This window comes from Chiloscyllium plagiosum, unplaced genomic scaffold, assembly GCF_037043375.1.
Source record: "Chiloscyllium plagiosum isolate Xiang-an unplaced genomic scaffold, Cpla_swu_hap1 HiC_scaffold_1, whole genome shotgun sequence".
In the NCBI taxonomy this organism is placed as follows: domain Eukaryota; kingdom Metazoa; phylum Chordata; class Chondrichthyes; order Orectolobiformes; family Hemiscylliidae; genus Chiloscyllium; species Chiloscyllium plagiosum.
In genome coordinates, this window is record NW_028270139.1 from 127549011 (window position 1) to 127693189 (window position 144179).

The following is a 144179-nucleotide window of genomic DNA, read 5'->3' on the forward strand; positions in this document are numbered from 1 at the left end:
TAAAATGCGCCCTCAATCTTGAAATTTCCCCATCCTAGGGAAAATATATCTGCCGTTCACCTTATCCAGACCCCTCAAAATTTTTATAAAACCCTCCTCAAACTCCTATAGTACAGTGAAAACAGTCTCAGTCTATCCATCCTCTCCTTATAATTCAAATCTTCCGCTCCCAGAAACTTGCAAAGAGCATCTAACATTTGTTGCAAGAGAGTTGACCCGCCTTCTTCCATATGAAAACTTAATCCCATGGTTTCATCCTGTTATTGGGAAGCCAATTTCCAGGCTAAGAGTAGGATTTGCGTTACTATTATGTTCCACTGTTTTCCAAGCTACATATTTTCAGGAGTAGCACAAGATTCTACCTAATGTTAGAAATTTAGGAACAAGAATAGTCTATTCAGCTCCTCAAGTCAGCTCCACTCTTTTACATCATGGTGATCATATTCCCACATTATCTAATATCACCTTTGCTAATAATACCTAGAAATATATTGAGCTGATTGTTAGAACGGGATTTTAATCTTGTTGGGTATCAAGCATTTTTGAATGAAGCATACTTGTCCAAACACTGATTGATTAAGATATTTCCTGTCTGTTTTCTCAGGCAAATTACCTTCATTCTAAATTCAGGTGACAGCGCCTTTTAATGAGCTGGCATGCAAATGTTTAAATTAGCACATGCGGAACAAACATTTGACTAGGGAATAATTATTGCCAGTCTGTATCGGTGCTCCAGCTTCAAAATGAGTGGTTAATGGCAACCTTAATGTCAAATATATTTAAAATGGAACCTCAATTCTGCAGTACAAATGCTAGTTAATACAAGCAGTCTCTGGTTTGAGAATGGGTTCAATCTGGAAGAAGCCGTTTGAATGTCAGATCTTTAAAATTACACCTTTGAATGATTTGGAGATGCCACTATAAGTGTTGTGTGATTTTTAACCCTTGAATGAGACCTCGCTCATAAATACTAGTGTTCATAAATCGGACGTTCCTAAATCAGGGACCCACCGTATAATCAATTAGCAGTAACTTTGGATCTTTGTAAAAATAATGCCAGTTGGTATTGATACAACAACTGCCAAAATGAGTTAATTTATGAACCCTGAAAAGGGGTCACCACACCTGAAATGTTAACTCTGCTTTCTCTCCAGAGATGCTGACAGATCTGCAGAGTTTTTGTTTCTGATTTCCAGAATCTGCAGTTCTTTGTGTTTTTTTTAATTTGTTAGTTATTAAAGGCAGAATGGAATATATAAGTTGGCAGATGTTATTGCAGCTGTACAGTGCCTTTGTGAGACCATACCTGAAATACTGTGTAAAGTTTCGGAGTATTATTTGAAAAATGCCTTCTCTCCAATACCTTACTGTCACTCTGTCTCTACCTAGGCCTATCTCTACTGCACTCACAATTGCAACAAATTTTCCTGACTCTCTTCCAGATTCCCCCACTCTGCTACACCACTTCATGTTTTCTGCGGTGCCTACTCACACACTCAATTCGCTTCCCCACCTACACCAAAAGTAATGTGCCATTCACATACATCTCTCTAAATACTTGCCGGTCTCTTATTCCAGGGGAATGTGGAGAGACTAAAACTAAAGGACGTGGTTTAAGCAGTCTCCCTTTACAGACAGAAGTGAGAAGATATTAATTTTCTCTGTTATAGGGTTGTTATAGTATGTGGAATTTTCTTTCCTGAAATGTAGAGGAGATTAGTTCTTTAAATTTATTATAGGCTGAGTTGGACAGATTGTTGCTGGACAGGGGAGTCGAGGGTTAGGGGATGCAGATCGGAAGCCGAGGCCACAACTGGATCAGCCATGATATTATTGAGTAATAGAGGAGGTTCAAAGTGCCAAATGGCCTACTCATGTTCATAAGTCCTATGTCCCTATAACGATGTATAATTAAAGGAGGCTGTCTGGATAAAAAAATTGCAGTGATACTTCTCGCTATTCAGCAAAAGCAAGATTTATTTTGCTCCAAGCACCAAACAGTGACATTTCCACTCACTGTATAAATGCTAATACCATCCTCTGATTCTTAAACTGTTCAATTATTTATATGAATTAAAGAATGGTTGGAAGTGGCACAGTTGATTGTAATAACTCACCCAGAAAACATGAAGTGCAATGTTTTCTGCTTGGACACCATTTGTGACTAAATGATACCATACCATCAGAGACAGTTGTATCTCATGGACAGCATTCATGTTAAAACAAAAACATTGTTTCTCTTTATGCATTTTCCATGTAAGATCCGCTTTTGTGTGCAACTTTTCTGTCTGCTATTTTTAGCCTGGTCTTGTGGGCAAGTTTATTTGGTTGACTTGTCAGTCCGTTAGAATATTTCTTTATTACGGTTGGGTCTTTAAGAGCAGAGTGAGAACAAGGAAGTGAAGATAGTAAACAAAATATTGTTTTTCTCTGGGTTTCAGCAGCTCGTCTGTTGCGTGGCAATTTGAAATTCATGTTTATTCCAGAAATGGGAACTGAAAGGCATTTTTTCACACAGAGACTGCTGTGTGTATGGAATGAGCTGGCAGAGGAAGTGGTGGAAACTGATAGAATTACAACATTTAAAAGGTGTTTGGACAGGTACATGAATAGGAAAGGCTTAGAGGGATTTTGGTGATGTGCAGGTAAATGGGACTAATTTATTTTGAAAAACATGGTTGGCATGGACAAGTTGGGCCAAATAGTTGGTTTTCATGCTGTGTCACTCTGTGACACTATCAATTTTGTAGCATTCCTGCACTTGAGTTAAAAGGCTATGGCTTCAAGCTTTGCTCCACATTCATTTCCAGTTTCTGACCAACATATAAGTTCCAAGCATGAATCCTGGTGTCCTAAGAAAGATTTATCTCCTAAATAGAAACATTTAAAACAGACTTCCGTTTCATTTATCTTGCTGCTGTTTGGGGGAACATTGCTGAGTTAAAACTGATTCCCATTTTACATCAGAATAATGATGACGCTTAACTCTAGATTGTCAGCTGCAAAGTATTTTAGGAGAGTCTGAGGACACGGTGGATGTTAAATTGATACAATTCTTGGAGCTATGATCTTACAAGTTCACTGGTCCAGGTGGACTTCTTCCTAGGTTCTTAAAAGAAGTGGCTACTGAGATAGTTAATGTGTTGGTTCTAGTTAACAATATTGTGTATATTTGGAGAGGATTCTGTTAATATTCTATTGATTCTGTAATAATCCAGAAGCCCAGGTTAATGCTTGGGGAACATGGGTTTGAATCCTTCTTAGCAGATGGTGACATTTGAATTCAGTTTAAAAATAACCTTGCAATTAAAAGCTGGCCTAATGGTAACCATGTAACCATTGCTGATTGATGTAAAAATCCATTTGGTTCACTAATGCACTTGAGGGAGAGAGGTTTACCTGGTCTGGCCTACATGTGACAGCAGTAATGTGGTTAATTGCCCACTTCAATGGTCAAACAAGCCATTCAAATGAAAGGGCAATTAGGGATAGCCAATAAATTCTGGTCCAACCAATGATAGATCTCATGAACAAACAAAACAAGAATTGAAAGACAGCAAATGTTACTCTTTTATTCAAATGGGAGACAGAAAGCAAGGAACTACAGGCCAATCAGTTTATCTGTCATAGGGAAGAAATTAGAAACCATTATTCATAAAGATGTTATAGCCAGATACTTAGAAAAATGTAAGGTAATCAAGTCAAACTGGTAATCAAGTCAACAGTCCCGGCAGCAATAGTTCACCATAGAGGGTGCTACTCAGAAAGCAGATCGAGGTGTGAGGCCTAATGGAACCCCATTGCGCAGGAAGGGTTTGCCTACCAGAGTAATGGAGTTAAGGGACTGGGGTTTGGGTTTTTAAAAAGTAGTTGGGAAAGAAGGAAGGGGAGTTACCATTCTCTGGCCCTAATGGGCAGTGTCGCTGTCCAAGGTGGTATCTTCCTACCTGCCTGCCATTTTAACAGCTAAACATTAGGGCCAACTGATCCTGCCTGCCTGTGTGAGCAGGGCAACTAATCACTTGTGTTCATCTAGTCAGTGGGCCACTGACTTTGATGACTGGCTACCCTCCATTAGAACACTAGAACAATACAGCACAGTGGCCCTTCGGCCATTGATGTTGCACCGACCTGTGAAACCAATCTGAAGCCATTCTAACCTACATTTTCATCCGTATGCCTATCCAATGCCCATTTAAATGCCCTTAAAGTTGGCAAGACTATTACTGTTGCAGGCAGGCCATTACACACCCCTACTACTCTCTGAGTAAGAAACTACCTCTGACATCTGTCCTAAATCTATCACCCCTCAATTTAAAGCTATGTCTCCTCATGCTAACCATCACCATCCAAAGAAAAAGGCTCTCACTGTCCACCCTATCTAACCTGCTGATTATCTTATAGGTCTCAATTAAGTCACCTCTCAACCTTCTTCTCTCTCACGAAAACAGCCTCAAGTCCCTCAGCCTTTCCTCGTAAGACCTTCCCTCCATTACAGGCAAGATTCTAGTAAATCTCTGAACCCTTTCCAAAACTTCCACATCCTTCCTATAAAGTGGTGACCAGAACTGTACACAATACTCCAAGTGTGGCTGCACTAGATGTACACACCATATTAAGGGATTGGTACACCTGTTCAACTTTATCTGTCCTGACTGAAAATTCACCCCATGGGGGTATGTAACACCAGCCCTCTAAGCTCTTGATGCTTAGGACTAAGTGTTAGGACAGGCATTAACCTTACAATCTCAATCACAGAAATCATTGCCCATTAGTAAAATTGTAACAACTTCGGTATTGAATGAGAATGGATTGGAACTGAGTCCTTTCATCTTTTGAAGCCTAGCCACACTTGATAGGCTGACATCAATAAAGTTTTGATCCGCTGCTGCACATTCTAGGCAGACCAGTCTGTGGCCTGTGTCATTAAAAAAAAACATGCTTTGTAGCACACACCGATATGAAGAAGGAAGGGCATTTTGAAAACAACAACCACAAGGCTGTCTTTGCCTTCTTAACATCTTGCAACATCTTGGAATTGGAATACAAGAGCCAAATACTTACAAATGCAAGAGCTTGCATCCTAACAACACAGAAGTGACTACCCACCTACAAAATACTTCTGATCTTTAAATGGATTCACTGTGCATTTTCATACAGCGCCATTTCCAGTTTTTCACTCACACTTCATCTACATTTCCTAAAGGGTAGAAATTACTGTAGCAAAGGTAGTTAAATGTTTATGCAACATTTTGTGGTTGCTATGTCACCCTACATGTTTAAGCTAAAATGCAAGCTAGTGTAGGTTCATTAGAGAAGCTGTGGATAAAACTATACCTCCTTAGGCATCCAAACAAAATTATAAAGAAACATGGGATTAAAAGGATAGTCACAACATGGATACTCACCCTCTTCACTATATCATCCTCACACTGCTCACATTACCACCCTCACCCTGTTCACATTATCACACTCATCCTGCTCACTGTACCACCCTCACCCTGCTCACATTACCACCCTCACCCTGCTCACATTACCACCCTCACCCTGCTCACATTTTGCATCAGTATTTATTGTGGAAAAGGATATGGAAGATATAGACTGTAGGGAAATTGATGGTGACATCTTGCAATATGTCCAGATATACAGAGGAGGAAGTGCTGGATGTCTTGAAACGGTTAAAGGTGGATAAATCCCCAGGACCTGATCAGGTGTACCAGAGAACTCTGTGGGAAGATAGAGAAGTGATTGCTGGGCCTCTTGCTGAGATATTTGTATCATCGATAGTCACAGGTGAGATGCCGAAAGACTGGAGGTTGGCAAACGTGGTACCACTGTTTAAGAAGGGTGGTAAAGACAAGCCAGGGAACTATAGACTGGTGAGCCTGACCTCGGCGGTGGGCAAGTTGTTGGACGGAATCCTGAGGGACAGGATGTACATGAATTTGGAAAGGCAAGGACTGACTCGGGATAGTCAACATGGCTTTGTGCGTGGGAAATCATGTCGCACAAACTTGATTGAGTTTTTTGAAGAAGTAACAAAGAAGATTGATGAGGGCAGAGCAGTAGATGTGATCTATATGGACTTCAGTAAGGTGTTTGACAAGGTTCCCCATGGGAGACTGATTAGCAAGGTTAGATCTCATGGAATACAGGGAGAAGTAGCCATTTGGATACAGAACTGGCTCAACGGTAGAAGTCAGAGGGTGGTGGTGGAGGGTTGTTTTTCAGACTGGAGGCCTGTGACCAGTGGAGTGCCACAAGGATCGGTGCTGGACCCTCTACTTTTTTGTCATTTACATAAATGATTTGGATGCGAGCATAAGAGGTACAGTTAGTAAGTTTGCAGATGACACCAAAATTGGAGGTGTAGTAGACAGCGAAGAGGGTTACCTCAGATTACAACAGGAGCTGGACCAAATGGGCCAATGGGCTGAGAAGTGGCAGATGGGGTTTAATTCAGATAAATGAGAGGAGCTGCATTTTGGGAAAGCAAATCTTAGCAGGACTTCTACATTTAATGGTAAGGTCCTAGGGTGTGTTGCTGAACAAAGAGACCTTGGAGTGCAGGTTCATAGCTCCTTGAAAGTGGAGTCGCAGGTAGATAGGATAGTGAAGAAAGCATTTTGTATGCTTTCTTTTATTGGTCAGAGTACCGAGTACAGGAGTTAGGAGGTCATGTTGCGGCTGTACAGGACATTGGTTAGGCCACTGTTGGAATATTGCATGCAATTCTGTTCTCCTTCCTATCGGAAAGATGTTGTGATACTTGAAAGGGTTCATCAAAGATTTACAAGGATGTTGCCAGGGTTGAAGGATTTGAGCTACAGGGAGAGGCTGAACAGGCTGGGGCAGTTTTCCCTGGAGTGTCGGAGGCTGAGGGGTGACCTTATAGAGGTTTACAAAATTATGAGGAGCATGCATAGGATAGAATAAATAGACAAATTATTTTCCCTGGGGTCAGGGAGTCCAGAACTCGAGGGCATAGGTTTAGTTTGAGAGGGGAAAGATATGAAAGAGACCTCAGGGACAACTTTTTCACGCAGAAGGTAGTACGTGTATAGAGTGAGCTGCCAGAGGAAGTGGTGGAGGCTGGTACAATTGCAACATTTAAGAGGCATTTGGATGGGTATATGAATAGGAAGGGTTTGGAGGGATATGGGCCGGGTGCTGGCAGGTGGGACGAGATTGGGTTGGGATATCTGGTCGGCATGGACAGGTTGGACCGAAGGGTCTGTTTCCATGCTGTACATGTCTATGATTCTATGATTACCACAGTCATCCTGCTCACTGTACCACCCTCACCCTGCTCACTGTACCACCCTTACCCTGCTCGCATTACCACCCTCACCCTGCTCACTGTACCACCCTCACCCTGCTCACTGTAACACACTCGCCCAGCTCACGTTACCACCCTCACCCTGATCACAGTACCACACTCACCCTGCTCTCATCACCATCCTCACCCTGCTCACATTACCACACTCACCCTGCTCATGCCTTCACCTGCTCACTGTACCACCCTCACCCTGCTCATGCCCTCACCTGTTCACTGTACCACCCTCACCCTGCTCATGCCCTCACCTGTTCACTGTACCACCCTCACCCTGCTCATGCCCTCACCTGCTCACTGTACCACCATCACCCTGCTCATGCCCTCACATGCTCACTGTACCAGCCTCACCCTGCGCATGCCCTCACCTGCTCACTGTACCACGCTCACCCTATTCATGCCCTCACCTGCTCACTGTACAACCCTCACCCTATTCATGCCCTCACCTGCTCACTGTACCATGCTCACCCTATTCATGCCCTCACCTGCTCACTGTACCACCCTACCCTGCTCATGCCCTCACTTGCTCACATTACCACACTCACCCTGCTGATGCCCTCACCTGCTCACTGTACCACGCTCACCCTATTATTGCCCTCACCTGCTCACACATTACCGCCCTCACCCTGCTCATGCCCTCACCTGCTCACTGTACCACCATCACCCTGCTCATGCCCTCACCTGCTCATTGTACCACCCTCACCCTGCTCATGCCCTCACCTGCTCACTGTACCACCCTCACCCTGCTCATGCCCTCACCTGCTCAAATTACCACACTCACCCTGCTCACTGTACCACCCTCACCCTGCTCACTGTACCACCCTCACCATGCTCACTGTACCACACCCACCCTGCTCACATTACCACACTCACCCTGCTCACATTACCACACTCACCCTGCTCATGCCCTCACCTGATCACATTACCACCCTCACACTGTCATACCCTCACCTGCTCACTGTACCACCCTCACCCTGTTCATGCCATCACCTGCGCACTGTTCCACCCTCACCCTGCTCATGCCCTCAACTGTTCACTGTACCACCCTCACCCTGCAAATGCCCGCACCTGCACACTGCACCACCCTCACCCTATTCATGTCCTCACCTCCTCACAGCACCACCCTCACCCTACTCATCCCCTCACCTGCTCACTGTACCACACTCACCCTGCTCATGCGCTCATCTGCTCACTGTACCACCCTCATCCCATTCATGCCCTCAGCTGTTCACTGTACCACCCTCACCCTGCTCATGACCTCACCTGCTCACATTACCACCCTCTCTGTGCTTATGCTCTCACCTGCTCATTGTACCACGCTCACCCTATTCATGCCCTCACCTGCTCACTGTACCATGCTCACCCTATTCATGCCCTCACCTGCTCACTGTACCACCCTACCCTGCTCATGCCTTCACCTGCTCACTGTACCACCATCACCCTATTCATGCCCGATTCTGCTCACTCTACCACCGTCTCACTGCTCAAGCCCTCACCTGCTCACTGTACCACCATTACCCTATTCATGCCCTCACCTGCTCACTGTACCACCCTACCCTGCTCATGCCCACACCTGCTCACTGTACCACACTCACCCTGCTCATGCCCTCACCTGCTCACTGTACCACGCTCACCCTATTCATGCCCTCACCTGCTCACTGTACAACCCTTAATTATTCAGGCCCTCACCTGCTCACTGTACCACGCTCACCATATTCATGCCCTCACCTGCTCACTGTACCACGCTCACCATATTCATGCCCTCACCTGCTCACTGTACCACACTCACCCTGCTCATGCCCTCACCTGCTCACTGTACCATGCTCACCCTATTCATGCCCTCACCTGCTCACTGTACAACCCTTAATTATTCAGGCCCTCACCTGCTCACTGTACCACGCTCACCATATTCATGCCCTCACCTGCTCACTGTACCACCATCCCCCTATTCATGCCCGATTCTGCTCACTCTACCACCGTCTCACTGCTCAAGCCCTCACCTGCTCACTGTACCACGCTCACCCTATTCATGCCCTCACCTGCTCACTGTACCACACTACCCTGCTCATGCCCTCACCTGCTCACTGTACCACGCTCACCCTATTCATGCCCTCACCTGCTCACTGTACCACCATCACCCTATTCATGCCCGATTCTGCTCACTGTACCACCGTCTCACTGCTCAAGCCCTCACCTGCTCACTGTACCACCATCACCCTATTCATGCCCTCACCTGCTCACTGTTGCACCCTCACCCCATTAATGTCCTCACCTGTTCACTGTACCACCATCACCCTGCTCATGCCCACACCTGCTCATTGTACCACCCTCACCCTGCTCATGCCCTCACCTGTTCACTGTACCACCCTCACCCTGCTCATGCCCTCACCTGCTCACTGTACTACCCTACCCTGCTCATGCTCTCACCTGCTCACTGTACCACCATCACCCTATTCATGCCCTCACCTGCTCACTGTACCACCATCACCCTGCTCATGCCCTCACCTGCTCACTGTACCACCCTCACCCTGTACATGCTCTCACTTGCTCACTGTACCACCATCACCCTGCACATGCCCTCACCTGCTCACTGTACCACCCTCACCCTGCTCATGCCCTCACCTGTTCACTGTACCACCCTCACCCTGCTCATGCCCTCACCTGCTCACTGTACCACCATCACCCTGCTCATGCCCTCACCTGCTCACTGTACCACCCTCACCCTATTCATGCCCTCACCTTACTGTACCATCCTCACCCTATTCATGCCCTCAGCTGCTCACTGTACCATTACCCTGCTCATGCCCTCACCTGCTCATATTACGACCCTCACCCTGCTCATGCCCTTACCTGTTCACTGTACCACCCTCACCCTGCTCATGCCCTCAGCTGCTCATATTACGACCTCACCCTGCTCATGCCCTCACCTGCTCACTGTACCGCCCTCACCCTATTCATGCCCTCAGCTGCTCACTATACCACCCATTCTCTCTGTATTGCAGCTGGTGCAATCTTTTATCCCAGAAGTCTGTGAGCATCCAATGTACCTTCAGATCAAATTCTGGGGAGGAGTTAATGACTAACCAATGCCACAACGTGTTGGTGTCAGTTTGTTTTGGAGCAGCCCTCAATCACAATAGGATAACACTTGGAGCAATCCCATTCAGCAGCCCAGGCGAGTGGTGACTTTGCCTCCAGCTCTTCTTAGTTCACCAAGGTTGCTATGAGATACATCAATATTTTGATTGAGTGTGAAATGACGGCAGGCAGATTGCAGTGTATATTCACTGGGCTCCTGATGACAGGAGTAGCCCTTGACTCTTATTAACCCTGAACCCCATCCCTTTCAAAGAAACCGCTCCTTCCTCCTCCAACTTCAGGCACTGCTTTCTCAAAGTGGAAACCTTGCCAAGTTGGTTTTCAGATCAATTTGGCGAACCTTTAGTGTTTGTGTTCACTGCACTGAGTTGCAGGCTTCCTCTGTGACCCATGATATCTCCCCCATTGTTAACTTCCCTCCTGGATCAGATCCCTGTTTCCTGTCATCATCCTCTCCCCAATCCCTTCCCCTCACTTCATTGCAGTTCTATGCATTGAGTCCAAGCAAAGTGCTGATGCCTTTTTTGGCCCTATGCCCTCTGAAGCCTTGAACCCCTGCTCAAGACCTCCCTCCCCAACCCCACTGGATCCCACCCTACCATCTTTAATTGCCTCCTGTGACTATAGGCATTCCCTAAGTTGATGAATACAACCAGATTAATCTCCAGACCCTAGCTGCCCACAGCCTTGATGATGCTGTGGACAAATCATAAACACCACCTGCATCCTCAACCCCCAGGATTATGTACAATTCAAATAGACTTCACCACCCCCTCATCCCAACTCATTGACCATGGCCCATTCCCAGGACTGACCAACTGAAAGGCCTGACTGTCACATGTGCAGTTGGTGTGCATTCACATTTAACAGAGTGAGTCAGGTGACCCAGCGGCGGGAGCTAGAGATGCAGTCTAAAACCAACTGTAGAGATGCACAATAACATTTTACTGATTTATTTTGTTTTTCTTCCAGGACTGACCATGGCCCATCAACTGACTGAAATGGACCTGATCCCGACTTGCTTCGGGCCAAGTGTCTGACTGACCTTGGACAATCCTCCCTGACCTCGAGACTAGAAACCTCTGGACCAACTATAGCAGTATCTTCTGACTGACTGGAATTTCCCTCCTTAGCCTCTTGCCTCCCTTTCACACATTGCCATGCTCTGTTTACGGGGTGAGCTGCAGGCACATGCACCACCTCTACGTTGATGCAGCCCTGTACTGCACAGTGACATATCTTTCTCTTTTTCACATTGACACTCTGCTGTCTCCTACAGTCACATGCTCCTGCCTTGCCTTTTGTGATAAATTGCCATTCCCATGAAAGAGTTGCTGTCTGACACTACTGTTAAGGTGTCCCCTGTCAAGCTGAATATGGCATGTTGCTGTTCTCCAGCTGGGTGCAGTGATGGGCCAGGGATAGATGCTGCCTTTGTCCCCATGAAGGGTCTACTGCAGTTGTGGAGGTGGTAGTGAAAGTGACCACAAGGATCATTGAGATGGTTTCAGCATAGGCAGCCAGAGCTGTGCACTCACCCAAACTGGAGACTGAAGAGCAAAATTGCCAGGTACATGCTGGGTTTAGGCAATTGAGTTTCTGAAGCATTGAGTATTTTGAGTGAGCATACATTAATTGGAATGGGGAAGTTAATGCTGCCAAATTGTGTAATTGATGAAATCTAAATATGTGCATAAAGGCTACTTACCAACTGATAGCGAGAAATGTATCTCAGCAACCACAGGAGGATGACGTAATTGTAAAGGTTTACCTCAACAGTGAAAATCTCATGATTTGGACTCTCACTCGGTTAAGTCATCACACTCACCATTATCTTACTGCTTCATGGAGGAGAGAATCATGCCCTGTGGCAAATGAGCTCTAGTACACAGAGGCAGCATGATCATTTGTGATAGAAAAGACATTTTACAGCTTCTTTATGGAGTCAATCTTACTCACTTGCTGGAAAGAGTTGCTGCATTCTTAATTCTGATCAAATGGACATGACAGCATTACTCTTCCTGTTACAATCATTGGGTAACAAGTTCTTCCTTGGTCTGATCCAGAAAACAGTGGAGACATGTAATACTTCTAATATTTCTGGAACATTTTTAAGTGCTGAGAATATTTTCCTCTCTTATCCCTTTAACACGAAACTTCAAGCAACTTCCTTTTAATGAATGATTACGAAGGGCTAAAGTGCAGTTTGTTGGGATCTCAACCTGAATACGAATCAGAGATATGGTTCTGCCTAGACCTTTATTAGAATGTTACATTAATGCTTTGCATGGTTACAGTTTAAAAGAAGTCAGAATGATTGCCATCGTTTTGTAGTCTCAACAGAATAACATTTACCGAACACGCTTCCAGTGGCATCTGAGTTGGACATAATCGACATAACATTTCCTGCCTCAGTATCAGATACACAGCTGTCTCTCTACACTCTTTACTGCTGTTATTTTTGGCTAATAAGTGTACCGGAGCAAGATACTATCAAAACGAATCCAAGTTATGAATTATAGATAAGTTCTGTCCACATTATAATTTGAAACAGAATTTGTGCAGTTATGTTTACTCATGACAAGACTGTTTCAGTAAAATAATTCCCTTAACAATGTGTGATGAATTACCCTTGATTTAATTCACCAGGCTGGATGTGGCAGTTTTCATTGTGATTTGGTTAGGAACAATTTGCTTTTGCTAGGTACACATCACCTCAAACATTCTGAATTTTCAATGGCACTGTCTAGTGAATGTTTTATAACACCATTCCATCACATTATTGATTCTTTCCGATCCCAATGCCCCCTAGATTAAAAGCCTTTGACTCCTTGCTCTCTTCATTATCGTTTGCTCTTGGACTTTGGGTAACTCTCTGAAACAACCTGGAGATTGAACAGGCTGGGCCGATATTGTAAAACACGTTGTTGAGGGGTCTGGACAGGGTGGATGTAGAAGGGACACTACTTCCTGTGGGAAAATCTAGAGTTTGGGGAGTCATAGTTTAAAAATAACGAGTCACCCATTTAAGATGGACAGGAAAGTTATTTTCTTATATTAGGTCATGAGCATCTTTTGAACTCTGGAAAGGTGGTGGGATAGATTTTTGATCAGCAGGTAGGTGAGGGGTTTTCGGAGAGTAGGTAGAAGTGTGGAGTGATCTGATCAGCTACGATCTTATGAAACGGCAGAGCATGCTCAAGGTACAAAGCGGCCTACTCCTTCACCTTGTTCACACATTCATACATATTAAGATTTATTGTCCATCCTTAGTTACCTTACAAACTGTCTAATGATTTTTTTTTTGCACTTTGGAGGAAGTCTTTACTTTTTTTTTGCTAATTGCAAAGCAAAATTGGGGAGGTATCTGAAAAGGGTTTAATAAATCTACCTACTAAACAGCTCCTGTGTTACTGCATGTCTCTGCACTCATCAGAGAGTCAAGCAGTATTATGATACCAAATGGTGCAACTTTCTGTTTTTAAAGACAGTCTGTGAGGAAGCAACAATAATTCTGGCCAAGTACAAAAACTCATGGCAGCATCTCCAGAAACAAGGCACATTAGGCATTACCTTAGCAAAAATACTTCAAGTTCATGCCCTGTGCAAGTTGGATGCTTGGTCCCCTTTTTGAAGCCAAATGCTTGATTTTTGGGGGAAGGAGTTGGGGATTTGTTGAATTGTGTGTGCACTTTCAGGAACTTGAAGTTATTAGTGCTATGGACATTAATTTTGCCCACAATACCAGTTGTCTAATATTTCCCTCACATATGTATTAAAATATTCTGAATCTGCATGAAATGTCAGTGCAATGGGCCTGTTCATCTAATGTGTTCAACATTAGATGAGACCTGAAATTAACTCGAGAACCACTCAGCTTTCGTCCCAGAATTGTTTCACAATTATTAATTGTGTGGATGCTTGGGGAGATTGCTACAGCTATTTCCAGCATGTAATCTCTGCCCCTCATGAAAGTGAAATGCAATCACAGCAACAAAAAAAAACCTCTTCCATTTTGTCGACATGTTTGATGTTGGAGGTTCTCATTAGAAGTACCAGGAAGTTTCAATGCCATGAAGGGTACCGTCTATATCCACAATGCCAATGTTGTAGGAAAGACAAGGCAGTAATTCTTATACAGGGAGTCCCTGATTTACGAATGCAACCCCATACAAGGATGTAATTTTAAATATCTGAAATATGATCATTATTTCAGATAAAAATTCCTGTTGCATGTTGTCCTATAACGTGTTCTGACTTGCACACAAATTACCTGGCAAATAGACTTAGGAACAGAATCCATTCGCAACCCAGGGACTGTCTGTACTGAGAAACAAAAAAATGCAACATCCACTGAGGGCTTTCATGTAGAATGAAGAAAGAGTAGTGATGTGATCAGAACAGCTCATGCTTGGCTGTTGATTTTATCACTTGCGGTACACCACTGTAATACATTCGACAGTTAGACCTGTTGATTTGCATGAGATAAGGGTGTTTGCAAATTGTAGAATAAAATGATGAATGTGACAAAGCAGAAGGGAGATTTTTGGTCTGGCTTTGAAAGAAAATCTCATTATCCAAACTGATATTAAAAAAACGTTGTTTTCTGCTGCACTCAAGATACGTGCTTATCTTTCATTTTTATTTGTGGGCGGCACGGTGGCACTGCTGCCTCACAGCGCCAGAGACCCGGGTTCAATTCCCGCCTCAGGCGACTGACTGTGTGGAGTTTGCACATTCTCCCCGTGTCTGCGTGGGTTTCCTCCTGGTGCTCCGGTTTCCTCCCACAATCCAAAGATGTGCAGGTCAGGTGAATTGGCCATGCTAAATTGCCCGTAGTGTTAGGTAAGAGGTAAATGTAGGGGTATGGGTGGGTTGCGCTTCGGCGGGTCGGTGTGGACTTGTTGCCGAAGGGCCTGTTTCCACATTGTAATGTAATCTAATCTATAACCACCAAGGGCTAGTTACCACTTCAAAGAAGCAGGCAGTGAGGCCCAATGATGCCTGAGAACCACAAGTAGCAACCCTGGAGTTGAGAACAAGTATCTGAACATGCCCAAACCTTGTTGTTAAATGTGCAATGTCACAGCTAAAAGTGAGAAATGCAACAAGCCCAGTTGGATTTTGAACTGAATCAGGCTTTACAGAAGTTTGGACAATCATTTTCATATCGGAAAAAAATAAAAACTGGTTTTCTTTCACTACATTTTTTTAAGAAATGTAACACCTATTCATGTACAAGTCTATTCCATCTCTAGGGGCATGCATGGTTGAGTCCTCCTATAATAGCTTTGCAGTTGCAAGTTGGTCTGCTCATCATTCACGATAGGATTGACACGATCACACAAAAAGCACATACAGTCATACAGCAGGGAAACAGACCCTTCCGTCCAACTAGTCTGTGCTGACCATGTTCCCAAACTAAACTAGTCCCACTTGCTTGTGCTTGCCCCATATCCCTCCAAGCCTTTCCTACTCATGCACTTATCTAAGTGTCTTTTCAATATTGTAATTATACCCACATTCACCACTTCCTCAGGAAGTTCATTCCGCATGTGAACTCCCTCTGTGTAAAACATTTACTCCTTATGTCATTTTTAAATTTCTCTCCTCTCACATTAAAAATATGCCGCTTATTTTTGAAACATCACCCATCTTAAGGAAAATACCCCCATCTATAATCCCTCATGATTTTATGTCAGGAATAAAAGAATGACTTGGGTAGGAATAGGTCCAGTCAAGGATAGTAGTGGGAAGTTGCGTGTGGAGGCTGAAGAGATTGGGGAGACACTGAATGAATACTTTTCGTTAGTATTCACTCAGGAACAGGACATTGTTGCCGATGTGAATACTGAGTCACAATTAATTAGAATGGATGGCTTTGAGGTATGTAGGGAAGAGGTGTTGGAAATTCTGGAAAGGGTGAAAGTAGATAAGTCCCCTGGGCCTGATGGCATTTATCCTTGAGCCATTGGCCTTGATTTTTTTGTCCTCGTTGTCTACAGGAATAGTGCCAGAAGACTGGAGGATAGCAAATGTGGTTCCCTTATTCAAGAAGGGGAGTAGGGATAACCCTAGTAACTATAGGCCGGTGAGTCTCACGTCTGATGTGGGCAAAGTCTTAGAGAAAATTGTAAGGGATAGGATTTATGAACATCTGGATAGGAATAATGTGATCAAGGATAGTCAGCATGGTTTTGTGAAGGGCAGGTCGTGCCTCACAAACCTTATTGAATTCTTTGAGAAGGTGACTAAGGAGGTGGACGAGGGGAAAGCGGTAGATGTGGTGTATATGGATTTTAGTAAGGCGTTTGATAAGGTTCCCCATGGTAGGCTACTGCAAAAAATACGGAGGTATGGCATTGAGGGTGAGTTGGAGGTTTGGATTAGGAATTGGCTGGCTGGAAGAAGACAGAGAGTAGTAGTTGATGGTAAAGGTTCATCTTGGAGTGCAGTTACTAGCGGTGTTCCGCAAGGATCTGTTTTGGGACCATTGCTGTTTGTCATTTTTATAAATGACCTGGAGGAGGGGCTAGAAGGTTGGGTGAGCAAGTTTGCTGATGATACGAAAGTCGGTGGAGTTGTTGACAGTGAGGAAGGATGTGGCAGGTTACAGCGGGATATAGATAAGCTGCAGAGCTGGGCAGAAAGGTGGCAAATGGAGTTCAATGTAGGTAAGTGTGAGGTGATTCACTTTGGTAAGAGGAACAAAAAGATGGGGTACTGGGCTAATGGTCGGATACTTGGTAGTGTGGATGAGCAGAGGGATCTTGGTATCCATGTACACAGATCTCTGAATGTTGCCACCCAGGTAAATAGTGCTGTGAAGAAGGCATATGGTGTACTGGCTTTTATTGGTAGAGGAATTGAGTTCCGGAGTCCCGAGGTCATGTTGCAGTTGTATAAGACTCTGGTGCGGCCGCATCTGGAGTATTGTGTGCAGTTTTGGTCGCCATACTATAGGAAGGATGTGGAGGCACAGGAATGGGTGCAGAGGAGGTTTACCAGGATGTTGCCTGGTATGGTAGGAAGATCGTATGAGGAAAGGCTGAGGCACCTGGGGCTGTTTTCATTGGAGAAAAGAAGGTTTAGGGGTAACTTGATAGAGGTGTACAAGATGATTAGGGGTTTAGATAGGGTTGACCATGAGAACCTTTTTCCACGTATGGAGTCAGCTATTACGAGGGGGCATAGCTTTAAATTAAGGGTGGTAGGTATAGGACAGATGTTAGGGGTAGATTCTTTACTCAGCGAGTCGTGAGTTCATGGAATGCCCTGCCAGTAGCAGTGGTGGACTCTCCCTCTTTATGGGCATTTAAACGGGCATTGGATAGGCATATGGAGGATAGTGGACTAGTGTAGGTTAGGTGGGCTTGGATCGGCGCAACATCGAGGGTCAAAGGGCCTGTACGGCGCTGTATTTTTCTATGTTCTATGTAAACCTCTTTTTCTCCAGTTCAACCACATGAACAAAAAGATGGAATTTCAGTTCAATATCTTATTTGAAAGCTAATACGTATTGATGATGCAGCTTCTGTATGAACAGATAGACCAGTTAGCTACTGGAGACATTTCAAAAAGTAATTAGATCACAGCTGATTTGTGATCCAATACCACAGACTTTAGGGTGTAGGTTTGCTCGCTGAGCTGTAGGTTTGATATCCAGACGTTTCATTACCTGGCTAGGTAACATCATCAGTGGCGACCTCCAAGTGAAATGAAGCTGTTGTCTCCTGCTTTCTATTTATAGGTTTGTCCTGGATGGGGTTCCTGGGGTTTATGGTGATGTCATTTCCTGTTCATTTTCTGAAGGGTTGATAGATGGTATCTAGACCTATGTGCTTGTTTATGGCAGTGTGGTTGGAGTGCCAGGCCTCTAGGAATTCTCTGACATGTCTTTGCTGCAGAGAATTCCTAGAGGCCTGGCACTCCAACCACAACGCCATAAACAAACACAGATCTAGATGCCATCTATCAACCCCTCAGAAAACAAATAGGAAATGACATCACCACAAACCCCAGGAACACCATCCAGGACAAACCTATAAATAGAAAGCAGGAGACAACAGCTTCACTTCACTTAGAGGTCGCCACTGATGATGTTACCTAGCCAGGTAATGAAACGTCTGGATATCAAATCTACAGCTCAGCGAGCAAACCTCCACCCTAAACCTCAACCTGAGCTACAAACCTTCACAAACCTTGCAAAAACCACAGACTTTGCTGTTGACACAAGAGTGGCCTTAAACTACAATATTCACAAGCAAACATAAACAATTGACTCAAATATGGTTCATAAATGCAATCATTTATATCCTGCCATTAGAAGGAAATCTTCACCAACATGTCAGCACATCTTGATAATGCATTTTTCGATTAAACATAAAATGTTATTTTATTACATTGCACTAGCTAATAGAATTTAAGAATAGTTTCTCCAATTGCTCATCATTCATTTTGGTGACCCTCTGCTTCCTTTAACATCTTGGCACCAATATCATCGACAAGTTCCTTCAGGTGTTTTAAGTGGTTCAATGCTCTGGTGAAAGAAAAACAATTAGCAGTTACTACCCATCACACAGACAGTTAGGAGTTTGGTTCCATTCATACAAACCAGATTGGAGTTGAAAGGCGACTGGACTAACACCTACCCTTTTGCCACAGTCCCTCCTTTTGCCAACTTAATCCCAAATGTTTATTCAGTTGCTTTTGCAGATTTTCTTGACGTATTTCCAAAATTTATCCCAATGTAAGACAATATAAACATGAATTATTTAGACATGCCCCAAAGTCTATTTAATTCAGTAAATATTAGTTGACAATCATGTAGCATTTTCTGAAACCTGTAGCACTTGCAATTGGCTCATAATTAGTCACAGAGATGTCTCTTTTGCCAGTACTTGGCCCATATCCCTCCAAACCCTTCCTCTTCATATACCCATCCAGATGCCTTTTAAAATGTTGTAATTGTACCAGCCTCCACCATTTCCTCGGGCAGCTCATTTCATACACGTACTACCCTCTATATGAAAAAGTTGCATCTTAGGTCCCTTTAAACTTTTCCTCTCACACCCTAAACCTCTAGTTCTGGACTCCTCCACCCCAGGGAAAAGACAGTGTCTGGTTATCCTATCCATGCCCCTCATCATTTTATAAACTTCTATGAGGTCACCCCTCAGCCTCTGATGCTCCAGGGAAAATAGCCCCAGCCTATTCAGCCTCTCCCGGTAGCTTAAATCCTCCAACCCTGGCAACATCCTTGTAAATCTTTTTTGAACCTTTTCAAGATTCACAATATCTTTCCTATAGAAGGGAAAATTGCAATTGGCCAAAATTGCACGCAAAATTCCAAAACTGGCTTAACCAATATCCTGTACAGCTGCAACATGATCTCGCAACTCCTGTACTCAATGCTCTGTCCAATAAAGGCAAACATTCCAAACATCATCTTCGCTATCCTATCGACCTGCAACTTCACTTCCAAGGAAGTATGAACCTACACACCAAAGTCTCTTTGTTCTTAAAGGGAGAAAATCAACTACTATTGATGATAAACTTATTTCTCCTTAATCACAACACTAGAATTATGCCAACAATTCAGATATATTATACAAAAAGGAAGTTAGGCATTTGAACATAAGAAACAACTTTAATTTTGATGAATAAATAACATCCTATATCATGACATTTATTATTTATGATTCTAAATTCATATAGGGTTTCAGAATTTAAGAATAATTTGAAAACCGCAAGATTTCAAAGAGTAAAAAGATAGAACAGAAAAATGTTATTGCCTCTGTCAGAGCAAAGACTTAGGGATGATCAAATAAATACTTCAGTATCTTAAAGATGTCTAATTGGGTAGACATAATAAAAATGTTTCTGCTTATGGTGAATTCAGGCTTAGCACTACAAATCAGACCAGAACTGGTAAACATGGAAAGAATTTTGAGAGTAGTAAGAACACAGAACTAGACACATAATAGAGTCAGAGAGATGTACAGTATGAAAACGGACCCTTTGGTCAAACTTAAACCTCCAGCAGCATTTCCACTACAAAGTAGCCCTTCTCAAAATGGCTGCTCTAAAAATGACAGCTCCGTTATAGCTTGCTTTACTTTTTATTTGCTCCTCGCCAGTGACTGAGACAACTCCTCTCAGAATCCTTCTCAGCAGCACCCTCTGTGCAAGATGTACAACCCCACAAAACCAATAAGAAAAATGGCCAGTTAATTAGGTCTTGGCTTTGTTAACCTGAGGAATATATTTATTTTTAATTCGCTCACTGGATGTGAGTGTCACCGGCTGTGCCAGAAGTTATATTGCAGCCCTAGATGCCCTTTGAGAAGGTAGTGAGCTACTTTCTTGATCTGCTGCTATGTATTTGGAGTAGGTAGATCCTCAATAGTGTTAGGGAGGGATTTTGTTCCAGTGATACTGAAGGAACACAAATATATTTCCAAGTCTGGATGGTGAGTGGCATGGAACAGAACTTGTAAGTGGGTGCTCAGTTGGATTTGCTGCCCTTGTCCTTGAGATGGTGGTGGTTGTGGATTTTAAAGGTGCTGATTAAACAGTCTTGGTGAATTTCTGTAGTACTAACTGTAGATAGGACACAGTGCTGCTGCTGAGAATATGTGGTGGAGGGAGTAAATGTTTGTTGATGTAGTGTCAATCAACTGGTTGCTTTGTCCTGAATGGTGTCAAGCTTCCCAAGTATTGTTGGAGCTGCACTAATCAAGCAGTTATGAATGGTGCTGAACATTGTGCAATCATCAGCAAACATCCCCACTGGTGTTGTTATGATGGAGGGAAGGCTATTGATGGTACAGCTGAAGATGGTTGGGCTGAGGACACTATTCTGAGGAACTTGGCAGGGATGCCCTGGAGCTGAGATGACTCCAACAATCATGACCATCTCCCTATGCATCAGGTATGATTCCAAACAGTGGAGATTTCCCTCAGCTTCTATTGACTCCAGGTTTGCTAGGGCTCCAAACAAATGTAGCCTTGATGTCAAGGGCTGTCACTCTCACCTCACCTCTGAAATTTAGCTCTTTTGTCCACTTTGAACCAAGGTTGTAATCGGGTCAGGAGCTGAGTGGCCCTGATGGAACCCAAACTGGGTGTCACTGAGCAGGTTATTGCTGAGCAGGTTATTGCTGAGCAGATGCTGCTTGATAGCACTGTTGATGACACCTTCCATGACTTTACTGATGATCAAGAGTGGACAGATGGGGTGGTAACTCACTGGGTTGGATCTATCCTTTTTGTGATATACCTGGGCAATTTTTCACAATGTCAGGTAAATGCTGGTGTCATAGCTTTGCTGGAACAGCTTAGCTAGGGGGAGTGCCATGTTCTAGAAGAGAAGTCTTCAGTTCTACTGAAGGAATATTGTCAGGGTCTGTAGCTTTTGTAATATCCAGAATCTTCAACCATTTTTTGATAATCACGTACAGTGAATTGAACTGGCTGAAGACTGGTATCTGTGATACTGTAGACCTCTGGAGGAGACCAAGGCGGATCATCCTAACATTCCTGCAGGATTGCAGGTCTAGATCTGATCTGGTGCTTGTAGAATTATTTCGCCCTGCCTATTATTTGCTGTTTACACTGTTTGACACACTAGTTGTCCTATTTTAGTAATTTCACCAGCTTGATACCTTATGCCTTGTGCCACACTTAGCATTCCCTCCTGCACGTCTCATTGAAACCAGGCACTAGAGAAGTCTCCATCTCTTCTGTGTTACCACCCCCAGCCTGAAGACTCTCCATGATGACTTGCGTATGGCACCCATAAATTTAATCATACCAGCATTCCAGATCACGCTTGATGTCCAATCTCCTGGAATTCTCTTCCTTGCCTATCAGTTACTTTATCCCTCTCTTGATGCCATCCCTACTGCAAAGTATCTTCTGTTTGCTTCTTGCTTCGATGAATTAAGTTATGGATGCCAAATGTAAGTGATCATAGAGAGTCTTAAGGCTGGAGGTGGCAACACCGATAAGGTAAGGGCATGGAGAGATGTGAAAATGCAGATGCCAATTTTTAAAAAATTGAGTAAATTCTTGACCAGCTGTCAATGTAGGGTGATACGCAAAGGGATGGCGAGTGAATGATTCTATGCAGAAATTAAGGTGTAGCCAATTGCAAGATCACAATGTACCACTCAATGAGTTAGTCAACAACATACCTCTGGTCCCATTGATAATGGCCTTGCTGGAACTAACATTATATCTGCAGATTAGAGCACATTTCCTACCAGATTACCTTTGTAATGATCTGCTGCCAGATGCCTCCTCAAAATCCAAGCCCAGCGTCTGAGACATCATGCATTCAGATATCTATTCAGAAGAAGATATTTATTCAATGAACATATAACATTGCAAATGCAACCATAATTATAGGGGCTACATATTAAAAATACCTTCAGAGACAGATGGGTATTTGGAAGTCAGCTAAGTGCCAGTAAAAAGCTCAGTCACTTTTCTTTCTCGTTAATGCTTTGCCTGTGTACCCGAGATTCTTGATGACACTCCTGGGTGGGATTTGAGAACCTCCCAAGAAATGGTAGGAGGAGGTCAATCAGCCTCAGCCAACGTACTCGGGTGGAGCTTGCGGAGGAGTTGAGCTGACATAAGGTGGCGCCCCGGATAGGTGTCCAGTTCAATGCCCTGGTGAGGTCTGGCAGGGTGGTGAAGGACATGCAGCCCTCAACTCACCGCCTTCACTCTTTCATCTCCTCTGCAGTCTCTAGCACATACACATTTGAAACATTGCCTGACAGTTACTTATCCTGACAGGGATGATAATTGTCTGCCAGTTTCTCTGCCAAATCTTAACTTATATACGCACATTCCTTCCCTTTCAATATAGCTATGACTTACCAGAGCACAGTTTAAACTGGTAACGGTGAAGATCCACTGAGATCGGGGAGTGGAATCGAACCCAGGTCCCTCGCGCTGTGAGACAGTGGTGCTAATCACCATGCACCTGCAGGATAAGTTCAAGCTGGCCAATTGCCAATAATCATTCTAACCTGTGCCGCTAGCAAAATGAAAATTGTCATTGATGGCATTCAGCGCCATTCACAACTTCTCAAATACTGAAACAGGCCATGTCCAAATGTGGCAAGGCCCAAACAACGACCAGGCGAGGGCTGACAAATGGCAAGTAACATCCACACCACTTAAGTGCCCGGCAATGATCAGTTACACCAAGAGACAATCGAACCATCACTTCTTGACATTCGATTAATCTGCCATCACTGAATCCTCACTATTAGTATCTTAGGGGGTTACCATTAACCAGAAATTGAACCGAACTCATCATATAAATACAGTGGCTACAACAGCAGGTCATAGATTAGGGAATCAGCAGTCAGAAACTACTCTCCTGGCTCCCCAAAGCCTGTCCACCATCTAAATCAGGAATGTGATGAAATGCTTCCCATTTGCTTAGATGAACACAGCTCTAACAATACTCAAGCTCAACATTGGCAAGTTTGATAGGATGTAGCGAAAAAAATGTCACAGTAAAACAAAAAATCCAAACTTCAACACAACTCAGACTTGGCCACAAATATGAGTTTATATCGGTGATTGCTAATCCATTCAAAAGAGATTCTTGAACCAAACAGTTTGAGAAGGATTAAGATGATCTTATCTCCACCTGGAATGCATTACTCCAAATACGGTCCTTAGACTAGAAATTGTTTACCTTTCCAATTTCTTTGCTTTCTTGTGTGTCTTCATGATCCAAACTCTGCTGCACTGTTTGTAAGCTGAACAGCATCTGTTTCAGTGCTTCAACTGGACCATGGTGCTTTCCTCCTGAAATTCCTGAGGAACCAGAATGGTTCCGCTAAAATTTAAAACAGCAAAGCATCAAAGTGGAAACGCTGAAAGAAAAGAAGTGTTTACTGCTTTGTATTTCAAACACTGATGATGCCTCCATCTGTAACAGAAAGCCAAGGTGCCATATAAGAAAAGACGTGACCCAATCTTTCCCTTTCAGATGCTGTCTGGCCTCCAGCTTATTGCCAGTTTTTATTTCACATTTGCAATATTTGAGGTTTTTCTTTCATATTGTATGATTCAAAGCTTACACATTCTTTCTTTTATACATAATTGGTAATGGCACCCTGCTTTCTGAGTTCTTAAGGTTCAATTAAATAATATATATTTTCACCAGGAAAATTAACACTGCATCTGTTTTAAATCTAAATTTGTTTCCTGGTTGTCACACAAAATCAGACCATTAGGTTGATCACCTGACCTCCAGTAACAAAACTTTTTCAGCCTCACTTGCTTGCTTGCTCTCCAGACCTGATCATTTTCCATTATCTTTCAGCAACTGTCTGATTTTCTTACTATCAGTCCCAAAGTACTTATATAAGTCATTATATATGGCAGAGAACTACTCCCAGCATAGACACTTCTTCCAATCCCTCATTTAATTGTCTTTTTAATTATTGATATCTCAATTTGAAATGAATCATTATAGAATCAAGATGGACTAGAATTGTACTGAACTAGACTAAAGGATTAAAATAATATTTCAAATCTCAATATTCTTACTTCAACCAACAAGTAACCAGAACAACTAAAGTGACACTGGTTACTTAGAAATTCAGGAAGCCAACATTAAAATCTGCTGGGAATCTACCACACTGCAATAAGGATGGTGAAACTAAGTGGAAGGCATATTAGCGAGGTGGGCAGGTGAGTGGCATTTGCAGTTCAAAGGCAGCTGGGGATTGAAACAGCATTCCAATACTTCAGTCTGATACTTCAGTAAAATACTAGAAAACTGCAATCTCAGGGGTACAAAGCTGGAATGGGAAACCAAACCCCTCCTCCTCCTCAACGTCATCCCCATACAAACAAGTTCCTGGTGAAGTCAACCTGGAAAGAAAGAACTTAAAATCACATAACAATACTCATGTCATCAGGCTGCTGGTGAAGTGTACAGACATTAGTTGTATAAGCAGGATTGTATCGAAATAGAAATACACGAAATGGATGGGGCAAGCCATCTGCAACACCCCCAACCCTCTCAATCCATCACTTACCTTAGACGCTAACTAAAAGAACTCTGTCAACAAACACGCTAAATTCTACAGGGCCTCACATTTCTGTCAAACCACAGACTCTTCTAGGATTACCCTGAAGAACAATAGTGAAAAGCTCACTTTAAACTCCACTCTCCCAAAACAGGCCCTAGCCAAATTAAAATTGGTTCTGAAGAGTTGTATTGGACTCAAAATATTAATTGTTTTTTCCCTACACAGATGCTGCCAGACCTGCTGAGTTCCTCCAGCACTTCCTCTTTTACTTAAAACTAAACACTCTCTATTTAGCTGGTTCTGCTTCTGCCCTATGACCGTCCCAAATTTCTTAAGGCAAAATTAACCCACTTCTTCCCATTGTCTGCCAGGATGCAGTTCTGTTATTTTTCACCACTCTTTTCAAACGGATCTCCATTTGTTCCCTTTCCATAATCTTCCCAGTTGTCGGTGACCGCGAATCCATTCACAGATACAAGAGATAAAGGAAACAGAAAGATCAGTTAGACTAACTAGTGCAATTAAAGTGCTGGAATATTATGTTAAATCTCAATATTCTTATTTCAACCAGCGTGTAATCAGAATAGCTAAAGCGACACTGATTACTTAGAAATCCAGGAAGCAACATTAAAATCTGCTGGGAATCTACTACACTTCAGTAAGGATTGTGAACGTAAGTGGAAGATATACCAGCAATTTAAGCAGATGAGTGGCAATTGCAGTTCAAAGACTGGGACTACTCACCTGATGCTGTGCTCAAAGACATGTTTGGAGCAGAAGAGGCATTACTCTGTATTTAACCTTGAACTGGAATTGTCCAACTCTGTGCCCAAACAGGAAAGTATTCCCCCGAATTGACATCCTTGATTTTGATGTGCACCATATGACCTCATACACAGAGAGGAAACAGTCTGACCTACCCTTGACACTAACCTGATGGCCAGTATTTAAAGGATCCTGACATGAGTCATCAGTCAGAGTAGGGTTGGAGGCTTCAAAGAATTCTTCTTCACTGTTGCCCACAGGCACTGGTGATTTGCTAGATCAATAACAGAAAAAAGGTGACATTCAGCAGTCAATTCATCGCTGAAGACCAGATCGTAGATGTGCAGCTCCAAAGTTGCTGGATCTTTGCTGATGGATGTGCTCATGGATAATAGCCACCCTCCTGTTTGTATGACCCTTGCCAGCAGATTTCTAGCACAAATGCAGTTAAACCTCACCGCTTTCAGGTTGTGTGAGAAATGGAACAGACACAATCAAAAGCCCTGACAACCACTATGTGGGAAATCAGCTGCTGACGAAAAAGACAGACATATTGGAAGTGCCAATTTAGGAAATTGCATGATACAAGCAGACACCACAGAGACAAAAAAAAATCTGGTAGAAAGGACTACAGTCCTTATATACAGTGCTGAGGTAAGAGGACAGGGGGTAAAAATACAAAAGGGAGTCAATGAGCTCATAATGAATGCAGTTGATAGCCTAGCCCTTGAAATAAAGACTAAAACAAACCTTCAAGGTAACTATTCCGCCCCTTATTCTTGTGCTGGCTGACTCGAAAAGCCAGTTACCCGCTTTTTCTTGGCACCCTCTAAATTAGTCATTTTCAGCTGATTATCTAATTCCTGACACGAGTCATCAGTCAGAGTAGGTAAAAACAATGACTGCAGATGCTGGAAACCAGATTCTGGATTAGAGTGGTGCTGGAAAAGCACAGCAGTTCAGGCAGCATCCGAGGAGCAGGAAAATCGATGTTTCGGGCAAAAGCCCTTCATCAGGAATAGAGGCAGAGTGCCTGCAGGGTGGAGAGATAAATGCATCATCAGTCAGAGTAGAGTTGGAAGCTTCAAAGAAATCTTCACTGTTGCCCACAGGCACTGGTGATTAGAGTTTAGAAGTATGAGAGGCAACCTTATTGAAACATAAAAAGAACTTGGTAGGATAGATATGGAGAGTTTGATCTTTCTTTGGGAGAATCAAGGACCAAAGGACATAATCTCAGAGTTGCACAATAAGAAATTTCTCCCAGAACGTTGTGGAATTCTTTATCACTTTAAGAGGCTGTGTCATTAAGTATATTCACTGCTGAGATAGACAAATTCTTAACCAGTGGAGTTGAGGATTAACAGATCAGCCGTGATCTCATTGAATGGTAGAGAGCTGGACCCAAAAACCCTACAACTGCACATACAACTTAAAGTCAAATCAAGAAAGAAAGAGTTGGAGACGGACAATGTAATGAGAAGAAATTGGAAGCAATGTTAACTAAATCTTCCAGTTCAGTGTGAAAGCAAGTAAGAGAAAAACCTCAAATGAAAACAGAAACCCAGCAGTTCTGAAGAAAGGTCACTGAACTCGAAAGTTCAATTCTGTTTCTCTACAGATGCTGCCAGAAATGCTGAATTTTTCCAGCACTTTGTTTTTTGGTTCAGAAATTTTCAGTATCCACAGTTCTTTGTTTTATTTAAAAGAACACCTCTGTTCAGCCTGCATGTATCTCACTGTGCCACCATCTCTGCTGGGTCTGTCCTGCTGGTAGGACAGGACATATCCAGGGGGTGGTGATAGTGGAACATTGTCTATAAGATATGGATCTGTGAGTATGACTATGTCAGGTTGTTGATAGACTAGTCTGAGTCAGCACACCCAATTTCGGCACTAAGCCCAGATGTTAGTGAGGTGATCTTTACTGGATTGACACAGCTGGGGTTTATTTTGCCTTCACTGTTTCCGGTGCCAAGATCAATAACAGGGTATCCGTCCAGTTTCATTTCTTTGGTGAGACTTTGTAGCAACTGATACAATTGAGTAGCTTGCTGTGCCATTTCAGAGGCACTTTTTTTTCAAATATTCAACCACCTTGCTGTGGGTATGGAGTCACATGTAGGTTAAATCAGAATAGGATGGTAGATTTCCTTCCCTGAAGGCCATTAGTGAGCCAGATGGGTTTTTGCAACAATCAACAATTGTTTAATTAGACTCTTAATTCCAGATATTTTATATGAATTCAAATTTCACCAACTGCTATGGTGTGATTTGAACCCAGTCCTCAGAACAATAGCTGAGTTTCTGGATTAATAGTCTAGCCACAAGGCATTGCCTCCCCTTTGCCCATTCTCTGTTGGAATAGCCTTACTTTCCCACAAACTGAGAACAATGACATGCAAAAAGGAGGCATCACTTTGTATGGTTCAAGATGATCTGTGATGGTGCATGTAGCCAGCAAGTCGTAAGAGACATTAAAAGTTTATGAATTCTACTAAATGTTATTGTTATAAATGAAATATTCTTCAGATCATCACTATGTACGGAGATTAATTCAAACGCAGGAGGAGGCCATATATAAAACTACAACTTCAAATTCAAAACTCAGTATCGCAGTTTTCATTACTACTTCATATTTAAGCTTGCCAAACCAGAATTAACAAAATCTTTTCTCATCAGCAGATGGCTCTGCTGGACTGCACAACATATTTTCAAATTCATACATATTTAGCACATTTACAAACATAAGAAACCTTCAAAAATAGAAAAACATATTTAAATGTATATTTATAGTCATACAGCACAGAAACAGACTCTTTGGTCCAATTCGTCCATGCTGCCCAAGTTTTCCAAATTAAACTAGTCTAATTTGACTGCATTTGGCCTATATCCCTCAGCTCAAAAACTGCATGAATTCATGTAAAACTCCATTATCTCACTTTTTAGATTAGAATCAATCTAAACATCATGGCATAGACAGAGAACACAGGGGCCAACACCTTCAACATATTAGGTAAAAACAATGACTGCAGATGATTGAAACCAGATTCTGGATCAATGGTGCTGGAAGAGCACAGCAATTCAGGCAGCATCGAGGAGCTTCAGCAAAATCAACATTTCGGGCAAAAGCTCTTCATCAGGAATAAAGGCAGAGAGCCTGAAGCATGGAGAGATAAGCTAGGGGAGGGTGGGGGTGGGGAGAGAGTAGCATCGAGTACAATAGGTGAGTGGGGGAGGAAATGAAGGTGATAGGTCAGGGAGGAGAGGGTGGAGTGGATAGGTGGAAAAGGAGATAGGCAGGTCGGACAAGTCAAGGGGACAGTGTGGAGCTGGAAGTTTGAAACTAGGATGAGGTGGGGGAAGGGGAAATGAGGAAGCTGTTGAACTTCCAGCGCATCAATGTGGACTTCAACAGCTTCCTCATTTCCCCTTCCCCTACCTCATCCTAGTTTCAAACTTCCAGCTCCACACTGTCCCCTTGACTTGTCTGGACTTGTCCGACCTGCCTAGCTCCTTTTCCACCTATCCACTCCACCCTCTCCTCCCTGACCTATCACCTTCATCTCCTCCCCCACTCACCCATTGTACTCTATGCTACTCTCTCCCCACCCCCACCCTCCTCTAGCTTATCTCTCCACGCTTCAGGCTCTCTGCCTTTATTCCTGATGAAGGGCTTTTGCCCGAAACGTCGATTTTGCTGAAGCTCTTCGATGCTGCCTGAATTGCTGTGCTCTTCCAGCACCATTGATCCACCTTCAACATATTGTCTAGCTATCACCATCATCAACAGCTAACCTGAGAATGCAACTTTTTAAAAAAGGTTTTGTGATTTATACATGAAAGAAGTGAAACTATTCTAACAGATGAAAGGCTTAACAGACAATCAATTTTTCAATGTATAATTTCAGTTACATCACACTGTAAATTTTTGCTATAAATTATGTGTTAGGATTGAGCCCTCCACTACCATCTGATGAAGGAGCGGCGCTCCGAAAGCTAGTGTGCTTCCAATTAAACCTGTTGAACTATAACCTGGTGTTGTGTGATTTTTAACTTTGTACACCCCAGTTCAACACCGGCATCTCCAACTCAAACTTTTCCTATTCATGTACCTGCACAAATATCTTTCGAATGTTGTAATGGTACCAGTACCTACCACTTCCTCAGGCAGTTCATTTCATATGGGAACCACTGTGCACATGAAAATGTTGCCCCTCAGGTCTCTTTAAAATCTTTCTCATTTCACCATAAAAATATACCCGCTAATTTTGAACTCCCCAACCCTAGGGAAAGGACCGTTGCTATTCACCTTATCTATGCCCCTCATGATTTTATGAACCTCTATAGTCATCCCTCAACCTCCTACGGTCCAGTGAAAGAAATCCCAACCTATCCAGTCTCTCCCTATAACTCAAACCCACCAGAATCGGCAACATCCTGGCCAATCTTTTCTGAACACTCATCAATTTAGTAATATCCTTTCTATAACAGGGTCACCAGAACTGGACACAGTACTCCAGAAGTGGCCTCAACAATGTCCTGTACAACCTCAACATGATGTCCCAAGTCCTATAGTCATTGGTCTGAGCAATGAAGGCAAACGTGCTTAATGGTCTTCTTAACCTGTCTAAATGCAATGCAACTTTCAAAGAACTATGAACCCCTAAGTCTCTCTGTTTGACAACACTACCCAGGGTCCTACAATTAAATGTATACGTCCTGTCCTTATTTGTTTTACCAAAATGCAACATCTCTCATTTATCCTAATTACACTCCTTCTTCCACTCCTCAGCCCATTTGACCCAACTGATCAAGATCCCTTTGTAATCTTAGTAGCCTTTGTAATCCCTTCTTCACTGCCAATTATACTACCAATTTTGGTGTCATCCACAAACTTACTAACCATGCCTCCTAAATTTCATCCAAATCGTTTATATAATGATAAACAACAATTTTGTACAGACACAATAAGAAGTCAATACAAACTTCAGTGTCCTGTTTGTTCACCATAACTGTTAATGTAATAGCCCATCTACTGTTACTGACATAATATATCAGCAATAGTAATTTCACCTTGGAAACTGTGACCCTAATGGAAATGTGACCCTAATGCAGTAATTAATCAGGGCTGTTACACCATAAGGGGAACATATTCACTCGTCTGCTTGGCAAATTTAATTCACCACCAAACAGTCCGATATATTACAGTCTGTCACAACAAGGCGGCCACACTTTCTTCTTGGATAACAACGATCTAAAGAGAGTAGAAGAGAAATGAATCTGGGGATACAGGTTCACAAATCAGCAAAGAGCGATGCAGGTTTATAAATTCAAACAAAAAGGTAAAATCAGCGTTTTTGCTAAAGAAAGCCAATTGAAAAGAAAAGATGCAACTTTATAATAGTCTTGTACAGAATATTGATTAGGATGCATTGGAACAGTGAGCCATAATATATAAAACTCAAAAGGAAACAGAAGCATTGGAGAGGATGCAAAAAAAGATACATTGTGAGAATCACATCAGAATTTGCAGGATATATTTACCAAGGAAGGTAAATAACAGCTAATTAGATTTTTAGATTAGATTAGATTAGATTAGATTACTTACAGTGTGGAAACAGGCCCTTCGGCCCAACAAGTCCACACCGACCCGCCGAACCCACCCAGACCCATTCCCCTACATTTACCCCCTCATCTAACACTACGGGCAATTTAGCATGGCCAATTCACCTAACCTGCACATCTCTGGACTGTGGGAGGAAACCAGAGCACCCGGAGGAAACCCACGCAGACACGGGGAGAACGTGCAAACTCCACACAGTCAGTCGCCTGAGGCGGGAATTGAACCCGGGTCTCTGGCGCTGTGAGGCAACAGTGCTAACCACTGTGCCACCGTGCCGCCCACAGCACTCCCTGCTCTTCGATCTCGTGAAGGGCAGCAATATCACTGTTGATGAATTTCACTGGACAATTGGCCTTTGACAGGGTTTTCCATAGCATTCTAGGAGAAAGTGAGGACTGCAGATGCTGGAGATCAGAGCTGAAAATGTGTTGCTGGAAAAGCGCAGCAGGTCAGGCAGCATCCAAGGAGCAGGAGAATCGACGTTTCTGGCATGAGCCCTTCTTCAGGAATGGCTCATTCCTGAAGAAGGGCTCATGCCCGAAATGTCGATTCTCCTGCTCCTTGGATGCTGCCTGACCTGCTGCGCTTTTCCAGCAACACATTTTCAGCTTTTCCACAGCATTTCCTGATTGACTTGGGCAAAAATCCTAGCGAGATCGATGAAGGCCATATAACGTGGTTGGTGTTGTCTGTGGGTGTTGGTGTACCCATTGAAACTGAGATGTCAAGATATTACTTCTCCCAGAGAGTAATAAGTGCCTGAAATTCTCTACCCTAGAGAGTTGTGGAGGCTAAATCAATTAAAGTACTGGAAGAGAGTTTATAAATATTCAGATTTTTGAAATGCTAGGTCTTGTGGGCTAGGAAGAGCTGGCACGAACCAGGAGTTGAAGTCTGAAAAATATCAGTCAAAATCTTGTTGAATCACAGGGAAGGCTTGAGGAACCTAATGACTCACAGCTGCTCTTATTTTTTATGTTCTCTCTCTTTTCCCAAACATTATTGTGTCACTGGTATGTTTTGTGCAAGTATTAATATGGAATATATTTTACTAACTCATGATAATCTTTAATTCATCACCATAAATTGGCTCCACTATTATAGTTCGAAGTGTTCTCTCTTCATACAAATCTAATTCAGTAGAGAAAATCCATTCTGATTTCTTCTGCACAGCTTTGCTGGACACAGTACGATAATTTCATACACCGAGTGCTTCATTTTACTGCACTACAGGTCTTTGGGAAGGTGATTTTGACCATGCCATTAATAGGAGAGGAAAACAAATCAAACTCCATCATTTTCAGGGTGCTAATGGCCAGTTTCTCCCAGGCATGTGACTACAAAATCTCCTGCAATTGTTAATCTTAATTCTAATGTTGGCATCAGCAGCCAATATTTTGTAGCTACTTTTTAAAAGTTTTATGAACTTCCTACAGCTCAACGTCAGACTTAGATTTATCACTATTAAAAGGGAAACTGGTAACTTACAAGGTAACAGGCGGATTATCCCAGGATCGTTCAGCTTCCAGTATGTCTTCAGTATCCGGACTGCCTTGGTTGTGCTCTGGGTTGCTGACGTGCTGCGAGAGAACCTCATGGAAACGTTCAGCCTTCTGGATTAGTAAATCGAGGTGTTCACCTGAACGGGGAGGACAGGAGAACATTGCTCGATGAGGTGTTATAGCAATTATATTCCAATACTATCCTGGTCCAACCACATTACAACATTACAGCTGCAATAAGAGGTAAAGAAACAGGAGTAAGCCTTAAAAGTTGCTCCACCATTCAATAAGATTGTGACTGATCTTTGACTTTAGATCCATATTCTTGCTTAATCCCCAGATCCTGTGATTTCAATTTAGTCCAAAAAAATATCAGTATCAGACCTGGATGTACTCAAACACAGAGAGCAGCAGAATCTCTGTTCACCAACCAGCTCTGTAGACACGTTTCTAGAATGCTGGGATATAGGCCAACAAGACCGTAAGTGGTCAGCTTACTATCCCATTAGCTTGCCTGGTGGATTTTATCTGCTGATATTACCATTACTCAATTCCACAATCTCATTTGGCCCTTGGTTTTCAATTATTTTCCGTTGGCTTTTGAGGTTTCAACTGTGGAAACAAATACAACAAACTGATTCAACTTCTCTGCCATTCCTTTCTTTCCTAAGATTTCTCCAAAGCCTTTAAGGGATCCAAGCCCACACTGGCACTGAAATCTGTACTATGGATCTGATTTGTGCGGTAGGCCTACTGTGGGAGTCAACCAACATGACAGATTTTACCCTTATATCCTGCCTCTCAGAGGGAAACCAACTACTGAGCCCCAAATGATTCCTAAAACCATACAACTAAACAAAGATGCAGATCAAGCCCATTGGCTATTCTTTTTTAAAATGGAACATAGAACATTACAGCCCAGTACAGGCCCTTCAGCCCTTGAAGCTGTGCCGACCTGTGAAACCAATCTGAAGCCCATCAAACCTATACTATTCCATTTTCATCCATATATTTATCCAATGACCATTTAAATGCCCTTAATGATGGTGAGTCCACTACTGTTGCAGACATGGAATGCCATGCCCATACAACTCTTTGAATAAAGAACTTACCTCTGACGTCTGTCCTATATCTATGACCCGTCCACTTAAAGCTATGTCCCCTCATGCTAGCCATCACCATCCAAGGAAAAAGGCTCTTACTATCCACCCTATTTAATCCTCTGATCATCTTGATGCCTCTATTAAGTCACCTCTTAACCTTCTTCTCTCTAACGAAAACAGCCTCAAGTCCCTCAGCCTTTCTTCATAAGACCTTCCCTCCATACCAGGCAACATCCTAGGAAATCTCCTCTGCACCCTTTCCAACGTTTCCATGTCCTTCCTATAATGCGGCGACCAGAACTGTACACAATACTCAAGCGTGGCCGCACCAGAGTTTTGTACCGCTGCAACATGATCTCATGGCTCCGAAACTCAATCCCTCTACCAATAAAAGCTAACACACTGTATGCCTTCTTAACAACCTATCAACCTACTTGACAACTTTCAGGGATCTATGCACATGGACACCGAGATCTCTCTGGTCATCCAAACTACCAAAAGAATCCTACCATTAGCCCAGTACTCTGTATTCCTATTACTCCTTCCAAAGTGAATCACCTCACACTTTTCCTCATTAAACTCCATTTGCCACCTCTCAGCCAGTTCTGCAGCTTATTGATGTCCCTCTGTAACCTGCTAAATCCTTCAGCACTATCCACAACTCCTCAAACTTTAGTGTCATCTGCAAATTTATTAACTCATCCTTCTATGCCCTCGTCTAGGTCATTTATAAAAATGACAAACAGTAGTAGCCCCAAAACAGATCCTTGTGGTACACCACTAGTAACTGAATTCCAGGATGAACATTTCCCATCCACCACCCTGTCTTCTTACAGCTGGATAATTTGATTCAAATTCTAAATCCCATATTTCTGTATTTTCTGCAATAGCCTACCACTTTACTGAAATCCATATACACCACAGCAATTGCTCTACCCTCATCCACCTATTTGGTCGCCTTCTCAAAGAACTCAGTAAGGTTTGTGAGGTATGGCCTATCCTTCACAAAACAATGTTAACTATCCCTAATCAATGTATTCATTTCTAGATGATCATAAATCCTGTCTCTTATAATTCTTTCCAAAACTTTGCCCACAACAGAAGGCAGGCTCACTGGTCTATAATTACCAGGGTTGTTCTTAACTCCCCTTCTTGAACAAGGGGATAACATTTGCTATCCTCCAGTGTTCTGGCATATTCATGTAGACAATGACAGCATAAAGATTAAAGCCAAAGGCTCTGCAATCTTCTCCCTAGCTTCCCAGAGAATCCTAGGATAAATCCCATCTGGACCAGGGGCTTTATGTATTTTCACATTTCCCAGAATTGCTAACACCTTCTCCTTATGTACCTCAATCTCATCTAGTCTAATAGCCTGTATCACAGTATTCTCTTTGACAACATTGTCTTTTTTCAATGTGAATACTGACGAAAAATATTCATTTAGCATCTCTCCTATCTCTTCAGACTCCACGCACAACTTCCCACTATTGTCCTTGACTGGCCTGAATCTTACCCTAGCCATTTTCTTTATTCCTGACATATCTCTAGAAAGCTTTAGGATTCAACTTTCTTTAGTAAACCTTTGCACAACAACTTCCTCCCTGTCTGACAGGTACATACTTATCAAAGACATGCAGTAGCTGTTCCTTGAACGAGTTCCACATCTCATTTGTGCCCATCCCCTGCAGTTTCCTTCCCCATCCTATGCATCCTAAATCTTGCCTAATCCTAAATATTATACAATGTTCATTTAACCACCAGAAAATTAAGGTTTTTAACCGAAATTCTAACTCTGATTAAAAAGTGACTGAAAGGTTATAAGTGTAATATCTAGCAGTTTGACCCATCAGTAAGGCATTTAAACAGTAAGCTTTCTGCCAGATGAGTGGCTCCACTTATATAGTGTTAGGAGTACAGGGCAACCGCGATTATCCAAGTGTCCTGAGCCACCTTCACCGCCAAATCCAAGCCACCCGCCAACTGAAAGAAGAACACTTAATCTTCTGCTTTAGGACCTTACAGCCTCACAGCATCAACATCAACTTCACCAGTTTCCAAATGTCCCCTCCACTGACCTCATACCAGATCCAACCCTTCAACCCAGCACCACCCTCTCGACCTGTCCTACCTGTCCATCTTCCTTCCACCTATCCGCTCTATCCTCCCCACCAATCAATCACAATTATCCCCCACTTCCATCCACCTATCGCCTTCTGAGCTACCTTCCCCCATCCCCACCCCCATCCCTCTGTTCATCTCTTATCCCCACTCCCCCACCACATTCCTGAAGAAGCGCTGACTCTCAAAATGTCGACTCTCCTGCTCTTTGGATGCCGTGCTTTTCCAGCACCATACTTTTGAATCTGACTCTCCAGCTTCTGCAGTCCTCACTTTCACCTTCTCAAGGGCACCTATGGTTGGGCAATAAATGTTGGCCAAGCCAGCAATGGCCGTGTCCCATGAGTGAATTAAAAAAAAATGGCTGTAGCTCACTAAAAGTGTGTTTCACAGTCCAAATGATGCCATCAGACAAATATTGCGGTATATGAGCAAAGTGCTCATAATAACAGAACACTGAAATACAAAGACTGAAGTGTTACATCTACTTCTCTCTTCACAGAGGCTGTTAGATCTGCTGAGTATTTACAGCACTGGTGTTTTTATTTTTAAAATTAATTTGTCAACTGATCAAAGGAACAGCATGCCTTCATAAAGTCATCCAAGTAACAGATTGAACAGCACTACAGTGCAATTGCTATCCATCCTGCATGCTATAAAACAGCAATGTCCAACTTAACCAAACAAAAACTACAATTGTATAATTCAGACTTTACAGCTATGTTATGAGCCCATTCTTTTTTTCCTTTGTTACGATAGAGATGTTATATAAATGCAAGCTGTTCCTCTGTAGCCAAGCTTCTCTATGCCTATGACATTAGCAAGTATATTATTCTTGCATTCACTAAAGCAGTAAAACTGTGATTAAAATCCATGTTAATGGTTCCATTGTGTTTTTAAATTTAGTCTGTTTACATAATGTGACTCCAGAGTCAAATCAGGCTCAGGAACACAGTCCTCAATGCAAACTATTAGCTGCTCCCACACATGGCACATGCAATTCTTTACAGCCAAGTAAAAATCATTAACAGCTAATGCTAGAAATCAAATATAAAAACAAAATTCTGGAAAATAGGTCAGCCAACATCTGCAAAGTGAAGTCAAGTGATAATATTTTGAGTTCATAACCTGCATTAGACTGAGATCATCAGGCATTTTAGAAAGATTGAGGAACAAAAGAAGTGGGGCAAAAGAGGAAGGAATCAGATGTACCAATCACCTAGTGGGAGATAATTTGTTAAATGATCTGCAGACAAATGTAGGAAAAAGAGAGGTGATATAAAAGTCATTAGCATTAAAACTAAAAGACAATACTGGGAAAACATGGCAGATTACAAAATTTTTAACAGTGTTGAAATGGGTCACGTGATCGACAGGGAAGCTAAAAGTCGCAGATTGCAGTAAAATACCAATGGACTAGACCAGTGGGATGAAAAGTGTCAAGTGGGATTTAATCCAGAGAATAAAGAGGTAATACGTAAAGAGTGTGTATGCACGTGCGCGCGTGTGTGTGGGGTGGGGGTTTCGAGTGGGCACCCCTACAATGTAAGGAGATATCCAGTAACTGGTAAAATATGGAGAATTGTAGAGAGCACGGGATACACATCCACAGATCTCTGAAGGTAACTCTGATAGTTTATGCTGAAACTTGAGAAAACACTAGTTGGCTACTGTATAACATTGTGGTCACCGTATTACAGAAAGAACATGTTTGCAGACGGTTCTGCAAAAAGCACATTTATAATGATGTCGATTGGTTTGCAGAATTTTAGATATTAGGAACAATTGGAAAGATTACATTTTCTTTGAAACAGAGGGGACTGAACAAAGATCTAATTAACATATATAAAATTATGAGAGACTTGGAAAGAATAGTTAAGAAGCATTCCTTTTACATAAGGCAATAACCAGCTGCCACAGATTAAATGTAATGATGGAAGTATGAGAGAGCAATTACTTTCATTCAGGGTAACAGGGTATCTGGAACTCACCTCTTAGACGAGTAGAGTTGTTGAGCAGGGAAACAGACCCATTGGTCCAACTCATCCATGCCAACCAGATATCCTAAATAAATCGAGTCCCATTTGCCAGCATTTGGCCCATATCCCCCTAAATCCTTCCTATTCATATACCCTTTCAGATGCATTTTAAATGTTGTTTTTGTACCAGCCTCCACCACTTCCTCTGGCAGCTCGTTCCATACATGCCCCACCCTCTGCATGAAAAAGTTGCCCCTTAGGTCCCTTTAAAATCGTTCAACCTATACCCTCTAGTTTTGGACTCCCCCATGCCAGGAGGGAGGTTATTCACCAGATCCATCCCCCTCATGATTTTATAAGCCTCTATAAGGTCACCCTTCAGCCTTGGACACTCCAGGGAAAACAACCCCAGCCAATTCAGCCTCTCCCTATAGCTCAAATCCTCCAACTCTGGCAACATCCTTGTAAATCTTTTTTAAACCCTTTCAAGTCTCATAAAAACCTTCCTATAGCAGGGAGGCCAGAATTGCACTTGAAAAATGCTATAGGTAGAAACTGTCTTCATATTTTAAAAAAAAGTTGGGCATATGCATTGAATACTGTAATCCACAAGGCTTTGGGCCAAGGGCTAGAAAGAAGGGCTTGACTGAAGAGTTTTGTGCTGTTAATACTCTTAGTTTTGACACCAAGTTTCAAAACCATAAAATGTTAAAATCAAATGTAATTGTGGATGGAATTTTGGATTCCACCAAGGCCAACTTACAGAGTCAGAGAGATGTACAGCACGGAAACAGACCCTTTGATCCAACTCGTCCATGCTGATCAGATATCCTAAATTAATAGAGACCCACTTGCCAACATTTGGCCATATGCCTCTAAACATTTGCTACTTTTTAAAAATTAATTCATGGGGTGAAGGTGTCATCAGCTAGACCAGTATTCATTGCACATCACTAAGTGTCGAGAGGGTGTGGAGACACATGTAGGCCAGACCAGGTAAGGATGGCAGTTTCCTTCCCGAAAGAATATTAGTGAACCAGATGGGATTTTCAACAATCGATAGTTGTTTCATGATCATCATGAAACTCCTAACTCCAGAATTTTATTAAATTCAAATTCCACTATCTGCTGTGGCAGGATTCTAACCCAGGTCCCCTTTTAAATGTTGTAATTGTAACAACCTCATACCACTTCCTCTGACAGTTCATTCCATACACACACCACTCTACAGGAAAAAGTTGCCTCTTCGGTCCCTTTTAAATCTTTCCCCTCTCTCTTGCTGAGATATTTGTATCATCGATGACTATGAATCGATAGTCACAGGTGAGGTGCTGTAAGATTGGAGGTTGGCAAACGTGGTGCCACTGTTTAAGAAGGGCGGTAAAGACAAGTCATGGAACTATAGACCAGTGAGCCTGACCTCAGTGGTGGGCAACTTGGAGGGAATCCTGAGGGACAGGATGTACATATATTTGGAAAGGCAAGGACTGATTAGGGATAGTCAACATGGCTTTGTGCGTGGGAAATCATGTCTCACAAACTTGATTGAGTTTTTTGAAGAAGTAACAAAGAAGATTGATGAGGACAGAGCAGTAGATGTGATCTATATGGACTTCAGCAAGGCGTTCGACAAGGGAGACTGATTAGCAAGGTTAGATCTCATGGAATACAGGGAGAACTAGCCATTTGGATACAGAACTGGCTCAAAGGTAGGAGACAGAGGGTGGTGGTGGAGGGTTGTTTTTCAGACTGGAGGCCTGTGACCAGTGGAGTGCCACAAGGATCGATGCTGGGTCTGCTACTTTTTGTCATTTACATAAATGATTTGGATGCGAGCATAAGAGGTACAGTTAGTAAGTTTGCAGATGACACCAAAATTGGAGGTGTGGTGGACAGCGAAGAAGGTTACCTCAGATTACAACAGGATCTGGACCAGATGTGCCAATGGGCTGAGAAGTGACAGATGGAGTTTAATTCAGATAAATGCAACTTGCTGCATTTTGGGAAAGCAAATCTTAGCAGGACTTATAAAAGTAATGGTAAGGTCCTAGGTAGTGTTGCTGAACAAAGAGACCTTAGAGTGCAGGTTCATAGTGCCTTGAAAGTGGAGTCGCAGGTAGATAGGATAGTGAAGAAGGCATTTGGTATGCTTTCCTTTATTGGTCAGAGTATTGAGTACAGGGGTTGGGAGGTCATGTTGCAGCTGTACAGGACATTGGTTAGGGTCTAGGTTAGAGTGGTGCTGGAAAAGCACTGCAGTTCAGGCAGCATCCGAGGAGCAGTAAAATCGACGCTTCGGGCAAAAGCCCTTCATCAGGAATACAGGCAGAGAGCCTGAAGGGCACCAATCTAATCTAGACTCTGGTTTCCAGCATCTGCAGTCCTTGTTTTTACCTAGGACATTGGTTAGACCACTGTTGGAATATTGCGTGCAATTCTGGTCTCCTTCCTATCGGAAAGATGTTGTGAAACTTGAAAGGGTTCAGAAAAGATTTACAAGGATGTTGCCAGGGTTGGAGGATCTGAGCTACAAGGAGCGGCTGAACAGGCTGGGGCTGTTTTCCCTGGAGCGTCGGAGGCTGAGGGGTGACCTTATAGAGATTAACAGAATTATGTGTGGCATGGATAGGATAAATAGACAAAGTCTTTTCCCTGGGGTCGGGGAGTCCAGAACTAGAGGGCATGGATTTAGGGTGAGAGGGGAAAGATATAAAAGAGACCTATGGGGCAACTTTTTCACGCAGAGGGTGGTACGTGTATGGAATGATCTGCCAGAGGATGTTGTGGAGGCTGGTACAATTGCAACATTTAAGAGGCATTTGGATGGGTATATGAATAGGAAGGGTTTGGAGGGATATGGGCCGGGTGCTGGCAGATGGGACTAGATTGGGTTGGGATATCTGGTCGGCATGGGCAGGTTGGACCGAAGGGTCTGTTTCCATGCTGTAAATCTCTATGACTTTAAACTTATGCCCTCTAGTTTTGGACTCCCCTATCCTGGGAAAAACATCTTTGTCTATTTATCCTATCCATGCCCCTCATGATTTTATAAACCTCAATAAGGTCACCCTCAGTCTCTGACACGCCACAGAAAATAGCCCCAGCGTGTTCAGCCTCTCCCTATAGCTCAAACCCTCCAACATGCTTGTAAATCTTTTCTGAACCCTTTCAAATTGAACTACATCTTTCTTATCGTACGAAGAACTGAATGCAGTATTCCAAAAGTGGCCTAACCAATGCCCTGTACAGCTGCAAATGGCCTTCCAACTCCTAAACTCATTACACTAACCAATAAAGGTAAGTGTACCAAACGCCTTTTTCACTACCCTGTCGACCAGTGATTCTATCTTCAATGAACTATGAACCTACACCCCTAGGTCTCTGTTCAGCAACACCCTCCAGGACCTTATTATTAAGTGTTTAAGTCCTGCCATGATTTGCCTTCCCAAAATGCAATACCTCACATTTATCTAAATTAAACTCCATCTGCCACTCCTCAGCCCATCAGTCCAAATTTATAATGGCAAAACAGGAGATTAGATTAGATTCCCTACAGTATGGAAACAGGCCATTTGGCCCAACAAATCCACACTGACCCTCCAAAGAGTAACCCTTCCAGACCCATTCCCCTACCCTATATTACCCCGACCAATACACCTAACACTATAGGCAATTTAGAATGGTCAATTCACCTAACCTGCACATCTTTGGACTGTGGAAGGAAACCGGAGCACCTGGAGGAAACCCACGCAGACATGGGGAGAATGTGCAAACTCCGAGGTGGGAATCAAACCTGGGTCCCTTGCGCTGTGAGGCAGCAGTGCTAACCACTGAGCTACCATGCTATACCTTGCTCTATTTGTTGTTTTACTATTTCTAAACACCAATCTCAGTTGCAGAAGTAAAAAGGCATGTTCCTATATCAACTTCTGTTCCCGTTCCGCACCCTACTGTACCTCTGAATGGTTTACTGCAGTGAGAATCTTCCACTTCTTCTGAATTACACTGGGCAAACCAATCAGCACGTATAGGTACTCTTCTTAAAATGTCAATGATGCTATGTCCTTTGTGTTTATAAAATTTTCGGTCCCTTCCGGAATAATTGGCAAAATGTTTACGTTTTGGTGTATTTATGGCACAGCCAGAGTAAAGTCTGGGATCGGAGAGTCTGTTCTCATATCCAGTTGGTAACAGATATTCTCTTTTATTCAATGTTTCTTGTTCGCATGAATCTGAGCCCAAGTCACAGTTTAAAAGCCAGCCAGGGTATTTCAGTTCAGGGATGCTACTTATTCCAGAGACACCGAGCTCGGATTTTTGGCTGGTTAACCATCTGGGATAATTATGCTGAGAAACAGAATGGAGGTTATGCTTTCCGATTCTGCAGTCATCCACAGGAAGGGTTGGAGGAATGGAAGGAGCCATGTATTTACTTCCCTCTTGTGGCACCGTTCCTGGCTGTGAGAATGGAGATGGTTTGAGGCCAGCGGTTTGGTTTAATGGGCGATAACCAACTTTCCTCCCACAGAGCAATTCAAAGCTGTCATCTCTCTTGTGCTGCCAAGCCCCAGAATAACCCGGGGAGACCTTTGCAGCATACTTTGTAAATGTGTTATGGGCGAAGTGCCTTCCTACTCGCGGTTGAATCTGTGTTGAGCCCTGCAACACAGAGGATCGAGTCAACGGTAAGGAACCATCCGATGGCATTTCCAAAAGGTCATCAGTGGTGAGGCTCAAAAGATCTGGATCACTGGCTATCCGTCTCCTTAAAGGCTGGCTATGGAAATGCAAATCTCTGAAGGAAGGTTGCTCTCTGAAAACTGTAAAAGAAATTAGGAATTTAGCAACAACAGTATGTAATTCTTTCAGTACTTCAGTGGCAAAATATAGTGCTCAGTCTGGAACTAAGTCATACAGAACAGAATGATCCAGGCACAATTCCAATCCATACTGAATTAGCAGACCTTGATAGAATTGGTGATATGTTCAGTCTTTTGCACAAATGGGGGCAGTGTTTGTGGCTGTGAATATTGTGGGGTGTGGCAACAAAATAAATTTCAACCAGGCTTCCTGATGCTTCTCAATATCGGGTAGCCGCTGAGTGGGCCTAGACATGAGATGAATCAAATGGGTTGGACTTAATGACCTGGATAGTTGTATAGCTGCAAGAACTCATTGGCTTCACTTGGAATGAACTCTTAGTCAAAGTACTGAAGGCTGTTCATGAAACTGTAAACCTAAATTAGAGTCATAGAGATGTACAGCATGGAAACAGACCCTTCGGTCCAACCCGTCCATGCCGACCAGATATCTCAACTCAAACTAGTCCCACCTGCCAGCACCCGGCCCATATCCCTCCAAACCCTTCCTATTCATATACCCATCCAAATACCTCTTAAATGTTGCAATTGTACCAGCCTCCACCACATCCTCTGGCAGATCATTCCATACACGTACCAACCTCTGCGTGAAAAAGTTGCCTCTTAGGTCTCTTTTATATCTTTTCCCTCTCACCCTAAACCTATGCCCTCTTGTTCTGGACTCCCCGACCCCAGGAAAAAGACTTTGTCTATTTATCCTATCTATGCCCCTCATAATTTTGTAAACCTCTATAAGGTCACCCCTCAGCCTCCGACGCTCCAGGGAAAACAGCCCCAGCCTGTTCAGCCTCTCCCTGTAGCTCAGATCCTCCAACCCTGGCAACATCCTTGTAAATCTTTTCTGAACCCTTTCAAGTTTCACAACATCTTTCCGATAGGAAGGAGACCAGAATTGCATGCAATATTCCAACAGTGGCCTAACCAATGTCCTGTATAACCGCAACATGACCTCCCAACTCCTGTACTCAATACTCTGACCAATAAAGGAAAGCATACCAAACACCTTCTTCACTATCCTATCTACCTGCGACTCCACTTTCAAGGAGCTATGAACCTGCACTCCAAGGTCTCTTTGTTCAGCAACACTCCCTAGGACCTTACCATTAAGTGTATAAGTCCTGCTACACTTAATGTGGTCCAACCCCTGTTGTAATCTGAGGTAACCCTCTTCGCTGTCCACTACACCTCCAATTTTGGTGTCATCTGCAAACTTACTAACTGTACCTCTTATGCTCGCATCCAATTCATTTCTGTAAATGACAAAAAGTAGAGGGCCAGCACCAATCCTTGTGGCACTCCACTGGTCACAGGCCTCCAGTCTGAAAAACAACCCTCCACCACCACCCTCTGTCTTCTACCTTTGAGCCAGTCTGTATCCAAATGGCTAGTTCTCCCTGTATTCCATGAGATCTAACCTTGCTAATCAGTCTCCCATGGGGAACCTTGTTGAACGCCTTACTGAAGTCCATATAGATCTCATCTACTGCTCTGTCCTCATCAATCTTCTTTGTTACTTCTTCAAAAAAACTCAATCAAGTTTGTGAGACATGATTTCCCACACACAAAGCCATGTTGATTATCCCGAATCAGTCCTTGCCTTTCCAAATGCATGTACATCCTCTCCCTCAGAATTCCCTCCAACAACTTGCCCACCACCGAGGTCAGGCTCATCGGTCTATAGTTCCCTGGCTTGTCTTTACCGCCCTTCTTAAACAGTGGTACCACGTTTGCCAACCTCCAGTCTTCTGGCACCTCACCTGTGACTATCGATGATACAAATATCTCAACAAGAGGCCCAGCAATCACTTCTCTAGCTTCCCATAGAGTTCTCTGGTACACCTGATCAGATCCTGGGGATTTATTCACTTTTAACCATTTCAAGACATCCAGCACTTCCTCTGCAAGATGTCACCATCTATTTCCCTACAGTCTATATCTTCCATATCCTTTTCCACAGTAAATACTGATGCAAAATATTCATTTAGTATCTCCCCCATTTTCTGTGGCTCCACACAAAGGCCGCCTTGCTGATCTTTGAGGGGCCCTATTCTCTCCCTAGTTACCCTTTTGTCCTTAATATATTTGTAAAAATCCTTTGGATTCTCCTTAATTGTATTTGCCAATGCTACCTCATGTCCCCGTTTTGCCCTCCTGATTTCCCTCTTAAGTATACTCCTACTTTCTTTATACTCTTCTAAGGATTACCTTCAGTATTGGAAAGAGGTTGCACATTAACTTGGAGGTGACGGATTAGATGTTTGAAAATACAAACAATAATTAAAGAATGCTTAAATTTTGGATTTGCACTAGATGGGAGTGAGTTTGAAAATGAGAAGACAATCTAAAATAATTCATCATATATTTTGCATAAAACCTGGCTACATGTAATAACAGTAATATCTTAAGGTTTTTTTTTCACCTTTCAATGCTGTTTTCCAAATAAGAAAGAAGAATAGTGTGCAAACAGAATCCATTTGGACTGAGACAAGAACCAACACTTGAAACCTTATAAAGGTAAAGTACACTAACGTATCACAAAGAAACAAGCTGAAGGAACACAACTTACAAACATGTTCTTCATTTCCCTTTAACAAATGTGATTGCACAGACATACAAGGTGATCAGAGGGTTAGATAGGGTAGACAGTGAATGTCTTTTTCCTAGGATGATGACGTCAGCTTGTACGAGGGGGCATAACTACAAATTGAGGGGTGATAGATTTAAGACAGATGTCAGAGGCAGGTTATTTACACAGAGAGCGGTAAGGGCGTAGAATGCCCTACCTGCCAATGTAGGTAAAAACAATGACTGCAGATGCTGGAAACCAGATTCTGGATCAGTGGTGCTGGAAGAGCACAGCAATTCAGGCAGCTTCCGAGGACAGGCAAAATCGACGTTCCTGATGAAGGGCTTTTGCCCGAAACGTCGATTTTGCCTGTCCTACCTGCTAATGTAGTCAACTCAGCCACATTAGGGAGATTTAAACAATCCTTAGATAAGCACATGGATGATTTTGAGATAGTGTAGGGGGACGAGCTGAGAATAGTTCACAGGTTGACGCGACATTGAAGGCCGAAGGGCCTGTTCTGCACTGTACTGTTCTATGTTCAATGTTCGATGCACAGGTACTTAATTTTTTCTCATGTGCATTTGGGTGTCCTGAGGTTGTGAAAGGCACTATTTAAATGCAACAATTTTCTATCTTATATCTACATATAAAAAAAGGAAAAATAGAGCAGCAGTAGATATTCTCAGGTCCTGTCAAAAATTAAAACTTAATTAAAGCATCCCCATATCAATGATCATAAAGTTTGTATCAGCAAATGAAGAGATAGCCTAAAAATGCTAAAGTCCATTCTTAGAAGTAAATAAAAAAATTTAAGAGTGTTAAATGAAGTATAGTGCTCAAATGTGGAAAGTCACTGAACCATACAGACTAGTGATCTGATAATTCACTTCCGCAAGTTAGCTGAACACAACCACGGGAGCAAGAGATTGACAAAACCAGTATTTCTAGCTTCTTAAGTTAGTCAGCTTTGCACTTCTGATCACTGCATAGCAACCCACATTGGATACTGCACACAAGTGCATGAGAGTTACCACTGTTGGTCACATGGTAAAACGGTAAAACTGCCTAGACCAAAGCAAATTACAGAGGAACCTCGATTATCCGGCATTTGATTAACTGAATTTCGGATGATCCGAACAAGATTGCAAAGTCCAGATGCTTGGCTAACAATGTTATCCGGAATAGGCCCCGCCCTGCCCATGTCCTTCGGGTAATCGGGGTTCCTATGTACTGCAGATTCTGCAAATCTGAAATAAAGACAGAAAATGCTGAAAGTAATCAGATTTGGCAGCACCCGCTGAGAAAAAAGCCAGGTCAACCATTCATATCATGGTTAAATCTTGTTTCTCATTCCACAGATGATGCCAGACTGGAGTATTTTCAGCATTTTCATTTCTGGCAAAACCTTTTTGCCGACAGAGTTAAGCTCTGGACAATGAAAAGCATCTCTTCCCTACAGAAGGACACCTCCACAAGAGTCAATGTCTTTGGAGAGATTGGCTTTTCTCAGTAATAAAAACAAAACTTTGAACTTTGAAAGTTCAGACTCAAAGCAGTTTTGTCCCGCATTGGTGGAGGAAAGTCTAATGTCCTTACCCTCTTTCTTGCAGTCCAGAGAAGTAGGAGAGGGTTTGGAAATGCTCCTGAAATGCAGTTTGTTTGCACCTCTCCGGGTGGACGATGACTTTTCAAAGTTGTCAATGTAAGCTTCCAAGGCCTGAGATGCTGATTGGTACGTTTTACCTCCATAGAGGACAGAGCTGTGAAAGTGACTGGTGCCATAAGAGTGATCCAAACTGTTCAGATGGCCAGCACTGGTCAATAATCCAGGTACTGCAGATTCACGGGATTGGAAATCCACTCTGTCATTCATGCCAATCACCGACATCACATCTTTGCCTTTATCTCATCTTAAGGCAAAAAAAAACAGCATATGAAATGCTCTTCTATTTTCAAAAGATTTTCAGCAAATTAGATTAGATTAGAGTTCCCACGCGGTCCAACCAGCCCACATCGACCCTCCGAAGAGCAACCCACCCAGACCCATCTCCCTAACACTATGGGCAATTTAACATGGCCAATTCACCTGACTTGCACATCATTGGACTGTGCGAGGAAACCAGAGCACTCTGAGGAAACCCACGCAGGCATGAGGAAAATGTGCAAACTCCACAGAGACAGTTGCCCGAGGCTGGAATCGAACATGGGATCCTGGTGCTGCGAGGCAGCTGTGCTAACCACTGAGCCACCGTGGCGCCCTGTATTTGAGAAGATGCATTAATCACACTGGGACAAGGAAGAGTGGACCATGAGTGGGTAGCTCTGTAAAACAGACAAATGTGAAGTCTGAGTCGAGGGGAATGGAGTGGGTGATCATTTTGAAGATAGTTGATGGGTCAAGGGGAAAAACAAGCCATGGTGAGTTGAACAGATTACCCTTAAGCGGTGGAATCGGGGCACTATAAGCAGATATCTATGACATGGTTGAGTAAAGTAGATGTACTATAGCCAAGTTTGCAGATGAAACAAAAATAAGTGAGCAGGCATGTGGTGAGGATGACACAAGGAATCTGCAGGGGGATATAGAAAGGTTATATGAATGGGCAAAAAATTGGCAAATAGAGTGCAAAGTGGGAAAATGGAAAGATATGCAATTTGACAGGAAGCATAGAGGAGCTGAATGTTACTTAAGTAAAGAAAGCTTCAGCAAAGAGGGATCTGGGTTCCTCATGTGAAAATCACAAAAGCTAGCATTCAAGTTTAATGGGTGAGTGTAAAGTTAAATAGAATGTTGACCTTTATTTCAAAGAGAATGTGTCATTAAAATAGGGAGATTTGTTAAAACTGTACAAGGCACCAGTCAGACCACAGCTGAAATACTGTGAACAGTTCTGGGCCACTATCTAAGGAAAAATACAGTGGTATTGAAGACAGTCCAGAGAAGATTCACTTGGTCAATACCAGGTACAAAGGGACTGTCTCATGAGGAGAGGTTGAATGGACTGGGCCTGTATTCATTGCAGTTTAGAAGAATGAGATGTCACCATATTGAAACATACAAGATTCTTAGGGGACTTGACAAGGTAGGTGCAGAAAGGTTTCTTCCCTTTGTGGTAGATTCTGCAACTAGAGGACATACTCTCAGAAAAAGGGGTGTCATTTTAAGATGAGGAAGAATTTCTTCCTTCATACAGTAGTGAATCTGTGGAATTTGGTACCTCAAAGTGCTGTAGAAGCTGGATCGTTCAATATATTCAAGGCTGAGACAGATTTTCAATCAATGATAAATCAAGGGTTACAGGGAAAGGCAGGAAAGTGGTGCTGAGGATTATCAGATCAAACATGATATCATTGAACGGTGGAGACTCAATGGGTTCAGTGGCCAATTTCTGCTCCAATGGTCTTATGGAGCTAGAGTAAGCAAACATGGGATTGCTTGGTAATTCAAGGTTCTTGGTGGGAATATGAGTATACATTGTTTAGGGATGTGATAGTAACAGTTCTCCAATAATGACAGTGACATTAAAAGATCTAAGTAAAAGATAGGATCCAGTCAGCAACACTCCCAGTTAAAGGAGACAGCCCCAGCCCAGCCTACTTCAGTCCAGTAACGTGGATGCGCTAAATATCAGAGGAGCCAACTTTTTAAGCTGTACACAGTGATTATCTGTCTGCTCAGATGGAATTGCAACACTTTAAAACAAAACTTGATGAGTACTCCTTGTACCACCAAAAACAACTGAACTAATCATTCATTTCACTTGCTGTGTGGGATTGTGCAGTGAAAATTGTGTTCAATTTTTTTCTCATGATTTTAATAGCTTCTCAGTGGATATGGCAAGATTGCCACTGTATATTTTTCACAGAAGATGTTGCATGTTTATGGATAATGGAGTGACACAGTTAATATCAAAACAATTATAGCTTATAAAATTGCTCAAGTCCCACTATCAATATCTCAAAGTTTAGCATTCATCAGAAACTCAACTGGATCAGCCACATAAACATCATGGCTAGCCATACAGGTCAGAAGCTGTGTAGTCAGTGGCCTATCTCCTGATTCCTCAAAACCCCTCTGCTGTGCACCAGTATGATGCTATGTTCCTTCCTTGCCTGAGTGACTGCAGCTCCAACAGTAGTTGGAGTTCAACACTATTCAGGACAAAGCAGTCCTCTTGATTGGCAGCCCATGTGCTTCCTCCTCTATTAGGGCACTCTCTCCAGAATACACTGCATCAATTCACAAAGGCTCTTTAGGTTGCAACCCCAGAACCTGCAAAATTAACCACATATAAAGTCAAGGCATAGCAGCACCACTGATTCCAAATCTCACACCATCCCAACTTGGACACGCATCATCATTCCTTCCTGAAGCTGGTTCAAATCCGAGAACATGGGCATAGGAATACGGGGACCTGAGGAGGCCATTCAGCCCCTCCATTCAATGAGATCATGGCTGATCTGTGGACGAACTCCATATACCTGACCTTGGCCCATGTCCCTTAATACCTTGGCTTAACAAAAACATTATCTGCCTCAGATTTAAAATTAACAACTGATCCAGCATCCACTGCCATTTGTGGAAGAGAGTTCTAAACCTCTACCATCCTTTGTGTGTAGAAGTGCCTTCTAACATTTCCCCTGAACGGTCTGGCCTTAATTCTCAAACTACATCCCTCGTTCTAGAATCCTCAACCAGTGGAAAGAGTTTATCTTTATCTACCCTGTCTTTCCTTTTATTACTTTGTATACTTTGATCAGATCACCCCTTTAACTTGTACTCACTAACTAATAGTATGTAAGAGACATTTCCCCACCCTCAGTTCATTCAAGCTTTACTCCCAGCAGCTACTGAAGCAGAGGATGAAACAGCATTTTAATGGAACTGAGTAAATATTTGAAAGCGATATGAATAAAGACCAGAGAAATAGTATTAGCTTCTGTCAATATTGTAATTTCTATAATTTGTCTTGGTTCTGTGCCATAATTAAGTGTTTCAAATGGATCCATTTCCTCTTTTAACCTTCTCTTTATCTCAAGTTTTTAATAAGAACACCTATCTCCATGATTCCCCCTTGTTGCCTTCATTTGTTGAAAACTGATTACAATTACCAGTAACCAACTCTTTCATCACCTTTGAAGTCCACCTTTTGTCCTTCAGGTGTCGATAGCTATTTTGAAATTAATTTGATATTTCTGAACCAGTAATTTCTCTCAACTAGTCTAGCCAATTATTTCCTCAACCTTTCAAAGGCAGCCTCGTTTAAAATCAACATTTTAATTTATGGCCTAACCTTTCTTGCCTTATAGTGTATTCAATTGTGAAACAGTCACCATTCCAAAGATGTCTCCATGCCACCATATGCCAACTATTCCTATAACAAAATTAAATGTTGCTTCCTTATATGGTTAAAGACAAGTTGTTTCGTGTAAGTATCTTCATCGCATTCAATGAATCTGTACTCTGTTAAAATACATGTATAGTTTGTATTTCCCAAACTCGATGCAAGATAAAATATCCTAGCCTTACAGCATTATTGTATTTTTCTCACACAACTCTGTTATCTGCCTGTACTTGTACTTCTCAAAGTCATCAGCCTGGACCATATTTTGACTCATTGCCTATGATGATTGGCACTTTCAGTTACTTTCAGTCTATCTTGCTGAAAATAGCACCCAGATAGTGAGAACGAGGAACAGAAGTAGGCCACTCAGCTCCTCGAACATGTTCTGCTGTTCATCAAGATTGGATTTATGGCTTTAATTCAATTTAATTTAATTGCCCTCTGCAAGTGCTTCCCACGAGGGCGGCACGGTGGCTCAGTGGTTAGCACTGTTAGCGCCAGGGACCTGGGTTCAATTCCAGCCTCGGGCAACTGTCTGTGTGGAGTTTGCACATTCTCCCTGTGTTTGCGTGGGTTTCCTCCGGATGCTCCGGTTTCCTCCCACAGTGCAAAGATGTGCTGGTTAGGTGAATTGACCATGCTAAATTGCCCATTGTGTTCAGGGATGTGTAGGCTAGGTGCATTAGTCAGGGGTAAATATAGGATAGGGGAATAGGTCTGGGTGAGTTATTTCTCGGAGGGTCGGTGTGGATTTGTTGGGCCGAAGGGCCTGTTTTCACTGTAGGGAATCTAATCTAATCTAACAGAAATGCTGATTTCTTGGTAATACAGAATCCATACGAAGCAGCTACAGATTTAATTTTAAAATTGTTTAAAAAACCTGAAGCAACAATGCAAAACAAAATCAGTTACATTTGCTGGAAATAAATGCATGACATCATGTGATGTTCTGACCATCAAATGCCAAGCAACATCCAGGCACATACTTCAGTGGAATCCCAGAATTCGGCAGTCAGTTCCCACTTTATGAGTCAGTGACCTTGAGAAAAGGTAGAGAAAACACTCAAAGAAAAGGAAATAAATCATCTTGAAACAATTCCCTGATCTAATAATCAGTCCCCTCATGCGCCCAGTTTCAGCACCAGATCCTGAATGGCTCAGACTAACCACATGCTGCCCCTGCTCATCTCCTCCCTCTAAGCTGGCTGATTATGCTGAGAGAAAATAGTGAATCATGAACTTAATATTTATCGTAAGCCTGTGTTCTTGTTTAATTTTAATCTCTCCATCTTGAATTAGAGGGGAATGTTAGCATCAATGCCATTTCATCTTCCTTCGTCTAGTCTGTTTCTGTACAACACTTCGAAGGCTTGCACTGGTCATTTACATTTTTTAACCTGCCAGTCTTGAAATCCAACCCACTCTCGTGCAGTTGAATACTTTTACATTTGATTTCTCTTTGTCAATTTCCTTAACTGTTTTAAATCTAATTATATTGCAATCACCCTTTCTCAAATGTCCCACGATTGCAACAAGCCGTATTTCATTCTATAGAACTAGTCCCCACACTTCCTTATTGATTGGGAAACAGTGCTCAACATATTTCATTGCACATTATTCTTTTTGTCCTTTATACTGATTATTAGAATAAATGAAGTTCCCCATTATTACCTATCCACAGTGTTTTATCTTTCTGCAATTTGCCTACAAACTTGTTCCTTTATCTCCTTCCTAATATTTACTGACCTGTGACACATTTACATTTCCTCAACTCTAACCAAGTGTATTCAGCTATTTAATCTTCAAGATCAAGCAACTCAAACCTGAGCATCCATAAACCACCAACAGCAACAGATTCATACTCCCAACACAATCTGCAACCAGCATATCACCAAGGCTCCTAAGACAACACATTTGAAACTCACTATCACTTTCATCATAAGGACAAAGGCAACAGATACATGAGAACACCATCACCACCCAAAAGATCCCCTCCAAGCCCTCACCATCCTGACTTGGAAATATATTGCCAATCCTTCAGTATAACTAGTCAAAATACTCAGGATGGTATTGGACCTCAAGAAAGAGACTTTGTGGAGTGCCTCAGAGATAGATTCTTAGAGCAGCTGGTGCTGGAGCTGACCAGGGAGAAGGCAATTCTGGATCTGGTATTGTGTAACGAACCAGAATTGGTCAGTGACCTCGAAGTGAAGGAGCCAGTGGGAAGTAGTGACCATAATACATTAAGCTTCAATCTGCAATTTGAGAGGGAGAGGGTACAGTCGGAAGTGACAGTACTTCTGTTGAATAAAGGGAACTATGGAGCTATGAGGGAGGAGCTGGCCAAAGTTCAAAGATGCAATACCTTAGCAGGGATGACCGTGGAGGAACAATGGCGGATATTTCTGTGTATAATGCAGAAGTTGCAGGATCAGTTCATTCCTAAAAGGAAGAAAGATCCTAGGAGGAGGCATGGGCGGCCATGGCTGACGAGGGAAGTTAAGAAACATATAAAGTTAAAAGAGAAAAAGTATAACATAGCAAAGATAAGTTGGAAAACTGAGGACTGGGAAGCTTTTAAAGAGCAACAGAAGATTACTAAGAAGGAAATACGCAGAGGAAAAATGAGGTACGAAGGTAAATTGGCCAATAATATTAAGGAGGATAGTAAAAGCTTTTTTAGGTATGTGCAAGGCAAAAAAATGGTTAAGACTAAAATTGGGCCCTTGAAGACAGAAACAGGGGAATATACTACGGGGAACAAAGAAATGGCAGAGGAATTAAATGGGTACTTCAGATCTGTGTTCACTGGGGAAGACACAAAGCAATCTCCCTGAGGTAACAGTGGCTGAAGGACCTGAACTTAAGGGAATTAATATTTGCCAGGATTTGGTGGTGGAGAGACTGTTAGGTCTGAAGGTTGATAAGTCTCCAGGGCCTGATGGTCTGCATCCCAGGGTACTGAAGGAGTGGTTCGGGAAATCGTGGATGTGTTGGTGATTATTTTCCAGAGTTCGATAGATTCGGGGTCGGTTCCTGAGGATTGGAGGGTGGCTAATGTTATACCACTTTTTAAGAAAGGTGGGAGAGAGAAAGCAGGAAATTATAGACCAGTTAGTCTGACCTCAGTGGTGGGAAAGATGCTGGAGTCTATTATAAAGGAAAAAATTACGGCACATCTGGATAGTAGTAACAGGATAGGACAGAGTCAGCATGGATTTATGAAGGGGAAATCATGCTTGACTAATCTTCTTGAATTTTTTGAGGATGTAACTCTGAAGATGGACGAGGGAGATCCAGTAGATGTAGTGTACCTGGACTTTCAGAAAGCTTTTGATAAAGTCCCACACAGGAGGTTAGTGAGTAAAATTAGGGCGCATGGTATTGGGGGCAAAGTACTAGATTGGATTGAAAATTGGTTGGCTGATAGGAAACAAAGGGTAGTGATAAACGGCTCCATTTCGGAATGGCAGGCAGTGACCAGTGGGGTACCGCAGGGATCTGTGCTGGGACCGCAGCTTTTTACAATATATGTTAATGATATAGAAGATGGTATCAGCAATAACATTAGCAAATTTGCTGATGATACTAAGCTGGGTGGCAGGGTGAAATGTGATTAGAATGTTAGGAGATTACAGGGTGACCTGGACAAGTTAGGTGAGTGGGCAGATGCATGGCAGATGCAGTTTAATGTGGATAAATGTATGGTTATCCACTTTGGTGGCAAGAACAGGAAGGCAGATTACTATCTCAATGGAATCAGTTTAGGTAAAGGGGCAGTACAGAGAGATCTGGGTGTTCTTGTACACCAGTCAATGAAGGCAAGCATGCAGGTACAGCAGGTAGTGAAGAAGGCTAATAGCATACTGGCCTTCATAACAAGAGGAATTGAGAATAGAAGCAAAGAGGTGCTTCTGCAACTGTACAGGGCCCTGGTGAGACCACACCTGGAGTATTGCGTGCAGTTCTAGTCTCCAAATTTGAGGAAAGACATTCTGGCTATTGAGGGAGTGCAGCGTAGGTTCACGAGGTCAATTCCTGGAATGGCGGGATTACCTTACACTGAAAGACTGAAGCGACTGGTTTTGTATACCCTTGAGTTTAGAAGACTGAGAGGGGATCTGATTGAGACGTATAAGATTATGAAAGGATTGGACACTCTGGCAGCAGGAAATATGTTTCCGCTGATGGGTGAGTGCCGAACCAGAGGACACAGCTTAAAAATACGGGGTAGACCATTTAGGACAGAGATGAGGAGAAACTTCTTCACCCAGAGAGTGGTGGCTGTGTGGAATGCTCTGCCCCAGAGGGCAGTGGAGGCCCAGTCTCTGGATGCATTTAAGAAAGAGTTGGATAGAGCTCTCAAAGATAGTGGAATCAAGGGTTAAGGAGATAAGGCAGGAAGAGGATACTGATTAGGAATGATCAGCCATGATCATGTTGAATAGCGGTGCAGGCTCGGAGGGCTAAATGGCCTACTCCTGCACCTATTGTCTATTGTCTATTGCAATTTCCATCCTATCAAATTTGTGGGTCTACCACAATATTTCAAAGAACTAGGAGAAATAAGCAAAATAATGTACAATTCAGAAACAGGAGGGAACGGATAGTGGGAATACAAGCCACATTGAGGTGGCCTATAAAGGTTAAAATCAAAGTAGCTCACCACCACTATTCCAAGGCCTTCTCAGCATGGCAATAAATGCTGGCTCAGCCAGCAAAGCCCAGAGATCACGAGTGAATAAAAAGTAAATTGAGTACTAAGAGGCACCTTGATGTTTCTGAGGACAGCGTGAAACAGACTGACATGCTAGAACAGGTTGATGTTAGGGAGTATGTGCTGAAAATTTTGAATAAGGATAGATAATCTCCTGGGCCAGATGAGATATATCCTAGAATACTACAGGAAGCGAGGGAAGAGATTGCTGCACCTTGGCGATGATCTGTGTCCTCACCGTCCACTGGAGTAGTGCCAGATGATTGGAGGGTGGCAAATGTTATTCCTTTGTTTAAGGAAGGGAATAGCGATAATCCTGGGAATTACAGACCAGTCAGTCTTACGTCAGTGGTGCGCAAAGTATTGGGGAGGATTCTGAGAGACAGGTTTTATGATTACTTGGAAAACCATAGTTTGATTAGAGATAGTCAGCATGGCTTTGGGGGAGGGGGGTTGGGCAAACCTTACTGAATTCTTTGAGGAAGTGAGAAAACACGTTGATGAAGATAGAGCAGTGGATGTGGTGTGGATGGATTTTAGCAAGGCCTTTGATTAGAGTTCCCCATGGTAGATTCATATACAAAGTAAGGAGGCATGGGATACGGCGGACTCTGACTGTCTGGATACAGAATTGGTTGGCCCATAGAAGACAGAGGGTCGTGTTAGATGCAAAGTATTAAGCCTGGAGCGTGGTGACCTATGTTGTTCTGCAGGAGTCGGTTCTGGGACCTCTGCTCTTCGTGATATTTATAAATAACTTTGATGGAAGGGTGGGTCAGCAAGCTTGCCGATGATGCGAAGGTTGGTGGAGTGGTAGATAGTGTGGAAGGCTGATGTAGGTTGCAACAGGACATTGACACGATACAGAACTGGGCTGATAAGTGGCATACAGAGTTCAACCTAGAAAAATGTGAAGTTATTCACTTTGGAAGGTGAATGTGAATGCAGAATATAGGGTTAACGGCAGGATTCTTGGCAGTGTAGAAGAACAGAGAGATCTTGGGGTCCACGTCCATAGATCTCTCAAAGTTGCCACCCAAGTTGATAGGCTTGTTAAGAAGGCATATGGTGTGTTGGCTTTCATTAGCAGGGGGATTAAGTTTGAGATGTGAGGTTACGCTGCAGTCTATAGAGCCCTGGCTAGTTCACACTTGGAATACTGTGTTCAATTCTGGTTGCCTCATTCTCGGAAAGATGTGGAGAATGCAGAGGAGATTTACCAGGATGCTGCCTGGACTGGAGGGCAGGTCTTATGAAGAAAGATTGAGGGAGCTAAGGCTTTTCTCATTGAAGTGAAGAAAGGTGAGAGTTGACTTGACAGAGGTGTACAAAATGTTGACAGGCATAGAGACAGTGGATCGCCAGAGATTTTTTTCCCATGGTGGAAATGTCTATCATGAGGGGGGATAATTTTCAGGTAAATGGAGGAAGGTTTAGGGGAAATGTCAGAGCCAGGTTCTTTACCCAGAGAGCACTGGGTCTGTGGAATGCATTGCTAGCGGTGGCAGTAGAGTCAGATATAACCAACTCCTCTCCACTGTTCTACTATCCTGGTTAGATGATGGCCAGGATTTTAGTTCTCATTCCTCTCCTGGTTTGATTCAGTTTTCTGATGCTATGATCATAAGTCCACATGGTTACTTGAGCTTATAGTTCAGTAAGAGAACTTTCTCAATTCCAGTTACAGAAACGGACTCTCCACCCATCTATGTCTTGTTATTTCCACTATCTGATCTCTCCTATTCCAGAATTAATCATTTTATTCCTTGTTTCTCCCAGTTCTTTGTGTAAATGTAATATTTCATGCTTTCACCTTCCTGTAGAATTAAACCCTCCCTTGATGTACAAGTCTGCCTCCCTCCAATGGAATTGGTTTTATCTCTGATGAGGTGCTACCATTTCATCTTGTGCAGATCCATCCTAGCCTAGTTACCTAATCCAATATTTACCTCTCTTATATGACAGCACAAACATAAACACAAGGTGTCAGGACAAATGGATAAACAGGTTAAGGTGTCATATGATATACTTGTCTTTATTAGCCAAGGCACAGAGTTTAAGAGCAGGGAGGATAAGCTTAAACTGTATAAAAAGTAGGTTAGGCCATAGCAGGAGTACTGTGTGGGGTTCTGGAATGCACATTATTGAGGGGAGGTGATAACACTGGAGAGAGTGCAGAGGTGATTTACCAGGATGTTGCCTGGGCTGGAAAGTTTCAGTTATGATGACAGAATGGACAGACTGGGAGTGTTTTCCTTGGAACAAGGAGATTGAGAGGAGTCATGATTGAGATGTATAAAATGAGGGGCATAATTAGGATTGACAGGAAGATATTTTCCCATTCATGGAGGAACCAATTACAGACGGTGTAGATTTACAGCAAGGGGCAGAAGATGTAAGGAAAAATAATTTTTCACCCAGAAGGTTGTGGGATTCTGGAACTCAATGCCTGTTAAGGATGGTAGAGGCAGAAATCTTCATAATATGTAAAAAGTATTTAAATATATACTTGTCATGCCAAGGCATACAAGTTTATAAGCCAAGTGACGGGAAATAGTTAGGTGGTTGTTTTTGACAGACATTGATTTGATGGGCTGTCAGCCTCTGACAAAGAGCCAAAGTCAGAGCAATGCAGTATTGGAGTTCACCAGGGAAGAAATGTACATCTAAAATAAAAAAGTCACTAAATGTCTGTTACTATAATTAGCATGAACTTAACAAAACAAGATATACGATATAATACCGCGTGCAATAAATTTAAATGTGTAAGAGATGAGATGAGAAGCAAGCTACATATCCAATTAAAAGGCCAGAATCAAAAGAGCAGTGATTTGATTGGAGATTTTTGAATCTAAAAGGCAAGTACTTTAAGGTAATAACTTTTTAAAGAAATTACACATTATCTCTCCACAAAAATGCAGTGGAATTCCGGAGCTTCAAACGGATAAAAGCGGCTGCATTGATTACCTGTGAAGACATGAATCCTGCAACAGTTTGCTGAGGGAGAGTCTGCAACCAGCCATTAACCCTGAGAGGCAGAACCAGGAGGGAACTTACAAACATCACTCACTACCACTGCTCCTTCACAGATTTGTCCCGGATCCGATCACCGCTCTTCCCCCGGTACTCCCAGCCCCCGTCCTCTCTCTCTCCCTAGGTCAGTCAATCAGCCAGCGACTAGGAGAGTCAGTCTCTCCCTTTCTCTTTACCTCTCTCCTTCCCCCAGCCCGGGTCTGGGTCTGTGTCTGTGCCTCTCTCCTTCCCCCAACCCGGGTCTGTGCCTCTCTCTCTCTCTGTCTGCTCCAAACACAAACTTCCGCTTCAACAATTGTTACAGTTGGATCACAATGCGCCTGCGCCCCCGCCTGTAACAGAAGCTCAATGCAAAGTCCTCACCTTCCACTGGAGTCACTCTCACCATCCACATCCTCACCTGCCCTCAATCTCACCATCCACATCCTCACCTGCCCTCAATCTCACCATCCACATCCTCACCTGCCCTCAATCTCACCATCCACATCCTCACCTGCCCTCAATCTCACCATCCACATCCTCACCTGCCCTCAATCTCACCATCCACATTCTCCATGTCCACATACCACCCTGTTCTCGGGCTTGCTGCTGTGCTCCGTCGAACTCTACGCAAGTTGGAAGAATGCCTCATTTTCTGATGGGGTGCCCAATGGCCTTCAGGACTCAGTATCAAATTCAATAATTTTGGGGCCTTTTCATCACATGGGGCGGCTACCACAACCAACCTATTGTCAGCCACTAACGGTCCCCATTAGCTCCCACTGATTTCCCCCAGGCTGATCTTTACCCATTCCTTTGCCCAACTGTGTTTCTCTCTCTCTGGGATCCATCTCCACCTATCATTTATCCCTCCCAGCCCATCTTCAATTCTGAAGAAGGGTCACTGGATCCAAAATGTTAATTTTGCTTTCTCTCTGCAGAACTAGCTGAGTTTTTCCAATTATTTCTGTTTGTGTTTCTGATTTCCAGCACCCTCAATTTTTTTGGGTCTTGTTTTCTATATACCAATCAGTTGTTTTGTTAGGCAAGAACAACCAAATACCTCCCTGCTTTATGTACTGAATTCCTTGAGTAACTCACTCTGGCAGACTATTGTAAGTGTCACTCCCTAAGACAGTCAATTCTGGCACACTAATCACAGTCCTGGAGATGATCAATTTCTGCAAGCAAGTTGCACTCCTTGAGACACTCAACGCCAGCACTTTATTTTAACTCCCATTCCCTGAGGAGCTCAACTCCAGCACTCTATTGTGAGTTGCACATCTTGAGATGCACAATTTCTGTGGCTTATTGTAACTCCTTTAGGATCTCAACACAGCACTCTCGAGATACTCAATTTCTATGATCTATTGTAAGTCAAACTCCTTGTGACATTCACCTCTATTTTTTTTTAAGTGCACGAATCTTTATTCAAATTCCACCACCAGGAAGATAGGCAAACACCCGAGTGGCCAGTGACATCTTCTGTTTATATTTTTTTCTTTTTTAGTGCTTATTTTTTCCCCAGCACCCATGGTGTGTGTGTGCAGGTGTAAGACACAGTGAAAGACACAAAGTGCACGAATCTTTATTCAAATTCCACCACCAGGAAGATAGGAAAACATCCGGGTGGCCAGTGACAAACACTGCCCTTCACATCAAAGGGCAGTGCTGTGTGATCAAAAACAGTGAAGGGGAGGGTAGGGACTAAATCAAAATAGAGTTGGAGGGAGAAATAATGCACTCCACTCCCTGCGGCGTCCACCTCTCCCTGAACAACTTCAGCGTGTTGGTCGACACCGCGTGCTCCTTCTCCAAGGACACCCGGGCCCTAACGTAACCGCGGAAGAGGGGCAGGCAGTCGGGACATTCACCTCTATTGTGAGTTACACTCCTTAAGGAGTGCAAGTCTGCAATTTATTCTAGTCAGAGTTCATACAGCACAGAAACAGACCAGTTCAACCAGTCTATGTCAAACATAATCCTAAATTAAGATAATCCCACCTGCCTGCTCCTGGGCCATATCCCTCTAAACCTTTCCTATTCATGTACTTATCTAAGTGTAACTGTGTAAACTGTACCTGCATTCACCATTTCCTCAATGTTCATTCCACACGTGAACCATGGCTCTGTGTAAAAACTTTGTCTTTTTTTAAGTCTCTCTCCTCTCACCTTAAAACCATGTGCCCTAGTCACACTCCTTAAGATGTTTAATTTCTGTGATTTATTGTGAGTCACACTCTATTGCAAGTTACAGTCCTCGAGACACTCAATTTCTGCGATCTATTGTAAGTCTGGGAGATGGGTCCAGTGTAGTGTAGACTATCGGATCCAGTGTCGTTTGGGGTGTCTGATGCCAGGAATGATGTTGGGTCCCGGGACAAAGGGGTAGATGTCAGCTTCTAGGGGCAGGAATGTTATGTATCTAGGAGGCATCAAGTTATGTAAAGATATATAAGGCATCAGGGCAGGTATAGTTAGGAGTGAGTGAGGTTATTATATGCTTTGTTTAATGGTTATTCAAGAGTTAGACTAGGTCTAACATTTTCTGAGCAACTAAGTTATTTAATTTTATCCAAACAATCAGAAGCCTCCGACTCTTACGGAGACTTTTGAAGAGTTCCAGGTGTAGGGGAATTGCACCGAGAAAAATTAAAATTTTTGGCAATTCCTTTGGAGTGTGCCAAGATGGGGATTCTGCCGGGTCCCCAGGCCTAACTCTTCTCTACATTGGAATAATGGCTGTCTGGCCATTTGAAAACCTGTCCCCAAATTTCCAAGGAGCAGAACGTGTGTTTTTCTGATTCTCCAGGGAGGCTAGGGAGATGCAGATTGAGACACTTGCCTGTGCTGGAAAATGTGAAAGTGTTAACCAGAATGAGTGAATTTAAGGCACTGTGCATGCAAGAGAATTCTGCAATTGAAGGGCGGTTAGGGAGGCATTATGCCCTGGCAACTACTGAGCTAAGAGGACGTGAGCTCGTTTTTCAGCAGACAATACTCCAGCTGCTTGTGTGTTTGGCCACAAAGAAAAATAATTTTTTCTTTTCACTTCCACCTACCATGAGACATAAAAGAGAATGTGAAGTTTAAATGATTTGTGGAAATTAAAAATTAAGTTGAAAGCAGTGCAGTAACTTGGAATGCTGTTGATAACATATACACATTTGATAGTTTTGCCCTGTTCTTTGTGTGTTTCTGCCTGTTTGTACCAGGGAAGCTCTCTGTGGTCTGGTCTTATACATTTCAAAGCTGTTGGTATTTAATGTGAGTGAGACATCTCTGTACAAAATTGGAGTAAAATTGGCCTACAAATAATGCACGATAAAATCTTTCAGTTGTTCAAAAGCAATTGTTTCATTTGATGTGAATGGGATTTCAAGGGCTACCGCCCTGCAATGTAGAGTGCAATAAAATTTGACACTTTACATAGATTGAAAAATGTGAGGTCGTTTGATGAAAATGCAAACAGCCCCTTATTCTTCACCTTTGTAGCTATAAGAGTTTGTTATCAGCAATTTAAAAAAATTTTGTGAAGCAAAAATTTCAGGAACTATGTGTAAGCGTGAGAAAACTTCCAATAATGTTAAATGGGTGTGAGTGAGCATACCTCTCTTGATTTAGTGTCTTGGAAGGTTAAGTTGTGAATCTTTGCACTTTGTGTAGAAGCTTACAGGCTTCCTTTTGTTTGTGCTAAATAGATTAAGGTTCTATTTGGGAATTAATCTTGTTGCATTTCAGAAGTTTGAAGAAAAGACAACAAATAACGAAACTTGTGTGAAAGCGTTGTTTGAATTAGAATTCTTATAATGTGGAAACAGGCCCTTCATCCCAACAAGTCTACACCGATCCTCTGAAGAGTAACTCACCCAGACCCATCCGCTATCCTATATTTACCCCTGACTAATAACCTACACTATGGGCAATTTAGCTTGGCCAATTCACCAAACCTGCACATCTTTGGATTGTGGGAGGGAACCGGAGAACCCAGAGAAAACCCACACAGACACAGGGAGAATGTACAAATTCCACACGGACAGTCACCCAAGGCTGGAATCGAACCCGAGTTCCAGGTACTGTGAGGCACCACTGAGCCACTGTGCTGCCCTCAAATCCCTAGTGTGGAAAGAATACAGCTAGTTTGTTTGTGGGTCCAAGTCCATTTTCTTGGCAAACCATAACACTGGTCTTCTTTGTTGATCAAAATCCATCCAACTCAGCCTCAATATGGCTTCCACTGCTCCTTGACAATGCGATTTCTACGGACATGCAGCCCTCAAGGAAAAAAAAGGTTTCTCCTCGTTTGAAGCCTTAATGGGAGGTAACCAGTTTTTAAACAAAATCGCTGCATATTATGTTCAAGCTTATCCAATCCAATTTCATCTGATGGTGGACTGATGGTTTAATGGGTCTTACTCAAGTAAGCATTCTTCAAATCAGTACAGATGCTATCAACCTATACAATATAAGGGGTTTTTGCATGGAAGCTGAAATATTCCCGAACCAAATGGGCTACATTTTCATTTCAGGGTTGGTAATAATAATACTCATAATTTCCAGGTCCTGACCTGGTCACTACATCTGTGTTCACACGACCCCGTGCTCAAATGTAATTGTCATAATTGGGACAGAGGTGAGCTCAGTGTCCAGTGCGTAACACTGGTGGAAGCTGTTGTACACACTAGGGGAAAATGCAAATGGCAGCCATACTGGAGCCTTGTAATGAGGACACTGATACTCAAAAGACGAGTAGCACCATCAAATACAAAAACGGCCAAATGGTCAAAAACAAGGTAATGAGCAAAATCTGGCACAATACCTCACAGATTCCAAAACATTTCAACATTGTTAAAGAAACTCTAAATTTCTGACCGTATCAACCCAATAGCTGTGCACACTTTGGATTCAGTGGTTTACAAACATAAAATTATCTTTCCACCCATTATTTGTGCTCCTCAAGGAGTTTAACAAGCCATCAGTTATTAGTAGGTGGTAAACAGGCTTCTGACTCCCTCCTTGCAAACTCCATTTTGAAAATGGAGCATATCCTAGGGATACCGATGTGCCTTATAGAAGTGCTATTTCCAAGAACGCCTACTCTTGTTTCAGCCCTTATTGTCAATTGAAAGTTGTATTGAACATTTCAGTTTCTATTTAGGCAGTGTCTTCTAGCGGTGAGCTACTAAATTGCTCTAAACAAATTGTTCTAAAACCCTGTTATACAAATCAGACTTGCAATATTAGTCATTTTTCAATTCAGTAAATATCTCTAATTCACAGGCAATTGATGACTATTGAGTCACAATTTATGAAAACGCTTCCTCCACATTACCTGTTCCCACACTGACAGAAATTCATCCTGTTCTAATATATTTATCCAAACATACTTCAAAATTCAATCATGCATAGTGCTAATAAACAATATATGATCCTCACTCATGAAAAGGTACTAAGAAATTGGGAAAATATCATTTTGATTATGAAGCCTGTTCTTTCCAATTGAACTTTGCATTTACAAAGTACACCATAGTGGGCATTACTTCAAACCAATCCCCTGAGGAAGGAGAATAACTACAGGTAAAACTTGCAAGCCTTGTGAAAATTCTCTATCTCCCAAAGGCAATTAAGTGAAATGCCAAGCTCTCATTCCAACATTTGAATCTACATTATTTAATCCTGACTAGACAGATTCCACAAATGACATTTCCATGGTCTCCGAAGTGCGGGGACTATACCATGGAACTGACTATTTGATCTGTCACTACATTTTCTATTCTTAGTTTAATTTCATCCAACTTTCTTTCAAGCTGTTAATAAAACATTGCACTAACTGCTTTTGATAAGAGAACTGTTCGCATGAGTGGGCACAGGAGAAGATTTTCAATGCAGTGTCACATTTAGGATGGCACAATGGCTCAATGGTTAGAATTGCTGCTTCATAGCGCCAGGGACCTGGGTTTGACTCCAGCCTTGGGTGACTGTCTTTGTGGATTTTGCACATGTTTGTGTGGGTTTCTGCTGGGTGCAGAGGTGCTTAGGTGGATTGACCATGGAAAATTGTTCAAAGTGTCCAGGGAAGTGCAGGCTAAGTGGATTAGTCATGGTGAAATGTAGGATTATGAGAATGGATACGTGGGTATGGAGTCTGGGTGGGATGTCCTTCAGAGGGTCAGTACAGAGTCAATGGGCCAAGAGGCCATTTTCTGCACCGTAGGGACATGCATTTTGATGAGCATGGACCAGTTTGGGCCAAAAGCCTGTGCTGTAGGATTCTATGACTATTCAGGGGTTTTCAAATTTGAGTTCATCTCCATTAATTCCAAATGTATTTCTGCAGTTAGACTTTAAAGGCATTTGGTATTAAGTCTCTCTTTTTGATGATGCTCACAAATGAAAAAGTATCTCCAGAGTTTCCTGATCTGTTTAAGATGTTGCCTGACTGAGTGCACATGCTTAGTGGTATGAAATGAAGGAATATTATAGTCACTGTCTGGAACCTCAAACATAACAAATCTAGTTTGACACATCTGTGCAGTGCTGAGAGGGTGCTGTACTGCCACAGGGATGGAAACCTTTGGATGAGAAATTAAACTAACAACCCACCTTCCCTCCCAGGTAGCCGTAAAAGACCAGATAGCACTGTTTTGTTGAAGATTTTTTCTTCCCAAGTATCCTGGGAAGTTTTAGTTCTGAGAACTAAAACAGATATTTCGGTCATTATCATAATGCTATTTGTGAGAGTTTACTGCATGAAAATTGGTTACTGTGTTTCCCACATTCCAACAATGACTACATGTACACTTCAAATGAGCTTCATTTGCTGCAAAGCATTCTAGGATATCAATAGATTGTAGAAGATGTTAAATAAATAAAGGTCTTGATTTCCTCAATCAACAAAACAAATGGCACAGTCAATAAAAATCCAGCTAAAAGCCAGTAAATATATATGTACCCCATTGGCAGTTTGTATCTATTTTGAGACTTCAACTGATTTGGGCTCGAAGGGATTTTGTTTTAATTGGTGCTAAATTATTAATATAAGGAGTAATTTACAAAAGATAATCTCTGAGAGATAACATGACATTTAGAATGTTGATTCAAATCATTTAGTGGGACTCCAGATGGAATAGCTGCCAAATTGTGTAAAATCTTATCTCAGCTTCAGACAATGGTTTGCTTTCAGTCATGCATTGCATGTGAGTGTCAATGGCAAGGCCAACAATTAATTGGCTATGACTAATTTCGTTTGAGAAAGTGATAATGAATTGTTGAACTGCTGTCGCCCATGTGGTGTAACTATTCCCTCAGTGCTATGAGATAGGGAGTTCAGCATTTTGATTCATTGAAAGATTAATCTAGTGTGACTAGGAGGGAAACTTGTAGGTGTTGGTGTCCTATGCATTTCCTCCCCTTGTTGTCTTAGGCGGTAGCAGTCATGGGATTGGAAGGATCTTTTGAAGAAATGTTGACAAATTGCTACAGTGTGACTTGTGAGTGATTCTGGCCAATTGTGCACCAGTGATGGAGGAAACAAATGTTTAAAATGGTGAATTGTTGCATTCCAATGTACATTCATGGCAAACGCTTCAGAGTTTGGTGCGCCAATAAATTACAGCAGGGGAATAATTTAAACAGACAATGTTAGTGCTGTGAGCTTCACTGCAACAAGAAGGTTTGTATTATTTGAACACTCCCAATGACCTATTCAAAGAGAATTTTAATTTATGACATTGTTGTTTAGCCAATGAGTGTGTGTCTTTGAGGGGACATAAGTTAACTGATGATAGCCCTTGTCCCCAAGAAAACAGGATGGGTGAGTGAAGTATTGGTATGACAAGTATGAGCTGCCAGCAAAGTGAGCATAGACAGATGTATGGATGATCACATATCCAGTTGCACATTCAATCATGCTTAATGAATTAGGAGCAAGAGGATGCCCCCGGTTCCCTGAGCTTGCTGATAAAATACAAGTCCATTATCATTCATAGAGGCAACACGCTTTCTCTGTAAGAGTCAACATGGCAGTGTGTGTGTGTCACTGCTGGTACCTTGAACCTGCAGGTAACCTGCAGCAGGCTTAAACCCTTGAGTCCTACCTTTCCAATTCTACTTGTCCATGAACAGCACAATGGAATTCTTTGCTATACCATGAACAGCAGAGTTACTGATGTTGCTGAGATCCCAACTGTTGCGACCTGGAAGGGGCTAACAGTGAATAAATGCAGTGCTAACCAGGGAGATGGACTTATTATAAAGCATGATATCCTGAACGATTCTAAAGCATGATATTCTGCAATGGTTAGACTGGCCAGAGGGCATTTATCAGTTTCTGTGAATATTTCACAAAACACCAGCTAACAGCATGTAAATCCCATCAAAATGTAGTGACAACCATGAAGCCCCCTTATGTGAAAGAAATATAATGGAGCAGAAGGGAATATCTGGAACAGGGAGCAGTTACTTTGTTAATGTTAAATTACACATTTAAAAGTTTTCACTCACCTCATCACCAGGAAAGGTATGGCCACAGCTTGTACATTCACAAGTGCACTTCTACATATTACTTTTATCTCTTGCAACCTCTCGCCTCAAGAGAAATAATTTGTGGGAGGCAACTCAGGTCTGTGAAGTGCAGCCTTCTTATGTGTTACTACTGTCCAAGCTGCAGAAAACAACTCTGGACACATACAAAATAAAAACCACAAGAACTGCAGATGCTGTAAATCAGACACAAAAATAGAAATTGCTGGAAAAGCTCTGGCAGCATCTGTGGAGAGAAATCAGAGTTTTGGGTCAGGTGACCCTTGTCATTATTTCCAGTTGCATTGTTACAAATGGCATAAAATGTGATCCTTTAAAAACAAAGTCGATCATGAACTAACAGCAAAGTGCCTGCCAAATTGTTGCAGCAATTTAAAGTAAAACAAAGCTGGAAATAATAATTTTTCTCTCTGTATCTATGTGAGATGTGGCTTCATTTCGGAAAGTAGGAATAATTCATTTTTATTCACTGTTGTTCAAATCACATTGCACAAACATTTTGACATATATCGCATGGTTTGGTCATAGGAGTCTTACATTGACAGCTGTTGTCCTGCCAAATGCCAGTGGCAATAACACAAATTACAAATGAGAAACACCAACTGTTCACACAAATAATAGTTTTGAGTCAAGACTAAAGGATTTCATCTGAACGCCAGCGAAATGGCAAGGTACGTCCATGCTATCACAGTGGGTGACAATGTATCATAGTAAATCGTGATTTGATTAAAACAGATAAGATCCTGAGGGGTCTTGACAGGGTGGATGTGGAAAGCATATTTCCTGAAACCTAGAACCACAGTCCACTGTTTAAAAATAAGGAGTTGTCATTAGGAGGAAGAAATGTGGAAAGGCAACAGTGGGAGGAGATTTGTGAGTGAGAGGAGTGGATAGGTGCCTTGTTGATGGAAGACGTGACTCCAGAATGGTACTTTGCCTCCTGGGTGCCAGGTAAAGGATGTCACAGAATGGCTGCAGGACATTCCAATAGAGGGAGGAGAGAGTGTATATACAGACAATGAGCAAAACTAATGTCATTTATAAAAAATACCGTGCAAGGATTGTAACAAACACATTGGACAAACAGGCAGAAAACTAGCCACCAGGATACATGAACACCAACTAGCCACAAAAAGACATGACACTCTCTCACTAGTATCCTCACATACGGATGAGGAAGGACACCACTTCGACTGGGACAACACATCCATCCTAGGACAAGCCAAATAAAGACATGCATGAGAATTCCTAGAAGCATAGCTTTCCCACCGGAACTCTATCAACAAACACATCGAGTTAGACCCCCACCTACCACCCCCTGAGAAAAGGAACAGGAAGTTACTTCACCACAGGAAATAACATCACCACAGGAAATAACATCACCAACCCAAAGAAACCCAAACATATAAATAGAAAGCAGGAATTTTCAGCATTGCTTTGCATGAGGCCCACTGAAGATGTTACCTAGTAAGGTAACAAAATGTCTGGAAATGAACCTTTCAGCTCATGAGCAAATCGACATCCAAGACTCTAGAGAGTTAGGTAGGACTTCAAAGACTATAATCTCCAGTTTACTTCCGATGCTACAGTAGCAAGTACAGGAATAGGACAGAATAGATGAATATGTGGCTGGAGATGGGGCTTTAGGTTCTTGAGGCATTGGGATCATTTCTGGGGAAGGTGGGACGTGTAAAGTTGGGCAGGTTAGATCTGAACAGGAACATGACCAACATCCTCATAGGCAGTTTGTTATTGGAATAGTTTTAAAACAGATAGGCAGGGGAAAAGGATCCTGCCAAGCAGTTCACGGGGAAAAGAAGCTGAGAGGACTTAGCAGCCTTACATTTGGATAAATCTGCAGACCCAGATGAGATGAGATCCAGGCTGCAGAGAGAGGCAAGAGAGGTGGAATCATGAACCCTGGCATAATTTTCAAACCCTCTCTGCAGACTGGTCAGCTCGAAAAAGCAGTGACAAATGGAATTCAATCCAAAAAAGTGTTAGGAAATGCCCTAATGGAGGGATACTAAGGCAAGGGATTATACTATGAATGGTGGAACTCTGGAAAGTACTGAAGATCTGTAAGGCCTTGGCTTATATAACCACAGATCCTTAAAGGTAGAAGATAGAAAAGGTGGTTAAGGGGGCATGGGATATACTTGCATTATTAGCCAAGGCACAGGATGCAAGAGCAAGGAGGTTATGCTGGAACTATATGATGCACTAGTTAGTACTATATGCAGTTCTGGTCACCACACTATAGGAAGTATTGGAGAGAGTGCAGTGGACATTGCCAAGATGATGCCTGGCCTGGATGGTCTGAGCTATGAGGAATGATTGGAAAGGTTGGGTCTGTTTTCCTTGAAGAAGCAAAGGTTGAAAAGGGACCTGATTGAGGTGTATGTAATTGTGAGAGGCATAGATGGTGTCCTTCACCTCCCTCAACAATGGTAAAATGTCAGTGCAGCAGGAAGGCAGTGGGTACCTTATTCACTTCACCGCTTTGCAGGTGTCCATGCCTTCTACCCTGTCTACTGTTGAAATCCTGCCCGTTCACCTGCACATCAACCTTGGGCAAAAGCAGCCAGTGCAGAATTTCCTGCTTCAAAATAAACTCTCCACCTACATCAAATAAGGTTAATGCTTTAATTAACTCAACTTAAAGCTAAAATTACTGTTAGATCTCATCCTAAAATGGTACATTTGTTTTCTGAAATAAATGTTTTTTTTTATTCACTCTTATGTCTGATTGTTGCTGGTTAAGGCCAGCACACAGTGTGTTTGAAGTGGTTGGTATCTCTGATAAAGGAGGGACAATGAAAGTAGAAGTGTCACAACAATAGCTAGGGATAATGGTAGGTGTATTTTCCCCAGAATGGGGGAATTCAAGACGAGGGGTTGTATTTTTAAGGTGAGAGGAGAGAGATTTAAAAAAGACATTCAGGCAAGTGTTTTACGCAGAGAGTGGTTCGCATGTGGAATGAACTTCCTGAGGAAGTGGTGGATGCGGGCACAGTTACAACATTTAGAAAACATTTTAAAAAGTACATGAATAGGAAAGGATTGGAGGGGTATGGGCCCGGAGCAGGCAGGTGGGACAAGTTTAATTTGAGACTATGTTTGGCATGGACTGGTTGGACCGAAGGGTCTGTTTCCGTGCTATATAACTTTATGACTAAATAACATCCTTGTATAGTGTTAAAAATCACACAACACCAGGTTATAGTCCAACAGGTTTAATTGGAAGCACACTAGCTTTCGGAGCGACGCTCCTTCATCAGGTGATTGTGGAGGGCTTGATCGTAACACAGAATTTATAGCAAAAATTTGCAGTGTGATGTAACTGAATTTATACATTGAAAAATTGATTGCCTGTTAAGCCTTTCATCTGTTAGAATACAGTGATAGTTTCACTTCTTTCATGTGTAAATCACAAAACCCTTTTTTTTTAAAGTTGCATTCTCGGGTTAGCTGTTAACAATTGTGATAGCTAGACAATATGTTGAAGGTGTTAGTCCCCTGTGTTCTCTGTCTATGACCTGATGTTTAGATTGATTCTAATCTAAAAACTGAGATAACAGAGTTTTACATAAATTCATGCAGTTTTTGAGCTCAGAGTTCTACATGAATGTATGCAGTTTTTGAGCAAAGTGCAATGTAACTCTGCAAGTACAAATTCACCACACAAAATATATGTGTGCATGTGGGTCTTTGTCTGTCTGTGTGTGTGTCTGTCTGGGGTGGGGGTTGTGAGTGTGAGAAAGTGTGTGTGTGTGTGTGTAGTGAGTGCAGAGTGTCTTAAGTCTGTGAGGGGGTGCATGTGTGAGTGTGGGAGTGTGTGTGTCTATAAGGGTGTGTGTGGATGTCTGTGTGCGCATCTGTGTGTACCTGTGTCCGTGTGTATGTGAGAGTGTGTGTGTGTGTAGGAATATCTGTGTGTGTGTGTAGTGCAATGGTGATCACCTGTAATGTGACATGAACCCAAGGTCCCAGTTGAGGCCCTCCCTATGGGTACCGAACTTAGCTATCAGCCTCTGCTCAGCCACTTTCCTCTGCTGCCTCTCCCAAAGTCCACCTTGGAGGATGGTCACCTGAAGGTCCGAGGCTGAATGTCCCGGACCACTTAAATGTTCCCCAACTGGGAGGGAACCCTCCTGTCTGTTGATTGTTGTGCGGTGCCCATTCGTCCGTTGTTGTAGCCTTTGCTTAAAGGCAAGTAGTGGAGGTGTGGGGAAGGTCTTGGTGAGGTGCTCATCCTCATTGATAATGTGTTGCAGGTCACGAAGAACATGGCATAATTTTTCAGCCCCTGGGAAGTACTGAACAACGAAGGGTACCCTGTTAGTTGCAGCACGTGTCTGTCTCCTGAGGAGGTCATTACGGTTCCTTGCTGTGGCACATCGGAACTGGCGGTCGATGAGTTGAGCATCGTATCCCGTTCTTGCCCTCACAAGAACGGGGTACGATGCTCAACTCATCGACCGCCAGTTCCGATGTGCCACAGCAAGGAACCGTAATGACCTCCTCAGGAGACAGACACGTGCTGCAACTAACAGGGTACCCTTCGTTGTTCAGTACTTCCCAGGGGCTGAAAAATTATGCCATGTTCTTCATGACCTGCAACACATTATCAATGAGGATGAGCACCTCACCAAGACCTTCCCCACACCTCCACTACTTGCCTTTAAACAACCGCCAAACCTCAAACAGATCATTGTTCGTAGCAAACTGCCCGGCTCTCAGGACAACTCCATACAACCCTGTCACGGTGGATGCTGCAAGACGTGTCAGATTGTGGACATAGATACCACCATTACGCGTGGGAACACCTCCCACCTTGTACATGGCAGGTACTCATGTGACTCAGCCAACGTTGTCTATCTTATACATTGCAGACAAGGATGCCTGGAGGCATGGTACATTGGGGAAACATTGGACAGGCAGCAGAGGAAAGTGGCCGAGCAGAGGCTGATAGCTAAGTTCGGTACCTATAGGGAGGGCCTCAACTGGGACCTTGGGTTCATGTCACATTACAGGTGATCACCATTGCACTACACACACACGCACAGATATTCCTACACACACACACTCTCACATACACACGGACACAGGTACACACAAACGCGCACACAGACACCCACACACACCCTTATAGATACACACACTCTCACACATGCACCCCCTCACAGACTTAAGACACTCTGCACTCACTACACACACACACACACTTTCTCACACTCACAACCCCCACCCCAGACAGACACACACACAGACAGACAAAGACCCACATGTACACATACATTTTGTGTGGTGAATTTGTACTTGCAGAGTTACATTGCACTTTGCTCAAAAACTGCATACATTCATGTAGAACTCTGAGCTCAAAAACTGCATGAATTTATGTAAAACTCTGTTATCTCAGTTTTTAGATTAGAATCAATCTAAACATCAGGTCATAGACAGAGAACACAGGGGGCTAACACCTTCAACATATTGTCTAGCTATCACCATTGTTAACAGCTAACCCGAGAATGCAACTTTTAAAAAAAGGGTTTTGTGATTTACACATGAAAGAAGTGAAACTATCACTGTATTCTAACAGATGAAAGGCTTAACAGACAATCAATTTTTCAATGTATAATTTCAGTTACATCACACTGCAAATTTTTGCTATAAATTCTGTGTTACGATCGAGCCCTCCACAATCACCTGATGAAGGAGCATCGCTCCAAAAGCTAGTGTGCTTCCAATTAAACCTGTTGGACTATAACCTGGTGTTGTGTGATTTTTAACTTTGTACACCCCAGTCCAACACTAGCATCTCCAACTCCTTGTATAGTGGCTAGCTCAGACTCAACCTGCTGCAGACAAATGTCACAAAGCTCCACAAACTGCAAAACTTCAAGGCAGCAGCTTACCATCACCTTGTTCAGGGCAATTAGGGAGTAAAAAATAAGTTCAGGACACGAATAATAAATTCAGCCTTGCAAGCCTTTGTTCATATCTCAAAAGTGAATTAATTTTTTTTTAATGAGCTGAATATCTCTTTGTTTTTAAAATTGTAAACTTATTGATTGTACCAGTGCTCCTTAGCTCAGGAAATGTATGTATGTCACGAATTCCATCTTTAAACTTATAAACCTCTCATTGATGTCCCGCTGGCATTTACTTTACATTATAGTACCTATTTTGTTCCAGGTCATTTGGTTGGATCGAACATCTATGAACAGGTGGTTCAGTGGTGGATCAGCGGTTCAAATTTTAATACATTTCAATCCCAACTCGAAACCAATTTTTCAAAAGCAGAGGCAGGACATAGGTCAAGCAGCCACCCTGCTCACGGGAATATTGTAACATGACGGGCAGTCTCAAATACAACCTTCTTTACAGGTTTAACTGAGCTTGCTACATTTCTCAGCTTTTGGGAGGTTTTGGGAGAGGGTAGATGTTTTCACAGAACTGCTTGGAAAGTCAAGAGAGAATATCTACTGCTCTCTCAACTCCTTGTCTACCACCCAACCGCTCCACAAAATAAAAAGGGGTGGGGTCTAGATCTCTGGGATCAGTCTCACCAGCACTCCAGGCTTTGAAACGCAGGGACTGGAATATACCTGCAAATCCCCACCCTTGATGGTTGACTCCATAGTCCTTCCCGCTTATCAATTAGACTGACTTTGCAGAGAGCCTGGCAAGAGGAAAAGATGCGGAGTTCCAACAGAATGGAGGGAAAACAGGTCTTCTGGCTTTCCCATCCCAAAGTCAATACTCTGTCTTAAGTAACCTGCCTAATATCCACATCATTGCTTCTACTTGGAAAAGAGCAAAATTCACGTGATCAACAGAAGGTAGTCACCAAGAAATCAAATGAGATATTTAGAAGAATCCTCTTGAAAGTGGTGAAAATTTAGAACTCTCCATTCTTACAGGGAGCAGTTAACACGAGTTCTATGATTGCATTTAAGGGGAAGCATGTGAGAGAGGAAGTGGGATACAGTTTAAACTTACAAAGTTGGGTGAAGAAGGATGAGAGGAGACTCAAAATGGATTATAAATTCTGGCATGGTCTGAATGGTCTGTTTCTGTGCTGTATATGCAATTTAATTTTATGTAATTACTCTTCCAATTGCCATGACATTCACTGCAGTCACTCTTATCAGTGGGAAAAAAATGCAGTTTTCTGCTTTCTTGATCTGTTTTAATGCAGCATGTGCTGCAAATGAGCAGCTGATTTAATGATCTGGATTTGACATATCTGATAAGGAAAAGCCCAGTACGATCAAATTCACACATCAAAGACAAATCTGATATTTACACCAGAGGTAAAAGTTAACCACAAATGAAGAGACTTCTTCCAACAAGTAAGACCATCAAATGGCCTTGTTCAGTATTTCCTCCATTTTGAACACTAATGTCCATGCAACGTCTATTATATCTCCTTGCCCTAGGATCACAGTTTCCTTTCATGTTTGTATTGTTGATCATGTCCCTGTCAAACCTTTTTTTAGCGTACAGGCATCAGATAATAAGCTGCTTCCAAATTCTTTCAGCAGATCAAACGAACAACAATTCTTTATGGATCACTGTGCCTTTAGCAAAAATAATTTTCTCTTTGCAGCTTTCAATTTCAGTCTTTTTGTGCTTAATTGCTTTTCTGTTTCAAAAAGAGTGGTGCTGAAAAAAGCACAGCAGGTCGGGCAGCATCCGAGGAGCAGGAGAGTCAATGTTTCGGGCTTAAGCTCTTCATTAGGAATGTGGGGAGAAGGGGGCTGAGAGATAAATAGGAAGGGGGTTGGGACTGGGAGGAAGGTAGCTGGAAAAGTGATAGGTAGATGCAGTGATGGTGGGAGGTGATGGTGATAGGGTGGTGGGGAGGGTGAAACGGATAGGCGAGAAAGAGGTTGGACAGGTAGGACAGTTCAAGAGGGCGGTGCCGAATGAGAGGGTTAGATCTGGTATGAGGTGGGCAGAGAAGAGATGAGGAAACTGGTGAAAATGACGTTGACGATGAAGTGTTCTTCCTCCAGGTGTTGCATGGCTCGGATTTGGTGGTGGGGGAGGGCCAGGACTTGCATGTCCTTGGCAGAGTGGGAGGGGGAGTTGAAGTCGTCGGCCATATATTGGTGGGGTTGTTTAGTACATGTGTCCTGGAGATGTTCTCTGAAATGTTCTGCAAGTTGGCTTCCTGACTCACCAATGGAGAGGACACCACATCAAGAGCAACGGACACAGTAGATGGTGTTTAGATGTGCAGGGAAATCTCTGCCAGATAGAGTCATAGAATCACAGAAATGTACAGCATGGAAACAGACCCTTCGGTTCAACCCGTCCATGCCAACCAGATATCCCAACCCAAACTAGTCCCACCTGCCAGCACCCGGCCCATATCCATCCAAACCCTTCCTATTCATATACCCATCCAAATGTCTCATAAATGTTGCAATTTTACCAGCCTCCACCACATCGTCTGGCAGCTCATTCCATACACGTACCACCCTCTGCGTGAAAATGTTGCCTCTTAGGTCTCTTTTATATCTTTCCCCTCTCACCCTAAACCTATGCCCTCTAGTTCTGGTCTTCCCGACCCCAGGGAAAAGACTTTGTCTATTTATCCTATCTATGCCCCTCATAATTTTGTAAACCTCTATAAGGTCACCCCTCAGCCTCCGACGCTCCATGGAAAACAGCCCCAGCCTATTCAGCCTCTCCCTGTATCTCAGATCCTCCAACCCTGGCAACATCCTTGTAAATCTTTTTTGAACCCTTTCAAGTTTCACATCTTTCCGATAGGAAGGAGGCCAGAATTGCACTCAATATTCCAACAGTGGCCTAACCAATGTCCTGTACAGCCGCAATATGACCTCCTAACTCCTGTACTCAATACTCTGACCACTAAAGGAAAGCATACCAAACGCCCTCTTCACTATCCTATCTACCTGTGACTCTACTTTCAAGGAGCTATGAACCTGCACTCCAAGGTTTCTTTGTTCAACAACACTCCCTAGGACCTTACCATTAAGCGTATAAGTCCTGCTAAGATTTGTTTTCCCAAAATGCAGCACCTCGCATTTTTCTGAATTAAACTCCATCTGCCACTTCTCAGCCCATTGACCCATCTGGTCCAGATCCTGTTGTAATCTGAGGTAATCCTCTTCGCTGTCCACTACACCTCCAATTTTGGTGTCATCTGCAAACTTACTAACTATACCTCTTATGCTCGCATCCAAATCATTTATGTAATTGACAAAAATCCTTTGGGGCCTTGGAAGGAGGTGTGTGCGCAGGATTTACACCTCTTCTGGTGGCAGGGGAAGGTATTAGGAGTAGAGGGTGGGTTGGTAGGGGACGTGGAACTAACAAGCCAGTCACAGAGGGAATAGTCTCTGCAGAATGCTGAAATGGGTTGGTGGTAGGGTCTGATTGTCGGTAGCAGAAATGGTGGAAGATGATGCGATGTATCCGTAGATTGGTGGGGCGGAAGGTAAGGACCGGGGGGTTCTTTCCTTGTTGTGGTTGGAGGGGTAGGGTTCAAGGGCAGAGGTGTGGGATGTGGAGGAGATGCACGGGAGGGCACTATTGACCATGTGGGAGGGGAAATTGTGGTCTTTGAAATAGGAGGCTATTTGGGATGTTCTGGAGGTAGAATTGGTCCTCCTGGGAGCAGATGCGGTGGAGGCGGAGAAATTGAGAGTAAGGGACAGTGTTTTTACAGGAGGACATTTGAGAGGAGGCGTAGTCCAGGTAGCTGTGGGAGTTGGTGGGTTTGAAATAGATGTCCGTGTTGAGTCGGTCGCCGGAAATGGAGATGGAAAGGCCCAAGGAGGGGAGGGAGGTGTCTGTGATGGTCCAGGTGAACTTGAGATCATGGTGGAAGGTTTCTGTTTCTTACGGTATGTTGTTAAAGGGGAACTAAATGTGATCAGCAAAGTAAAAGTGTGATTTGTATGTGTACTGATGTTTATCACTTTAGCTTCTTTTGGGACTTGTAAATTTAAATGGTGTCATATTTCAAACAGGTGAGGAACAGGGCAAGTGCAATGTCATTCACTAGCTTACATTTCAGACCTGGAATATTTTAATTCCTAGCCCTCAATTTAGTACAGACTGCTCTACTTCTTGCCTGGAATGGCTAGATAGAAGTTCTAGAGTGGGGATAAATGGGCAGTTTTATTCCAGCCAGCATCTTCCAGACAGGAGGTGAGGAGGGGCATTTTGGGGTGGGAGGTCTATTAGTATCAAAATGAGGCTCTGCTTAACTTTATTGAAGTGTGCTGGAATTCATGCTGGGTAAAATAGTGAACATTTCTTGACTATTTATGAAATTTATAGAGACAAAATTTCACAAGATTCCAGTCAAGCCTTTATCCCTTAAATCCCCATTACTTGTGATGATATCACTGAGCAATTGACACCCCATATAGTTTTGAGAAGATTTGTAGCTCAGGTTGAGGTTCTGGATGTAGATTTGCTCGCTGAGCTGCAAGGTTTGTTTTCAGATGTTTCATCACCATCAATGAGCCTCCGGATGGAGAACTGATGGCATGGCCTGCTTTCTATTCATGTGTTTAGGTTTCCTTGGGTTGGTGATGTCATTTCCTGTGGTAATGTCATTTCATGTTATTTTCTCACGGAATGGTAAATGTGATCCAAGTCAATGTGTTTGTTGATAGAGTTCTGGTTGGAATGCCATGCTTCTAGGAATTCTCATGTGTGTCTCTGTTTGGCTTGTCCCAGAATGGATGTATTGTCCCTCTTCATCTGTGTGTATGGATATCTGTGATAGTTGGTAATGTCTTTTGGTGGCTAGTTGGTGCTCATGTATTCTGGTGTCTAGTTTCCTGCCAGTCTGTCCTATGTAATGTTTGTTGCAGTCCTTGCAGGGTACTTTGTATATGACATTCTGCTGGTTGTTGGTACAGGGTCCTTTAGATTACTTTACAGTGTGGAAACAGGCCCTTCAGCCCAACAAGTCCACACCGACCCGCCGAAGCGCAAACCACCCATACCCCTACATTTACCCCTTACCTAACACTACGGACAATTTAGCATGGCCAATTCACCTGACCTGCACATCTTTGGACTGTGGGAGGAAACCGGAGCACCCGGAGGAAACCCATGCAGACACGGGGAGAATGTGCAAACTCCACACAGTCAGTCGCCTGAGGCGGGAATTGAACCCGGGTCTCTGGCGCTGTGAGGCAACAGTGCTAACCACTGTGCCACCGTGCCGCCCACAAATTCATCAGGAGCTGTTTCAGTGTGTTGGTAGGTTTGTGGGCTACCATGATGCCTAGGGGCTGTCATAGTCTGGTCGCCATCTCTAAAATGTCTTTGATATATGGCAGGGTGGCTACTGTCTCTGGGCGTGTTGTGTCTTCTTGTTTAAGTGTGTTGTGTAGGAATTGGTGGATTGTGCTTATTGGGTACCCGTAGACCCTGAATACATTGTATGAGTGTCCTTCCTCAGCTTCTTGTCGTTCCTGGGTGCTGCAGTGTGTTGTGGCTGGTTGAAATAATGTCTTGATACAGCTCCATTTGTTGGTGTTGGGATGATTGCTCCTGTAGTTGAGTATCTGGTCAGTGTGTGTGGCTTTTCTGTAAACGCTGATCTGTAGCTCTCCATTGACTTTGTGTTCTACTGTGACGTCCAGGAAGAGGAGTCCATTATTGTTCTCTTCCTCTTTGGTGAACTTTATACTGGTAAGAATGTTGTTTATATGTTACATGTTGGACAGTATGGTGGCTCAGTGGTTAGCACTGCTACCTCATGGCGCCAGGGACCCAGTTTCGATTCCTACCTCAGGTGACCGTCTGTGTGGAGTTTGCACATTCTCCCTGTGTCTGCGTGGGTTTCCTCCCACAATCCAAAGATGTGCAGGTCAGGTGACTTGGCCATGCTAAACTGCCCATAGTGTTAGGTGCATTAGTCGGGGGTAAATGTAGGGTAAGGGGATGGGTCTGGGTGGGTTAGTCTTTGGAGAGTCGGCGTGGACTTATTGGGCCAAAGGGCCTGTTTCCATACTGTAGGAAATCAAAACTACATTACAACATTGTCATGCAACTACAAGGCATAGCTGATATCAGCGTGTTTTTCAGGTTTCTGGGTATAACCATGAAACGTTCATTAGAAAATAGAATTGGCATGTCTTGTGAGAGTTCCCTGTGTTTTTATACTTCCTGCACATAATGTTGCTCATGTGTCACTGCTGTGATGTTCTGACTGCTGCAGCTAGTAACTCTAACCACTAGGTAGCGCTTCACAACAAGCTTTCTTTTTCACTGTGCTGGCTTCATATGTTTTGGAACAATTTTTCCATTTGATTTTAAGGAATAATACATTTGATAATTCAAATCTCTTTCACAGCATCTTCTAAAAGCACGGCCTCTACCATGTGCGAGGACGAAGACTAGCGATACATGGAAACACCTCCACTTGAAAGCTGCCCTCCGAGCCATATGTGTAGCATCTTGAACTGAAAATATGTTTGGAGGAGCCAGAGATGGACTGGGGTGTATAAAGTTAAAATTCACACAACACCAGGTTATAGTCCAGCAGGATTATTTGGAAACACTAGCGCTGTTCCTTCATCAGGTGGTTGTGGAGTATAAGATAGTAAGACACAGAATTTATAGCAAAAGTTTACAGTGTGATGCAACTGAAATTATATATTGAAAAAGACCTGGATTGTTTACGTGTGTGTATATACGTATGTCTGTGTGTGCGCGCGTCTGTCTATGTGTGGGACAGTTCATTGTTGTGTGGTGTTCATTCATCTGTTGCCGTAGCCTCTGCTCGGTCTTGCCAATGTACCATGCCTCAGGGCATCCTTGCCTGCAGCGTATAAGGTAGACAACGTTGGACAAGTCGCATGAGAGAGTGTTCCCTCCCAATTGGAGAACATTTCAGTGGTTCGGCACATTCGACCTCAGACCTTCGGGTGACCATCCTCCAAGGCAGACTTTGGGACACGCAACAATGCAAAGTGGCTGAGCAGAGGCTGATAGCCAACCTCAGTTCCCATAGGGATAGCCTCAACTGGGACCTTGTGTTGATGTCACACTATAGTTGACCCCATCTCACACACACAGACTCCTACAGACCCATACACTGAACACCGACTCTCTCCCATACACAAGCTCTCTCTCATATGCTCTCACATACACTCCCACACTCACACCACACATGCACCCTCTCATGGACACTCATACCTCCACCCCACGCACACCCACATGCACACATGTGCGCGCGCGCACACACACAAGTTTGTGGGGTGAATTTGTATTTGCGGAATAACATTTTATTTTGCTCAAAAACTTCATGAGTCCATATAAGATTCTGGAAATCCCTTTTTTAGATTAGAATCAGTCTGAACATTGGGGCACAGACAGCCTCACGCAGGGCACCTCACACCTTCAATGCATTATCTGAGACGACATGGCACCTATTGTTAAAGACCACTTGAGAATGTAACTTTTTAAAAAAAGTTCTGGGATCTACATATGAAAGAACTGAAACCAACATGGTCATTCTAAAAGAAGGGCTAATGCCCGAAACGTCGATTCTCCTGTTCCCTAGATGCTGCCTGACCTGCTGCGCTTTTCCAGCAACACATTTCCATTCTAAAAGATAAGCAACTTAACAAAACAATCCAGGTCTTTCTCAGTATATAATTTCAGTCACATTACCCTGTAAATTTGTGTTATAAATTCTGTGTCGAGAGCGTGCCACTGGGAATGCACAGCAGGTCAGGCAGCATCCGAGAAGCAGGAGAATCGACGTATCGGGCATAAGCCCTTCATCATGCTCCCTGACCTGCTGTGCTTTCCCAGCAGCACACTCTCGACTCTGATTTCCAGCATCTGCAGTCCTCACTTTCTCTTATAAGTTTTGTGTCTTAGAATCTTATACTCCACAGCCACCTGATGAAGGAGTGGCACTCCGAAAGCTAGTACTTTCAAGTAAATGTTTTGGACTATAACCTGGTGTTGTGTGATTTTAAACTTTGAAAATATGTTGCCTTCAATATTCTATATATAACTATATTCTTCCACTATTTTTGGGCCAATATCCTGGACTCCCTTCCTAACTGTAGCAGAATCATAGAATCCCCATAGTGTGGAAACCAACTATTTGGTCCATTTTACCCTCTGACCAGCATCCCACCCAGACCTTCCTCATCCTTGTTTTTCCCATGGCTAATCCACGTAGCCTGCATATTCCTCGACACTATGGGCAATTCAGCACTGCCAAACCACCTAACCTGGGTATCTTTGGACTGTGGGGGGAAACCTACACAGACAGAGAGAAAATGTGCAATCGGACAGAGGAAACCCACACAGGCAGTCACCTGAGGGTGGAATCGAACTTGGATCCCTGGTGCTGAGAGTCAACAGTGCTAACCACTGAGCCATCATGGAACCTGTAGGGCCACTTTCCCCACAAGGATTCAACTGTTCAAGATGGCAGCTCACCATCACACTCAGAAGGACAATTAGGGATGGGCAATAAATGCTGCCTTACCAATGTTGCCCGTTTCCCCTGAGTGAATAAGTAACTACTTTATGACTTTCATTAGGTCCAAGGTAACATTACTGCTCTAATTCTGGTCTCTGGTGCATTTCCAATTGTAGGTGTTCCACAACTGGTTTCAGTTGTTTAGGTCACCAGCTCAGAAAGTATACCCCCAACTCCCCCATACCCCTCTGCTGCTCAGAGCTATAAGACACTTTCTAAAATCTAGGGGAAAGTGAGGAATGCAGAGATCAGAGTTGAAAAGTGTGGTGCTGGAAAAGCACAGCCGGTCAGGCAGCATCCGAGGAGCAGCAGAATCAATGTTTTGGGCATAAGCACCTCATCAGAAATACGGAGGGGTGGGGAAAGGGGGCTGAGAGATAAATAGGAGGGTGACGGCAAGGCTGGGGTGAAAGTAGCTGGGAAGATGACAGGTAGATGGAGGTGGGGGGTGATGGTGATAGGTTGGAGTAGAGAGTGGAGTAGATAGGTGGGAAAGAAGATGGACAGGTAGGATAGTTCAAAAGGGCAGTGATGAGTTGGAGGTTTGGATCTAGATTAAGGTGGGAGGAGGGGAGATGAGGAAACTGGTGAAATTGATATTGATGTTGAGTAGTTGGAGGGTGCCGAGGTGGACGATTTGGCGTTCTTCCTCCAGGCATCAGGTGGCTAGAATTTGGTGGTGGCGGAGGCCCAGGACTTGCATGTCCTTGACGGAGTGGGAGGGGGGGTTGAAGTGGTTGGCAACAGGGTGGTGGGGTAGTTTGGTGCGTGTTGCACCGCCATCCAACTGTTCTACCTGTGCATCTACCTTCCCACCTATCCACTCCACCCTCCCCTCTGACCTATCACCCCCACCTCCATCTACCTACCGCCTTCCTAGCTACCTTGCCTCCAGACCCACCCCAACCCTCCTATTTATCTCTCAGCCCCCTTTTCCACATCCTCATCCCTGTGTTTGTGATGAAGAGCTTATGTCCGAAACATCGCTTCATCTGTATCTTGGATGCTGCCTGACCTGCTGTGCTTTTCCAGTGTCACACTTTGACTTCCTAAAATCTACCTATTTGGCTTCTTTATACAGCCCAAGGTTATACTTTGTTATAATACTTCCAAGAAACCCCTTGGGACATTTCATTATCTGAAAGGTTATATCTAAATGTAAGTTACTGGCATTCCTGCCTTTCAACTCTCCTCCATGATAATTCCTCCAGGAATAAGAGAATGATCTTGGAGAATGTAAGGCCGATCATGGATAGCATAGGGAACTTTGGCGTGGAGTCTGAGCAGAGAGGGGAAGCACTAAATGAGTTTTTTGCTTCAGTTTTCACTAAGGAAAGGGACCTTGTTGTGAATGGGAACTTTGAGGAGCTGGGAAACAGGCTTGAACAGATCAAGATTGATGAAGTTGATGTGCTGGAAATTTTGGCAAATATTAAAATTGATAAGTCCCCAGAGCCAGACCAGATTTATCCCAGGCTGCTCCGGGAAGCGAGAAAGGAGATTGCTAAGCCGCTGGTGAAGATCTTTGCTTCCTCACTCTCCACTGGAGTCGTACCGAAGGATTGGAAGGAGGCAAATGTTGTTCCTCTTTTCAAGAAGGGTAATAGGGAAATTACTGACAATTACAGACAAGTCAATCTTACATCAGCAAGTTTTGGGAAAAGTTCTGAGGGATAGGATTTATGATTATTTGGAAAAGCATAGCGTGATTAAAGGCAGTCAGCATGGTTTTGTGAGGGGTATTGTCATGCCTAACTAATCTTATTGAGTTCTTTGAGAAGTTGACAAAACAAGTTGATGAAGGTTGAACAGTGGATGTGGTGTATATGGATTTCAGCAAGGCATTTGATAAGGTTCCCCATGGTAGACTCATTCATAAAGTCAGGAGGTATGGAACACAGGGAGATTTGGCTATCTGGATTCAGAATTGGTTGGCTGACAGAAGGCAGAGAGTGGTTGTAGATGGAAAGTATTCTGCCTCGAGGTCAGTGTTGAGTGGTGTCCCGCAGGGCTCTGTACTTGGGCCTCTGCTCTTTGTAGTTTTTATAAATGACTTGGATGAGGAGGTTGAGGGGTAGGTTAGTAAATTTGCAGATGACACAAAGGTTGGAAGTGTCGACGATAGTATTGAGGGCTACTGCAGGCTGCAGTGTGACATAGACAGGATACAGAGCTGGGCTGAGAAATGGCAGATGGAGTTCAACCTGGATAAATGGGAAGTGATGCATTTTGGAAGGTTGAACTCGAATGCTGAATATAGGATTATAGACAGGATTCTTGGCAGTGTGGAGGAACACAGGGATCTTGGTGTTCAAGTACATAGATCCCTCAAAGTTGCCACCCAAGTGGATAGGGTTGATATGGAAGCATATGGTGTTTCGGCTTTCATTAACAGGGGGATTGAGTTTAAGAGCTGCAAGGATTTGCTACAGCTCTACAAGTCCCTGGTGAGGCCACACTTGGAATAATGTGTCCAGTTCTGGCCACCCTACTATAAGAAAGATACAGAGGCTTTGCAGAGGGTGCAAAGAAGGTTTACCAGGATACTGCCTGGACTGGAGGCCTTACCTTATGAAGAGAGGTTGACTAAGCTCAGACTTTTCTCTCTGGAGGTATACAAGGTAATGAGAAGCATGGATAGAGTCAATAGCCAGAGACTTTTCCCCAGGGCAGGACTGACTGGCAGGAGGGGTCACAGTTTTAAGATATTAGGAGGAAGGTATAGAGGAGACGTCAGAGGTAGGTTCTTTACGCAGAGAGTTGTGAATGTATGGAATATATTTCCAGCGATGGTGGTGGAAGCAGAGACATTAGGGACATTTAAGCGACTGCTGGACATGCACATGGACAGCAGTGAATTGTGGTGAGCATAGGTTAGGTTATTTTATTTTACATTAGGAATAGTCCTTGGCACAACATCGTGGGCCGAAGGGCCTGTTCTGTGCTGTACTTTTTCATATTCTATGTTCTATAATTGAAAATCTCATTCTGTGCTCTCCTCTCTTCTCCACTTTTGCCTTGGTGGCTCCTCCATTGCTCTGACCCCTTGTAGACAGCCCTGCTCTGCCCTATTCCCTCGATCTATAGACTATTCTGTTGTTTCCTTTGTGCCAGCACTCCACCCTTACATTAAGCTGCTCTGGTACCCATTGTGAGATCATTCATGCCAACTCCACAAAAACCTCTGCACTTCAAATTTTAAGGACATTTAGAACAACCTACCCTGATGCATGAACAATTCTAATTCTTTAATATACATTCCAATGTTTCCTTTCTATCTGCCTGCTCTATCTTTCTCCTCTACCTCTTCTCCAGCTTTTCCACCTCCAACACCCTCCATCTAACAATCTTAACTCTGCTTTACCTTCTCCCTGTTCTCCTAGTATCTAATCATGTTCAATCATCCTCACATTCCTGAACCTTCCGAAAGCATTCCCCATGAACTTCTGGCCTCATTTTGCCTTCCAATTTGGACCCCTTTTAGCATCATAGTCTTCCCTGCACCTTGGCCCAGTTTTCTCAATTGCAAACTCCCTTTCACAGGAGGGAACTCTGGTTTGATTCATAATGGGAGATAAAATTAAAAGCAAAAAACGACTAACCATGGGTTACTTATGTGAAGTTGAGTTCATATCATTCGTCATTTGTGTGTTGTACTCCCTTTTACAGCTTCACTGTTTGATTTAGGCACAGCATATTGAGGATCAGTTTTAACTTAATGCAATTTCAGAAATGAGTGAACTCCTTCAATTTACATCTTCTTCCATGTTAATATTTTCAATAAGACAACAATTTAGTCTTTTCTTATATATATTAAAAAACAAATTTAGTTAACACAATCACACTGTAACACGATACATTTTTGCAGAACCAGATGGAAGCAACTAAATAGCAATACAAAATAACACAAATGCAAACTGCACGCTCTGGTACAGATCAAACGTTTTTATGTGAAAGGCATCAAAAGTTTAACTTAACACATGCCTGGTAACACTGATTTTAAAACCATTTCATTCAGTCATGCTATTCCACCTTTATGTTATGAGTGCAGTCAAGTGCATAATGAATCAACTTTGTTTTTCGAGATGAAAGTCCTGAACTTTCTCATACAACAAGCACGTTCTTCAGCTGCTCATTTTAGAAGTCACTTACTCCCAGGCTTTAAGAATACAATCTTGAATTGGGGAGTACTTGCATTGTGTCAGGAAACATTTTCTATCCCTTTGAACTAGTAGGAAAGCATTCCAAAGCATGTGGTCAGGGTTAGGGTGAGCTCAAACTTCAGTAGCATTATTAATAATTGAGACTAGCTGCTTCTCTGTTCTCTCTATGGGAATGCGATGAGTGATGAGGTGAGACTATGTGGGAAAAGGACAAAAATCACACAACAAAAAGAAAAGGAAATACTTATGTTACTCAGTTTTGAACACTCCATCACTTTTGAAACATTGCGTCTGTATCAAGTATTCCAGGGTTGGGTATCAATCACACACACAAAGGGAAAAGAAAATCCCCTTACTCTTTAAACTAAAATCCTTTGCATCAAACATCAGAAGAATTCACCCTGTTGCACGCATATGGGAATTCCCTTTCACCACATCAGTAGTTCTGGTGGTTTGCCTGAATTTCCAGCACCGGCGCTGTCATTCCTGTCTCTTCCAGTTTTATTAGAAGTTAATCCTGATTGTGGTGTCAGGCGTCAACTTTTACTAATGCTGGAGTCCTAATTTTTGTTAAAATACTTCAGAATACTGTTGGACTTGGTAATCTTTTTGGGGGATTTAGCTCGTGCATTGGGTTTTACTTTACTGGCCAGTTTAGCAGTGTTTCTCTTAGGCACTGTCTTCCGTTGTTTCCAGTCGGTCAGCAGTTCGTTCTGAAGCTCAGCGGGCAATTCGGAAAATACCTTTGGATCCACATTTGAGGGTATAGGTCCTGAGTTTGGAAGGGTGAGCCTCTCACATTCCACATTACCCAATTCCAAGATTTTACCAGAGGGTTGGCAGTCTTGCACGGAGGCCGCATTGTCATTAACAGCACCCTGCTCCAGTTGAGGATCAGGATCATCTGGTAGACTGCTGGGAACGTCTAAACGAGGAGTATCTGAGCTAGAAGTGATTGGACTACAGTCAATGTCGGGTGGTACCAGAAGTTTCCTCTGTTCTTCTGTTAGGGACCTGAACAGGAAGGTGCCTTTTCTCAGCTCTTTCTCTGTAGACTGCTCTTTCTTACTGTTGCATTTCAGCTGACCTTTTGAAGAGCTGGCATCTGCGATAATTTCCTTCTGAATATTAGCTGGGAGTTCTTTGAATACATCAACATCAATTCCAGGTGGTAGGTTAGAATCTGAGCCTGTCAGGTTCGGGTTAACCTGAGCAACATGGTCTGACATTCCCCAGAGAGACTCTTGGTAACTTTCCATGCCTTGCAAGGGACCTGCAGTATTTTCACCTGGATCAGCATCATCAGATCCTCTCCACTGTCTGAGTAGTTGTCTACGTACTTTCCCATTTGGGCTCAAGTCTGATTTTCCTGGGGATTTCTGGGTCAAATAGAACCCGATTGATCCCTTGATGGGTGAAGCCAAAGTGGGTTGAACAAGCTTGGCAAAGCACACGCTGAGAAGGCTTACATAAAACTGAGATCTTGTGTCCACCATCTTTTGAAACAGCTTCATTAGGATTTCAACCAGTGGGATCACTGTGTCACAGGGACCTAGTGAATAAAAGTGAGGCATTTACACTCAGGAAGAAGGCACATAAAAATGCATGCAAAATATAAAGGCCATTTTTCCCAACCAGCCAGCTACTTCCATAGATTGTGGAGAAATTCGACTTTCCAAATGGGAAATTACTGAATAAGTATTTCCTGAACTTCAAAAAGGAATCAGATAAAACTCAAAAACATTTAATTCATCATTTTTTGACCCTGAGGTTGCTTTTCTCCGATGAAAAATTGGTATCATATTATCCCAGGAGTTATCATATTTGAAGGTGTCTCTCCTCCCACTCATTCTCACCATGCTTTCTTATTTCTCCCGCTTACAGGGTTTCTCTTATCTGCTGCTGGATGCACAGACATTATCTTGGAGGACAAGACACTATCTTCTGTGGCTACAATTCATATGTTGGCCTTGATAGTGAGTATTGGAAGACTATTTTTCAATGGCAGAACCACAACAAATCTGAATCGATTAAAGTTCAAAGCTCTGCTAATGATCACTATCCATTGATTCCTGTCTGAACATGGATGTGAGTAGGTGCCAAATGAGGACAGGGAGGAACTTAGAAAGATGTTCTTCAGAATCAACATCAATCTGCTGGCATTACTGTTTGGGTTTATACATGGACTACAGTCATTTGACCCTGGAGCAACCATACAAATGTAGTGCAAATCAACACTTTTAGAAGAGAACAATTAGGAGAAAATTGTTTAATTAAGTGTTAGGTTGTGATGAAATTTTAACAAAATCAATATTTGTGAAGTTATTTGTAAGCTTGGTAAAAGGGAAGACATAATGCCTTTAATAACATGGTGAAAATTTGATTATTCATAGAGTCTGGCATGCTAATAGCAAATTAAATGTAATATGGACAAATGTAAAAGTCTTAAAAAGTGAATAACAGAATGAGTTGGGGTATATAATGAAAAGAACAGAATTACCACTCAATGGTTTCTCAGCCTGAAGTTTCCTTCATGGTCATCACACAAAATTTAGAATGAAAAATGGCCTAATAATGGACTCCTATTGCCAGTGTCAATTTAGCAGCAAGAATTCTCGTTTGAATAAGACTGAATGTATAATGGTTGCAAAACAATCAGAGCCCAGAGAAAGCACTGATTCTAATTTTTAAAAATGGCAAAATTATTCCAGAAGAATAACTTCCTATTGAGCTGTACTTAAAAATCCTATACACTTTCCAACAAGTGAAATTGGTGAATACCTGCAACAGAGATTACAGGCAGCGGCCAGAGTTGCTGTTAGAGATTTGTTCAGTTGATGAGTGCATAACTAACACCTCCAAGAAATATTGTCATTTTAATTTAAGTAATTTATTTGCATGTGTGAGCACACAAACATGGAAGAAACTCGAGAATAGGAGAATATGTGTCAATATTTACTTGCACAATCAACGTTGTAGGTGAAGCTGTGAGAGGTGTTTTTTGTTTTAATTGTCTGTAGAACTATGACTGACAATACCCACAATAGAATATGTTGAGAATTAACATCAAAACAGTTGGCTGAACCTGAGTGTAGTAGCATATTCTACACATCAAGGATCACTGTGGGACAATCTTAAATTTGTAAGGTTAAAAATCACACAACACCAGGTTATAGTCCAACAGGTTTATTTGGAAGTACAAGCTTTTGGAGCGCTGCTCCTTCGTCAGGTAGCTAGTGGGGCAGGATCATGGGACACAGAATTTATAGCAAAAGCAGCACTCTGAAAACTTGTACTTCCAGATAAACCTGTTGGAATATAACCTGGTGTTGCGTGATTGCTAACCTTGTCCACCCCAGTCCAACACCGGCAACTCGAAATCATTAAATGTTTAAGACTTTGTAACTTCAGCCAGTGGTGATATATATATATATATATATATATATAAAAGCAAACAAGGTGACTACAATGGTCATTTAAAAACATTTTATGAATACTTATCATCTATAGTTCTGTTTTTGCAATTCTTCCACTGAGGGCTACTGGAGTTCCTCAGTTGTCTGTGATATTGTGGACCATCAGAGTGACTTGTGTCTAAACAACTGACTCTCCTGTCCTTCTCTGCAGCCAGATCTGGCCAAATCTGAGTTTGCATTGTGCCCCCTTCCACTCTCCCATCTTTTGCATTGGAGGTGGCTCAGAGGAGGTTTACTAGATTGATATTGTAAAGAGTGGATTGTTTTATAAGGAGTGATTGTTCAGGCTTGACATGTTTTCACTGTAGTTTACAATAGTGAGGTATGACTTGATTGGAGCTTAAAAGATCTTGAATCATCTTGACAAGGTGGACATGGAAAGGATTTTTTCGCCTGTATGTGAGTCAATGACTAGGGGCCATGATTTTAAAACGAGGGGTCACCCTTTTAGAAACAAGACTCATATGACTTTGGAACTCCCTGCTTTACAAGACAGAACACAGGCACAGGTAGACAGATTCTTGTTAGACAAGGGAATCAAGGATTACCAGGGGTCGATGGGAACAGGAGATTCAAAACACAACGGATCTTATTGAATGGCTGAGCAGTCTCACTAGGTCAAGTGGCCTACATCTGCTCTTCATGTCTTCTTGCCTACCCCATTTTGCTGCACCCTCTGCTGGATATACAGCTTTGCCACTGGAATATTGTCAAGGTATTTTGGCTACATGCTGGATCCATGTTGGGGAGGATTCCCTCCAGCAAGATAACGATACAGTGCCTTCGGTTTCACTGCATGTGATGCCAGGATTCTGAGGTTCAAGCTGCACCTCAACCTGTGACTGGGGAATACAGTGGAAAAATTCCCAATGGTCTTCCCTCCATTGAGATTAAACTGTAGACACCAATTCCCTCTTCCTCTAGGTCCCACCTCTCAAACCACCTCCCATCCAATTTACTTTCTCAGCTTTTATTACCCCCGACTCCCTTCTACTTCTTCTTCCACTCTCTTTTGGGTCTAGTTATCCCTTTATTCATTAACTATGCTTGTCCTGAATACTGCATTCAGTTCCGTCTGAACTAGATTAACTAATGTCTTTGATTCTGAGCCAGGAGGCCCGGGTTCAAGTCCCACCTCCCCTGGATGTGTATCATTCACATATCTGAATACTTATCATCTTTAGTTTTGTTTTTGCAATCGCTGGGGGCTGCTGAATCACTTTTCACTCATTTTTCACTCACTGAGTCCCTCAGTTGACTGTGATGTCTTGGATCATCAGAGTGATTTGAGTCTAAACAACTGACCCTCCTATCCTTCACAAAAATAACTACATAAACTTGTGTATGCCATGTGGTTCCTCTACACGCATCACCATCACTGATTGACAATCAGGTGTGCAGCTGAATACTGCACATTCGGAAGAATGGTCGCATCAGATTTGGAATGTTAACTTTGTTTCTCTCTCCACAGCTGCTGCTACATCTGCTCATTTTCTCTTGCATTCTCTGTGTCCTCTGCAGCTACATGCATCCACCATAAGATGGAGCTCTCAAGCTCCAGGAGCAGACCTCTGTGAAAGCTACAGTAAGACTGAGGTTTCTAAAGTAAATTCACTTTTCCTGGCTTTGCAACAGGATATCAATTATACTTTTAATAAGTTCTTTGCTCAATAGGTAGCAAAGGAAAGTGTAGTTAAGGGCATTTGGGGCATTGATAATATAATTGAATTCAGTTGAAAAAATGAATCATCAATTCGAGTGAAGAATATTGCTGGGATATGTAGACTTTCCAGATCTTTCAGTTTCCAATTCATTTAAAAGGAATAGTAGTGAAAGCTGACCTTTGTTCTTGAGGTAAATGTCACTGCACAACTGTATTTCTCAATATTTTAAGAGATGTATACAGTTCAATTAAAGCACTGAGCTGTGTACCAAAGGATTCAGTGGCAGTCATCACCTGTGTTAATTTTCTGCATTAGCTGATTTGGAATAGGACACTGTCGACTCTCCCGATTAAACCATTTGTTGGAAGCTGTAGTTCGTCTAATTGTAAGCCGAATGGTCCGTGGTACACGTCCATCTTTATGCAACCTGCAACAACATCTACAATGTCCTGAAGGCAAATACACTTGGTTGATTGAAGCAAAGTTTTACAAAATAATGAAGATGACCACATCATTATATTTGTTAGGTCCTGGTCTCTTATTTACTGAAACAACAAGGAAAAGCTTTGCAAAGACAGTACAGTAAATAACTAGCACAGTAATTAGCTTGTAATGTTTTTACTTTACAAACTAATTCTGTGATTTTTAAAAATTTTGTCAGTTTTATATTCCAAAAGTTGAGGGATGTTAATGATACGAAATATTGCGTTTAACATTTCCTGAGTAACCAGTGTTAGGACGTAACACAATTAAAGGGACAGTGAGACAGCTCAGCATGTGAGGAGAAGCAAAGCTGACATTGCTAAATGTCAACATTCCTGTAACCTGGAGTATTAAAGCATACATTTGGCACTGGAATACATGATTTATGACCTGATCATTGAAGATTCATGTCTTACAGACTAACATTCAGGCAAATCTCTTCCTAAAAAGTATGCTCTTCTTAAATAAACATGGCATCATATCATTATTTCAATGCCAACATCTAAAACAATTTTAGAAGTTAATCTGAAAATGCTTCACCAACCTGATTAGAAGACTGATCAGCAGCTCTTCAATTCTCATTCTAATTTCATCTAATGAGGAGCACATCCTGAAGGTATCTTCATCACTGAGGGACTGAGGAAAACATGAAGGCTCTTATTAAATTGTCTTAGACCTGTGCAAGTGATTAAAGCTATTTTCCAGAAAAAGTCATGATTAGTTCAGGATGTAAATGGATCACATCACACAAATCTAGGCAGATTAGGAAGGTACAATTTGACCCGCTCCCCTCCATCTTCCCCCCAACACAAACGCTGTATAAACTGGGTTCAGCTGGCCTAACAATGGTTGGCTCACTGATCTTCTTGAACCAGGTCTTATTGCTTTGCTGCCTTGACACCATTGCATTTCAGTGCCCTGTAATACAAAGTGTTTAAAAGAAATTCAAGTGACACTGAGATTGGATTCAGAAGATTTAGCTCTAACAAGAGAGCAGCAGACAGACTGGTGGTAGACCTGAAAGATATTTGGAACATAAACAAGATTATAATTCTCAAGTCTAGAAGGTCTGAGATAGAACAGTTTTGTGTACTTAGATTTTTTTTGAATAAAGTATATTTTTGAAATAAAAAAGTTCTCATGTTTAATGTATACACTTCAGTAGGAGTAAGGGTAAAATGAAGGAAAGGATCCATATTCTATTTAATTGAGATATCTCTGGGGAACTTAGGCCTGTGGTTGCCCATAGTGTGACTGGTTGTAGCTCCTTACAGACTGTGTCATTCAGTTGGAGCAGCTGTTGGACACAATGAGGAGCATACAGTGGGTAGAGAGTGTGATAGATACTACTTACAGGGAGGTGCGCATACCACAGGTTCAGTCAGGTAGATGGGTGACCACCAGGAGAGGTAGGCAGATAGTGTATGAGTCTTCTGTGGCTATTCCCCTCTCTCTAACAGGCATATCGTTTGGCATACTGCTGATGGGGATAGCCCCTCACGGGAGTATAACAGCAGGAGCTGTTATTAAATGGGTACTTCAGATGGGTAATTAAATGGGTACTTCAGATCTGTGTTCACTGGGGAATACACAAGCAATCTCCCTTAGGTAACAGTGGCTGAAGGACCTGAACTTAAGGGAATTTATATTTGCCAGGATTTGGTGTTGGAGAGACTGTTAGGTCTGAAGGTTGATAAGTCTCCGGGGCCTGATGGTCCACATCCCAGGGTACTGAAGGATGTGCCTCGGGAAATTGTGGATGCGTTGGTGATTATTTTCCAGAGTTCGATAGATTAGATTAGTTTACAGTGTGGAAACAGGCCCTTCGTCCCAACAAGTCCACACCGACTCGCCGAAGCACAACCCACCCATACCCCTACATTTACCCCTTACCTAACAATACGGGCAATTTAGCATGGCCAATTCACCTGACCTGCACATTTTTGGACTGTGGGAGGAAACCGGAGCACCAGGAGGAAACCCATGCAGACACGGGGAGAATGTGCAAACTCCACACAGTCAGTCGCCTGAGGCGGGAATTGAACCCGGGTCTCAGGCGCTGTGAGGCAGCAGTGCTAACCACTGTGCCACCATGCCACCCACATATATTCGGGGTCGGTTCCTGAAGATTGGAGGGTGGCTAATGTTATATCACTTTTTAAGAAAGGTGGGAGAGAGAAAGCAGGAAATTATAGACCAGTTAGTCTGACCTCAGTGGTGGGAAAGATGCTGGAGTCTATTATAAAGGATGAAATTACGGCACATCTGGATAGTAGTAACAGGATAGGACAGAGTCAGAATGGATTTATGAAGGGGAAATCATGCTTGACTAATCTTCTTGAATTTTTTGAGGATGTAACTCTGAAGATGGACAAGGGAGATCCAGTAGATGTAGTGTACCTGGACTTTCAGAAAGCTTTTTATAAAGTCCCACACAGGAGGTTAGTGAGTAAAATTAGGGCGCATGGTATTGGGGGCAAAGTACTAGATTGGATTGAAAATTGGTTGGCTGATAGGAAACAAAGGGTAGTGATAAATGGCTCCATTTCGGAATGGCAGGCAGTGACCAGTGGGGTACCGCAGGGATCCGTGCTGGGACCGCAGCTTTTTACAATATATGTTAATGATATAGAAGATGGTATCAGCAATAAAATTAGCAAATTTGCTGATGATACAAAGCTGGGTGGCAGGGTGAAATGTGATGAGGATGTTAGGAGATTACAGGGTGACCTGGGCAAGTTAGGTGAGTGGGCAGATGCATGGCAGATGCAGTTTAATGTGGATAAATGTATGGTTATCCACTTTGGTGGCAAGAACAGGAAGGCAGATTACTACCTCAATGGAATCAATTTATGGAAAAGGGGCAGTACAGAGAGATCTGGGTGTTCTTGTACACCAGTCAATGAAGGCAAGCATGCAGGTACAGCAGGTAGTGAAGAAGGCTAATAGCATGCTGGCCTTCATAACAAGAGGAATTGAGTATAGAAGCAAAGAGATGCTTCTGCAGCTGTACAGGGCCCTGGTGAGACCACACCTGGAGTATTGCGTGTAGTTCTGGTCTCCAAATTTGAGGAAAGACATTCTGGCTATTGAGGGAGTGCAGTGTAGGTTCACGAGGTCAATTCCTGGAATGGCGGGATTACCTTACACTGAAAGACTGAAGCGACTGGGCTTGTATACCCTTGAGTTTAGAAGACTGAGAGGGGATCTCATTGAGACATATAAGATTATGAAAGGATTGGACACTCTGGCAGCAGGAAACATGTTTCCACTGATGGGTGAGTGCCGAACCAGAGGACACAGCTTAAAAATACGGGGTAGACCATTTAGGACAGAGATAAGGAGAAACCTCTTCACCCAGAGAGTGGTGGCTGTGTGGAATGCTCTGCCCCAGAGGGCAGTGAAGGCCCATTCTCTGGATTCATTTAAGAAAGAGTTGGATAGAGCTCTCAAAGATAGTGGAATCAAGGGTTATGGAGATAAGGCAGGAAGAGGATACTGATTAGGAATGATCAGCCATGATCATATTGAATGGTGTTGCAGGCTCGAAGGGCTGAATGGCCTACCCCTGCAACTATTGTCTATTGAGCCAGGCCTGTAGCACCACAACTGGCTCTGCTGTAGAGCACAGTCAGGCAAGATCCAAGAGAGCTGGGGACACAGACAGGTGTTTCTGTGGCCGCATTCGAGACTCCAGGATGGTGTGTTGTCTCCCTGGTGCCAGGATCAGGGACATCTCTGATTGGTTGCAGGGACATCTTAAGGGGCAGGGTGAGCAGCCAGAGGTCACGGTGCATATTGGTACCAATGGTATAGGTAAAAAGAGGGATGAGGTCCTGCAGAGTGAGTACAGGGAGTCAAGAAAGAGGCTGAAGAGCAGGATCTCAGTGGTAGTAATTTCTGGGTTACTACCAGAGCCATGTGCTAGTGAGGTATAGGAATAGGAAGATAGGAGAGATGAATGTGTGGCTAAGGAGCTGGTGCAGGACGCAGGGTTTCAGGTTGTTGGATTATTGGGAACTCTTCTGGGGCAGGGGTGACCTTACAAGAGGGACAGGTTGCACCTAAACTGCACGGGAACCAACATCCTCACAGGGAGGTTCACTAGGTGGGCGGCACAGTGGCACGGTGGGTGGGCGGCACGGTGCCACAGTGGTTAGCACTGCTGCCTCACAGCACCAGAAACCTGGGTTCAATTCCCGCCTCAGGCGACTGACTGTGTGGAGTTTGCACATTTTGCCCGTGTCTGCGTGGGTTTCCTCCGGGTGCTCTGGTTTCCTCCCACAATCCAAAGACGTGCAGGTTAGGTGAATTGGCCATGCTAAATTGCCCGTAGTGTCAGGTGAAGGGGTAAATGTAGGAGTATGGGTGGGTTGTGCTTCGGCGGGTCAGTGTGGACTTGTTGGGCCGAAGGGCCTTTTTCCACACTGTAAGTAATCTAATCTAGGCTGCTTGGCAGAGTTTAAACTAGAGTGGCCAGGGGCTAGGAACCAGAGCAGCAGGTCAGCAAGTGGAGAGATTGAGGGTAAGGTAGATGTTAGGATCAGAAAGAAAAGATAGGCAGAGACAGTTCATGAACATGATGGTACTAATGGACTGAAGTGTGTTTATTAATACAAGGAGCATTATAGGTAAGGAAATCAAGCTTAGATCCTGGATCAGTACATGGGACCATGTTGTTGTGGCCATTACAGACACTTGGTTGAGACAGGGACAGGAACTGGCTGCTCAATGTTCCATGACTGGGTTGCTTTAGACGAGCTAGACAGAAAGTTAAAAGTGGTGAAGGAGTTGCATTATTAATCAGGGAGAATGTTGCATCTGCACACAGAGAGGACATACTGGAGAGCTCATCCACTGAGACAATATGGGCAGAGCTCAAAAATAAGAGGGGTGCAACCACTCTGTTAGGGTTATACTATAAGCCCCCCAACAGCAACCGAGACATTGAGGAAAAATATGTAGGCAGATTATAGAAAGCTGCAATAACAACAGGGTTTTCATAGTGGGTGACTTTAACTTCCCCAACTTTGATTGGGCCTCCCTTAGAGCAAGAGGCTTAGACCAGGCAGAATTTAAATGCATCCAAGAAGGTTTCTTGAAACAGTATGTGGATAGTCCAAATGGAGGAAGGGCCATACTGGACATTGTCTGGACTAATAAGCCTGGCCAGGTGACTGAACCTTTCAGTGGGAGAGCATTTTGGAAACAGCGATCACAACGACTTAGGTTTTAAGATAGCTAAGAATAAGTCAGGATCTTGTGGCAAGGTATGAGATTGGGGGAGGGCAAATTACATCAATATTAGATAGTAGCTAGGGAGTGTTAATTGGAAGCAGCTGTTATCAGTCAAGTGCATATTTGACATGTGGGAATTGTTTAAAGAGGGAGTTTGTGAATTTACACAAAAGGAAAAAAGAAGCATATGTAAGGTTTAGGAAGCTAAAATGGGACAGGGTCCGTGAGGATTGTAAAGAAAGCGGGAAAGAACTCAAGCAGGGAATTAGGAGAGCAAGAAGGAGCCATGAAATAATCTTGACAAGTAGAGTTAAAGAGAATCCCAAGGCATTTTACAGATACATTAAAACAAGAGGGTAACTAGGGAGAAGGTCAAACCACTCATGGATAAAGGATAGAACTTGTGCTTTGAGGCAGAGGATGTGGGTAAGATCTTAACTTTGAATTGATATTCACCCAGGTGAAGGATACAGAGGATAATGTGATGTAAGGACAATTCGAGAATAAGAAGGAAGTGATGTTGGGTCTCTTGAAGAGCATTAAGATGGATAAATCCTGAGTAACTGATCGTATCTACCCCAGGTTATTGAGAGAGGCAAGAAACGAGATTGCTGGGGCCTTGACCGAGATCTCTGTATCCTCGCTAGCCACTGGAGAGGTCCCGGAGGACTGGTGAGTAGTTAATGTTGTTCCTTTTACTCAAGAAGGGAAATAGGGATAGTCCAGGAAACTATAGACTGGTGAGTAGTTGGAGAGAATTTGTAGGGATAGGATTTATGCGCATTTGGGAAACCACGGCCTAATTAAGGACAGTCAGCATGGCTTTGAGCAGGGAAGATCATGTCTTACTCACTGGATTGAATTATTCAAGGAGGTGGCGAAGGTGATTGATGAGAGAGTGCAGTGGATATTGTTTATATTGATTTTAATAAGGCTTTTGACAAGGTCCCTCATGGTAGGATCATGCAGAAGATTAAGATGCACAGGATCCACAGTGACTTGGCTGCGTGGTTTCAGAATTGGCTTTCCCATAGAAGGTAGAGGGTACTGGTGGAGGTGTTTTTCAGCCTGGAGGTCAGTGACCAGTGGTGTTCTGCCGGGACCTCTACTGTTTGTGACATATATAAATGATTTGGGCGAAAATGTAGATGTGTGGGTTTGTACGTTTACGGACGATACAAAGATCAGTGGAGTTGTGGATTGTGCAGAAGGTTGTTCAGGATATAGATCAATTGCAGATCAGGATATAGATCAGTTGCAGAAATGGCAGGTGAAGTTTAATCCAGGTAAGTGTGCGGTGCTGCCCTTTGGGAGATCAAATGTTAAGGAAAAGTATACAATTAATGGCAGGATCCTGAACAGCAGTGACGTACAGAGGGATCCTGGTGTTCAAGTCCATAGCACCCTGAACGTAGCTGCACAAGTAGATAGGGTGGTAAAGAAGGTGTATGGCAAGTTTGTCTTTATTGGTCGGGAATTCAGTCATATTGCAGCTCTATAAGGCTTTGGTTAGACCACACTTAGATTACATTTAGTTCTGGTCGCCACATTACAGGAAGGATGTGGAGGCTTTGGAGAGAGTGCGGAAGAGGTTTACCAGGATGTTACATGGATCAGAGAGTATGAACTATAAGGAGAGGCTAGAAAAACTCTGGTTGTTTTCTCTGGAGTGGCAGAGGCTGAGGGGAGACTTGATAGAACTCTATGAAATAATGAGATGCATAGAGACAGTTGACAGTCTGACTCTTTTTCTCAGAATTGACATATCTAATACCGGAACATGCATTTAAGGTGAATTTAAAGGAGAGGTGAGGGGCAAGTATTTTACACAGAGACTGGTAGGTGACTGGAACGCACTGCCAGGGGTGGTGGTAGAGGCAGATACGATAGGAGCGTTTAAGGGACTTTTAGATAAGCACACAAATATGCAATGACTGGAGGGATACAGACCAAAGGCAGATAGAAGGGATTAATTTGGCTTCATGTTTGACTCAACATTTTGGGCCGAAGGGCTCGTTCCTGCGCTGTACAGTTCTGTGTTCTATGTTTTATGAATCCTAAACACTCAGAGTCATACAACATGGAAACAAACCCTTCACAGAACCATAGAATCATAGAAGCAGGCTATTTCACCCATCAAGGTTAGAGTGGTGCTGGAAAAGCACATCAGGTCAGGTAGCATCTGAGGAGCAGGAAAATCAACGTTTCGGGCAAAAGCCCTTCATCAGGAATGATGTCCAAAACGTCGATTTTCCTGCTCCTCGGATGCTGCTTGACCTGTTGTGCTTTTCCAGCACCACTCTAATCTTGACTCTGATCTCCAGCATCTGCAGTCCTCACTTTCACCTATTTCACCCATCAAGTCCATACTGATCCTCTGAACAACTTGCCCACACAGACCCCACTCTCTTACCCTATCCCTGCAATACTGCATTCCCTATGGCTAATCCACCTAACCTACACATCCCTGGACATTATGGGACAATTCAGCACAGCTAATCCACCTAACCTACACATCTTTCAACTGTGGGAGGAAACCAGAGAACCCGGAGGAAACCCACGCAGATATGGAGTGGACGTGCAAACTCCACACAGTCATGAAGGCTGGAATCGAACCCAGGTCCCTGTCGTTGTGAGGCAGTGGTGCTAACCACAGAGCCACTGTGCTGCCCTTCAGTCCAACTCATCCAAACCAATCAAGTTTCCCAAACTAAACTAGTCTCATTTTCCTGCATTTGGCCCATATTCCTCTAAACCCTTCCTACTGCTGTACCTGTCCAAATGTCTTTTAAATGTTGTAACTGTCCCTGCATCACCAATTCCTCTAGTTTGGATGAACATGAGTACAGGGAGTACCTTCAGCTGGAATACCTTGAACTTAGGGTTTTTGAGCTTGAATGGCCACTGGCGACATGTTGGTGCATGAGGCTGAGAGGTTAGTACACGGCACGCTTCCGCAGGTGGTTACTCTGCAGCTTAAGGTGCACGCAGAGAGGGAATGGATTAGTCAGTCTGGAAGGCAGAGGAAATATAGACTAGTTAAGAGAGAGTGAGATTAGCAAAGCTTAATGGAACATATTTTAATGCAGAGGGCCTGAGGGACAAGCTGAGTGCATAACTAGACATGTTTGAGTATTAAAGCTATGAGCTAGGCTTGGCTGAAAGACAGGGAGGATTCCTGTTTTTAGAGTATTCATATGAGATAGAGAGGGGCTAGAGAGGAGAGGCAGCGTGCAATATTGATCAAGAAATCAATTATAACGGTGAAGAGGGATGATATCTTGGAAGAACTATTAAAGGAGGCTGAATGAGTAGAAGTAAAGAAGACAGACATGACAAACATGCTAGATGTGTCCTAGACATCCCCAAATAGTCAAGGAGAATCACAGAAACAATTACTCATAAAATTTTAGCAGAGTATAAAAATAATGGAATGCGTATTCATGGTAGGGCATTTTAAGAACCCACATATTAACTGGAATTAATAACAAAGAACTGCAGGTGCTGAAGATCTGAAACAAAAACAGAAATTGCTGGAGAAACTCAGTCGGGCTGGCAGCATCTGTGAGGAAAAAGCAGAGTTAACGTTTTGAGTTCAATTGAAGTACTGTGTGCAGTCCTGGTCATCATATTATGGGAAGAATGTGATTTCACTCGAGAAGAGAAAATATATCACAACGCTGCCCGGATTGGAAGGTTCGAGCATTTAGGAAAGATTGGGTTGCTTTCCTTGAGACGGGATCTGATAGAAGTTTACAAAATTATGAGAGGCATGGATATAGTGGATGGAAAAGCAGTTTTTCTATTAGTAGAGAAGTCAAAAACCAGGGGCACTGATTTAAGATAAGAGATGGAGGCTAAGAGGAAAGTTGAAGAGACTTTCTTTCCACTCAGAAGGTGTTGGCTTAGTCAGAAAGCCTTGTTCCACTTTAGCAGTATTTGGGTGTATACAGACACAGACACAGACGTCAAGTACCACATGCATACAGAATTACAGAATTGTTACGGTGCAGAAGACCATTCAGCCCATCATGTCTGCACTGCCTCTTCAAACAAGCATGATTACTGAGTGCCAATCACCTGATTTTTCTCCATGCCTTTGCATACTATTTCTATCCAAATAATCATCCAATGCCCTCTTGAACGCCTCGAGTGAACCTTCCTCGACCACACTTCCAGCCATTCCAGATCCTAACTGTTCGCTGACAGAATTTTTTTTTTCTTTTGCACATTCTTTTTAAAGTATATGCCCTTTTGTTCTGTGACTTGGACGTGTCAGTGTAGGTCTGGGGTGGGCTCCCGTTACTTTTGCGATTGGGAACAACTTCACCTGTCTACTTTATTCAGCTCGCTCGTGATACTGAAAACATTTACCAAATTTGCTCTCAGTTCTCTCCCCAGAACAAAAAGCTCTGGAAATTGGAGACCTGAGGATGGTGAGAAAGTAGACCCCCTCAAAGCAGTTTTCTGATCCAGAAGTTCTCAATTCCAAACTGTTTGAACGCCAAATGTCCCCCAGTGAAGTTCAGAAAGGAGGCAAATGGACAGACGCACATGAGTGCGGAGCAGCACTGGTCCACAGATTCTCTGTAGGGCATTCGTGTTCCTCCTGACTCCACATCTGGGCAGGTCAAGACTGAGAAAAACTTGCCAGTTGCTACAAAGGCCTACTGCTGGTTGTGCCTCTGTAGAACTGGAAAAACTAGTTGAGAATAAACAGCACAGAATGCTCCCACCTGATTTCTCACAAGTGTTGAAACCAATCCTTCCTTTGCATTTTTAAATTTGATGCGCTGCTTGCAGCAACATGGAGGTCACTTAAAGTCAACGAGCCTGTATGTGTCCGGCTCAGATTGGACGTAGACCATTGCACACGGAAATTGGCTAATGATGTACTTGACTTGCATCCAAAGTTCTCGCCTAAGAATTTCTGGACATGGTAACTTTACATTGAAGAAAATTACCTGCGGTGGTCCTCTCGCAACCACACAGGAGTCATCCTCGCCAAAGCTGAGCCTGTGGATTCGTTGAGCTGTGCACACTCCCAGATCCTTCTCTAGCAGATCTAAAGGGAATGTCTGTAGCCCATGAATACTATTAATTCCGAGATACCCAAGTCGCTTGGCAGTTTTGGGACCAATTCCTGGAACACCACATTAAAACAAAATGGACAAAATTGAAAAGAAAGTTAAATTGCAGAGAGTACCAGTATACAATGTACTCATATCTTACATAAATGTTAATCTGGTACGATTAAGGCCGAGCCTTCATTTAAATACATATCGACATAATTTATTGGCTCAAATAAATTGGCTTGCTGTGCTTAGGTCAGGGATGAAACCAGGACCAGAAGCAGCAATAGCGCCTGTGACTTCAGGCCCAGTCCCATGCTTTGAGAGTCATAGAGCTGTACAGCACGGAAACAGACTCTTCAGTCCATGCCGACCAGATATCCCAACCTAATCTACTTCCAACTGCCAGCACCCAGCCCATTTCCTTCCAAAGTCTTCCTATTCATATACCCATCCAGTTGCCTTTTAAATGTTGCAATTGTACCAGCCTCCACCACTTCCTCTTAGCTCATTCCAAACACACACCACACTCTGCTTGAAAACGTTGCCCCTTAGGTCTCTTTTATACCTTTCCCCACTCACTCTAAACCTATGCCTTCTAGTTCTGGACTCCCTGGCCCCAGGGAAAAGATTTTGGCTATTTACCTATCCATGCCCCTCATGATTTTAGAAATCTCTATAAGGTCACCCCTCAGCCTCCGACGTTCCAGGGAAAACAGCTCTAGCCTGTTCAGCCTCTCCCTATATCTCAAATCCTCCAACTCTGGCAACATCCTTGTAAATCTTTTCTGAATCCTTTCAAGTTTCACAACATCTTTCCAATAGGAAGGAGACCAGAGTTGCACGCAATATTCCAAAAGTGGCTTAACCAACATCCTGTACAGCTGCAACATGACCTCCCAACTCCTATAAGCAATACTCTAAGCAATTAAAGAAAGCATACCAAACATCATCTTCACTATCCTATCTACCTATGACTATGCTTTCAAGGAGCTATGAACCTGCATTCCAAGGTCTGTTTGTTCAGCAACACTCCCTCGGACCTTACCATTACGTGTGTAAGTCCTGCTAAGATTTGCTTTCCCAAAATGCAGCACCTTGCATTTATCTAAATTAAACTCCATCTGCCACTCCTCAGCCCATTGGCCCATCTGGTCAAGATCCCGTTGTAATCGGAGGTAACCTTTGCTGTTCACTACACTGCCAAATTTGATGTCATCTGCAAAATTACTAACTATACTTCTTAAGCTCACATCCAAACCATTTATATAAATGACCAAAAGTAGTGGACCCAGCACTGATCCTTGTGGCACTCCACTGGTCACAGGCCTCCAGTCTGAAAAACAACCCTCCACCACCATGCTCTTGAAGGACAGTTGAAACCCTTCTAATCTGGAGTCTATTCCTCTCTCTCTGTCACTCTCTCTCTCCATCCCTCTCTCTCTGTTCAATTAAAATCACTTTTCATTGGCCTGTATACTGTTCTGACATGACTGTTTGGAAACCTCACTATAAGCTCCACCCACGTGGGTTGAACTGAATGTTGCACCGAATAATTCGTAGAACTGAGTGGTTTGGAATGTGAATTTTACACTTGACAGTGAATACTAGCTTGCTCAGAACAAAAGTAATGGATTATTTTATTTGTTTATATCATGTGGGAATAACTGGCTAGGCCAGGATTATTACCCTCCCCAAACTGCCCACAAGACACTTAAGAGTCAAATACATTGCTGTGAATCATGTGTAGGCCAGACCAGGTAAGGATGGCAGATTTTAATTCCCTAAGGGATATTAGTGAAACTCACGAGTTTCTACAACACTCAGCATTAGATAGGTGGTAACCATTAGGTTAATGTAGTCATTGTAATGAGGTCAGCCAGTTGGGGCTGTTAACCTGGTCTAATCAGGGAGCCTTGGCTGACAGATATAAACAGGAGTGTCAGAGGTTCTGTTCACTCTGAGAGCTGGCTCCGAGGGATCTGGATCACTGTCAAGGTCTCTCCATGTATAAATAAAGGGTGACTTAAATAACTTGGTGGAGTTATTTTAGCTAGCTGTTTATTTATTCCAAGATTTTTGAAATAAATGCAAATTTCACTGTATGATGATAGAATTTGAACCCATGTTCGCAGAATATTAGCCATGCCTTCTAGAATACTAGTTCCATGACATCATCACAACACGACCACCTCCTCTTGGTTCAAGGATCTCATCACAACAACGGTCACAAAATAACCATTCCCGTTGCTTTTTGTCCCTTTCCCACTTTGACCTTTAATTCCTGTCTGCCTTTGAGCTGTCTCTGACCTTTTCTTTTCTTCGACTCGTCCCTCCTCTCTCTCAACAACATAAAACCTATCATATTTCCACCTCTTCTTCCACATCACCAAGATTTCTGAAGAAGTTGAATTGAACTCAAACTACTTTCTTTCACTCTCCACAGATGCTGCTAGACTTGCTGATTTTCTCCCACACTTTCTGTTATTATTTTAGATCTCTAAGTTTCAAGCATCTGCAGGATTTTGCTTTTATTTTTGTGGTTGACTCCTATCTGCCTTTTGAAATGGCTTGAGAAACCTTGATGCTGACCTTGTTAGTGACACCCACATCCTGTGGAAGTTTAAGAAAGCTGAAATTCAAATCACCCTCACATTGAATCTGTTGCAACCTGAGCATTGCTGTGTAATCTTGCAATTTTGCACTGCAAGGGCTCAAGCCTGGTTTTGCTCTTCTGTACAGCTCAGCATTTCACCAGGCTTTTATTGTGACATTTTAAAAATGAGACTGGAGTGCACCAGGTATATCAAAGTATGTAGATGTAACAAAACACAAGATCTTAGTTATAATTCACGTTTACTATTTCCTTCAGTATAATGACTTGCTGTAAAATTAAAACAAGTGTATTTGTAAATGGTTCCCTGCTTGTGAAATCTGCAGAGATGATAGTAAGCTGTAGAGTTGGAAACTCTTACCAGGCACTTGTCTGGGATGCGTTAGGCTTTCCATGCAGTCTTGAATGCTTTCTGGAAGCAATGTTGTTTGTTGGTCTGGTTTGAATATTCCTGACACCAGTTTGGCCAATAATTTATTGGGTGCAATTCCTGCAGATCCTGTAAGGCTCACCCCGTTGAATATTACTGTTCGCATTTCTGCTGCGATTTGGGATCCGAGAGCCAGCCGGACATGTCTTGGATCAGCAATGTTCAATGCTGTACAGAAACCATTTAGTAAGCAGAGCACGTCATTTTCCCTTTCTCAGCTACAAAACAAGGTAGATAAATATGCTCTACACATTTCCTTTTGATAAAGAGTTCTAAATGTACGCAAAATACTGATGAAGTTACTCATAGTTTGTTAAGTGAGGACGTTTTTGATTCTCACTGAGATATGGGGCTTGAATTATGTGGCTAGGGATCACTCACAGTCAACTTCTGATCCCTTGAGATCCTTTACTCATAGTCTCAGAGTCATAAAGCAGAGAAACAGACCCTTTGGTCCAAGTAGTTGATGCCAAACAAAATCCCAAACTACTTTGGCTTGAAATTATAACCAACAACTCCAAGATTTCATTGTAGTTGCCAACTATACAGAAAATGGAGCTTTGACACGAGATAAAACGGGATGTGATAGCCCAGTGGTATTATTGCTGGACTGCTAATCCAGAGACCCAGGTTAATTTCTGGGACCCAGGTTCGTATCCTGCCAAGGCAGATAGTGGAATTTGAATCAGATAAAAACTGGAATTAAGGGTCTGATGATGACCATGAAACTGTTGTTGATTGTTGGAAAAATCCATCTGTTTCACTAATATCATTTAAGGAAAGAGACTGCTTTGACCTATGCATGTCTCCAGACTCTGTGGCATGTGGCTGACTCTTAATTGCCCTCTGGCCTAGACAGCAACATCCTCATCCCATGAATGAATAAAACACAGATAAGGATCCAATGGGGATATTTGATGATGGCAGATTCAGAAAGAGAAGTACATGATCCAACAGCAGCAAGAAAGACAAGTAAGCTGGTCGTTGTTTGTGGGGAATATCTCTTACATTTGGTTCAGTTGACATTACATTTCATTTACATCCTTTGGTAGCTCAAGAATATATTTAGGATCAGAGCTGCAGTACTCAAAAAATGGGTCAGCAAAAATAAAAGCCCTGAAATGATCAGGGAAAGGATGAAACGTTTAGTGAAAAGTGGTGGTAAGGCAGGATCTAATCAGGGTGTGAGCTGGTGTGGTTTAGGGGCAGATTATGGAGCACAAGCTGGTTGAATCCCCAATCCTTTCAAACTTCAGAAGATCAAAGCTGTGTGATGTATTTAACTTTTCTGTTGGAAAGACAAAAGAATTCAAAGTGGGAAGAGTGCACATTTTTGTCATTTTACACAAAGATTTTTACATTTAGATGTTTAGATTTTAGATTTTATTGTCACCATCAGCAGTTGACATGCGTTCCAGAGATTGTGAATGTGGACAGACAATAACATAGAATGTAGAACATTACAGCGCAGAATGGGCCCTTCGGCCCTCGATGCTGTGCCGACCTGTGAAATCAATCTGAAGCCCATCTAACCTATATTCCATTTTCATCCATATGCCTATCCAATTACCACTTAAATGCCCTTAAAGTTGGCGAGTCTACTACTGTTGCAGGCAGTGCGTTCCATGTCCCTATTACTTTCTGAGTAAAGAAACTACCTCTATCCTATATCTATCATCCCTCAATTTAAAGCTATGTCCCCTCGTGCTCGCTATAACTATCTGAGCCATCACTTCCCATTACTATTCTTGATTGGCCTTAATCTAACTCTAGTCATTCTTTTATTCTTTTTTTTAGATTACTTTAGATTAGATTACTTTACAGTGTGGAAACAGGCCCTTCGGCCCAACAAGTCCACACCGACCCGCCGAAGCGCAACCCACCCATACCCTACATTTACCCCTTACCTAACACTATGGACAATGTAGCATGGCCAATTCACATGACCTGCACATCTTTGGACTATGGGAGGAAACCGGAGCACCCGAGGAAACCCCTGCAGACACGGGGAGAATGTGCAAACTCCACACAGGGTCAGTCGCCTGAGGCGGGAACTGAACCTGGGTCTCTGGCGCTGTGAGGCAGCAGTGCTAACCACTGTGCCACCGTGCCGCCTGAATATTCCTGATATACCTACAGAAAGCTTCAGGGTTTTCCTTGATCCTATCTGCTAATGACTTCCCGTGTCCCCTCCTGGCTCTTCTTAACTCAGCTGTGACCTGAACCATGCAGGTAACATGCAGCAATGCTGACATGTGAGAGAGTGCTGCAGAGGGAAAAGGAAAGCCTCCCTTTTAACCACAGAATACAGCAGCAGCTTAACTTCAGCAAAGAGGAGGCTAAATATTAGCTTGTACAGCCTTCAGCCTAGACCACAAACAAACTGGCAAAAGTTCCTGATGAGTCTATATGGCATTAATATTCTTCAGGTGGCTTAAACTTTAACTTTCCCATCCTTTGATACAAGTGCAGCAATGATTATTTTAAATTGGTGTAAAGTGTTTTGGGATAGTCTGAAATGGTAAAGGGTGCTAAAAGTATTTTTTTCAATATATTCTTTTGTTGATCTTCCTATGGTTGTACCCCGATGACTTAGATGAATTTCGACTCAGTTTTTAATCTCCTGCCAATGGTACAATTCCTCAAATCAACATTGTTCTGAATTTGTTAAAATTACAGCAATAAGAACTTAGGTCTGAAAACTGAGTGCCACTAGAACTTGGGATTCTAACAGGCGGTGGTGTAAACTGGAAAAGGACTGTGTTACACCTAGGGATAAGGTTTATGAGGGGGATGGGAGTCATACTGATCGTACTCATCCAGAAGAAACATGAGACACAAGTCAGTCCACCAAAAACTAACCATCCTGCAGAAGCAATACATTGCAGATGGCCCTTCAGTGGGACTAAGTCCCATCCTTGAGAGATGCCAGCCAACTTGATTGGCCAGTAGCAGAACTCAGTAGTAGGAGCTGCAAGTAGACCATGGGATTGTCACAAAGCTGGTCCCTTTTCTAGAGGGGTCATAAATCCCTCCTCGTCTAAGGTGGCTAGTTTGGTACAGAGATAAAAAAGGATGTTGAGAGGCCTTTTGCTTATATGTAAATGTATAAACAGGCCAAAGTGGTCATGTTTTAGAAGTGACCTGTATACTGAAATGGGAGTGGTCAGCTCCCCAGCTGAGCAGTTCAGTCCAGAACTAGTTAAGAGTTCAGCTGTGTGAAAACAGGCTGCAAAACTCTCTCTCTCCTTCTGCCCTTCTAACTTCAACCTGTAAGCACTTGTTCCATTTTTACTGCTTAAGGAGATTTGCTGATTGGGACTGTGTGTATATTTGCATCAGCATAATTATGTTTAGTTATGTTTAGACTGAGTTCTGGAGGAGTTTGTTATTCTGTTCTTTGTGTTTCATTGTATTTCATTGTGTAATTTTGTGTATAAATTTTTGTCTGTTTCAAAACCTGTTAGTCAACCTAGCTAACTTACTCTGGGTAATTTTCACTGCACACTTACCAAAACAAATTGCAAAGTTATGGTCTGGATTGCCTGCTTACGAATGTTTTGAGTGGTCTGGCATGGTCCATAACAGATTGGGGGCTCTTTGCGGGATTTTAAACAGTGAGTGGTAGGTGCTAGTGTCTTTATTTTGGATGTTGGTTTGGTTGAGTAGACAAAGCTTGGGATAGTAACGGCTCTTTCTGTCACCAAACTTTTTTTGGCAGTGGATGCAGTGACTTTGGAAGTTTGCATAAGGTGAATAAGACCAAGCTGCAGAAAGTAGCAGACCAGCTGGGATTGGACCTGCCTACTTCTATGAGGAAAGGAGAGATAATTATAGCAGTAGCTTAGCATTTACCTTGCTGGAGAAACCATCAGAATCTATAGAGATGGCAAGAATTCAATTGCAAATGAAGCTGCTTGAGTTAGAAGCGAGAGATAAGGAAAGGGCAGCAGAAATGAAACAGTTTGAGTTATGATGAAAAGCAAAAGAGATGGGGAAAAGAGAGAGCAGCAGAAGAGAGGGGAAAGGAGAGCGGCAGAACAGAGAGCATTTGAACTTCAGAAAGTGAACCTTAAAAATGAAAGTCAGCTTAAAATGCTGGATATCAAGGCCGAAGGAAACCTTAGTGAGGAAGTAGTGAAAACTCATGTGAAAGAGCAGAGAGTTAAAATGGCAAGGCTAGCAGCTAAAGTGGCTGATGATTCTAAGCTGGTCCATAAAACTCAGTTTGGCTTCTAGAATCAATATCAGTCCATGAGATAGAAATTGGGGCAAAGAAAAATCCTCATGTGGAAAGGGTGAGGTAAATCTCAGTGAAGATCATACGGATAACTTATCACAGGATAAAAAAGAAATCCTTGAGGGGAAGAAAGAGATTAAAAAGCTCTGGTATTTTCATTATAATGAAGGGAACCATATGAAATTACAGTGTTGGTGGGCTAGGAGAAAGCCATATGTAGGAAACCCAGACAAGCCTGGAAGTTTTGTTGGACTAATAACAAAAAAGTACAAGGGAAGTTAGACGACTGCCTCAGAATGTACAAGATGATCAGAGATTGATTAAGGAGGAAGTGCCAGATCTGCTTAAAAAATATACATGCAAGGGTAAAGTTTACTCACATAGGCCAGGAGCAGTAGATAAGGAGGTTACAATATTAAGGGACACAGTATCCTCTTAGTTCGTAATGCTGAAGGATGAGGACATATGTACTCCTGAGGGACTATTGCCAGAAAAGGTACTGGTAACAGGAATTTTTGTGCGACAAAAAGTGCTCAGTTATGTAAAGTGAGACTAGAGAATCCAAAGAAGAGTGGAGAATTTATGGTAGGAGAACTGGACGAACTCTCAGCTCCAGGAATGCAATTTGTCCTTGCAAATGATATAGCTGATTCATGGATAGGCGTGCTGCCTACTCTAGTTAAAAAGCCAGTGGAGAGACAGGCAACTGACGAAATGGAGGATGTTTATTCAGGAATTTTCCCTGATTGTGTGGTCTCAAGATCACGGAGGCACAAGCTGACGCAGGAGATTCAGAAGTCACAGATAAGGAAGTTGACATAGCTGTATCAGGGACGTTTTTTGATCAGATAAATGGAACAGAGCAGGAGCAACTAGGCAAACATGCAAGTATCTTTGGCTCTGCTAAGCTGATTGAATTACAGCAGAAAGATGAGAAGTTAAAACAGTTATATCAAAAGACATATACAGAGAAGGAGAGTGGATGCATCCCTGTGTGTTGTTACTTAACACATGATGTCTTAATGAGGAAACGGAGACCACCAATCATTCAAGCAGATGAGAAATGGGCAGAGATTCATCAAATTGTTTTGCCAGTTCAGTATAGGAGGTGCTGTGAATGGTGCATGAGCTACCACTTGGGACGTCATTTAGGGGTGAGGAAAACACAGGCTAAAATATAAAGACATTTTTACTGGCCTAGACTACACAAAATGTAGTTGAATTTTGCCAGACGTGTCATACATGTCAGCTAATTGGAAAACCACAGGCAGTAATAAAACATGCACGTTTAAAAACTATTCCAGCATTTGAAGAACCTTTCACAAGAGTCTTGATTGATTGCGTAGGTCCCTTACCTCAAACAAAAAGTGAGAATAAGTATTTATTAACAATAATGGATGTGTCGACTCGATTTCCAGAGGCAATCCCATTATGCAACATCACAACGAAAAGGGTTGTAGAAGAATTATTTAAATTTTTTTGCTAGATACAGAATCCAGTCAGGGTCTGGATCAGTGGTGCTGGAAGAGCACAGCAATTCAGGCAGCATCCAACGAGCATCGAAATCGACGTTTCGGGCAAAAGCCCTTCATCAGGAATAAAGGCAGAGAGCCTGAAGCGTGGAGAGATAAGCTAGGGGAGGGTGGGGGTGGGGAGAGAGTAGCATAGAGTACAATGGGTGAGTGGGGGAGGGGATGAAGGTGATAGGTCAGGGAAGAGAGGGTGGAGTGGATAGGTGGAAAAGGAGCCAGGCAGGTCGGACAAGTCCGGACAAGTCAAGGGGACAGTGCGGAGCTGGAACAGAATCCAGCCAGATCAAGGATTAAACTTCACATCCAAACTATTCAAGGAGGTTATGGATAACTTGGGAATAAATCAATTCAAATCGACTGTGTTTAGAGAACCAAGTTTAGAGGATTCTGAATTGTTCATCCCTCAAATCAAATCAGACAATGAGGAAGTTGTCAAAAATTGGATAAATTATTGAGTTACCTTCCAACAGAAAATCAAAATGACCTGAAAAATTTATTAGTATCACATGGGGAGATATGCAGAAATAAACTGGGAAGTACTAATCTAATTGTGCCTGATGTAGAGATAGGAGATACTTTTCTGATTAAGGAATATCCTTATTGGCATAACCCTCTAAAGTTGGCACAGGTTCAGAAGGAGATAGAGCGCATGCTCCAAGATGGCATAATCAAAATGACTGGAGCTCACCCATAGTCATGGTGCCAAAGCCAGATGGTACCCAACAGTTATGTGTGGACTATCACAAAATCAGTGCATTACAAAGACTGATGCATATCCAATTGCATGGTTGGAGGACTGTATTGAAAAAGTAGGACAAGCAACTTCCATTTCTAAGTTGGACCTGCTCAAAGGCTACTGGCAATTACGTCTGTCAGAGACAGCAAAGACAATTTTGGCTTTCATAACACCAAATGGACTATATCAATTCAAAGTCATTCCATTTGGTATGAAAAACGCTCCAGCCACATTTTACAGACTAACTAATAAGGTCATTGCCGGGTTATTCAATTGTGTTGTTTATATTGATGACCTGATGATATTTAGTCACTCATGGAAGGAACATTTACAGCATTTATTGGACTTATTCGATTAACTTCGGATGGCAGGCTTGAAGGTAAACCTAGTTAAAGTGAAATCGCCAAAGCCCAAGTCACCTTCTTCGGCCATGTTATTGGACATGAACAAATAGCCCCATGGGATGCGAAAATGAAAGTAATTATGGAATTTCCCACATCGTCAATGAAAAAAGCAGTACTATGGTTCCTGGGGTTGAGTAGATTTTACTGAACGTTTGTGCTGAACTTTAGCAGTATCACTGAATTGTTAAAACAGGGCAAGAAGTTTCAGTGGACAGTGGACTGACAAAAGGCATTTGACAGCCTAAAAACTATGTTAACCACTGTCCCAGTATTAGCCACAACAGATTACACAAAGCCTTTCAAGGTGGCTATTGATGCCAGTGATGGCTATTGATGCCAGCATTGGTCCTGCAGGAGGATGACCAGGGAATAGAAAGACCCATTGGGTATTTTTCCAGGAAGTTGAACGTTCATCAACAGAAATATTCAATGGTGGAGAAAGACTCTTTAAGCTTGGTGTTGGCATTACAACATTTCAGTGTTTATATTACCAGCAAATCGAGAGTTTCTTCCAAGTCCTCCCACAATTCAAAGATGTGCAGGTTAAGTGAATTGGCTATGCTAAATTGCCCATAGTGTTCAGAGATGTGGAATTTAGGTGCATTGGTTAGGGGTAAATATAGAGTAATAGGGTAGGGGAATGGGCCTGGGTGGATTACTCTTCCGAGGGTCAGTGTAGACTTGATGGGCCAAAGGGCCTGTTTCCACACTGTAGGGATTTTATGATTCTATGAAAACATACCTGACTTGGAACTGCGTAATTGTTCCCTTCACCGTCACTGTATCAAAATTCTGGAACTCCCTTCCAAATAACAGTGTTGGCGTCCCTACAACCCAAGGACAGAAACATTCTAAGAAGGTAGCTCACTGCTAACTTCTCCAGGGTATTTAGGGATGTGCAAAAAAATGCTGGCCTCGTCATCTGGGCCAACATTGTATGAACAAATTTTTTTTAAAAAGCATTTCAGAGAAAATTCACTTGAATCATTTTTGAAATGAAAGAGTTATCTTATATTGGACCTTTACTCTTAAGTGTTTACAAGAATGAGGGTAGTATTTTTGAAACCAGGATCTGGAGGGGACTCGGTAGTGTCTGGGGACTGGGAGAGTGTTCCCTTTTGTGGGAAAGACTAAAACTGGATGTAGGTTTGCTTGCTGACCTGGAAGGTTCGTTTTCAACCATTTCGTCACCAGACTAGGTAACATCATCAGGGAGCCTCCGAATGAAGCACTGGTGGCATAGCCCACTTTCTATTTATGTGTTTAGGGTTCTTTGGGTTAGTGAGGTCATTTGCTGTGGTGACATCATTTCCTGTTCTTTTTCACAAGGCTTGGTAAATGGGATTCAAGTCAATGTGTTTGTTGATAGAGTTCCGGTTAGAATGACATGCTTCTAGGAATTCTTGTGCTCTGTCTGTTTGACTTGCCTTGGGATGGATGTGTTGTCCTAGTCGACTGGGAAAACATATCCATCCTAGGACAAGCCAAGACAAACATGTTGTCACTGTATGACACACGAGCTAGCACAGCTGTGGATCAGTACTTTTTAATACCTTCTAAGTCCATCAAAGTTTAAAGAACTTTCTAATATTTCTTCAAAGTGTCAATCCCAGAGTTTATTCATTTTTCTTTGCAATTTAATGCCTGTCATTACATCTATAAACACTGAAATAAAACAAAGAACTGCTAAGAGCTGGAGATCTGAAACTAAAACAGAAAATTGCTGGTGAAACTCAGCAACTGCTCTGATGAAGAGTCACCAGACTCGAAATGTTAACTCTGCTTTCTTCCCATCTTTAAAAGCTCTGTCTGTGTGCACTTCCTGTCAATGCTGCATCATATTTCCGGCACTACACTCTGGTAAAATTGTTTACTTTCATGGCACAAGATACTTTCAGGCAACAATTTGTTCCAGATAACCTCTTGACAGCCAGCTCAAAAGCGCAAAAAAACTGGAAATGCTGGAGCCACAATGCACAGTGTCTGAAATTAATCAACAAAGAAAATCCATCTCCAATGTGAAAAGCAAATAAGATTTCAACAAATATATGCTCACTGTGTACCTAACGTCAACAGGACTTTGTCCCCTGAACAGGAGTTGTGGCACCTTGGCTGAAGAATAAAATTTGTGTTATCTTGTAGTTGTGGGTATGTTCACTGAGCTGGGAAGTTGATTTGCAGATGTTTCGTCCCCTGTCTGGGTGACATCTTCAGTGCTTTGGAGCCTCCTGTGAAGTGCTGCTGTGCTGTATCCTCCGGAATTTACTTGGTTCCGTTTCTGCCGCTCCTGGTTGGTCATTGCCATGGTTTGTGTTTTTGGTCTAGGCCTATGTTAATGCAGACCATGGATGAGGGCCATGCGTGTGAAATTCTCTGGCTGTCCTCTGTTTAGATTGTCCTGTGATTGTTGTGTTGTTCCAGTCGAATTTGTGATCGTTGTCATCTGCGAGTGTGGCTACCAAGGATAGCTGGTCATGGCATTTAGTGGCTAGTTGGTGTTCGTGGATGTGGATTGCTAGTTGTCTGCCTGTTTGTCCTATATAATGCTTTGTGCCGTCTTTGCATGAAATCTTGTAAATGACGTTTAATCTTGCACATAATGGGTGTCGGGTCTTTTTGTTTGGGTGAGTTGTGAAATGCTGCTGTACTGTGTCTTCTGGAATTTATTTGGTTCCATTCCTGCTGCTTCTGGTTGCTGGTTCTGGTTGTTCATTGTAGTGGCTGGTATATTGGGTCTTTGTTCATGGAGTCTGTGGCTGAGTGCCAAGTTTCTAGAAATTCTTTGGCTATCCTCTGTTTAGCTTGTCGTATTATCGTTGTGTTGTCCCAGTCGAATTTGTGGTCCTTGTCATCTGTGTGTACGGCTAGTAGGGACATGTGTTCTGGTGAGTAGAACAAAAGACCCAGTACCCATCAAGTGCAAGTCAAATGTAGTTTACAAGATTCCATGCAAAGATGGCACAAAATACTATCTAGGACGAAGAGGCAGACAACTAGCGATCCACATCCACGAACACCAACTGGCCACTAAACTCCACAACCAGCTGTCCTTGCATAAACACAGATGACAGGGACCACAAATTCAAATGGAACAACAGAACAATCATAGGACAAGCTCAGCAGAGGACAGCCAGAGAATTTCTAGAAGCTTGGCACTCACCCACAGACTCATCAACAAGCACATAGATCTAGACCCAATATAACGGCCACTACAATGAAGTGCCGTAACTGGCAACCGGAAGCAGCAGGAACAGAACCAAATTTCAGAAAATACAACACATCAGCGCTTCACAGGAGGCTCCAAAGAACTGAAGATGCCACACAGATAGGTGACATCTGCAAATCAACTCCCCAGCTCGGCGAACATACCCACAACTACAGAAACCAACACCCGAGCTACAAATCTGTACGCAAACCTTGAGCTTATATTATCTTCCTTTCTGTTTAAAACCCGTATGATCTTTCTTTTCCTGACCAATGTGGCAAGATCTGTTGTGTTATGTACAAATTGTTATACTTGAATTTTACAGCCCCTCCAACCAAGTGAAGTTTTTATGATGGGAGGGGGTATCAGGACATGTAAAATATGACTGGTGACAAAGCTCACCGCATTCCCAGCCAGTCAAACAAGGTCAACACAGTGAAAGGGTGGGTACCAAAATTGACAGACATTTTCAAAATGATATTAATGATTTGTTCACAACTCAGTTGACCCAAATATTACACTGTCTACGCCATAATACAGTTGGCATAAACAGGAGGCAAGAGTAGGTTCAGTTTTTCTTTTAAACTAGATGTTTTAAAACTCAAGGAGGAAGGGACAGGATTACATCCTCAATGGGATTCCATGCAGACATCGGAGCCATGGCTTTTTCCCCCATTGTCCAAGATGTCAGCCTCACTCATTGTCAGTCACTGCCTGGCCATCAGAACCCACCTCTCACATCCTCCCTGTGTTCTCTTTTCCTATCCTGTCCGAAACCCAGGATGTACCCACGGCTGTCTTCATCCTGTTATGGACTAAGCCAGACCACTCAAAACATTCTTAAGCAGGCAACCCTGACCATAACTTTACAATTTGTTTTGGTAAGTGTACAGTGAAAATTACCTAGAGTAAGTTGGCTAGGTTGACTACTCACAGTAGTGACTCACGCAGACACAGGGAGAATGTGCAAACTCCACACAGACCGTCACCCCAGGCTGGATTCGAACTCGGGTCTCTGGCGCCGTGAGGCAGCAGTGCTACCCACTGAGCCACAGAGCTATACCCTGTTCTGTTTTCTGGACTCTCGATCTCCGCAGTATTCTCTCCTCCCCTTGCTCCGTTTTATTGTCTTTCTCTCTCTCTCTCTCCCTCTGTAATGCTCTCTATTTCCTTCACTCTGTTCTCTACCATTGCTCTCTCTCCTCCCATGTGCTGCTTTTTGGATTTAAGATATCAAAAAGGTATCTCTTCTAAGTTTGTGAGGAGATTTGTAGCTCGGGTGCTCGTTGTTGTGGTTCTGTTCGCCGAGCTGGAAGTTTTTGTTGCAAACGTTTCGTCCCCTGTCTAGGTGACATCCTCAGTGCTTGGGAGCCTCCTGTGAAGCGCTTCTGTGGTGTTTCCTAAGGCATTTATAGTAGCCTGTCCCTGCCGCTTCCGGTTGTCAGTTTCAGCTGTCCGCTGTAGTGGCCGGTATATTGGGTCCAGGTCTTCCTGTCTTCCTGTTAGCTGTCTTCCTGTTTGTCCTAGACAACAGAACGAGGACATGCCGCAACCCAAAGGACTAGCCACACTACCATACATCAAGAACATCTCTGAAATGACAGCCAGACTACTGCGACCACTAGGACTTATAACAGCACACAAACCAACAGCCACACTCAGACAACAACTCACCAGAACGAAGGACCCGATACCCAGCATGAGCAAAACTAATGTAGTGTACAAAATCCCATGCAAGGACTGCACAAAACACTATATAGGACAAACAGAAAGACAGCTAACGATCCGCATCCACGAACATCAACTAGCCACGAAACGACACGACCAGCTATCCCTAGTAGCCACACATGCAGACGACAAGCAACATGAATTTGACTGGGACAACACTAACATTATAGGGCAAGCGAAACAAAGAACAGCCAGGGAATTCCTAGAAGCATGGCACTCATCCACAAACTCCATCAACAAACACATCGACCTGGACCCAATATACCGGCCACTACAGTGGACAGCTGAAACTGACAACCGGAATCGGCAGGGACAGGCCACTATAATTGCCGGAGGAAACACCACAGAAGCGCTTCACAGGAGGCTCCCAAGCACTAAGGATGTCACCTAGACAGGGGACGAAACGTTTGCAACAAAAACTTCCAGCTCGGCGAACAGAACCACAGCAGCAGGTATCTCTTCTGTGCTGAGTCAGCTTAGTGACCAGTTTAGAATATGCTATAACTGGCATCAGTGTCTCTTACACTTTTGTCAGGCTCAAATATACATTTTTAAAAATGGTAGATCCTGCATTTACCAATTATCCTGTCAGACTTGCTGAAAAATACAGATGTGTGGTTTTCATGCAAGGACCAGATTAAATGTATATCAATGCAGCTGCTCTAATAGGCGTGTGTAAAAATTATGTTCATATTTCTGACAAACTGATATGGGCAGTCCCTAGATTTTACAGCTGAATGATGGCTGTACCTACAACAACAGCAAGCTGTATTTACAAGACACCTACCGAAATGTCCCAAGGCACATCAGACAGAACAGCATCATAGGAGATAGAAGTACAGGCAACCAGAAGCTCAGTCAAAGAGCCTTCAAGGAACATCTTAAAGGAAGAGCATGAGGTAATGAGGTAGAGACAGATGAAGAGGAAACTCTCGTGTTGAGGGTCTAGGCAGCTAAACATGTGACCTGTAATTGCTAAGGAATTTTACCTACTTTGGTTACCATACACATGACCAGAGACAAACACGTTTGCTGGGATGACACCACCAGTTCCTATTCGCTGTAGTCTCTTCTCCACCAGTTGACTTATATCGATAAAATTCTCATCAAGGCACAGTCTTTCGACAAACGGAGTGAACTCCTCCAGTAATTCTACAAATAGGACAGTACAGAGATAATTATTGTGGGACACCCAATGTACTTAAAGTGCAATGACATTTACCTGTGTTAGCAGGAGAGCTTTGCTGGCCTTGTGACATGACCTTGCTTAGGGGAAGCTGGCAGACACGTACAGTGCCTCCATCCTTTTACTTTCACACACTGAATTTCAATCTGATAAGATAGAAATTTACTTACAATTCAGGCTTGCATTTCTAACCCTCAGTTATCCCATCTTCTCCTGAAGGAGCTGATTGTTGCTGTGTTAATGAAAGTGACTAGCTAGCTATAAAGGTCTTGTCCTTGGAACCTTATAACCCTCATGCTTACATGACTGCAGTGCAAAACCCAGCCATGTCCAATTTTATCCTAAAGTTCATATTTGCTGCCCCTGGATAAAATATCCAATCAAATGATCATTGCATTGCACTATTCACATTAACCAATCGCAGCCTTACAAACGTTCCTTGAACTATTCGAATGACACCTTATTTTTTATCTTCCCCTTGCATTTTTTCATATGAATATTGCTTGCATTTACAAATATAGGCAGCAGTTATAAGTCAACAACCCTTAATTGCATATCTTTTCAGTTATATTTAACTTGCAATCCATATCATTTTCTTCAACTGGACTCTAACTCAAAATTCTGAGACCACAAAACAGTGAAATTCTTTAATTTCTATTCTTCCTTCCTCCCCAAAATGCTAAATTTGGTGCCATTAATCACAAATATCCAGGTTTCTCTGACTTTCATCCTTATTAACATTCTGCACTTGACCCTTTACCTAGACATCTCTGTAATGAAAAGAATGACCCCATTGACTCCATTTATCAGAATTTGGATTTAGTTTCTTACAGATCCATTTACAGATCTTAACGTTCCATTTGTATTAGCAATTGCCACTACACCCGAGGCAAGGAATTTGTTATGATGTGACATTCTGCAATAGTTTCCTTCATTTTGAGTACTCACCTTACACTGTGTGAATTTCTTCATGAGCACTGTGATAATGTGAAGAGACCCTTCAGCTAGAGAAAATGATGGTTGTGGGCTCTGAAAGCTCATCCCATTGATCTCTGTGGCCTGAGTAGCTCATGATTCATGCTGCATGTGCAGCATCTCCACTCACTCAACTCACTCTTATGCTTCCTAGGCCTCGCCATGGAACAGCACCAGATTAATTGTAAGCAGGAACAATCATAATCCTCATCGGAGACATTTTATAGGCCAAAGATAAGCTTCAGAGTGATTTATATTTTTAATACTGAGCATTCTATAATTAAGCTGAATACTGTACAATCACATAAAACCCACTAAGTTGTAGTAATGTTTTACCAAGTAAGAATTCACTGTAACACAATAAGCCAGAGAAAGTATATGATTAATACATGATTATAACAAAATGCCTATCTCAGGTTTTGACACAACTTACTGAGTAAAGTCTGCATCTAGATAATATGATCTGTTATATTCTTACTTTATTGTCAACTAAAAATAGTCCCCAACCCAGCAAGTGTATCCAGTAGTGTTAAAAGTGCAGAGAAGAATATATGAAAATTTTCTTGCTGTAGCGTAATGTTGCAAGCCTTTGTTAAATATCTTGCATTGCGCTAGATGTCAATATGTAATCATGTGAATGAATTCAAGGACATCGACGTATGGAATGCCTTGATTGAAATGGAAAATCCCTCATAGTAAGACCCAGATTCTTCAATACCCTGGGATTTTCCGTATACATGTTTTGCCAAATCACACCCTAGTTGACTCAACCATCATACCAAAGGGTTTTCTCTACTGTATGTTAGTTATTGCTGAGCCTTGGACTTTTTAATCATAGTGCATGTTTTTAAAATATAACTGTAAGTTGAAATTCCCAATGCATATCCCAGTAATGCTGAACATCTGAGTTTCTTATTCACTCTTACATTCATCTGTTTGGAATTCCTTTGTGGTAGTGACAAATTTAGACTTTCTGCTTAAAATGTAATAAGATGTTTTCTTTCCACCTCCCCTGCTACCTTTCTCACCATCAACAATATCACCTGCAATCCTCCTCCATGCCAATTGCCATCTTGACTTGGAAATATATCGCTGGACCAGCCACACAAAATTTCGGGGAATTCTGAAGTAATTAATTCACTCCCATGATTCCCCAACATCTTCTCTAACTATGAGGCACAATCAAGAGTGAGATGAAATGCCCCACGGTTAATTGGATGAGTGCAGCTTCTAAAACACTCAAGAGGCTTGACACCATCCAGAACAAAGCAGCCCATCCATCATCTTCAACAATCACTCCCTCCACCATGCATACACAGCAGCAATCATATGTACCATATACATGATGCACTGCACCAACTTACCAAGGCTGCTCTGACAGCACCTTCCAACCCGACAAGAGCTATCATTGAGGAGGACGAGAACAGCAGATCCAATGAGAACAACACCTTCTGCAAATTTCCTTCCAAGTACTATAAAAACATGCATTAGGTGCAAAGGTAGGCCATTATCTCTTCCATTCAATAAGATTATGGCTAATCCATTTGAATTCCAAATTGGACAATCCTATCTATCCCAATCATCTATGTTTCCATTGCCTATCAAGGATCTATCTACCTGTGCCTTAAAAATATTCAATGACCCAACCTCCGCCACTTTTTGAGGCAGAGAATTCTAAAGTTGTACAACACTCAGAGAATTCTCCTCAGTACTGTCCTAAAAGGAAGACTCCCAATCTTAAATGTGTTCCTTATTTCTGAACTCACACAAGAGATCCCTTCCCTATCCATCTTGTCAAGATCAATCAGGATCTTATGAACTTCAATTAAATCATTCCTCACTCTGCTGAACTCCAGTAAAAACAAGTCCAGGCTGTCCAACCTTTTCACATTATCAAACTATTCATTCCAGGTATCAATCCAGTAAACTCATTTGAACACATGTACATCCTTCCTTAAACAAGGTCACCAAAAGTGTAAACAATATTCAAGATGTGGTCTCATCAATGCCCAACTAAAGCACAACATTCTTGCTTATACATACAATTTATCTCATAATAAGGGTAGTATCGCCTGATTACATGAACTAGAACACCTAGATCCCTCCCAATTCTAGATGCCTCAGAATTCTGCAGCCATTATCCATATTAGTAATACTCTGCTTTTTCATTCTCCCTGCCAAAGTGAAAAACTCTACATTTCTCACATTATACAGAACTTGATTTCCTACAATTTTGTCCACTCCCTTAACATACAAGGATGCAAACTAATCTGTCTATGTCACCTTCACAACACTCTTTCCTGCCTCCCTTTGTGCCATCTGCAAATACAGCCACCATGTCTTCAATCTCGCCATATCAGTAACCAACCCAACTTGGAACTGTATCACTGTTCCTTCCTGTCAATGGACCAAATGTCTGGAGTTTCTTTCCTAACAGTACTGTGACTATGTCCGCACAAATGGGATTGCAGTGATTCAAGGAGGCTCACTGCCTCATTCTCAAGGACAATAAATGTTGGCCTAACCAGTGACATCCATATCCTATGAAAGAATAAGAGAGGTGTGGTTCATGCCTTTGTTATCTCAAGAGTTAATCACAATGGTCTCTTAAACAGCAACAAGCTTCAATTCTTTCAAAATGCTGCAGCTTGATTTTTAATTTGTATAAATTATTTTTATTTATTCATTTATAGGATGTAGGCATTGCTAGCAGAAGCAAAATTTCTTTATTGGTCATCCTGAATCATTTACTGCAAAAATATAGTTTATTCATAAAATTTGTAAAAGTACATTACACTCGTTACAAACAGAAACAAACTTTTACTTGTTCCCGTACAGCATTTTGTACTCTTGGGTGTCTCAACATTACAGCTTGAAAATTACAAATTGTACAATAGAAATAAACTTCACTCCATGTTCCACTTTTAATATTCACAACATACACTCCTTGACAGGCAGACAGTCCAAGGGGTTCTATGGATACCAGCCTCTTGATGTACTATGGCTGGAAGAACATAGACAGAGACCTCTTTTGCAGCAGGACCCCAAACTTTCTCGTGTCCCTCAGCATGCAGCTCTGGACTTTTAAATGTGCAAATCTGCAGGACTCATTTGAGGACAACTCTGTGCATTGGGAGACTAGCAAGTTTTGGGCAGACCAAATGGCATCTTTCACCAACTGAACTGTTCTCCAGCCAAAGCTAATGTTTGTCCCTATGAGCATTGCTGAGAATAGACTGTAAAATCGTCCAACACAACCGTTGGGATGAACATCAATAAGAGCACACAAGATCTCTCTCCAGATTGCCATATAAGGCATATTCCAAGAGAAGATGGATATCTGGGCAGTATGGTGGCTCAGTGGTTAGCTGTGCTGCCTCATAACACCAGGTACCTGGGTTTGATTCCACCCTTGGTTGACTGCCTGTGTGGAGTTTGCACATTCTCCCTGTGTCTGTGTGGGTTTCTTCTGGTTGCTCAGGTTTCCTCCCACAGTCCAAAGATGTGCAGGTTAGGTGGATTAGCCATGTTAAATTGCTCATAATGTCCAGGGATGCGCAGGCTAGGTGGATTAGCCATGGGAATTGCAGGGTTACAGGGATAGGGTAGGGGTGTGGGTCAGGGTGGGATGCTCTTCAAAGGGTCAGGGTGGACGTGTTGGACAAATGGGGTAAAAACAATGACTGCAGATGCTGGAAACCAGATTCTGGATTAGTGGTGCTGGAAGAGCACAGCAGTTCAGGCAGCATCCAAGGAGCTTCGAAATCATGGTCTGCTTCCACACTGTAGGGATTCTATGAAAATGAATTCTCTTCAACTGAATACCTTGCTAAGATTGACTCAAAGACTTTTTAAGAGTCAACCATATTACGAGCCATCTGGACTGGCTGGAGTAAGCAGATGTAGTTCCTAAAGGGCTTTTGGTAATGTAGGATTTCCATTACCGATTCTATCTGTTAAGTCCAGATATATTCACTTTTAAATTAATTTGAGATTCCCTAGAATCAGGTGGGATTTGAACTCACATCCATAGGTCATCAGAACTCTGGATGACTAGTCCAGTAACATAACCATTATGGTACTGTTCCCATCATTCCCAGAGGGCTTTTCTTTTGTGGTCTAGAATTCTGACATCAAAATTCTTGCTCTAACTTTTAAATTCTTCCATGCCTTCATTCCACCCTTCATTAGCTATCTCCTTACAGTAACTTTAAGTTTCTATATGCACCATTGACTCCTCTAACATTGTCCTATGCCTTTTCCTATGCTCTAACTGCCTTCCAATCAATGGTTTCATTACACTCCTGTTCTTAGTGCATGAACCATTATGCTAATGGAAAAAAATGTGTGGTTGCATTTCTACCATTGTTCTGCTTTTTTAACTTTCAACGCAAAAGATGCAAATTCAGAGCAGTATGAGTAACACACATTCTGAAAATGTTTCAAATAAAAATGATTCTTTAATTTAAAATGTTATTGAGGAAAGAGACATACTGTTGAAGCTTTTCATCTTGTACTCATCAGGACAGAATCACAACAAAACAACATTTTAAAGGGAACAATAATTTATAGCGCTTGAAAAGGTGTTGAATAGTTGGCAACTGAAATCAAATATTTAGAGGTGTTGCCATGGAGAATGCACCAGGGAACAGTTGACTGCTACATTTCTGTTTAAATTCATAACTACAAAGCAAAAATTTGAAATGAAACAGAAAGTGCTGGAGAAACTCAGCATGTCAGGCAATGTCTGGTGAGCGATAAACAGAGTTAGTGTTTCAAGACCAGTATCACTCTTCTTTGGAAATAGGTCACAATTTAAATCATTAATGGTTCAATTATTGCAAGACAATAAAGTACAATATACAGTTGTACCTCTATAGTTCTCTTTTCAAGTAAAATGCTTATCAATAGATGACAAAACAGTGAATGTGAAACAGGATGATGAAAGCATGTTTTGCACTTATACAGCGCTTTTTCTGACCGCAGAATGTCCCAAATCATTTTACAGCTTCTGAATTAAAATACTAACGAAGTATAGTTGCTGTTGGAATGTCTGACGAGTGTCAACCAACTTGCACACAGTAAGCTCTCACAAATAGCAATGTGTCTTGATCAGATCACGTGAGTTTGTCATGCTGACTCGGATATAAATATTGGCCAGATGGTGGGATAACTTTGATGCACTTTTGTTAAACAGAGTCTTTTTACCCATTCTGGTGAGAAGGCAGATGGGATCTCCATTTAGTAACCATGAAAAAGATAAAAATCACACAACACCAGGTTATAGTCCAACAGGTTTAGTGTTGTGTGATTTTTAACTTTGTACACCCCAGTCCAACACCGGCATCTCCAAATCATGAAAAAGATAGCACTCTTGACAGTAAAACAGTGGACTGGAGTTTCAGCTTTGATTTTGATGCAGGAATATGACTTGAACTCAGAAAATTTCGGTTCAGAAGGAAGGATGCTACCAACTGAACAACACACAAGAGGAGTATAGAGAATTGGCGAGGGGTGCAGTGGGGGAGAAATCAAATTTATGAGACCAATCATCCTGCAGTGGGTGCAGTGTTTATGGTATCATGTAGTTACACAAAAAGAAGCAGGACATTAAACCAGGGGTGGTTGTGGCAACACTTTAAAGGTGTGATCTAATTCAGTCCCAGAGCTCAGCATTTTCTCAATAATGATGCAAATTGTTCCTTCTCAATATGCATTTTTGACAAGACTTATGAAATCTGATTTCAGAGTCCTTTCAAGTAGTGTGTTCAAGATTTTAACAATCTTCTGATGTAAGTGAAAATCTCATTTCCCCGAACATCTTTTGTCAAATTTTCTACTTTATCACTGACACACTGACTAGAGGTGACCATTCCTGCTGGTTTACTCCGTTAAAATTGATCATAATTTTGAATAACTCTATATGATCTCAATTTTATCTTTTCTGATTGCAGGAAAACAATCTTAACTTGTTCAATCTCTGTACTTAATTGTAGTCTCTCACCCCTGGTGCTAGCATCATAAATCTCTGCAATCTCCCCAAGGCCTTGATATCTTTCTTAATGTGTGGTGCCAAGAATAAAGTTAAAAATCACACAATACCAGATTATGGTCCAATAGGTTATTTGAAAGTACAAGCTTTGGGAGTGCTGGTCCTTCATCAGGTAGCTAGTGGAGCAAGATCATAAGACACAGAATTTATAGCAAAAGACCAAAGTGTCAAACAACACATGCAGTGTATTCGACAAACCTAGATTGTTGTTAAGTCTTTAATCACTTAGAATGGGGATGCAGGTTTCGATTGATTAATATGTAAATCCCAGACCTTCTTTCAAGTCAGTCCCGAGACAATTTAAGGTTTTATCAGTATAAAAAGAGTTACATCTCAGCTCAGGTGTATTAAAGGTAGGAGGTTAGAGTCTGTTTATTCCAACTGAGTCAGACTGGTTCTATTTCCAAAGTAGGAATTTATAAAATGTCACATGGACTGACTGCCTACAGTTTGTATGCTTTTTGAACAAAATAGAATACAGATTGTGTGCTTTTTGAGCAATACAGACAGACAGACTTTTACCACACACTTTAATGCATTGTCTAAGCTGAGATGTAACCATTTTGTTACACTGACAAAACCTTAAGTTGTCTCAGGACTGTGGCTTGAAAGAAATTCTGGGATTTACATATTAATGAATGGAAACCTGCACCCTCATTCTGAGTGATTAAAGACTAAATAGCAATCTAGGTTTGTTCAATACATTGCATTAGTTGTATGACACTTTGATCTTTTGCTATAAATTCTGTGTCCTATGATCCTGCCCCACCAGCTACCTGATGAAGAAGCAGTGCTCTGAAAGCTAGTGCTTCCAAATAAACCTCTTGGACTATAACCTGGTGTTGTGTGATTTTTTAACTTTGTTCACCCCAATCCAACACCGGCACCTCCACATCATGCCTAAAACAGTACACCATACTGCAAATGTAACCTAAGCACAAAATGTTCAGCATGACTTTCATATTTTATTCAAATATTCAAATAGACTTGGTTTACAAAGTCTTTGGCAATGATCTCTAGAACAAAGAACAAAGAAAATTTACAGCCCAGGAACAGGCCCTTGGGCCCTCCAAGCCTCAGCTGATCCTAATGTATTGTCTAAACCTGTTGGTCAATTCCTAAGCATCTGTATCCCTCTGCTCCCCACCTACTCATGCATTTGTCCAGACACATCTTAAATGAATCTACCGTGCCTGCCTCTACCATTTCTGCTGGCAACGCATTCCAGATGCCCACCACTCTGTGTGAAGCATTTGCCGCGTGTATCCCCTTTAAACTTTCCACCTCTCACCTTGAAAGGGTGACCTCTCGCTATTGAATCCTTGACCCTGGGAAAAAGCTTGTTTCTATCCACCCTGTCTACACCCTTCATGATTTTGTAAACCTCAATCAGGTCCCCCCTCAATCTCCCTTTTTCTAATGAAAATAAACCTAACCTACTGAACCTGTCTTCATAGCTATGACCTTCCATACCAGGCAACATCTTCGTAAGTCTTCTCTGCACCCTCTCCAAAGCATCCACATCCTTTTGGTAATGTGGCGACCAGAACTGTACACAGTATTGTAAATGCGGCTGAACCAATGTCTTGTACAATTTTAACATGACTTGCCTGCTCTTATACTCAATACCTGTGCAGCAACCTTCAGGGTACAATGGACCTGCACTCCCAGATCTCTCTGCCCATCAACTTTTCCCAAGGCTCTTCCGTTCATTGTATAATTCGCTCTAGAATTAGTCTTGCCTAAATGCATCACCTCACATTTGTCTCGATTGAAAACCATCTACCATTTTTCTGCCCAAATCTCCAGTCTATCTATATCCTCCTGTATTCTCTGACAGTCCCTTATGCTTTCAGCTACTCCACCAATCGTCGTGTCATCTGCAAACTTACTGATCATACCAACAGTGCCCTCTTCCAGATCATTTATGTATATTACAAACAACAATGGCCTCAACACTGACCCCTGAGGAACACCACTGGTCACCTTTCTCCATTTCGAGAAACTCCCTTCAACTACTACTCTCTGTCTCCTGTTGCTCAACCAGTTCTTTATCCACCTAGCGAGAATACCCTGCACACCATGTGACTTCACTTTCTTCATTAGTCTACCATGGGGAACCTTATCAAATGCCTTGCTAAAGTCCGTGTATATGACATCCACAGCCCTTCCTTCATCTATCAACTTGATCACTTCCTCGAAGAACTCTATTAAGTTGGTAAGGCACGATCTCCCCCGCACAAAACCATGTTGCCTATCACTGATAAGCCCATTCTTTTCTAAATATAAATAGATCCTATCCCTCGGTACCTTCTCCAGCAACTTTCCCACCACTGACATCAGGCTCACGGGTCTGTAGTTACCTGGAACATCCCTACTACCCTTCTTGTACAGGGGGACAACATGAGAAACCTTCCAGTCCTCTGGCACCTCACCTGTATTTAAGGACGCCACAAAGATATCTATCAGGGCCCCAGCTGTTTCCTCTCTCACCTCTAGCAACCTGGGATAGATCCCATCCGGTCCCAGGGGTTTGTCCACCTTAATAACCTCTAGCCTACCCGACACATCTTCCCTACTTATGCCAACGTGATCCAGAGTAATCCAACTTCTATCTCTAATCTCAAGATTCATCATGTTCCTCTCCTCAGTGAACACTGATGCAAAGTAATCATTCAGAATCTCATCCATTCTCTCAGGTTCAACACACAGCCTTCCTTCGTTATCCTTTAGTGGACCAATCCTTTCTCTAGTTAACCGCTTGCTTCTTATATAAGAATAAAATGCTTTGGGATTCTCCTTAATTCTGCTTGCTAAAGCTATTTCATTACCTCTTTTAGCCCGCTTGATTCCTCATTTAAGATTTGTCCTACTCTTCCGATATTCTTCCAGGGCCTGTTCTGTTCTTAGCTGCCTAGACCTTGTGTACGCTTCCCTTTTCCTCTTGGCTAGTCGTACAATTTCTCCTGTCATCCACGGTTCACGAATCTTGCCCTTCCTATCTTTTGCCTTCAACGGGACATGCCTATCCTGCACTATCTTTAACCTATTTTTGAAAGCCTCCCACATCTCAAATATGGACTTCCTTTCAAATAGCTGTGTCCAATCCACATTTCCCAACATTGAGATTACGTTGAATGGTCTGTCCAGTGCTGCTTATTTGAATAGACAGGATAGCGGTATCTTACAGTTCGCACAGCAGCACATAATTTTGTTATTCTCTGTAGGAATATTGCTATTGATTACATGAACATTGTATGTCAACTGAACAAAAATGACTGGTTTCTATCTGCAACAATACAAAAATAAAATCAAATGTGCATTTTCTTACTTTCACATTTCCCTTCTTGAAGAATGAAATGGTTCTTTTTGTACAATATTTATTGAATGCTAACAATAGACAGTTTGAAGCTACAAGAGAGACAATTAATTTTCCTTTTAGCTGTGTTTTTCAACAATGTTCAGCTATGTAGAGAAGAGCAAAGGAAGATTTTGACTCTTGATATTTTAAATCCCATATGACCCCTCACTAGCGCTTACCATCATTTAATGCTTTCGGTACGTAAGGCAACATTGTTAATGCTGAACCAGATGGTAATGAACAGAATGTACAGAAGTTATCAAAGGGTACTGTTAGCAATTGCGCCAAAAACAGATGCAGCATTTCATGTAAATTAGAGAGCAATGTCAAAACCCAGCTCAACAGAATGTTTTTCACAGGTTTCTCCGGGATTGACAGTGTGGAATCAAGAATGGTAGTTCCTCCAGCATTGGTAATCAATATTTTATGGCCACTGATGGCATATTCATACAACCAATGAAATGGTTTTCCCTTTTGCCTGTTTATACAATTTCCCCAGATATCAGAGTGGGAGGGGTCCAATGGACAACAAGGCACTGCGTAGCCAGAGACAGAAGAACAGATACATAGGCTGATCATGGAAATGTTTAAAAACAACAGGATTGTTGTAGTGGTGATTTTAACTTGCCCAATATTAAGTGCCAAGGGCTTAAATGGACAGAATTCATTAGATGCATCCAGGAGGGTTTCTTGAAACCATATGTAGATATTCGAACTAGGGAAGGGGCCATCCCATTGGAGAAACAGCCCGGCCAGGTATTCAGCAGGGGAATATTTTGGGGAAAGTAATCCTAATTCTGCAAGCTTTTTAGACAGTTATGAATAAGGATACGACTGGTCCTTGGGTGAAAATGCTAAATTGGGAAAAGGCTAATAACAACAGTATTAAGCAAAAACTAGAGAATTTAAATTGGGGTCCACTGTTTGAGGGTAAATCCATATCTGACACATGGGAGCTTTTAAAGGCCAGCTGTTCAGAATTCAGAGCCAGCATGTTCATGTAAGATTGAAAGATTATGATGGCAAGATTCAGGAACCCTGAATGAGAAGAGATTTTGAAAAATTCAGTCAAAAGGAAAAAAGAAGCAAAAATAAAGTTTAGGAAACTGAAATTAGACAAGGCCCTTGAGGAATATAAAGGAAGCAGGAAACAATTTAAACAAGGAACTGGGAGGATTGAAAGGGGCCATGAAATGTTCTTGGCAAGTAGGATTAAGGAGAATCTCAAGGCATGTTATGTATATATTAGGAACAAGAGGGTAGCTAGTGAAAGGGTAGGTCCACTCAAGGACAAAAGAGGGCATTTATGCATAGAGCCAGAGCAAGTGGGTGAGATCCTTAGTGGTTATTTTGCATTGGTATTTACCAAGGAGAAGCTCATAGATATTAGTAAGGTTAGGGAGGGGAATGTTAATATTAATATTCTATGGCATGTTGATATTTGGAAGGATGTGATGTTGGGGTGTCTTGAAAAACTTTTTTAAGATAGATACGTCCCCTGGGCCTGATGGAATCTGTCCCATGATACTGAGGGAGGCAGGCGAGGAGATTGCTGGGACCTTGGCAGAAATCTTTGCATTCTTTTTAGCCACAGGTGAGTTCTCAAAAGACTGCAGAATACCCAATGTTGTTCCTTTGTTTAAGAAGTGCAACAGAGATAATTCAGGAAATTATAGACCAGTAAGCCTTACATCATTGGCAGGGAAATTATTGGAGAAGATTCTTAGGGACAGGATTTACTTGCATATGGAAGAGGATTAACACATTAAGGATAGACAGCACAGCTTAATTTAAGAGAGGTCTTTTCTCACAAATTTGATGGAGTTTTTGAAGAAGTGACTAAGATGATTGAGAGTAGGGCAGTTTCTGTTCTCTACATGGATTTTACAAAAGCTTTGACAAGGTCTGTTGTGGTAAGCTGGTCCAGAATATTGTGTCAAATGGGATCCATGGTGAGTTCATGGAGTCATAGAGATGTACAGCATGGAAACAAACCGTTCGGTCCAACCCGTCCACGCGACCAGATATCCCAACCCAATCTAGTCCCACCTGACAGCACCAGGCCCATATCCCTCCAAATCCTTCCTATTCATATACCCATCCAAAAGCCTCTTAAATGTTGCAATTGTACCAGCCTCCACCACATCCTCTGGCAGCTCATTCCATACACGTACCACTCTCTGCATGAAAACGTTGCCCCTTAGGTCTCTTTTATATCTTTCCCCTCTTACCCTAAACCTATGCCCTCTAGTTCTGGACTCCGCGACCTCAGGGAAAGACTTTGCCTATTTATCCTATCCATGCCCCTCATAATTTTGTAAACCTCTATAAGGTCACCCCTCAGCCTCCGACGCTCCAGGGAAAACAGCCCCAGCCTGTTCAGCCTCTCCCTGTAGCTCAGTTCCTCCAACCCTGGCAACATCCTTGTAGATCTTTTCTGAACCCTTTCAAGTTTCACAACATCTTCCCGATAGGAAGGAGACCAAAATTGCACGTAATATTCCAACAGTGGCTTAACGAATGTCCTGTACAGCCGCAACATGACCTCCTAACTCCTGTACTCAATACTCTGACCACTAAAGGAAAGCATACCAAACGCTTTCTTCACTATCCTATCTACCTGCGACTCCACTTTCAAGGAGCTATGAACCTGCACTCCAAGGTCTCTTTGTTCAGCAACACTCCCTAGGACCTTACCATTAAGCGTATAAGTCGGGCTAAGATTTGTTTTCCCAAAATGCAGCACCTCGCATTTATCTGAATTAAACTCCATCTGCCACTTCTCAGCCCATTGACCCATCTGGTCCAGATCCTGTAATCTGAGGTAACCCTCTTCGCTGTCCACTACACCTCCAATTTTGGTGTCATCTGCAAACTTACTAACTATACCTCTTAAGCTCGCATCTAAATCATTTCTGTAAATGACAAAAAGTAGAGGGCCCAGCACCGATCCTTGTGGCACTCCACTGGTCACAGGCCTCCAGTCTGAAAAACAACCCTCCACTACCACCCTCTGTCTTCCACCTTTGAGCCAATTCTGTATCCAAATGGCTAGTTCTCCCTGTATTCTATGAGATCTAACCTTGCTAATCAGTCTCCCATGGGGAACCTTTTCGAACGCTTTACTGAAGTCCATATAGAGCACATCTACTGCTCTGCCCTCATCAATCTTCTTTGTTACTTCATCAAAAAACTCAATCAAGTTTGTGAGACATGATTTCCCACACACAAATCCATGTTGACTATCCCGAATCAGTCCTTGCCTTTCCAAATACATGTACACCCTCTCCCTCAGGATTCCCTCCAACAACTTGCCCACCACCGAGGTCAGGCTCACTGGTCTATAGTTTCCTGGCTTGTCCTTACCGCCCTTCTTAAACAGGGGCACCACGTTTAACTTCCAGTCTTCCAATACCTCACCTGCGACTATTGATGATACAAATATCTCAGCAAGAGGCCCAGCAATCACTTCTCTAGCTTCCCACAGAGTTCTCTGGTACACCTAATCAGGTCCTGGGGATTTATCCACTTTTAACCGTTACAAGACATCCAGCACTTCCTCCTCTGTAATCTGGACATTTTGCAAGATGTCACCATCTATTTCCCTACAGTCTATATCTTCCGTATCCTTTTCCACTGTAAAGACTGATGCAAAATATTCATTTAGTATCTCCCCCATTTTCTGTGGCTCCACACAAATGCCGCCTTGCTGATCTTTAAGGGGCCCTATTCTCTCCCTAGTTACCCTTTTGTCCTTAATATATTTGTAAAACCCCTTTGGATTCTCCTTAATTCTATTTGCCAAAGCTATCTCATGTCCCCGTTTTGCCCTCCTGATTTCCCTCTTAAGTATACTCCTACTTTCTTTATACTCTTCTAAGGCTTCACTCGATCTATCCTGTCTAAACCTGACATATGCTTCCTTCTTTTTCTTAACCAAACCCTCAATTTCTTTAGTCATCCATCATTCCCTATACCTACCAGCCTTCCCTTTCACCCTGACAGGAATATACTTTCCCTGGATTCTTGTTATCTCATCTATGAAGGCTTCCCATTTTCCAGCTGTCCCTTTTCCTGCGAACATCTGCCTCCAATCAGCTTTTGAAAGTTCTTGCCTAATACTATCAAAATTGGCCTTTCTCCAATTTAGAACTTCAACTTTTAGATCTGGTCTATCCTTTTCCATCACTATTTTAAAACGAATAGAATTATGGTCGCTGGCCCCAAAGTGCTCCCCCACTGACATCTCAGTCACCTGCCCTGCCTTATTTCCCAAGAGTAGGTCAAGTTTTGCACCTTCTCTAGTCTTGTACACACTTAAGAAATTCCTCTCCATCTAAACCTTTCACACTCTTGCAGTCCCAGTCTATGTTTGGAAAGTTAAAATCCCCTACCATAACCACCATATTATTCTTACAGATAGCTGAGATCTCCTTACAAGTTTGTTTCTCAATTTCCCTCTGATTATTGGGGGGGGGTCTATAATACAATCCCAATAAGGTGATCATCTCTTTCTTATTTCTCGTTCCACCCAAAAACTTCCCTGGATGTATTTCCGGGAATATCCTCCCTTAGCACAGCTGTAATGCTATCCCTTAACAAAAATGCCACTCCCCCTCCTCTTTTGCCTCCCTTTCTATCCTTCCTGTAGCATTTGTATCCTGGAACATTCAGCTGCCAATCCTGCCCATCCCTGAGCCATGTTTCCGTAATTGCTATGATATCCCAGTCCCATGTTCCTAACCATACCCTGAGTTCATTTGCCTTCCCTGTTAGGCCCCTTGCATTGAAATAAATGCAGTTTAATTTATTAGTCCTACCTTGTCCCTGCCTGCCCTGACTGTTTGACTCACTTCTGTTCTCAGCTGTACCCATCTCAGATCGACCTCTTTCTTCACTATCTCCCCTGGGTCCCACCCCCCCACCTTACTAGTTTAAATTGGTAAATTTGATATAAAATTGGATTGGTCATAGAAAACAGAGTGTAGTTATGAAGGGATAATTTTCTGACTGGAAGCTTGCAACTTCTGCAAGGATCAGTGCTGGGAGATATATGGAAAGTGAAGGAGTTGTGGATAATGAGGAAGGTTGTCAAAGGATACAGTAGGATATAGATAAGTTGGATAGTTGGGCAGGATGTGGCATATGGAATTTAATCCGGACTGATTTGAGGTAATGCATTTGGGAGGCCAAACGCAAGAGGAAAGTATACATTAAATGACAAGACTCTTCGGAACATTGAAATACACAGCGATCCTGGTGTGTAAGTTTGTAGCTCTCTGAAAGTGGGAACACAAGTGCGTAAGATAGTCGAGAATGTGTACGGCTTGCCTGCCTTCATCAGTGAGGGAACTGAGTTTAAAAGTTGGCAAGCCATGTTGCAGCTATATAAAACTTTACTTAGGATCATTTGGAGTATTGTGTGTAGTTCTGGTTGCCACACAATAGAAAGGATGCTCAGGCTTTGGAGAGGGTGCAAAAGAGAATGTTGCCTGGATTGGAATGTATTAGCGATTAGGAGAAGTTAGGCAAACTTGGATTGTTTTTGCTGAAGCATTGGAGGCCAAAGGGTGACCTGATAGAAGTATGTAAAATTACAAGAGGCATGGATAGAGCTGATAGTTGGAGTCTTTCTCTCAGGATGGAAGTGTCAAACACAACAGGGTTTAAGCTGAGAGGGGGAAAGTTTAAAGGAGATGTGTGAGGCAAATCTTTCATGGAGGTGTGGTACATGCCTGCATTGCGCTGCCAGGGGAGGCTGTAGAAGCAGATAGATTTGAATGTTTAAGAGGCTTTCAGACAAACACATGAAGAGGCAGGGAACAGAGGGATTTAGACAACAAGCAGGCAGATGGGATTAGTTTAGAATTACATCATGGTCGGCACAGATAGAGTGGGCCAAAGGTCCTGTTCCTGTGCTGTACTGCCAATATTCTATGTTCTGTTACTGACAGTGCTCAGGATCTTTGCAAGTTTGTTTTGATTCAACCAGTAAATACTTCAACACCTCAAAAACATTGCAAGCTTATGAGAACAAAAAGGTACTGCAGTGGAAGAGTTAAGTACCAAAGCTGAGAAATGCCAAGTAGAAACACAATTGAGAGAATAAAAACATATTAAGACGGTCACTTTGGTTTTACAAGAAGAATGACTTGATTGCCCTGCACTCTGGACTGTGTTCCACAGTTGAAAGCATTTTTATTTAACTCTTTAGCTTGTAAACCACAGACAGCCAATAAACTGGTTTTATTCATAGCAACTTTTGATTAATATTAGGTCCTTTTTTATCTCGATGTAAGATTCAATAAACTGAAATTTCAATCTTACAGTCTACAACTCTGTGTCAAGTATGGAACGGATTTTCCTGATTTATGATGCTGCGTAAGTAATTAGCATTACTTTTGTTCTCAATATCCTGGAATGTAGAAAGAGAATGAAAATCGGCAAATGCCCTTGTTCTTGGTCACTATTCAGTGATGCCAGCTATAAATCACACACGTGCTTAAGTTGTTTGAGCACAGTAGAAAGTTCAGCTTCAATGTCACTTTGTGGTTTTGTAATTTGCTAACATGCACAGCCCAAGTCCAACATGAACATGGCCACTTGAATGAAATCCAGACTGTCACCTGTAAAACTGTGAGAATCTCAACCTTCAGAGAAAGGGAGGAAAACTGAAGTTAGAGCAGCCAAAACAAAACAAAACTTTCTAAACATTGCATCATGAAGGAGAAAACAAAAACAAAATATTAAAAAGCTAAATCCAGGTACCTGTGATTTTGTATGAAATTTCTCTGTAGTGTGTCAAATCTTCTCCACAGATAAGAACCATTTCTGGACATATTTCTAAGGCTTCAAAGACTGACATTACTTTACTAACCCCACATTTCCTGGCTTCATAATTACAAGTGACCACCATATGTTTCTGATGAACAGCTAAAAGAGAAAAGAAAGAGGCATTATTAGGGGATCAGGAAGTTTACAATATTGAGGTTTATTAGAGTATTATATTTTAGGATTGTATCTTAAGTCTGCATGATTTGACTGTTACTGATCAACAACATGTTTAAATTGGTTGCTAGCAACGAGGTGGAGACAATAATGGCAGTCTCTGAATTTATTATGAGTAGACCCTGAGTTTTATAAAATTCTAGAACATTATTTCAGACTATAAGCAATTGTGGTGTAATTAAATTATCCATTTTCTTCTAAGGTGAAAGGAAATTACGGTCAAGGTAGCATTTCTACCTAGACATAAGGTAATGAGTTTCACAAGGTTTTCCATATATTCAACGAATATCTCAAACAGACAGTCAAAGTTGTGTGTGGTCAGCAGACAGAGATACTCTCTCTAATCAAAGAGATACATTCTGCAGCCAACTGCAGGTTCCAGGGAGTTTTGTTCTGGCATGGCCAAGAGGCAGAGAATCATCAGAAGTGGGTCAACTGCTGGATTTAAGGAACTTCTGAAAACAGGGAAGTGCCTAGAGATGGTTACTACAACTTACTGCTTGGCAAAAGGGGATACTGGAACTTATTAGAAGCTGGGAGCAACTATGAACTAATGGCTAAGAATGACTGTAATTCCCAAGAATGTGATAGATAATACCTGTGGAATGCACGTACTACAGCTTAAAGTATCATTTGCTGACATAAAATGTAAGTATTATTTAAGCATTTCTTTTTTAGTTATTGACTCCAGTTAAAGGTTTAAAATGCAAAAATCTTACTTAGGCATTCATTCAATTATCAACTAGAAGTTCAAAGATCCTTTGAAAAGTTATGATTCTCTCCACGGGCTATAACAACAGAAATATTTTTGTTCACTCATAAGACTTGGGCATTGATGCCTGGACCAGCATTTATTGGCCATCCATTGCAATGGTGGTGGTGAGTAGTGGTCTCTCTCTCTCTCTCTCTTTCATGAGAAGCCCCTTGGTCTGATAAGACTACAGCGACTTTAGTTTCTGTAATCGTTGGGTAGGAATGTGCGAGGCTACAAGGTGGCAAATTGTGTTGGAGTACAATTCTGCTGAAGGTGATGGCTGTAAACGCGTTATGGTTGCCCAGTCTTGAGCTACTCTAGATCTAAAGTGCGGCCCTGGAAAAGCACAGCGGGTCAGGCTGCATCCGAGGAGCAGGCAAGGCGAGGTTTCGGGCATAAGCCTTTCATCAGGAATGTGGCCTCAGGAGAAACGTCGATTCTCTTGTTCCTTGGATGCTGCGTGGCCCGCTTTGCTTTTCCAGCACCACACTTTTCGACTCTGATCTCCAGTATCTGCAGTCCTCATTTTCTCCTTACCCCAGAGCTACTCAAAGTATATTCCATTTAGTACAATGATGGTGCCACACAACACAATGGAATGTATCTCAACATGAATACAGATTTTCATTTCCAGAAAGACTGTGCGGAGGTCAGTCCTATCGATATTTTCATGGACAACCCCTCCAACTGAGCCTGCCTGACAGCTTCTGTCACAAGTTTACCACTGACAGATTTTCCAATCTGTCTAAGCTGTTACTTCAATGGAAGGACAAGCCAAAGAATTATAGAAACTCTACGGTGCGAAAGCTGAGCTGACTGTAAGAGAAGTGTTTTAAATCAGCAGTACATCTGCTTTCATCGAGACATGGTCATATTCACAGGTACTGTGTGAAGACATACTAAATGTAACCAGACAAGGCCAGCAGGTAAATGCTGTCATAAACACTCTGACGATCTGCTGTAAACAGAACTGCAGATGTTTATCGATGCTGATTCTTAACTGGAGCAGCCAAAGACTAACTGCACTCACCACAGACTGCATCTCTCTCTGAATCAAATTCAGTCTTACCCTGACATTTTGAAAAACCATTTGAGGTCTCCTATGGGAAACCATCCCATGTTGTATCAACCCCCTGCAGATGCAAATTTATCCCACCCACTCTCAATTTATGGCAATTTTAAAACTGATGATTCCCTATTTACTGATTCTTTGACAAGGTGAAAGAACTCTGTTCACTTTATGTTAGCCCTTCAAATTTTTAAAATATTTTGCTAAATTTCCTTAGTTCCGCTGTCTTTTAACACTCCCATTTTTTCTAGAATGGATGAAATGCCAGCCTTATGAATATGCCACGCAATATACCAAGCTGCTCCACTCAGCAGAACCTAGTAGACAACAGACAAAGCTTCTGACAGGAAATCTTAAGGCTTATTATTGTAGACCAGAGTTACTCCTGCAGCTCTGGGTTATTAAAGGATGAATGCCAACTGAGATGCTGTGGCACAATGCCCATCCAGTCTTCCTGAACAATATCTCATTCATTAAGTAACCTGACATTGCTTGGATGCCTGGTTTTAAATGGGCTTGAGGCCAGCTGTATATTAATGAGGCCATGGACCAAAAAGGACCAAAGCCAGCTCAGCACTGGCAGTTCTCCAGCTTTCAACTGAGAGATAAAATTCACCCTGTGTTAGAGATGGCATTCGGGGTTGGCTTTATCAAGTCAGTGAGAAAGAGAAGTGTCCTTGGGCATGGGCATGGGCATAAGGAAGTACAGAGGAGGAGAGATCATGGACCAAACCTTTTTTTGTTCAGTTGACAGCAGAAATGCATTTATCAAATGTGACGTCAGACCAGCTTGTTACAAGTCAATCAACCACAATGAAAATTTATTGTATGAATATCATTCTATGCAAAGAGAGAGTTAACATTTGATTACCTAAAGGCTTGCCTTGAAATTCAGGGTTTCGGAGCATTTCCACCTGAGCATAGAAGCAATCCAGATCAATGTGCACAATCACTCTGTATCCTGGGACAGAGGTGTCTTGGATTGAATCTTTATGGCTATTACCTGGAGTGAAAAACACAACATTCCTTACTCATCTCTTATTCTGTCAGCATTGAAAACTCAAGACTGATTTTACATTCCTCATCTCCTACAGCCCTCAAACATACCTTCATTACTTTAATTCTGGCCTCTGTGCATACTTGATTTTCATCTCTCCACCTGGGTCCTATAAACTCTGGAATTTCCTCCAAAACCCTCTTTGCCTTTTCATCTCTCTCACCCTTTCAAATTGTCCTTTAAACATGTGCCTGGAAAACACTCCAGTGAAAGGATGGCATACTGCATCAAAATGCTATATAAACACAAGTTGTTGTTTTCAAAATCATTTTTGTGTGATTCACTACAAGCTATTTCATCCTTTTAAATAGGATTGCCATGCATTTGGAGATGAATGTCCCAATGTGAATGTACTCACTGGGGTGAGAAATGGAACAAATCTTTACTTTGTGTCGAGTTGCAGTTCAGGTCAGGATATCATATATCGTAACACAACAATTCAGAATTCCCATTTAATTTATCGAGATAAACTACAGCAAACCAATTAACAAGAAGAGGCGTCTTGGCTTTCACAGTAATTTAGTCATCTTCATCCAAACTGCCTCTACTTAAATCAAAATCAATAGTAACTTCAGCAACCCTCCTGAAATAGTGTTTAGACTAGATTCCCTACAGTGTGGAAACAGGCCCTTCAGCCCAACAAGTCCACACTGACCCTCCGAAGAGTAACCCACCCATACCCATTTCCCTCTGACTAATGCACCTAACACTATGGCCAATTCGCCTGACCTGCACATCTTTGGACTGTGGGAGGAAACCGGAGCACCTGGAGGAAACCCACGCAGACACAGGGAGAACGTGCAAACTCCGCACAAGGCCAGAACTGAACCTAGGTCCCCGGTGCTGTGAGGCAGCAATGCTAACCACTGAGCCACTGTGCCACCCCACGGTGATAAATAAGTGCTTCATACTGTTAAAACTTTACAGCCAGAACTATAATATGGAGCACTATAGATAGCAAACTTCTAGTTCATGCATTCATAGGCATTCAAGACCGCATTGGATGATTATTTATAAAGAAAACGTGTGTAGGGAAATGGGGAAAAGCAGTCAGGTAAGAGAACCGGTGCAGGTGTGATGGGCTGAATAGCCTCCTTTGATACCTTAAAATTCTGTCATTCTATGACGAAATACACAATCACAGTGGGATCACTGTCAATGCATTGTTCAGTAACCAGGAAGGTCCCAGACCCAGAGAGAACAAAAGACAAGAAACTTTAGGCTGGTTAGCTTGACCTTAGTCATTGGTAATATTTTAGAGTCCATTATTAAGGATGAGATTGCACAGCACTTGGAAGTGCATGTTAAAATGGGATGGAGTCTCCATGGCTTCATCAAGGGGAGGTTGTCCCTGACAAATCTTTGATAAGGCTTTGAAGAGACAACAAATAAGTTAGGCAAAGGACAGTCAGTGGCTATGATTTATTTGGATTTTCAAAAGGACTTTTACAGGATGCTACACAGGAGGCTGCTATACAAAATAACAGCCCATGGTTAGGGACTAGGTCGGGATGTGGTTAGAGGATTGGCTGACTGGCAGAAGGCAGTGAGTGAGGAGAGTGTCTTTATCAAAATAGCAGCTCGTGACTAGTGGAGTTCCACCGGAGTCAGTGTTGGGACCATAACTATTCATGTCATGCATTAATGGTCTGGATTAAGGAACCGAGGGTATTGTCACTAAGTTTGCAGATCACACAAAGATACATCGAGGGGCAGGTAGTGTTGAGGAAGAGGGAGGCTGCAGAAAGAACTGGACAAGCTAGGAGACTGGGTAAAGAAATGGCAGATGCAATCCAATGTGGAAAAGTGTGATGTTATGCACTTTGGTAGGAAGAAAAGAGGCACAGACTATTTTCTAAATGTGGAATCGAAGTCATTGAGTGAATTTAAGACAGACATAGATAGCTCCTTGATTGCTACGAGGATCAGGTTTATGGAGAGAAGGCAAGAGAATGGGAAACATATTAATCATGATTGAAGGTGGAGCAGACTTGATGGGCTGAATGGTCTAATTCTACACTTATCTCTTATGGTCTAATCATTTATGATCTGTGCTGACTTAGCTGATCTCAGCAATGGTGGTAGTAGGCACTACAATTCACCTCAGCAATCTTTGTCTTGAGAGAAAAAGTGCCAGAGTTATCACATGCAAAATTACAAACTGTGGACTAGATCTTGACTTTTTGTGACAATGTGGTAATGGAAAAACAAAAGGGAAGGACTAAAAGCAGCTGCTGCCTCTCTATCACACGTTTTACAGTGTTGCGCAAAGTCAAGCCTGTGTGTGGGAATGTTGGATGAGAATCTAGCTAGGCTTCCCCAACCCTTTATAGTCAAATAAATCTACTAATGTTCACTGCATTGATTGGGATAGAAGGCAGGTGATACTCATATGAGAGTGTATGTCTTCAAACGAAGCAAAGACAAAAGGGGTAGAGAAAAAGAAAATTCATTCAGAAACAGTAGACCGACGTTGTAATGAATCACAATCTGCCTGGATTGGAAGAATATGATTCCATGATTTAGACGGCATTGACTCCAGAGCTAAACAAATCGGCAAGTCTGAGAAGTCAAAAAGATTTTTTGAAGGTCCTTTGTTTGTATCAACAAGAAGCGTTGTACTCAGTGGTGAATCAAATTTTCAAGCTGTTTCAAATCTCTTGAGGGCTTTCAGCAATGACTGAGGCAATTCTGCAAAAACTATTTATGCATTACTCACTTCTTGAATTCAACTGTCAAATCACGAAAAGAAAAATGTTGACACTTGCTGAAATTAAAAGCTGGAATGGATGAGGAACTGGTTATTGGGGGGGGGGGGGGGGAAATGAACAGCTGCTTGTTGTTCAACACAACAAATACATAATATAATCCCTCATACAGCACTCCCCACATAGAATGGTCAGGTGAAATTTATAAGAGATGGAGAGAAAGTGGAAAATAGGAGTAGTGACAGGAATGCTGAAATCATAGAATCATATGAAACAGAGGCCATTCAGCTTATCATTCCTGCACTGGGTCTCTGAAGCAGCTATCTAATTAATTCTGCTTCCCTTCATTTCTTTCAAAGCACTGCAAATCTTTCCTTTCCAATTCACTCATGACATTGCTAATGAAACATGCCCATCAAGCATCCATTATTTAAGCAAGATGATAAGGAAAAACCAGGAATTACTAACCGGTCAGCCTGACATCAGTGCTGGGTAAGTTATTGGACGGGAGTCTGACGGACTGGATTTACCTGTATTTGGAAAAGCAAGGATTGATTAGGGATAGTTAACATGACTTTTTGTGTGGGAAATCGTGCCTCAATAATATGATTAATCTTTTTGAAGAAGAAGATTGATGAAGGCAGAGCGGTAGATGTTGTCTATATGGACTTTAGTTGGCCATTCGATAAGGTTCCGCATGGTAGACTGGTCAGCAAGGTTAGATCACATGGAGTACACTGAGAGCTAACCATTTGGATACAAAATTGGCTCAAAGGTAGAAGACAGGCAATGGTGGTGGAGAGCTGTGTTTTGGAATAGAGGTCTGTGACCAGCAGTGTGCCACAAGGATCAGTGCTGAGTCCATTGCTTTTTTTCATTTATATAAATGATTTGGATGTGAACATAGGAGGTATGGTTAGGAATTTTGCAGATCACACACCAAAATTGGACAGCGAAGAAGATTACCTCAGAGTACAATGGGATCTTAATCAGATGGGCCAGTGGGCTGAGGAGTGGCAGATGGAGTTTAATTTAGATAAGGTCTTTTCCCTGGGTTAGGGGAGTCCAGAAGTAGGGGGCATTGGTTTAGGGTGAGAGGGGAAAGATTTAAAAGGGACCCGAGGGGCTACTTTTTCACACAGAGGGTGGTGCGTATATAGAATGAGCTGCCAGAGCAAGTGGTGGCGGGTGGTCCAATTACAACGTCTTGGGCATAATTCCTCATGGAGGGCTTATGCCCAAAGTGTCGATTCTCCTGCTCCTCGGGTGCTGCCTGACCTGCTGTACGTTTCCAGCAGCACACTCTTCGACACTGAGCTCCAGGATCTGCAGTCCTCACTTTCTCTTTCTCTTTCTCCCTCTACTTAACAGGCTGACAAGCAAGGAAGGTTAAAGGTAGGAAGCCCCAATTCCTTGTGCATGAATGTAATGAAAGAGGAGGAAAAATGTTCTTCAAAGGTAAATCTCTGCACATGTTCTTCAGGATATTGTCCTCAGGCCAAGTAATTTCAATTGCTTCATCAACGACATTCCCTCTATCATAAAGTCAGAAGTGGGGGACATTTGCTGATGATTGTGCAATATTCAGCACCACTCATCACTCCTCACACATCATAAGACCATAACAAATAGGAACAGAACTAGGCTGTTTTGTTCCTCGAGCTAGCTCTGCCATTCGATAAGATCATGGCTGATCCAACATTTCTTATATCCACTTTCTTGATTCCTACTTATTAAGAATCAATTTATCTCAGCCTTAAATATACAGAAGGACTGTAACCCCACAGCTCCATGTGGCAAGGAGTTCCAAAGACACTCAACCCTCTGTCAGAAGAAATTCTCTTCATCTCAATCTTAATGGTTAAGAAAAAGAAGAAACCATATGTAAGGTATAGACAGGATAGATCGAGTGAATCCTGAGAAGAGTGTAAAGGCAGTAGGAGTATACTTAAGAGGGAAATCAGGAGGGCAAAACGGGGACATGAGATAGCTTTGGCAAATACAATTAAGGAGAATCCAAAGGGTTTTTACAAATACATTAAGGAAAAAAGGGTAACTGGAGAGAGAATAGGGCCCCTCAAAGATCAGCAAGGCAGCCTTTACGTGGAGCTGCAGAAAATGGGGGAGATATTAAGTGAGTATTTTGCATCAGTATTTACTGTGGAAAAGGATATGGAAGATATAGACTGTAGCGAAATAGATGGTGACATCTTGCAAAATGTCCATATTACAGAGGAAGAAATGCTGAATGTCTTGAAACGCATAAAAGTGGATAAATCCCCAGGACCTGATCAGGTGTACCCGAGAACGCTGTGGGAAGCTACAGAAGTGATTGCTGGGCCTCTTGCTGAGGTATTTGTATCATCGATAGTCACAGGTGAGGTGCTGGAAGACTGGAGGTTGGCAAACATGGTGGCTCTGTTTAAGAAGGGTGGTGAGGACAAGCGAGGGAACTATAGACCGGTGAGCCTGACATTGGTGATGGGCAAGTTGTTGGAGGGAATCCTGAGGGACAGGATGTACATGTATTTGGAAAGGAAAGGACTGATTAGAGATAGTCAACATGGGTTTTTGCGTGGGAAATCATGTCTCACAATCTTGATTGAGTATTTTGAAGAAGTAACAAAGAAGATTGATGAGGCCAGAGTGGTAGATGTGATCTATATGGACTTCAGTAAGGCGTTCGAAAAGGTTCCCCATGGGAGACTGATTAGCAAGGTTAGATCTCATGGAATACAGGGAGAACTAGCCATTTGGATACAGAACTGGCTCAAAGGTAGAAGACAGAGCGTGGTGGTGGAGGGTTGTTTTTCAGACTGGAGGCCTGTGACCAGTGGAGTGCCACAAGG

The 144179-nt window shown here is 42.5% G+C and overlaps 2 protein-coding genes across 5 annotated transcripts in view; both read right to left on the reverse strand.

Annotated features, from left to right (window-relative positions):
* Positions 1-18721: 18721 nt before the first annotated feature.
* On the reverse strand, positions 18722-67763 carry cunh18orf54 (chromosome unknown C18orf54 homolog). 3 transcript variants are annotated; one of them, XM_087990604.1, is made up of 9 exons: positions 59078-59390; positions 52306-52432; positions 47645-47958; positions 42556-43419; positions 33383-33533; positions 26437-26542; positions 24156-24299; positions 22707-22780; positions 18722-18971 (listed from the first exon to the last, which is right to left on the reverse strand). In XM_087990604.1, exons 3-9 carry the CDS (start codon positions 47934-47936, stop codon positions 18881-18883), a joined length of 1722 nt encoding a protein of 573 aa, XP_087846730.1. In that variant the 5' UTR covers positions 47937-47958; positions 52306-52432; positions 59078-59390; the 3' UTR covers positions 18722-18880. The 3 variants fall into 3 exon arrangements, with proteins under 3 accessions (XP_087846730.1, XP_087846734.1, XP_043577234.2); XM_087990608.1 differs by lacking the exons at positions 52306-52432; positions 59078-59390 and adding an exon at positions 67625-67763; XM_043721299.2 differs by lacking the exon at positions 52306-52432.
* An 18342-nt stretch (positions 67764-86105) lies between these two features.
* The window catches only part of poli (polymerase (DNA directed) iota), a 77216-nt gene continuing 19142 nt past the window's right edge, over positions 86106-144179 (reverse strand). The window contains exons 2-10 of one of the 2 annotated variants that reach the window (XM_087990611.1): positions 141799-141860; positions 138437-138568; positions 135503-135667; positions 118154-118312; positions 105247-105483; positions 102164-102342; positions 92506-92597; positions 91772-91905; positions 86106-87890 (exon numbers count right to left, since the gene is read on the reverse strand). In XM_087990611.1, the coding sequence (XP_087846737.1) occupies positions 86899-87890; positions 91772-91905; positions 92506-92597; positions 102164-102342; positions 105247-105483; positions 118154-118312; positions 135503-135667; positions 138437-138473 (1995 nt within the window). In that variant the 5' untranslated portion in view covers positions 138474-138568; positions 141799-141860 and the 3' untranslated portion in view covers positions 86106-86898. The remainder of the gene's footprint in view (positions 87891-91771; positions 91906-92505; positions 92598-102163; positions 102343-105246; positions 105484-118153; positions 118313-135502; positions 135668-138436; positions 138569-141798; positions 141861-144179) is intronic. The other variant, XM_043721093.2, reaches the window with a different exon arrangement.

What these genes read in the sequence shown, in the direction of transcription:
- cunh18orf54 (XM_087990608.1), bottom strand. Translation starts at nt 47,936, where the DNA reads ATGTCGGTGATTGGCATGAATGACAGAGTGGATTTCCAATCCCGTGAA. An exon ending in CTTTAAATACTGGCCATCAG is followed by an intron (nt 24,300 to 26,436) that starts GTTAGTGTCAAG and finishes TTTAAATTTTAG; the next exon opens with CGGAACCATTCTGGTTCCTC. An exon ending in AAAGCAAAGAAATTGGAAAG is followed by an intron (nt 22,781 to 24,155) that starts GTAAACAATTTC and finishes TCTTCTGAATAG; the next exon opens with ATATCTGAATGCATGATGTC.